We start from the raw sequence: 114,186 nt of genomic DNA on the forward strand, positions 1-114,186 counted from the left end.
GTATATCATTCGCCTGCTAACTACCTTCAATTCTGCTCAGCTGTGCTGAATTACTTCCCTTTTGAATAAAAAAAAAAAAGAGAGATTTACCATGCCTAAACTTGGAGAGTCACCTTTGGCACAACCTTAACCCTGAGGAACCAAACAGAGCTCTCAGGCCACACCCATCTCAAGCCTCTAAGCTTCCATCAAAAGCAGGCAGTCCACTTAATACAGTCATAGTATAACAAGAAAAAACACCACAGTGAGGGAAGAAGAATCCAAAGAATATCTCCACAATGCAACAAGTGCAGAAACCAAGGAAACAAGAACAAGGAAGACATTACAACACCCCCAAATGAACAAAACACCCCTAGCCAAGATTATGAAGATGATGAGATGGAAGAAATGCAAGATATGGATTTCAAAAATTTATGATAAGAACAATTAGAAGTTTTCAAAAACAAATGCTTGAGCTACAGAATTCCTTACTGGACAGGATAGAAAATATCCTTCGAGAAAATGAAATCTTAAGGAGGAATCAAAATGAAACGCAGAAACTAGTAGAACAGCAAAGTGTGATAGTGAAGAGAAATCAAAATGAAGAACTCAATAGATCAAATGAAAAACACATTAGAGAGCTTTAAAAATAGAGTCAGTGAAACAGAAGAGAGAATATTGGACTTAGAAGACAGAGCACAGGAAAGTATACAATCAAACCAAAGAAGAGGAAATTAGAAATCTAAAAAATATTGTTGGGAATCTACAGGATACTATTAAAAAACCCAGCATTCGGGTTCTAGGAGTTCATGGAGGCATGGAGAGAGAGAAAGGATTAGAAGGCCTTTTTAGTGAGATACTTGCAGAGAACTTCCTGGGTTTGGAGAAGGACAGAGACATCTAGTACAGGAAGCTCATAGAACCCCCAATAAACATGACCAAAAGAGATCCTCACCATGACCCGTTGGAATCAAACTCAACACAGTGAAACATAAAGAAAAGATCCTAAAATGTGCAAGAGAGAAATGTCAGATTACTCTCAGAGGATCTCTAATTAGACTCACAGAAGACTTCTCATCAGAAACCCTACAAGCTAGGAGGGAATGGCAAGACATAGCCCAAGGACTAAGAGAGAAAACCTGCCAGCCCAGAATATTATATCCTGAAAAGCTCTCATTTCTGAATGAGGGTGAAATAAAGACCTTTCATAGCAAACAGAAATTGAAAGAAGTTGTCGCCACTCGTCCAGCCCTGCAAAAGATGCTTAAAGATGTGTTACAAACAGAAACATAGAAACACAGTCATCAATATGAAAGAAAGGAAGGGAAGGAAACCTCACAGGAAAAGATCACAGGGAGTTCAAAGCATATATTGCAAAATATCTTTGGCAAATGGCAGGTTCAATAGTCACATTGAACATTAATAGCCTGAACTGCCCAGTTAAAAGACACAGATTGGATGATTGGGTTAAGGAACAAAACCCATCTATTTGCTGCTCCCAAGAAACACATCTTTCCAACAAAGATGCATACAGACTGAAAGTGAAAGGCTGGAAAAAGATACACCATGCCAACAGAAATGAAAAAAGAGTGGGCGTAGCCATCTTAATATCAGACAACATAAACTTTAACATGAAAACTGAGAGACAAAAGGGGGCACTATATAATGATTAAGGAATCAATTCAACAGGAAGATATAACAATTATCAATGTATATGCACCTAATTACAGGGCACCAGTTTATTTTAAAAATTGGTAGGGGACTTAAAGGGAGACATAGACTCCAATACAATAGTACTGGGGGACTTCAATACTCCACTCTCAGAAATAGACAGATCAACAGGACAGAAGATCAACAAGGAGACAGTAGATTTAAATGACACTATAGCCCAAATGGATCTAACAGATATCTACAGAACTTTCAATCCTACAGCTAAAGATTTTACATTCTTCCCAGCAGTACATGGAACCTTCTCTAGGATTGACCACATACTAGGCCATAAAGCAAGTCTCAGCAAATTCAAAAGAATTATAATCATACAATGCAACTTCTCAGATCATAAAGGAATGAAGTTGGAAATTAGCAACTCAGGAATCCCTAGAACATATGCAAACACATGGAAGCTGAACAACATGCTTCTGAATGAACAATGGGTCATAGAAGAAATCAAAAGAGAAATCAAAAATTTTCTGGAAGTAAATGAGGATAATAGCACAACATACCAAAACTTATGGGATACAGCAAAAGCAGTGTTGAGAGGAAAGTTTATAGCAATAGGTGACTACATCAAGAAATTGGAAAGGCACCAAATAGATGAGCTTTCAATTCACTTCAAGGATCTAGAAAACCTACAGCAAACCAGACCCAAATCTAGTAGGAGAAGAAAATAATTAAAATCAGAAGAAATCAACAGGATAGAATCAAAAAAATTACAAAAATCAGCCAAATGAGGAGCTGGGTTTTTTGAAAAAATAAACAAAATTGACACCCCATTGGCCCAACTAACTAAAAGAAGAGAAAAGACCCAAATCAATAAAATCAGAAATGAAAAAGGAAACGTAACAACAGATACCACAGAAATAAAAAGAATCCTCAGAAATTACTACAAGGACTTGTATGCCAGCAAACAGGAAAATCTATCAGAAATGGATAGATTCCTGGACACATGCAACCTACTTAAATTGAACCAGAAAGACACTGAAAACCTAGAAAGACCCATAACTGAGACAGAAATTGAAACAGTAATAAAGGCCCTCCCAACAAAGAAAACCCAGGACCAGATGGATTCACTGCTGAATTCTACCAGACATTTAAAGAACTAATTCCAATTCTTCTCAAACTTTTCAGAACAATTGAAAAAGAGGGAATCCTCCCAAATTCTTTCTATGAAGCCAGCATCACCTTAATTCCTAAGCCAGAAAAAGATGCAGCATTGAAAGAATATTACAGACCAATATCCCTGATGAACATAGATGCAAAAATCCTCAATAAAATTCTGGCCAATAGAAAGCAACAACACATCAGAAAGATCATCCATCCAGACCAAGTGGGATTTATCCCTGGTATGAAGGGATGGTTCAATGTTCACAAATCAATCAATGTGATACACCACATTAACAGACTGCAGAAGAAAAAAAACATATGATTATCTCAACAGACACAGAAAAAGCATTTAAGAAAACACAACACCCTTTCATGATGAAAACACTAAGCAAACTGGGTATAGAAGGACATTCCTCAATACAATCAAAGCAATTTATGTAAAACTCACGGCCAACATCCTATTGAATGGGGAAAAGTTGGAAGCATTTCCACTGAGATCTGGTACCAGACAGGGATGCCCACTCTCACCACTGCTATTCAATATAGTTCTGGAAGTTTTAGCCAGAGCTGCTAGGCAAGAAAAAGAAATTAAAGGGATACAAATTGGGAAGGAAGAATCAAACTCTCCCTCTTTGCATATGACATGATTCTTTATTTAGGGGACCCAAAGAACTCTACTAAGAGACTATTGGAACCCATAGAAGAGTTTGACAAACTAGCAGGATATAAAATCAATGCACAAAAATCAACAGCCTTTGTATACACAGGCAATGCCACTGCAGAGGAAGAACTTCTAAGATCAATCCCATTCACAATAGCTACAAAAACAATCAAATACCTTGGAATAAACTTAACCAAGGACGTTAAAGGTCTCTACGATGAAAATTACAAAACCTTAAAGAAAGAAATAGAAGAGGATACCAAGAAATGGAAAAATGTTCCATGCTCATGGATTGGAAGAATAAATATCATCAAAATGTCCATTCTCCCAAAAGCAAGTTATAGATTCAATGCAACACCCATCAAAATTCCAAAGACATTCTTCTCAGATCTGGAAAAAATGATGTTGAAATTCATATGGAGACACAGGAGACCTCGAATAGCTAAAGAAATCTTGTACAACAAAAACCAAGCCAGGGCCATCACAATATCAAATTTCAGGATATACTACAGTGCAGTTGTTATCCAAACAGCATGGTATTGGTACAGAAACAGATGGATAGAACAATGGAACAGAACTGAAACACCAGAAATCAATCCAAACATCTACAGCCAACTTATATTTGATCAAGGATCCAAAACCAATCCATGGAGTAAGGACAGTCTATTCAATAAATGGTGCTGGGAAAACTGGATTTCCACATGCAGAATCATGAAGCAAGACCCCTACCTTTCACCTTACAAAAAAATTCACTCAACATGGATTAAAGACTTAAATCTACGACCCGGCACCATCAAATTCCTAAAGAACATTGTAGAAACCCTGCAAGATATAGGTACTGGCAAAGACTTCTTGGAAAACACCCCAGAAGCACAGGCAGTCAAAACCAAAATTAACATTTGGGATTGCATCAAATTGAGAAGTTTCTGTACTTCAAAAGAAACAGTCAGGAAAGTGAAGACACAACCGAAAGAATGGGAAAAAGTATTTCCAAACTATGCAACAGATAAAGGGTTGATAACCAGAATCTACAAAGAAATCAAGAAACTCCACAACATCAAAACAAACAGCCCACTTAAGAGATGGACTAAGGACCTCAACAGACATTTTTCAAAAGAGGAAACCCAAATGGCTAACAGACACATGAAAAAATGTTCAAGATCACTAGCAATCAGGGAAATGCAAATCAAAACAACAATGAGGTTTCACCTCACCCAGGTTAAAATGGCTCACATTCAGATATCTACCAACAATAGATGCTGGAGTGGAAGTGGGGAAAAAGAGACACTAACCCACTGTTGGGGGGAATGCAAACTGGTTAAGACACTATGGAAGTCAGTCTGGAGAACCCTCAGAAACCTGAATATAACCCTACCATACAACCCAGCCGTCCCACTCCTTGGAATTTACCCAATGGAAATGAAATTGGCAAACAAAAAAAGCTGTCTGCACATTAGTGCTTATTGCAGCTCAATTCACAATAGCTAAGACCTGGAACCAACCCAAATGCCCATCAACAGTAGACTGGATAAAGAAATTATGGGACATGTACTCTATAGAATACTATACAGCAGTCAAAACAATGAAACCCGGTCATTTGCAAGAAGATGGAGGAATCTGGAAAGCATCATGCTGAGTGAATTAAGCCAGTCCCAAAGGGACAAATATCATATGTTCTCCCTGATTGGTGACAAGTAACTGAGCACCAAAGGGGAAACCTGTTGAAGTGAAATGGACACATATGAGAAACAGTGACTTGATCAACTCTTGTCCTGAAGGTTAATGTACAATGTAATACTTTATCCATTTTAGTTTTTTTTTTTTGTTCTAGTACTATTGGTTGAACTCTGTAATTAACACACAATTATTCTTAGGTGTTTAAATGTTAACTGAAAAGTGTTCCCTGTTAAATGTAAGAGTGGGAATAAGGGAGAGAGGAGATGTAGAATTTGGGACATGCTCAATCGGACTTGCCCCAAATGGTGGAGTTAGAAAAGTGCCAGGGGATTCCAATTCAATCCCATCAAGGTGGCATGGACCAATGCCATCTCACTAGTCCAAGTGATCAATTTCAGTTTACAGTTGATCACACTGTTAGGTCTAAGAGTCAAAGGGATCACATAAACAAGACTAGTGTCAGCTAATACTGATAGAATAAAAAAGGGAGAGAATGATCCATCATGGGAAGTAGGATACATAGCAGACCCAAAGAATGGCAGATGTCCTAAATAGCACTCTGGCCTCAGAATCAGCCCTTAAGGCATTCAGATATGGCTGAAGAGTCCATGAGAGTATTTTAGGCATCGAAAACCAAGACACTCTGGAAAAAAAAATACCTAAATAAAAGATCTCTGCAAGTGAGATCCCAGAGAAAGAACAGGGTCATCAAAGAAGGAGGTACCTTTCTCTGAAGGGAGGAGAGAACTTCCCCTTTGACTATGACCCTGTAGGAATATGATCGAAGTCAGCAAACTCAAAAGGCTTCCATAGCCTTGGCAACTCATGACTAGAGCCTAGGGATATTACTGACGCCATAAATAAGTGTGTCAAATTGTTATTTCAACAACAGGAGCCACTGTGTACTTACTTCTCATGTGGGATCTGTCCTTAATATGTTGCCCTATGTGAAGTAATACTATAACTCGTACTGAAACAATATTTTACACTTTGTGTTTCTGTGTGGGTGCAAACTGATGAAATCTTTACTTAATATATACTGAATTGATCTTCTGTATATAAAGATAATTGCAAATGAATCTTGATGTGAATGGAATGGGAGAGGGAGCGGGAGATGGGAGGGGTATGAATGGGAGGGAAATTATGGGGCTGGGAATGACATTGTAATCCATAAACTTACTTTGGAAATTTATATTTACTAAATAAAAAAGAAAATTATAATTCTACACTGGTGATAGATACCTCCTTTCGTCACTCTCTGTTGCACTACAGTGTCTCCTCACATGAATGCTAACATTCCAACTTACTTCAGTTAGTTCTCTTGTGTGTATCGTTTCCATATAGACAATTAATCCTGAGTATTTTTATTTGGGAATACTATTTCTTTTTTTTTTTTTTTTTGACAGGCAGAGTGGACAGTGAGAGAGAGAGACAGAGAGAAAGGTCTTCCTTTTGCCGTTGGTTCACCCTCCAATGGCCGCCGCGGCCGGCGCGCTGCGGCTGGCGCACCGCGCTGATCCGATGGCAGGAGCCAGGATCCAGGTGCTTTTCCTGGTCTCCCATGGGGTGCACGGCCCAAGTACCTGGGCCATCCTCCACTGCACTCCCTGGCCACAGCAGAGAGCTGGCCTGGAAGAGGGGCAACAGGGACAGAATCCGGCACCCCAACCGGGACTAGAACCCGGTGAGCCGGCGCTGCTAGGTGGAGGATTAGCCTAGTGAGCCGCGGCGCCGGCGGGAATACTATTTCTTACTACAGATTTTATTAAGACACCACTTAGGATGACCACACCCCATATTGGAGTGCCTACGTTTGCTTCCTGGGTCTGCTCACAATTCCAGTTTCCTGGTAATACAAATCTTTAATGGCAGCAGGCAATGGTGTAAATTCAAGTGCTCTGCCAGTTATGTTGAAGCCTGGATTGAGTCCTAGGTTTCCAAACATTTGAGGAGTGAAGTAGTCTATAGGAAGACTCTCTAGCTAGCCCCTTCTTTCTCATTCTCTCTCTCTCTCTCCCCCTTCTGAAATAAAAAAAATGTTTTAAAAGTGGAGTCATAATAATTTTATTGTACCAGTAAATTAGTTACTTGACCTTGAGAAAATGATCATCTATTATTGTTTAGGAGTGAATATTTTGCATTTCAAGAACAATTATTGCTTCATGTTTACATTTTTCATATTCTTTGTATTTCAGGGTAAAATTACCATCAAGAACACTATGACTTTATAGCAATTACAGTTTAGTTCAGCTGTTGCAACATATGCAAAGCAGTTGATTCCAATAGACAGGGTTTCACATGGTGTCTTCATTTGTCTCAAAACAAGGGGATTGTGAAGGCTGGCAGTGTGGATCACTAGGCTAATGCTCCGCCTTGTGGCACCGGCACACCGGGTTCTAGTTCCGGTCGGGGCACTGGATTCTGTCCTGATTGGCCCTCTTCCAGGCCAACTCTCTGCTGTGGCCAGGGAGTGCAGTGGAGGATGGCCCACGTACTTGGGCCCTGCACACCATGGGAGACCAGAATAAGTACCTGGTTCCTGCCATCGGATCAGCATGGTGCGCCGATCACAGCGTGCCAGTCGCGGCAGCCATTGGAGGGTGAACCAACAGCAAAGGAAGACCTTACTCTCTGTCTCTCTCTCTCACTGTCCACTCTGCCTGTCAAAAAAAAGGGGGGATTGCGAAAAACAGTGTATATTGAATGTCTTTCCTTCCCTAGACAAACTTTGCCAAAATGTCTTAAGAATCCTGTTCGTACTGTCATCAGATGTCCTGCAGACATACATTGTGCTCAAAGCCAGGTTCAGAAATTTATAATAAAGATGCAAAGAAGACTGGCAGTGTAGCCACACCAGGTTTTTATCTGGGTGAAGCCTGTGTTCTGATAGGGAAACATGGGAATCACCTTCCCTTGTCTTGATACAAGGCTCTTGGAAGAACATGCAATACAGTATTTCTTCTCCTTTCAAGATTTTGTGCCCTTTATTGAATCTAAACAGATAGTGGCGGACAAGTCTCAAGCAAACCTAAGCAGGAAAGACCATCTTGTTGTTGGGGAAATGACATACATGAGGAAACTATGGGGCTTAGCAATTACATATAGATCTAAACCATGAGAACAGTGCACTGCGGGAGTGGATCCTGAAGGTGTTAACACAGCATAGTGCAACATGAAACTAGAGACTAAATATTTTTTGATAAGAGACATTCACTCTGAAATTGAGATTTGATGTTTTTAAGAGGTGAAGTAAAGAAAATGGTTAGAATCTTGATCCCCAGTATCTTGGAATTTGACCTGCCAAGATAGGGTTTTCCTACAGTTAACCAATTTCAATGAAAGACCTAGACATGGTGGACTGTAATCTAATACTATGAATGTCTTTTTAAAAGGGTAATTTAGGTGGCCAGCGCTGTGGTGTAGTGCCTGCACTGCTCTGATTCCATATAGGTGCTGGTTTGGTTCTGGCTTCTCCACTGCAATCCAGCTCTCTGCTATGACCTGGGAGTGCAGTGGAAGATGGCCCAGTTCCTTGGGCCCCTGCACCCACATAGGAGACCCGGAAGAAGCCCTGGGCTCCTAGCTTCAGATCATTGCTGCTCTAACCTTTGTGGCCATCCAGGGAGAGACCCACCAGATGGAAGCTGTCTCTCTCTTTCTCTGCTACCGCCTCTCTATAATTCTGCCTTTCAAATAAATAAATGAATGTTAAAAATAAAGTAAAAAAATAAAAGAATAATTTAGACTTAGAGACAGACAAACACACACACACATACACACACACACACACACACACAAAGAGAATATCATATGAAAATGAAGGCAGAATCCCAGTGATAAACCTAACCAAAGCAAATCCGGCCAATGATTTGTCAGTCAATTGTCAAGAGCAAGCGTTCAGGCATGGACATGTTTACCTCATAGCTCTCAGGAGAAGCCAAACTGCTAATATCTTGATCTCAACCTTTCAAGCTTCAGAACAATGAGGTAATTAATTCCTACTGTTTAAGCCACTAAACCAAATGTACTATGTTATGGAGGTTCTAGAAAATAAAATCAGGAGCCAACACTGTGGCATAGTGGGTGAAGCTGCTGCCTGCAGTGCCCGCATCCCACAGAGACACAGGTTTGAGTCCCATCTATTCTTCTTCTGATGCAGCTCTCTGCTATGGTCTGGGAAAGCAGTGGAAGATGGCCCAAGTCCTGCGCACCTGTAGCCACACGGGAGACTCAGAAGAATCTCCTGGATCCTGACTTCGGAATGGCACAGCTCTGGCTGTTGCGGCCAGTTGGGGAGTGAACCAGCAAATGGAAGACCTCTCTCTCTCTCTCTCTCTCTCTCTCTCTATATATATATATATATATATATATATATATATATATATATATATCTGTTACTGCCTCTCTATAACTATGCCTTTCAAATAAACTAATAAGTCCTAAAAAGGTCATTTGATTAAAGGATCTACTTTACTTATAACTTAATTCTTTGTCATGTAAACTATTGTATCAGAAGCTTCCAGGGATGATAGCAGTTACTTATTTGGAACCAATATTCTGCCTATCACAGTAGACTCAACAAATGAAAATAAGATCCCCAGGTACCTTGACATAGTATCAGGAAAGGAAACTCAGAGTGATGAGAACATTGATGTTTAAGACCAGAACCCATGAACTATGTTTTTGTTGAAGGCACAAAAGATACTGCCTTCTCTAATACAGTAAAAGCCTGCAGAAAGGGGGACATAAACTTGTTGTGAAAAGATTTGTGAAAGCAGTAAATGATGATACTTACATATATTTTTGCTCTCTGGAATCAACAGGAATGATGAGATTCTAGAATAGCAGGCAGCAGAAAGTTATAAATGTTAGAGAAAAGGTGGATGCAGTTGTAATAATGACAGTAAATCCAATGTGCATTGAGGTGCCTTTATCTGTAGGGCTGTGGCAATGGAAAGCAGATCATAATATTTTAGTAACAAGAAAGGGTAACAGTTAAATAGATAGACCAATAGCCAACAAAATACTGTAAGACTTTTTCATTTTTTTAAACATTTATCTATTTACATGTCAGAGTCACAGGGAGAGAGAGAGGAGGGAGAAAGACAAAGAGAAAGTGAGCCCCTCCATTCTCTGGTTCAGTTCCCAAACTGACCAAGTGGGATTTATTCCTGGTATGCAGGGATGGCTCAGTGTTCGCAAAACAATCGATGTGATTCACCACTTTAACAGACTGCACAAGAAAAACCATATGATCATCTCAATAGGAGAGAGAGAGAAATAGACGGGGGGGGGGGAGAGAAAATCGTCCATCTGTTGGTTCACCCCCAAATGGCAACCATGGCCAAGGCTGGGCCAGTCCGATGCCAAGAGCCATGAACTGCATCTGTATCTCCCACATGAATGACTGGGCCATCTTCAACTGCTTTCCCAGGTGCATTAGCAGGGACCTGGATCAGAAGCAGAGCAGCTGAACTTGGACCAGCAAAGCAGGCATTGGCTTCAAGCACTACGCCACAACACCGTCTATCAGATGTCTTTTTTGTTTTCTTTGAAGATTTTTTTTTGACAAGCAGAGTTAGTGAGAGAGAGAGAGATACACAGAAAAAGGTCTTCCTTCCATTGTTTCACCCCGCAAATGGCCTCTACAGCATGCTCACTGCACTGATCCAAAGCCAGGAGCCAGGTGCTGCCTCCTGGTCTCCCAAGTGGGTGAAGGGCCCAAACTCTTAGGCCATCCTCCGCTGCCTTCCTGGGCCACAGCAGAGAGCTGGACTGGAAGATGAGCAACCGTGACAGAACCGGTGAGCCAACCAGGACTAGAACCTGGAGTACCAATGCTGTAGGTCGAGGATTATTAGCCTAGTGAGCCATGCCGCCAGCCTAAAGATTTATTTATTTATATGAAAATTAGAGTAACACAAAAAGAGAGAGAGAAACAGAAAGAGAAAGAGAGAGAGAGCTCTTCCATTCACTGGTTCACTCCTCAGATAGCCTCAATGGCCAGGGCTGAACGAGGTTTAAGCCAGGGTCTAGGCACTTAGTCCAGGTCTCCCACATAGGTGCAAGAGCCCAGTGACTTGGGCCATCTTCCTCTGGTCTTCTAGGCCATTAGCAGGGAGTTTGATTGGAAAGTGAAGAATCAAGGACAAAGTGGAGCCCGTATGGGATGCTTTACGAGCTAGATCACAAAGTCAGTCTTTCAGATGCCTCAGCTTTCAGTTCTTTCAATTTCTTTTTTTTTCTTTTTTTTTTTTTTTTTTGACAGGCAGAGTGGACAGTGAGAGAGACAGAGAGAGAGAAAGGTCTTCCTTTGCCGCTGGTTCACCCTCCAATGGCCGCCGCTGCAGCCGGCGCACCGAGCTGATCCGATGGCAGGAGCCAGGAGCCAGGTGCTTTTCCTGGTCTCCCATGGGGTGCAGGGCCCAAGCACCCGGGCCATCCTCCACTGCACTCCCTGGCCATAGCAGAGAGCTGGCCTGGAAGAGGGGCAACCGGGACAGAATCCGGCGCCCCGACCGGGACTAGAACCCGGTGTGCCGGCACCGCAAGGTGGAGGATTAGCCTATTGAGCCATGGCGCCGGCTAGTTCTTTCAATTTCTTAAAACTAAAGTTCCAAGAACAACCTTCCTATAAAGAGTAAGCTGAGAGCAATGAGTTCAATAGGAAAAATAAGCCGTAATCCTGATTATTCTTGAGAGGATGAGGTCAAAAAAGAAAAACCTATAGCTATAGGAATCATTTCATCTATGGACTGATGTAAGAAAGAACCCTGGGGCCAGCTCTGTGGTGTAGTGGGAAAGCTGCCATCTGCAGTGCTGGCATCCCATATGGGCAGTGGTTCGAGTTCCTGCTGTTCCACTTCTGATCCAGCTCTCTGCTATGGTCTGGGAATGCAGTGGAAGAGGGCCCAAGTCCTTGGATTCCTGCACCCATGTTGGAGACCCAGAAGAAGCACCTGATTCCTGTCTTCGGATCAGTGCAGCTCCAGCCATTGCAGCCAACTGGGGAGTGAACCAGCTGATGGAAGACCTCTCTCTCTCTCTGACTCTCCTTCTCTTTCTGTGTATAACTCTGACTTTCAAAATAAATAAATAAATCTTTAAAAAAAGGAAAAAGAAAGAAGCCTGAGAGTCCCTTAATCAGAATTATTCCTGGTGTCCTTTTCAAACAAATGCACCCAATTTTACACTATAATGTGTGAAATTCCAATTCTGAAACATCATTCATTTATCCTAAGAATCATTCTCCTTCCAACTCATTGAATTCCTCATGTTGCCTATGGACTCACTCTTTCCATCTTCCAGTGACAATTGCTTGTACAAATATTGAATTTATCCAAGCTGGGAGAAATACTAGGAGTTAACATGAGAATTGAAAGGTGAGGAGGATGCTTCATTATGTGTTGAGAAAAGGTCAGATTCCTTCTTTTTTTTTTTTTTTTTTTTTTTTCAGTTGCCAAATGTTGAAACACCTAGGCAAATCATATCTTGGGTATTTCTCAAGTATGTGGATTTGAAGATGCAGAAAATATTTGAGATTTCACTACCTCTATTATCTAATCACAGAACTTCCTTGTCTGTGCAGATTTCCTTCATTGCTTTATCTTTTATCTCTGCATCACTGTCAGAAACTCATGCTCTTCTAGGCTGACAGAGTAATTTATTTCATGGTGTTAAGTACTGTTAATATGACAGAGTTTAGTGAAGTTAAATGTCTGTCATTTCACAAACAGGATAACAAAAACTGCATGAAATTAAATGGCATGCTCAGTTACAGCAGCATTATTTCAGAATAGACGTGTATAATTACCAAGCTTCTTAACATTGCACCAACTCTTGACTACAAGAAGGTGAGATCCATAGGAGGAGGGACAATGAATTCACACACATGAAGCTACAAGGAGTACCTGCTGAGGTCAAGAAGTCTCAAATACCTGGTGCCCATGTATAGATAGGACAATCAGGATTTATAACAAAAAAAAAGTGAACCTATGTTTTAATTTCTGTGTCAAAAATTTGGTGAACTTCTCCAAAAATTTGGGTTATACTATATCTCCAAACAAAATGGGCATTTCAACATAAGTTGGGTGAATTATACAGAAGAATTAAGTAAATTTTCAGCAAGAGATTGATAGCTATATTTAACAAAAGTTAAGATGTGAGAATCATGGATAAATGTGTGAATTAGGGGATTGGATTTGTATTTCTTCACTTTACTCTTCTGAATTAGTTCAATTTGCTAGTCTTTGCTCACTAGCTTTTAATGAGGAAGATTTTTTTTTTTTTAAATTTGACCGGTAGAGTTGCAGATAGTGAGAGAGAGAGACAGAGAGAGAGAGAGAAATGTCTTCTGTCAGGGAACAGTTCGAGGAGGTATCGCTAGGAGGAGGTTTTTACTTTCGGTTTTGACCAGGGGCTTTCCTACGGGCGGGGCTCTCCTGAGGAGGAGGGTTTGAGGTCACGTTAAACAACAAGATGGCGGCAGGACCCTCGCAGTGAGTCTGCCTGCCTGCCTGCTGCGTGACACCTCACCTGATTGACTGAACGACGAGTGCCTTTCACGAGAACAGAGACCGGATTGGTGTGCCCCATGCATGGACTCTAGCTTGCTCCTGATTGGTTGCATTTTGTATATAAGCCACGGGCGTAAGGAGGAAGCTCTCTTTCTCTCCTCTCCTTTCCTCCTCCCTCTGTCACGTTTACTTTCTCTAATAAAAAGTCTACTGAAGATGGATAAACGTCGTTCATTCTTTTCTCGCCCGAGAAACCGTCGGCGTGGGCCCTGGGTTGAGTCTGCTGGCCAGACTCCCTGAGACGCTCGCGGCAAGTGGTGCCATGACTCAGATTCCTCCACGAGGGACAAGCAGCGGAAGAAGGTAAGAAAACTTAAAACGTACATATACGGAAATCTAGGGGATAAAGCCTAGGACCACTGTGGTTTTGAGTAAGCAAATCAGGTTGCAATCATGGGAAATATACCCTCAGTTGCAAAAATGCAGCTGCTCCTCAACCGATTGTTGAGAGCAACGGGGATGCCCGTCAAAGCTGCAACTGTCTGCTGTTTCACCATAGCAGTGGTGAAAGTTTTGCCATGGTTCATAGAAGGAGGGAATTTATCAAGGGAAAACTGGTGCACAGTAGGAAGGGAACTGCGAGCCGCTAAAGTTGAAGAAACGGTCTTACGGATGTGGTTCTTGGTTGATAACGCTTTGGCTACAGACTCAGAAATTATAGGGCAATTGCTAGATGAAGGTTTAAAAATTTTAGAAAAAATAGGCAAGGATTCCAAGGATAGCAGCAGCAAAGATTTGGAGGAGGAAAGTGGTGCTGGTGGAGGGACGCCAAGTAAGAAGAGCGTCCCTCCCTCTGATATCTCCCCACCACTTTATCCTCCACTGCCTTCCATCCTGCCTTACCCTGAGGACTCTCCCCACGGTTGCTGCCTTGCTAGCAGTGCCCCACAGTGGCGCCCTGTTGTACTCGGTTCAGGGAGGATGGCAGTGAAGGAAAAGGGAAGGGCCATGACTCCCATTGACCCAGAGGAGGAGGAGCAAGACAGCCCTGTTGGCAGGGGAAGCCAATCCCACCGAGGGCCAATTCTGGATTGGTCACAATTCTATAAACCACAACAGATATTCCCGGTATTCATAGATCAACAGGGCAATAGAGGTTGGATACCGGTGGACTTTAAACTACTTAAGGAATTGCAGCAAGCAGTACAACTTTATGGGCCCCATGCAAATTTTACTAAGGCAGTCCTTGAAGGCATGGGATCAGGAGGCCTTATAGTGGAAGATTGGAGAAACATAGTTAAGGCAGTTTTGTCAGGGGGTGACTATCTTCTATGGGCCACAGCTTATGGGGAGCTAGCAAAAAAACAGGCGCTGGCCAATAGGGCCAACGGGCGACCTGCTTGGAACGAGGATATGTTAACTGGCGAAGGAGCATTTGACACCGAGGATGCGCAAGCGCGGTGCCCAAATGAAGTACTGATGCAGGTCAGGGATATAGCTCTTCGGGCTTGGAAAGTGGTCCCAAAAAGGGGAGAGGTTAAACACAGTCTTACGAAAATAATCCAAGGTCCCAGTGAACCATATGCAGACTTGATTAACAGACTGTTTGAGGCTACAGGCAATTTGTTTGAGTCGGTGGATGAAGCTGCCCCATTGTTGAGGAGATTGGCCTATGAACAAGCTAATAAAACATAACCGTACGGCGCTTAGATCCTGACAGCATAAAGACATTCCCACTTTTATAAAAATATGTCAGGATGTGATGGACGATAGTGCATCCGGAGCCCATGCCGCCATGGCTATGGCAAAAACTATACGAGGTAATAGCCGTAAATGTTTCAACTGCAGCAAAGAGGGCCACTTAAAAAAGGATTGCAGGGAAACTAGGACACAGGGCCGGCAACCAGGACTATGCCCCAGATGTGGAAAAGGAAACCACTGGGCCAATGAATGCTACTCAAAAATGGACAGAGCAGGTAATCCCTTAGAACAAAAAACAGACAAATGCTCTCAGTCGCTAGTGCTACATTATATGGATGATATCCTCCTTGCCACTCAGGACAACCACACCATGCTGGTGGCATTTACTGCCTTGCAAAAACAACTCACTAATAATGGTCTACAAATAGCTCCAGAAAAAATTCAATCTCAAACTGTTGTACAATACTTGGGCCTAAAAGTAACCCCCACTAAGGTCATGCCTCTTGATTTTAATATTTCAACACATGATGTAAAAACACTCAATGATCTCCAAAGGCTCTGTGGACACTTAAATTGGATACGACCTTACTATAAATTAACCACTGAAGAGATGCAACCTCTATTTCGACTTCTAGAAGGGGATTCTAATCTTAATTCTCCCAGGCAATTGACCCCTCAGGCAAAAGAGGTGATCTTCATGTTTGAACAAAGACTCAAAACCACTGCCATGCAGCATTGTGACCCTGCCCAAGAAATTCAAATTTTGATTTTCATAGAGTTTCACTACCCATATGCCCTACTCTGGCAAGGAGGGCCTCTCTTGTTCATATATCCTCATGATCATTTACCACAAGTAATACTCCCATATGGAGAAGCATTGGGAAACCTGGCTATACAGGCTGCCAACAAGGCTTTAGAACTTTCGGAACGTGTGCCACACCGATGTGTGACACTATTCGACTCTCAAGTAATTAGGGAAAGGGGCAAGGAAGTTTGGCAATGGGCTCATATGATGGCACACTTAAATATAGAAATTGATAATCATTACCCCAGTCATCCCTTTATTTCATTCTGTAAAAATGTACCTGTACATTACTTCAAAAGGGTGTATAACAACCCTATTACAAATGCCCCAATAGCCTTTACTGATGGTGCAAAAGGAGGCACCGGATCCGCGGTAGTCGGTGCTCAATGTCATTTCGTACTTACTATGTCTCCATCCCCTCAGCATGCAGAACTAGCCATAGTATCAAAAATATTGCTTCTCTACACACAACCTATTAATGTCCTATCCGACAGTGCCTATGTAGTTAATGCTGTCAAACTAATGTTGTCCCCTGTTATATTATCCCGCCATTCCACTGTTTTCCCTTATCTAGATGCTGTTCATCAGGCTATATACACCCAAGTCACTCCTCTATTTATAGGGCATATTAGAGCTCATTCTCAGCTACCTGGTCCCCTAGCCTTAGGCAATCACTTAGCCAATCAATATTCTCGCTTCCAACTTGCATGCTTAGCCCTAGAATTAGCAAAAGAGTTTCACCAAAAATGGCATGTAAATAGCCTAACCCTCAGCAAAAGGTTTAACATTCCACTTGCCAAGGCCAAAGACATTGTCCGTACCTGTGAGCGATGTGTGATACATGTTCCTCTGCCTGCACCTACAGGGGCTAACCCCAGAGGATTGTATCCCTGTCACAATTGGCAAATGGACGTCACTCACATACCTTCATTTGGCAGAGTTAATTGTGTTCACGTCACTGTGGACACATACTCAGGTGTGGTCATGGCTTCGGCCATGGCCAAAGAATCCACCACTTGCGTCGTTCAACATTGTTTACAATGTTTTGCCACCTGGGGAACCCCACAAGTCATTAAAACAGTCAATGGCCCATTTACACCTCTGCAAAATTTCGAGATTTCTTAATACAATTCAGCATCCAACATGTAACTGGAATTCCCTATAATCCACAGGGTCAAGGCATAGTAGAATATACCAATCAGTACCTAAAACTTATCATTAATAAACAAAAAGGGGGAGTAGGAGTATTATCCTCCTCACCCAAAGATATCTTGAACACAGCCCTATATACCATAAATTTTTTAAATCAGAAATCGGATGGCACCACTCCAGCTGAACGGCATGCACGTACTGCTGAGAAGCCAAGTAAAGAATGGGTGATGTGGAAGGATCCACAGGATAATCAATGGAAAGGCCCGTTCCCGATATTACGACGGGTGCGAGGTGCAGTCTGTTTTCTCCCACAGGATGCGACACGACCAGTGTGGACCTCGGAAAGAAGGACAAGGAGATTAGACAAGCCATCGAAGGACGATGCTTATCATCTGGAACAGGACGAGGAGATCGCTGACGCACCACCTCCTCCTGAAGATCCTCCTAACCACCGCAACCAGCAGCTCTGATGAGGGCAACCCCTACTGGGGGCTCCTTTGGGCACTCCCTTTTCCTCTCCCTTTATCCAACTCTTCCAAGATCCTCCCCTTAATGTACTTAACCAATGCTACTCTTGGTCAGCGCTACAACGTTCCGGCTGCTGACCCGGTAGCTTCACCTAACTCTGCTTACGCTAGCCTGAATCTCACCTTATCTCTAGCCGGATCTCTTTGCTTTCAGATAAGCAAGGACGGTATGGATGAGTGTGGGTTTAATCACACCCACCCTTCACCATGCATTGTTTTACTCCCTTTTGTTCTCAGCGATTTTGTGAATGTTTCCCACTCCAACTCTTCATGTCAGAATAATTCCGGCAATGTGGCCTCTTTCTCCTCTAATAGCATTCCACTGCGTTGTCTCCAGTGCACTTATAACAAGCCTTTACCTATTGTAGACCTCATCGAGCATTGTAAATCCCCAGTCAACCCCGTACGCCCCGCTTTCTCATCTTGCTTATCTAGCACGGTTCGCCCGCAGTTAGGTCATGGATTCTTTCTCACTCGCCACGCATTATTTGGAAGCTGGACAGCCCTCAATAATTCAGTCATTACCCGCTTTACTACTACAAATGTGACCTGTTCCAACCCTCATTCCAATAACACCCACATACAGCCTCTCAGTAACAGCATACAGGCTTGGTCCAAGCAAAATAGGTTTGAAACCGATGAGGATGGTAGTGTGTGGGACCCATTTGTCATGTGTAATGCTGCTGGAGCTTGTACAGATATCACACCCTTACTTTTCCTTAAAGGATTCCATTGGGCATACTACCAACATGCTAACCTAAAAAGTACTATAACACATCCCATAAAGCTGAAGGCAGGGTCAATTCTGTGTGCCTGAGCACGCCTTTTCTTTGGTATGTTTGTCAAGACATTAATGGTACTTGTTTTTCAGGAAATCTGACTAACTGCTGGGATGGGAACCACATGGCTGTCGTGGTTCGCATTCCAACTTGGGTCCCAGTACGGGTACTGGTACGCGAGCAGGACTTTGCAGTCGCCCTCCGCAACCAGAGAGACTTCGGTGCCACCGCCATCGTTGTAGCCATTATTGTAGCCTTGTCAGCCGGCGCGGCGGCCATCGGTATGGCAGTCTCTCAGGCTTCCACCCTATCCACACTGGATAACATTACTAAGAACACGGCTGCGGTGCTGGAACATCAACAAGAAATGGACCTACGCCTCTATACCGGCCTCCGAATGCTAAATCAGCATGTAGATGTTATGCAGGAAGAGCTGGACTTATTGGGGGCTCTTGCGGGTATGCCGTGCTTACTTCAATCCATGTCCACTTGTGTTACTCCCTTTAAAGCAGCAGAATGTTCTCATTTAGCCAATGACTCTAAAGCTTTAGGAAAAATGATAAATACTACATGGAATAGAAATTTCACTCTGCTGTTAAATAAGCTGCGACGTGATATATTATGGTTAAGGGAAACCTCTCCTTCTGGTACAACTATATGGTCGCCCTTTGCAACCCTAGGGTCCTGGTTCGGCAAATCCTGGAACACGGTTAAAGAATGGGTGGCCATCTGGGCCCTGTTTATTATGGTACTCTTGTTTGGTTCTGGGTTACTCTGCCTCCTGATCTCCATCATACACCGCCATAGGCAAACGCAGCTGGTGGTGAAACAAGCCATGTTAGCGATGCACAAACAATACCCCATGACTAACCCCCAAGCTGGAGTGTGGCTTAGCATGTTGGAACGGTAGTCAAAGACGGGTAAGTTCTGGGAGGCATGCCGAGCAACCTAAGACAGGGCGGAGGGGCATGCTCCCCGCCGACCCCATGACAGGTACACTGGTATTGCGCTCCAGGTCGCCTAAGACAGACACGTTTCCATGCCATCAATTTAAAATAAAGTAGGGGGAGATGTCAGGGGGCGGTATCACTAGGAGGAGGTTTGTTTTTTTTTTTTTTTGGTTTTGACCAGGGGGCTTTCCTACGGGCGGGGCTCTCCCAAGGCAGAGGGTTCGAGGTCCTGGTAAACAACAAGATGGCAGCAGGACCCCCGCAGTGAGTCTGCCTGCCTGCCTGCCTGCTGCGTGACACCTCACCTGATTGACAGAACGACGCGTGCCTTTCACGAGAACAGAGACCGGATTGGTGTGCCCCATGCATGGACTCTAGCTTGCTCCTGATTGGTCACATTTTGTATATAAGCCACGGGTGTAAGGAGGAAGCTCTCTTTCTCTCCTCTCCTTTCCTCCTCCCTCTGTCACGTTTACTTTCTCTAATAAAAAGTCTACTGAAGACAGATAAATGTCGTTCGTTCTTTTCTTGCCCGAGCAACTGTCGTTGCGGGCCCTGGGTTGAGTCTGCTGGCCAGACTCCCCGAGACGCTCGCGGCAGTCTTCCTTCTGTTGCTTCACTCCCCCAATGGCCACTATGGCCGGTGCTGTGCTGATCCAAATCCAGGAGCCAGGTGCTTCTTCCTGGTCTCCCATGTGGGTGGAGGGGCCCAAGCACTTGGGCCATCCTAACTGCTCTCCTGGACAACAGCAGAGAGATGGACTGGAAGAGGAGCAACCAGGACTAGAACCTGGTGCCCATATGGGATGCCAGCACCACAGGCAGAGGATTAAAGTGAGCCACAGCGTCAGCCCTGAAGAAGACCTAGAGCAGTCAACCCAACTAAAAGTTTTGGGTCTTCATTCCCAAATTATCCTAATCTCCAGAATGTGTTAATTTTTAGGAGCTTGTGATATTTTGTTCCATGTGTTCTCTGGCTGTGCTAGTCAGACCAGTAAGATATTTATTATCTGTGTGATACTAGATGGAGTCAGACCCTTTGGGAAGAATCCTTCCTGGTGAAGAATCCCTGTTTATGTATCTTTTCCCACTCTTGCAGATCTATGCCAGCGGGAGCTGATCCAAGTGCCTTCCCTGTGACTGTACTATTTCCACTTTTTAAAAACTATCTTCTCCTATACTGGAGCAGCAAGCTCCCTCCCTGCTCACTATCTTAATCCTGACGTGTAAATAATCTCTTAACAAATGTGTTTCTTGCAAATATTTCCCTCAGTCTGTAGCTTGCTTTCTCATTCTCTTGACATTGTCTTTCACAGAGCTTTTCACTGTAAAAACAATGAAGTCAACCTTATCTATTTGGTAATCATATACTCTAGTCTAGCAAGGTCTACTAGGCAATGTAATTTGGCCTAGACATTAAGATGCCTGGATCCTGTATCAGAATTGCTGTTTTTGAGTCCTGGCACTGTTCCCAATTCCTGCTTTCTGCTAACCTATTCCTGGAAAGCATCAGGTGATGGCTCAAGTCACCGGGTCATGATCAACTGATTTGTGACTTGGCTCCTGGTTTGACCTTGCCCTGACCAGCCCCTAGGTATTGAAGGAATTTTCAGATGATCCTGCAGATGGGAAATGTCTGTCTCACTGCCTTTCCAATAAATACAAAAGTAAACAATTATAAAAGTCCATATAGGCTTTCTGTGTGGACAAGACAGCTGCAGTATTGACAAGTTTAAGGCTCTGTGCCTGCATATGGCCAACAGACCCTTAAGGAAGTAAAGAGGACACTGAACACAGTGAACTCTGTCCTGGTTCTTTAGGCCTCTGTGTAGAATAGGGAAGTTGGTGGTGTGAGAAATGCATATCACCCTCTTTCCTCAATATTGTGGATGATCTCATGTCTCTATGTTTCCTCTCCCACAGCTTATAGTTCTTATTGATGTATGTTGCAGCTTTGGGGAAAACAAAGCCTCCCTGTAAAACCTCACATACCAGGCTCGATGGAATTTGCTTGAACAAAGAAAGTGTTTGGCTGATCTCAAGAAGGCAGTCCCAGAGTTATCGCTCTGCACCTTTGATCATTTCTCTATCTCTCTGAGACTTATTGCAGTGCTGCTTGAGAAAATTCGCAGCATCTTTCTACTGTTATTTTCTAGGAATTTTTTGAGGATATCCAGGGCTTTATTTTGTAATGCAGAGGTCACACCATGGCCCCAACCCCACTTCCCACCCTGCACTTCTTAAATGTTTATCACTCTAGGAGACCCAGCAATCCCCTTCATGATCTTTTGAAGATCATTGAACTGGAAGATTATACCCATATTTCTCTTAAACAGATCAATAGCATTACTTACAGAATTCATTTTACATAGATAGCAAAAGTTATACTAAATTTTTCACTAAACTAACTTTATATTTCACTGCTAAACATCGTCACAATGCCTTCTGGTTCTCATTTTCTTGGTGCTCACAATGTCCTTATCTTTCTCTGGATCTTCTGCCTGTCTCTTGATCCCTCATGTTACTCTCTGCTCAGATTTACGCTCCACAGAGTCTGCACCAGACTTGAGATTGGTCTTTCTGGATCGCAGACTCATTACCTCTGTATTTTCAGTTACTCCTTTCAGATTCTTCATGGAGACTTCTACACTTTTCCCCTTCACTTTCACTTCTGTTGTGTTATGCATGGGGGACGCATTCTCTCTGCCAGATCTCAAGCACATTCTATTTTTACTGACTTTGCCCCTGGATGTAAGTTTCTTGGCTTCATCATTTGGTTTTTGTAGCTCCTGGTTTTCAGAGACCTCAATTTTCTTTGTTTTAATAATTTCTTCTGGTATTAGAAATGCAGGTCTTCGTCCTTCTTCCACATTCGTTTTATGTTGGCATCATTAAGGACATTCCCTTATGTGGAGCGATCAAGTCTTCTTCATGTTCCTTTTCTTGTAGCTTTCATGTTATCCCTGTTCAGATTTTCCACGGGTTCAACCTTTTTTGCAGAAGCTCTCAAACATTACACCACCGTCACAGGTTCTGGTGACTGGCATCTCTCCTGGGAACAGTTCTCTGCCTCTTGTTGACTGGCTTCTGCTCCACAAGTTCCTGTGGGCTAGCCACGGAGCACAACTTCTTGTTTCCTGTGAGGCTTTCATCTTCTGTGGACTCCCTCATGTGGGCCAGGGAAGGGTTACTTCTGCCTTGCAATTTTCCAGGTTCTCTGCCACCCACTACGTCTTCTATGGGTTTTGTCTTAGGAGCCCTAAGAACGCTTTTGAACATTTCAAGAGGTTTTTCTCCATCAGGTGTTTGCTTTGCTATATCCTTAAGGGTATCAACATCAATTCCCAGCTCTCCAGCATGACCTGGTGTTTGTGATAGTTCCTTGAAGCTACCTTGCTCTTGTAGGGGTTGGGCCTTCTCCTTAGATGCTCTTGGCTGCCTCCTGCTACCGGTTACACTCGCTGCTGAGTCCAGTTTCTGCTCTGCAGATTCCTTAAAGACTCTGACACCTTCATCTGGTACTTCAGGTGCCTGTGTGGTTTCCCCTGATGTTTGTGTGCACTTCCTGCGTGTCCGTACTGAGACCTCTTTCACATTTATTTCCTTACCTTGAGCTGTCTCAGGAAAATTTTTTTACATCTACCTCTATCATACATTTTCAGTTAAATTTTGTAATGGGTGCAATTTTATTTAGTTTTTTTTTTTTAAATTGTTTAACATAGATATCCATTTATTCCAGGGCATGGGTAAATGACTTTCTTCACTGTCTTACCTTGCTTCCCTTTCAAACATAAGTTGACTTTGTTTATGAGGACTTACATTGGAGCTCTCTAGTCTTCTCCACAAATCTATTTATCTATTCTCCGGCCAGTAGTATTCTATCTTCATTACTGTAGAGTTCATGTAAATCAGAATTTGGGAGTGCCACTCCAATGACATTCTTTTCTCCTTCAAATTAAGGTTCATCTATGTTGTTGCTAATGACAGATTCTGATTCTGTTTCAAAGCTCTACACTATGGCAGGATATAATAGACATTCGCTTGATTAATTCTTCCATTAGGTTGTTTCCTCATTTTGGTAATTATAAATAATTTTGAAATAAACATAGGAGTACAGATACCTCTTTGACAGATTCATTTCAAATCCTGTGGATAAATACTCAGAAAGGGCCTATGTGATAATTTTATTTTTAGTGTTTTGACAAGTACATATTCTATTTTCTTCATTGCTGAGGTGGATAAGCAGGGTGTTTTTCCCTTATAGTTAAACTTTTTTAAAATGTAACATTTTATTTATTATTTTTGAGAAAATGTAATTTAAACTTATATTATAGTCAGATGCTTCAAGCCTCACTAAATAAAAATTTCAACAAATAGAAAGTTTTTTTTTTTATTATTTGACAGATAGAGTTATAGACAGTGAGAGAAAGACAGAGAAAAAGGTCTTGCTTCTGTTCGTTCACTACTCTAATGGCCGCTACAGCTGGCGCTATGCTGATCCGAAGCCAGGAGCCAGGTACTTCCTCCTGGTCTCTAATGGGGGTGCAGGGACCCAAGCACTTGGGCCATCCTCCACTGCCCCCTGGGGCCACAGCAGAGAGCTGGACTGGAAGAGCAGCAACCGGGACTAGTACCTCACGCCCCAACCGGAACTAGAACCCAGGGTGCCGGTGCCACAAGCAGAGGATTAGCCAAGTGAGCCATGGCACCGGCCAAGAAATAGAAAGTTTAAAAAAGATTGTAGTTCAGCAGAAAAATATGTGAGTCTATAAACAATAATCATTTGGAAACAATGTTTAATTTCACTCAATAAAGTAATTTTTTTCTTTCTGTGAACCACTTTATTACTAACCACAAATTTATTTTCCAGGGTTGTTACTGAGATTGTGTGGAATAATTATGCTAAGTTGGGAAGATCATACATCCTGAAAATATTAAGGCTTCTTATCCAGGAACGTGGACTATCTCTTCATGTATTGAGATTTTCTTTGATTTGCTTTTCAAGAGTTATATTTATCTTGACCAGTGCTGTGGTGCTCAGCTCTTGCCCATTGGCTCAGCTCTGGCCCATTGCAGTCATTTGGAGAGTGAACCAGCAGGTGGAAGACCTATCTTTCTGTCTCTCCCTCTCTGTCCAAAGCTCTACCTCTCAAATAAATAAATGTAATCTTTTTACAAAGAGTTGTATTTGTCCTCATATACATGTTGTGCATATGTAGTTACGTGTCTACCCAAATATTCTATTTTGGGCATCCTTAGGTTTTTAGTTTTATATCCTTTCTCTTTCTTGCTAAAGAAGAAAGTGATTGATTATTTTATGTTAACTTTGTATCCTACAACCTTGTTATACTTGGTAGTTAGTTCCAGAAAGGAGATTTGGTGAATTGTTTTGAATTTTCTGCATGGAAAACCCTGACATCTATAAAGAGAGGCAGTTTTAATTCTCTCTCTGAAAATAGTATTTATATTATTTTATTTTAATTATCTTATTGCATTAACTAGAACTTTGATGGTGAGAAGAAGTGGGAGGAAGGGACATTATTGATTGGTTCTTTTTTTTTTTTTAATTTTTTTTTTTTTTGACAGACAAAGTGGATAGTGTGAGAGACAGACAGAGAGAAAGGTCTTACTTTGCCGTTGGTTCACCCTCCAATGGCTGCCATAGCCAGCGCACTGCGGGCCGGTGCACCATGCTGATCCGATGGCAGGAACCAGGTGCTTCTCCTGGTCTCCCATGGGGTGCAGGCCCAAGCACTTGGGCCATCCTCCACTGCACTTCCTTTGCTACAGCAGAGAGCTGGCCTGGAAGAGGGGCAACTGGGACAGAATCAGGTGCCCCTACCGGGACTTGAACCCGGTGAGCCTGTTCCACAAGCTGTAGGATTAGCCTACTGAGCCGCTGCGCCGGCCGATGGGTTCTGTTCTAATTGAAAATAGGATGTTATTTGTATATTTGTAGATATACTTCATCATGTTGAAGAAGTAACCTTTTTGTAGTTTACTAAGAATTTGTGTCATGAGTGGGTGTTAGATTTCATTAAATGTATTTTTCTGCATCTATTGATATACTCTTGAGAACTTTTAACATGTTGATGGATTTATTACATTACTTGATTTTCAAAGGTTGAATCTGTATCACCTAGCTAAACTAAATACTACTTTTTGCAGTCTATAATTATTTTAAATATTACATTGAAGTTCTTGATATTTTGTTGATGCTTTTTTATATTTACGTCATGTAGTATATTAATGTATAATCTTCTTTTTTATAATTTTTAATACTTTCATGGTATGTTTTTGTGTTAAGGTAAAGCTGACCTTCCAGAACGAGTTAGGAAGTATTCCTGTTTCTATCTTTTGAAGTCTAAGTCTATAAGCAAACGAGTGAATTAAAGATGAAAGCTGAACTACAGAGCACTTCTGTCTATCAATCTTCCATAAGGAACTCCAGGTTGAGAAACAATTGTCTACACATCATAATGATATTCTTGAGTGCCTTAAATTTAAATACCAGCAACTGCAAGGCATCACACAAGTCATGCCTGTTTTGCCTTAATGAGAATGAAGCATTTCCTATGCTCTGGCTGACAGGAAAGAGGAAGGGTAGACCTCAAGAATATCCTCTGTGAAAAGACTGGCACTTGGCATGGCCTCATGCAAAAGAGAACAGAGGAGGTCTCCATAATATTCTTTATTGGGTGATGTAATGACTTCAGACTTTGAGGTAATTGGGACTGCTAGGGGGAGCAATCTTTGGTAGCTCGGTAGCAGCTTCCAGCTCTGAAGCCTCTTGCCAAGAATCTGTTCACTGCTGAAAGCTATCACTGGGGATTTTTTAACAGTCCCTTAGTATGGAAAAGAGTTTGGCAGCAAATATTATAATGAAAGTATTGCATCAGCCTCAGAAACCAAGAGACAATGCTGGAAGATGACATTGACCATAGCTGGTCATCTACCTTAGGAAATACACTTTTCTCTTACCTTCTACATGAGCCAGAGGCAGGGACTGTGTTCTAAGCAATCCAGAAGTAGGATTAACTCCAGAATTCATCATTGTCATCACTTCAGTACAGTTTACGGATCCAAGAAATTGTACACTAAAGAAATGCTTGGCATAGCCATGTAACTTCTGCTTGTCCCCTAAAAACCTGTTGATTTTGAGAGTCAGGCAGATACAAGGAAGGAAAGAGAGAAAGAGGCAGACAGAGTGAGAGAGAGAGAAGTCCCACCTGCTGATTATCTCACCAAATGCCTGAAACAACTTGAAGCTAGGCCTCTGCTGAAGCCAGGAGCCAGAAACTCAATTTCAGGTACCCACATGGGAGGCAGAAATGCAATAACTTGAATCATCACTGCACTAACAGGAAACTGGATCAGAGGTGAAGAACCTGGACTCCTAGGCACTCATATGGGATGAGAGAATACCATACAGCCATTGTGCCAAATATCTGCTCCTTTAACCAGCAGTCTCTTTTTATTTTTAATTTTGACATGTAGAGTTCTAGACAGTGAGAGAGGGAGACAGAGAGAAAGGTCTTGCTTCCGTTTGTTCACTCCCCAAATGGCTGCTACAGGTTGTACTGTGCAGAACCGAAGCCAGGAGCCAAGTGCTTCCACCTGGGCTCCCATGCGGGTGCAGGGGCCCAAGTACCTAGGCCATCCTCCACTGTTCTCCCCGGGCCACAGCAGAGAGCTGGACAGGAGGAGGAGCAACCAGGGCTAGAACCCAGCACCCATATGGGATGCCGGCACCACTGGTGGAATATTAACCAAGTGAGCCACGGTGCCAGTCCCTAACCAGCAGTCTTAACCACTAGGCCACATACCTTCCCTCATATTGGTTTGAAAATTATAAAATTGTGTTAAATCCATGAAGTAGATTCACTGTGCTTTGGTTATCAGTTCCAGGTCAGACTCAACTGAAAACGAAAGAACATCACTGTCAAGCACCAGAAGTAGTGTGCATTCGATTTACCTTGAATCTTGGCAGTTTCTACCAGCAGCCCAAATCCACTAACACAAGCATTCACAAAATTAACCAAGCCAAGAAACTTATTACTCATAGATAGCCAACAAGGGACATTAGAAGCTTAGGATTCATGGGGAGCTGATGGTCCAAGGTCCAGAAAAATCTACCTAGGGCAGAGGAGGGGCACCTAAATGCAATTTGCAGAGACATTTCAGTGTCCCATTGAACATTTCCTAGTACTGTTGACTGTTAGCACTAAATCACATCAGTGAACGGGATTTTTAGAGGAGTAGTGCAATGTTTACAGACTTGACCTCGCTTATATCTGCTCTTATAAATAAGGGCCTTCAGTGTAGTTTAGAACAAATACTTTATTTACTTCACTTATAATTATAACTAGATAGATCATTTTTCAGAAACGATAATTGTAGCATAATATACAGTACCTCTTCCAATTTGGTTTCATTGATTTTACTCATTAATTCACAGAATTAACCTTTGTTTAATGCATAGCATATATTATTTGTAATTATTACTATGAAAACAATGGTGGAGAACAAGATAGGCATGACCAGCATGGACCAGGTTCAAGTCAACAGCCAGGATCTTGTTCCAGGTCTCCCATGTGGGTGCAGGGGTCCTAGCCTCCACTGCATTCCCAAGCACATTAGCAGAGGGCTGGATCAGAAGTCAATCAACCCAAACTCAAACCATTGCCAAAATGGGATGCTAACACTTCAGGCAGTGGCTTAACCCACTATGCCACCACGCTGGTACCTCAGTCTTGTGATTTTATCACGATTCCTTGAACTTGGTACCTGATATCCCTCAGGGGTTCTTTTAAAAGTTGGTGTATATCTACATCTTGTTGTAGTTCCACTTCTCCTGCCCCTCTACTTGTTTTCTTTGGCTAACCTCATATAACATAACCTAAACTATCATTTATAAGCAATGGTTCTCAAATCTAATTCTGGGGAACAGGCACTCTGGCACAGCAGATGCCCATGTCCCACATTGGAGTTCTGCTTCAAGCCCTGCCTACCCTGCTTCTGATCCAGCTCGCTGCTAAGATACCTGGGAAGCAGAAGATGATGACCCAAGAATGATGGTTCCTGCCACCTGTGTGGATGATACAGATGGACTTCCTGGCTCATGGCTTTGACTTTGCCCAGCCTTGGCTATTGTAGGCAATTAAGGAGAAAACTAGTAGATGAAAAATCTCTAACACACACACGTGCTTTTCAAATAAATAAAAACCTTTTTAAAAAAAAAATGCAATTCTTCATTGCTAACTTGAACTTCATACTTCTAAAAAAATCCCGAACATTTTCACTTGTACACATCTACACCATGACTGCCTGAATTTCAACCTGTCTTCATCGCTTTACTAGTGATTCTAAGACCTTCTCTTGTCTTAAATGCCACTAATTAACCATCTAAAAAAAAACCTTTCCTTGTCATCACTTTCTAGCACTCCCTGGTTTTAAATTTAGGCTAATGTAAGGAAAACACATTGAAAAGGAAAATCCATGAAATAAAGCAGTCAGCACTACAGATCTCAGTACTGAACCAACTAATGTGCAACCTGAGCAAATAGATTATTAGTAGGCCAGGGCAACTTGGGCTTGCTGACAAGGTCACAGCAGAAGGACTGTCTCAGCAAGGCGTGAGAAGGACAGCTGCATTCACTTGGTGGTTTTAGGTTTGTTGAGAACTACAATCTGCGTAAGAAAGCCAGAGCTTCCTGGTGGCCCTGCTAATGATGGCTGTATTCCTAAGTTTAGGGAAGAACACTTAGTCTCATTAACCTCCAAAATGTCTATTGCTTTGTATAATTTTATTCAAGCAGAATGTTAGTGTAGGAGCAAGGGTTAATGCTTTATGCAAGCTTGAGTTGTTTGTGGAAAAGAATTAAATGGCAACAGGCTCCCTGGTATATACTTCTCACTAGAATAAAGACACATGTTAACAAAAGTTTAATTCTTTTTTTTGCCAGAGTGTTTTGGCTTTCCATGCCTGTAACACTCTCATGGGCTTTTCAGCCAGATCCGTGTGCCTTAAGGGCTGATTCTGAGGCCAGAGTGCTCTTTAGGACATCTGCCATTCTATGGGTTTGCTGTGAAAAAAACCCTACATGAAAGATCTCTGTGAGTGAGATCCCAGTGAAAAAACAAGTCATCAAAGAAGGAGGTACCTTTCTCTGAAGGGAGGAGAGAACTTCCACTCTGACTACGACCTTGTCTAAATATGATCAGAGTTGGTGAACTCAAAAGGCTTCCATATCCTTGGCGACTCATGACAAGAGTCTAGCGTGATTAATGAGGTCATAAACAAGAGTGTCAATTTGTTAAGTCAACAACAGGAGTCACTGTCCACTTACTCCTCATGTAGGATCTCTGTCCTTAATGTGCTGTACATTGTGATTTAATGCTATAACTAGTACTCAAACAGTATTTTTCACTTTGTGTTTCTATGTGGGTGCAAACTGTTGAAATCTTTACTTAATATATGCTAAAATGATCTTCTGTATATAAAGAGAACTGAAAATGAATCTTCATGTGAATGGAAAGGCGGAGGGAGAGGGAAAGGGGAGGGTTGCGGGTAGGAGGGTAGTTATTGGGGGGAAGTTATTGTAATCCATAAGCTGTACTTTGGAAATTTATATTCATTAAATAAAAGTTTAAAAAAAATTTAAAAAAAAACTCAAAAAAAAGTTTAATTCTATATATGCTACAAATACTACAATGGATAGGATGTCAAAACTGTGGAATAGATCTAGTGAACATTTAAATAAGTACAATAAAGAAATTAGAGCTGTAGAAAGTACTTCAAAGATGGGATACATTTAAAAAGGGCCTGCTTTGAACGTGGGGCTTCAAGTAACGATTACATTAGAAATTTACTGTTCTAGCTGGTGTAGCCAATTTCTGCATAGTTCAGCAGCACTCCAGGACTTGGCTTGTGTGGGCAGCCCGTTATCTCGCACCCATCTGTGATTGTAACCCGTGTTCTAAATACGCCCTTTAAAATCAAAGAAATTGTAATTTTTAAAAAATGGACAACAGACTTTTCATTGTAAGAAGAAAGAATCATTATGTGACATGGTATAAAAATAAGATCTGTGCTCGAAAGCCAGAGCCATGCCATCAGCCTTGCTGTGAGTTTGTCTCTCATTGCTTCGAGTGCCGACACCTTCAAACCCTGGGTCCCCTGGACTGGCTGGAGCTGGTCTCCAGCAGATTACCTTCTATGAAATTAATTTTTCTCTCATGTGAATTGTCATTTGAAATATCTCCCTCATGTGATGAAACAGAAGACAGTATGCACATCAAGTGAAAAAGAGCCTAGTATATGAAGAATATTCAGGAAATATTTGGGGCAGTAAAATTACTTCAATAAAAATGAAACCATTGGTAAGCGTCTCATTCTGGTAACATGAGTCAATAAAATAAATGGTAAATTTTTTGTTTCCTTTTTAAATTTTATTTAATAAATATAAATTTCAAATTACAACTTTTGGAGTATAGCAGCTTTTCCCCCATAACCACCCTCCCACCTGCGACCTTCCCATCTCCCACTTCCTCTCCTATCCCATTCTTCATCAGTATTCATTTCAAATTCTCTTTATATACAGAAGATCAATTTCGTATATACAAAGTACAGATTTCAACAGTTTGCACCCACACAGAAACACAAAGTAGAAATTACTGTTTGAGTACTAGTTATGCTGCTAATTCACATAGTACAACACATTAAGGACAGAGATCATACATGAGGAGTAAGTGCACAGTGACTCCTGTTGTCACAGGATTTAACAACTGACACTCGTATTTATGACGTCAATAATATCTCTAGGCTCTAGTCATGAGCTGCCCAGGCTATGGAACCCTCTTGAGTTCGCCCAACTCTGATCTTACATAGACAAGGCCATAATCATAGTGGAAGTTCTCTCCTACAAGCAGAGAAATGTACCTCCTTCTTTGATGGCTCGTTCTTTCTGCTGGCATCTTAACTCGCAGAGAACGTTCATATGTTTTGTTGTTGTTGTTGTTTTGTTCTGTTTTGTTTTGGTTTTGCCAGCGTGTCTTTGCTTTCCATGCCTGAAATACTCTCATGGGCTGTTTAGCCAGATCCAAATGCCTTAGGCGCTGATTCTGAGGCCAGCATGCTGTTCAGGACATCTGCCATTCTATGGATCTACTGTATACCCTGCTTCACATGTTGGATTGTTCTCTCCTTTCTAATTCTATCAATTGGTATTAGCAGACACTACTCTTGTTTATATGATCCCTTTGACACTTAATCTTATTTTTATGATCAATTATGAACTGAAACTGATCACTTTGACTAGTGAGATGGCATTGGTCCATGCCTCCTCGATGGTATTGAATTGGAATCCCCTGGCATGTTTCTAACTCTATCATTAGGGGGAATTGTGTGAGCATGTGCTGAACTGTACATCCCCTCCCTCTCTTACTCCCACTCTTATATTTAACAGGGATCACTTTTCAGTTAAATTTAAACAGCTCAGAATAACTGTGTATTAATTAAAGAGTTTTACCAATGGTATTAAGTAGAACAAAAAATTACTAAAAGGAATAAAGTAAAAAGGTGTATCTCGACAGTCAGGATAAGGGCTGATCAAGACATTATTTCTCATAGTGTTTTTCACTTCAACAGGTTTCCTTTTAAGTGCACATTTAGTTGTCACTGATCAGGGAGAACATATGCTTTTTGCACCTTTGGGACTGGCTTAATTCACTCATCATGATGCTTTCCAGATTCCTCTATTTTGTTGCAAAGACTGGATTTCATTTTTGACTGCTGTATAGTATTCTATAGAGTACATATCCCATACTTTCTTTATCCAGTCTACTGTTGATGGGCATTTGGGTTTGTTCCAGGTCTTAGCTATTGTTTACTGAGCTGCAATAAACATTAAGGTGCAGACCGCTTTTTTGTTTGCCAATTTAATTTCATTGGGTCAATTCCAAGGAGAGGATGGCGGGGTTGTATGGTAGGGTTATATTCAGGTTTCTGAGGAATCTCCAGACTGACTTCCATAGTGGCTTAACCAGTTTGCATTCCCACCAACAGTGGGTTAGTAACCCTTATATCCCCACATCCTCGCCAGCATCTGTTGTTGGTAGATTTCTGTATGTGAGCCATTCTCACCTGGGTGAGGTGAATCGTATTGTGGTTTTGATTTGCATTTCCTTGATTGCTAGTGATCCTGAACACTTTTGTCATGTTTCTGTTGGCCATTTGGATTTCCTCTTTTGAAAAATGTCTATTGAGGTCCTTGGCCCATCTCTTAAGTGGGTTGTTTGTTTTGCTGTTGTGGAGTTTCTTGATCTCTTTGTAGATCCTGGTTATTAATCCTTTATCTGTAGCATAGTTTGCAAATATTTTTTCCCATTCTGTCGGTTGTCTCTTCACTCTCTTGACTGTTTCTTTTGCAGTACAGAAACTTCTCAATTTCATGTAATCCCAATTGTAATCTCAATTTGGCGGCCGGCGCCGCGGCTCACTAGGCTAATCCTCCGCCTAGCGGCGCTGGCACACCAGGTTCTAGTCCCGGTCGGGGCGCCGGATTCTGTCCCGGTTGCCCCTCTTCCAGGCCAGCTCTCTGCTGTGGCCAGGGAGTGCAGTGGAGGATGGCCCAGGTGCTTGGGCCCTGCACCCCATGGGAGACCAGGAAAAGCACCTGGCTCCTGGCTCCTGCCATCGGATCAGCGCGGTGCGCTGGCGGCAGCGCGCCAGCCGCGGCGGTCATTGGAGGGTGAACCAAGGGCAAAGGAAGACCTTTCTCTCTGTCTCTCTCTCTCACTGTCCACGCTGCCTGTCAAAAAATAAAAAAATAAAAAAAAAATCCCAATTTGGCTATGACTGCCTGTGCCTCTGGGGTCTTTTCCAAGAAGTCTTTGCCTGGGCCTATATATTGCAGAGTTTCTCTGATGTTCTCTAATTATTTGACGGTGTCAGGTCATAGATTTAGATCTTTAATCTTGTTGAGTGGTTTTTGTGTAAAGTATAAGGTTTGGGTCTTGCTTCATGCTTCTGCAGATGGAAGTCCAGTTTTCCCAGGGCCGTTTATTGAATAGACTGTCCTTGCCTCAGGTATTGGTTTTAGATCCTTAATCAAAATAAGTTGGCTGTAGAAGTTTGGATTGCTTTCTGGTGTTTCTATTCTGCACTGTTGGTCTATCCATCTGTTTCTGAACCAGTGCATGCAGTTTTGATTTTAACCACCTGTACTATGCTCAGAAATCTGGTATTGTGATGCTTCCAGCATTGCTTTTGATATATAAGATTGCTTTAGCTATTCGAGGTCTCCTGTGCCTCCATATGAATTTCAGTATCATTTTTTTCCTGATCTGAGAAGAATGTCTTTGGCATTTTGATTGGTATCACATTGAATCTATAATTGCATTTGGGAGAATGGACCAAAATATTAAATTTTTATAATCTGAGAGGTAGCATTCATTGTTATTTTGACACGCAGAGTTCAGATAGTAAGAGAGAGAGAGACAAAGTTCTTCATTTTTCCATTGCTTCACCCCCAGGTGCCTGCTATGGAGAACGCACTGTGCCAATGCGAAGCAGGAGCCAGGTAGTTCTTCCTGGTCTCCCATGAAGGTGCAGGGCTCAAGGAACTGGGCCATCGTCCACTGCACTCCTGGGGCACAGCAGAGAGCTAGACTGGAAGAGACAGAACCCGGACCCCCAAGTGGGACTAGAACCCTGGGTGTCAGCGCCACAGTCGGAGGATTAGCCTAGTGAGCCAAGGTACCAGCCGTGGTAGCGTTCATTGTAAACATTCCTTCTCAGAATCGTGCTATAAAGTTGATGCTCATTGGGAACAGACATTTATGGCACACAGAACAGACCCTCTGGCAGAACAACACACTGCCTTCCTGGGGTTATCTTAGAAAAGAAATATAAGTCTATTAGAGGAGCTGGAAAATGTGTTTCCTAACCAGAGAGGGGTGACTAGGGTCTTGTGTGCAATGAAACCTCTGTCTTAGAGCCTCACTTCCATCATCAACAACTGTTACCTCACACTATTGTGTTCTGCATCACTCCCCCACTCTCCATTTTCATTGTTCTTCCTTTGATTTGATGCTCTCCTGCTTGAGGCACCCAGCACACAAAATCTTATTAGCATGAGGATGATTAAGTTGTGATCCTTCCAGGCTAAATAGGTAAATCAAAAGTTAAATAAATTACAAAACCTGAGATGCTTTTGAGCAAGAAAAGAAGAAATACCTTAGCGAATAAAAATGCCTAGAGTACTAACATCTTGTCTCATTATGTCTAAAGAAATCCCTCTGGAATACAGAAAGAGTTTTTTTTTTTTTTTAAGTATTTATAAGAAGGCTGCATTCAAAAGGGAACAGACAGATTTGACACCAATTGAATGTCTTCTAATAGGTAAGTGCAGATTATTTCCCACTTTTCAGCTCAGAGATTTATCATTAGCGCATAACCCAATATAAATTTAATATGAATATTTCCATATGTTTTGTGATTGTTTCCTCATTCCCTGAGAAATGAACATGAAAATGAGTAACAATGATTTTGAATGTTTACTGTGATTCTAACAGAATGGAATATAATCTTTGGAATAAAACAACCTCTCATCTTAAATATGAATGCCCATCAGGTCTGTGATGAGCACTTATTGCCATGTGAGTAGAGAAGGATGCACTACATGCCATGTGGTTTACCACAGTTTCTGTAGAGGTAGTAGACCTTAGAGAGATTCACAAACGCTTTCCATATAGAAGGGAGCTTGCAGGATGAGCGCTCACCCAGAATTACAGGCAACAAAACTTAGAAGAGTTCAGGCTTGATTAAACATTTCAATGCATTATGTGTCACAAGGTAGACATTGTTGCCCCTTGCAGGTTTCTAAAGAGAATTAATAATGTGATTTGCATTCAACATACACCAGATATTCAGTGAGAAGAGAGGAATCATATTTTCATACAAAATTCAGGACAAACATGGCATTGAGTTGGCTAAAACTGTATAATTAGGGTGACAACTTGGACAGGGGTGTAGCTAGTAATATTTTGGGTAAAAATTTTATTTTACTCATTATTTATCCCTGTAAAATCTTATTTAAATTTTCAATTTATCAACATTGGCCCCTCTACAGCATTCATGCTTTCTTTCAAAAATAAAATAATTAAATATTGACATGAGAGTTGGCATGGTTAATACTAAAAATGTATGGAGCTAATACTGAACTTCATGACCACCCTTGATTCTGAGCCAAGTCCTTTTGCCCCAACATCTCTGGATTAGATAGCGGGAATCATGCAGTGATCTCAAGGAGGGTAGATTGTGTCCCTTTTTCACTTAAGCTTCTGAGGGATAAAGGGTTTGGGACTGTTAATGCTCCCATTATATGGTGACTTCTGCAAAACAATAGAAGGTGTGGATTTCTTTCAGAGAGAGAAATCTAACATAACTGAATGTAGAGGGATGGGCCTTTTGAAAAAGAATCCTACAAGAGCAGCCACTCTTCCTGCTGTTGTGTCTGCAATGCAATACAGAAGTAGAAATGAAGCCACCTAACACTGCATTGCACAATCCTTCATTCTCCACCTTTCCTTTATTAATTTTATTTCAACCATTCTGTTAACTATAATGGAAACATGATATTACGGTTTTAACTACTGTAGGCATTTTAAACTTCCCTAATCTTTAATGGAAGAGTTGAAATAAGTGAAGTAGGTATAGAAAATACACTATAAGTACATATTCCATTATGTCTGAAAATCTTTAGAACACACTTTTGTGTTGGCTTCCTAGGAGAACCTGTACCAAAAAAAAAAAAAATGGACATAGAAGAACACTCATAAACATCTAAGAACTCTACATCAGTTTGAAAAGGATTGAAAAATTTCAGTTCTCCTTGTATTCCTTTAGGACCAAGCATTTTTTTTATAAAGAAATTCCTCAGACAATTTTATGTGTGTCAGAGTTCCAGGGTCTTTCACAGTCAATAGCTGTTGTGCAGAGTATAATTATTTCCACTCCAGGTTTTAGATCTGAATCATTAAATTATTTAAAATCACCCTCAGTTTTGTTTTTGTTTTGGATAGGGTTTTGGATACCTGAATGATAAAAACGATAATATATTCAACTATATTAAAACCAATGACATGCATTCAAACTACGCACTTGTAAAATCCTTGATCCAGTCACAAAATCTAAAATCCTAAATAGTGAAACCATACAAAAAGTGCAAAAATACCCATCTTTCATTAGATTTAAATGATCCTCATGGATTCTGAGTGTTCTATGCTTTCCTTTTAATAAAGCAGAGGAAAATTAGAAAGGGAATAGTTAAAATATTAGCAACTAAGTGGGCAGATTTTCTAGAGGCTGTAAGTATTTCCTTTCCTTTTTTGAAGATGGAATATTTGGGAGAAATTCTGCAGAGAAGCAGACAACATTATCTGGTACAAATAAGATATGTTTGTATAAACATGCCCTAATGGGCATTTATACATTTTATGTATAAATTCTCATTAGAAGAGCAGTAATGAGTGACTTTATATCACATCTCTCCAAAAGCAAATAAATTCAAACTAAAAGATGAGTGATGCGCCATCTAAAACATGCACTCTGATGCTTACTGGATATGGTAACAACGAAGCTAATACTAAAATAGGTATACAACTTGATTTTGCATAAATTGAATTAGCAAAATCACTCAGAACCTTCCCCAAACTGACAAGGTCTTGCATTCAAAGAAAGCTATAGGAGAGCATTACATTCATAAGCATGTTTGGTCCTCAAAATAACCTTATGAATGTGTCACTCACATTGAGAAAGAACCGTTGTTGGGACTCAGCAAGAAATCTCAGACAGAATATCTCTGATGAGGAATACTAAAGTTTGAGGAAAACACTTCAAAACATCACTTAGCACACCACAACTGTATCCCTTTGTTTTTTGCAGGTAAACCATTTCACACTTGTCCCTTCTGCTCATTCATGAAGCCATGAAGCTGCATAGTAATGTGACTGAGTTCATTCTACTGGGGTTGACAGAGGATCCTCATAGGAGGAAAATGGTGTTTGTCACATTTTTGTTTTTCTATTTGGGAACAATATTGGGTAACTTGCTGATTCTTGTCACCATCAGGACCAGCCGAGCACTTGGGAGTCCAATGTACTTCTTCCTTTTTCACTTATCCTTTTCTGATACCTGCTTCTCTACCTCCATCGCCCCTAGAACCATTGCAGATGCACTTTTGGAGAAAGCCACTATTTCTTTCAGTGAATGCATTATCCAAGTCTTTATGTTACATTTTTTTGGCTGCCTGGAGATCTTCATCCTTGTCCTCATGGCTGCTGACCGCTATGTGGCCATCTGTAAGCCCTTGTACTACACGACCATCATGAGCCCCCAGGTCTGTACCATCTTGGTGGCCTTAGCCTGGGTGGGGTCCTGTGTGCATTCTCTAGCACAGATTTCCCTTGCCTTGAGTTTACCTTTCTGTGGGCCTAATGTGATTGATCACTATTTCTGTGACTTGCAGCCCTTGTTGAAGCTCGCCTGTGCAGACACCTATGTGATCAACCTACTCCTGGTGTCCAATAGTGGGGCCATTTGCACAGTGAGTTTTGTCTTGCTGATGTTCTCCTATGTGATCATCCTGCGTTCTCTGAGGAACCACAGCGCTGAAGGGAGGAGAAAAGCCCTCTCTACCTGCATCTCTCACATCATTGTGGTCATCCTGTTCTTTGTTCCTTGCATATTCATATACACACGCCCTAATACCACTTTCCCTATAGACAAAATGATAGCAGTGTTTTATACATTTGGAACACCTTTGCTGAACCCTCTGATTTATACACTGAGAAATGCAGAGGTGAAAAATGCCATGAGGAGATTGTGGAGCAAGAAGTTGGTCTCAGATGACACACGATGAATGGAGGCTTCAAATTCTAATTCATTGTTTGGATTCAATTGGGGATATGATCTGTCATTGTGGATTTAATATAAGCCTATATTGAGGCATGGGGATAAGTTCCCTCTTGTAATGATACAATGAGAACACATACACCAGTTGCTGTTTGATTTGTTTTGTGTAGAGAGCTGGCATGAGGTGAAAAGAAATGTGCCAGCTCCTTGCTTGCCGTGTTGTTCACTGCTATGTATCTGGATCTCTTGCCTGCCTAGCATCACTTATGACTTCAGCCAGCTGTTTCCCTGCTCTTCTTTATGCTGACTTCTAGATTTCTTTGCAAATAGTTACCCATGTATATATCCACTTTTATATTTTCATCATGTTTGGTTTTCCCACTTTGAAATGGTTTTCTCTATTAGTATTTTAAATATTATGGTTATGTCACTTCTGATCAGCTACATAATTGCTTTCCCTAGTTCAGCTGAAACCACCAAATTCAAATAATCTTAAAAACTTAAGTCGTAAGTAATTCTATACATACATACCTGTGTATTAATGTGTGTGTATGTAAATATATATATATATATTCTACTATATACTGAATATATCCTATATACACTAGGGTAATCCCCATTCTAATTCTTTGGAGTATATGTTGAAATTATCATGCATTTACTTAGCTTCTTTATAGAAGAGTAGGGGAATGCAGAAAAAAATATTCACTCCTCTGAAGGAGACTTGATCTTAAGAAGGCTCTGACTTTGGTGTATAAGCAGAAATCAATCTTTTTAAAAATTTGTCTTTTACCCCAGTGGAAGGAATGGGCCATCAAGGAGGGAAGCACCTTTCTCTGAAGGGAGGAAGGAACCTCCACTGTGATATGGCCTTGACTAAACAAGTTCAGAGTTGGAGAACTCAAGGGGCTTCCATAGCCTCGACAGCTCATGGCAAGAGAATCATCTGAATACTAACATCATAAATAAAGGTGTCAATTGTTAAATCAACAACGGGAGTCACTGAGCAAATGTTCCCCACATAGGATCTCTGTCTTTCATGTGTTTTACTATGAGAGTTAAAGATAGCACTACTAGTCGAACAATACTCTATACCTTGTGTGGTTGTGTGAGCACAGTCTGTTGAAATCTTTGCTTAGTATATACTAAGTTGATCTCCTGTATATAAAGATAATTGAAAATGAAACCTGATGAGGGGTGGGATGGGAGAAGAAGTGGGAGACGGGAGGCTGCGGGAGGGAGGGAGGTTGAGGGGGAGCCACAACAATGCAAAAACTGCACTTTGTAAATTCACATTTATTAAATAAAAATAAATAAATAAATACATTTTTCTTGTTCTGTTAATTATTATTCCTTATATTTTTGCAGAGAGCATTAAGTTTTCTCTTAAATCATAAGTATGACAGAAAAATTGTTTACGCTCTAAGGCTATGGCACTGAAACATGTATAGCTCAAATTTACTTAGATTATTTGTACGGGCTAGAAATAAATAGTGCAACCAGTTGATAAAAGGAAATGTGAAGATATTTAACAGATTAAAAAAGATGTGCAAAAACAGAAGAATATTTTTAGACTATATTATGGAAGTTTATTTCAGTATATAAAAGATTAACTTGATAAACAATTCAAAATCTTTGGATGACAATTATAATTCTAGGAGAGCGGCAAAATGGAGGAATAGAAAGGGAGCACACTGATAGTCCTGGAAGAGACAGTTTAATAAAAGTGGAGATACTGCAGGTTCAAGGAAGAGTAGGGGAAGAAACAGCAGAGGAAACTCTTTCTGAACTAGTGATTCACAGTGGAACTGCGTGGAGAGTGTGAGAGCCCATGGTTCGGGACATCAGAGGCAGAATCAACACACCAGCGCTGGAACGCGAGGTGAGCCGAACCTCAATAGCCTGAGACACCAGTGGGCAAGCGGAAAGAGGAAGCTAGGCAGAACGAGGCTTGAGACCTCATGGGAAAAAGTTCACCAGGCTAACTAGAATAGAGAGAAAAAAAATGTGACTGATACGGACACGAGTTTCTCTCTCTCCACTCACCTCTCAAAGGTGAACAAGACAAAGGGCAGGCACCATTTTGGACATACATCATAACTGGGGTGACCTGAGATTTGCACCGGCCCTCAGCCTAGCAGAAAAACCTTACTCGGGGGGGGGGGGGGGTGTGTGTGTGTGTGTGTGTGTGAAATAACAGGAGGTTAGAACCTAGCAAATGTGTGGTGCTAATGAACTGAGACTGTGAAAAAAGAGATGGTGGGTGGGAGAACTCACGGAATTCATGTGAATACTCCCCGGATATGTTACAATCCATAACCTTGTCAACCCAGTGGGAGACTGCAGGAGAATTTGAGCACACACTGAGGGTACCACAGATTCCCTGTGTGGTCCTTGGCAAAGAGCTTCCAATCTCTGGCTCCTGTGGGTATATCATTTGCCTGCTAACTACCTTCAATTCTGCTCAGCTGTGCTGAATTACTTCCCTTTTGAAAAAAAAAAAAAAAGAAAGAAAGAAAGAAAGAAAGAAAGAAAGAAAGAAAGAAAGAAAGAAAGAAAGAAAGAAAGAAAGAAAGAAAAAGAGATTTACCATGCCTAACCTGGGAGTGTCACCTTTGGCACACCCTTAACCCTGAGGAACCAAACAGAGCTCTCAGGCCACACCCATCTCAAGCCTCTAAGGCTCCATCAAAAGCAGGCAGTCCACTTAATACAGTCATAGTATAACAAGAAAAAACACAACAGCGAGGGAAGAAGAATCCAAAGAATATCTCCACAATGCCAAGCAACAAATGCAGAAACCAAAGAAACCAAGGAAACAAGAACAAGGAAGACATTACAACACCCCCAATTGAACAAGACACCCCTAGCCAAGATTTTGAAGATGATGAGATGGAAGAAATGCAAGATATGGATTTCATTGTACATCAACAATGTAATACTTTATCCATTTTAGTATTTTTTTTGTTCTAGTACCATTGGTTGAACTCTGTAATTAACACACAATTGTTTTTAGGTGTTTAAATTTTAACTGAAAAGTGATCCCTGTTAGGAATTTGGACAACATTTTGCTGAGTGTAATAAGCCAATCTCAAAGGGACAAATACCACTTGTTCTCCTTGAGAGGTGACAACTAACTGAGCACCAAAAAGGAAACCTGTTAAAGTGAAATAAACACTATGAGAAATGGTGACTTGATCAGCCCTCACCCTGACTGTTGATGAGCAACTTGATATGTTATCCCTCTTAGTATTTTGTTTGTTTGTTCTACTTAATACCTTTGGTTGAATACTGCAAGCAATACACAATTCTTCTTAAGTGCTGAAACTTAACTGAAAAGTGATTGCTGTTAAATGTAAGAGTGGGAATAAGAGAGGGAAGAGATGTGCAATTCAGGACATGCTCAAGCTGACTTACCCCAAATGGTAGAGTTAGAAACATACCAGGGGATTCCAATTCAATCCCATCAAGGTGGCATGTACCAATGCCATCTCACTAGTCCCAGTGATCAATTTCTGTTCACAATTGATCATAATGATAGGACTAAGAACCAAAGGGATCACATAAACAAAACTAGTGTCTGCAAATACTAGCTGATAGAAAAAAAAGGGAGAGAATGATCCAACATGGGAAGTGAGATACACAGCAGACCCATAGAATGGCAGATGTCCTAAACAACACTCTAGCCTCAGAATCAGCCTTAAGGCATGCAGATCTGGCTGAAAAGCCCATGAGAGTATTTCAGGCATGGAAACCCAAGACACTCTGGGGAAAAAAAAAAAAAAACCTAAATGAAAGATCTCTGAGAGTAAGATCCCAGTGCAAAAAATGGGTCATCAAAGAAGGAGGTACCTTTCTCTGAAGGGAGGAGAGGACTTCCACTTTGACCATGGCCTTGTCTAAATATGATCAGAGTCAGTGAACTCAGGGGGCTTCCATAACCTTGGCAGCTCATATCAAGAGCCTAGGGTGATTACTGAGGCCAAAAACAAGAGTGTCAATTTGTTAAGTCAACACCAGGAGTCACTGTGCACTTACTCCTCATGTAGGATCTTTGTCCTTAGTGTGCTGTACATTGAGATTTAATGCTATAACTAGTACTCAAACAGTATTTTTCACTTTGTGTTTCTGTGTGGGAGCAAACAGTTGAAATCTTTACTTAATGTATGCTAAACTGATCTTCCGTATATAAAGAGAATTGAAAATGAATCTTGATGTGAATGGAAGGGGAGAGGGAGTGGGAAAGGGGAGTGTTGCGGGTGGGAGGGACGTTATGGGGATAGCCATTGTAATCCATAAGCTGTACTTTGGAAATTTATATTCATTAAATAGAAGTTTGAAAGCAAAAAAAATTAAATATACTAAACAAATATCATGCAAAAAAAGATACGGATTTCAAAAAATTTATGATAAAAACAATTAGAAGTTTTCAAAAACAAATGCTTGAGCTACAGATTTCCTTACTGGACAGGATAGAAAATATCCTTCGAGAAAATGAAATCTTAAGGAGGAATCAAAATGAAACGCAGAAACTAGTAGAACAGGAAAGTGTGATAGTGAAGAGAAATCAAAATGAAGAACTCAATTGATCAAATGAAAAACACATTAGAGAGCTTTAAAAATAGAGTCAGTGAAACAGAAGAGAGAATATCGGACTTAGAAGACAGAGCACAGGAAAGTATACAATCAAACCAAAGAAAAGAAGAGGAAATTAGAAATCTAAAAAATATTGTTGGGAATCTACAGGATACTATTAAAACAACCCAACATTCGGGTTCTAGGAGTTCATGGAGGCATGGAGAGAGAGAAAGGATTAGAAGGCCTTTTTCGTGAGATACTTGCAGAGAAATTCCTGGGTTTGGAGAAGGACAGAGACATCCTAGTACAGGAAGCTCATAGAACCCCCAATAAACATGACCAAAAGAGATCCTCACGACGACACGTTGGAATCAAACTCAACACAGTGAAACGTAAAGAAAAGATCCTAAAATGTGCAAGAGAGAAATGTCAGATTACTCTCAGAGGATCTCTAATTAGACTCACAGAAGACTTCTCATCAGAAACCCTACAAGCTAGGAGGGAATGGCAAGACATAGCCCAAGGACTAAGAGAGAAAACCTGCCAGCCCAGAATATTATATCCTGAAAAGCTCTCATTTCTGAATGAAGGTGAAATAAAGACCTTTCAGAGCAAACAAATTGAAAGAAGTTGTCGCCACTCGTCCAGCCCTGCAAAAGATGCTTAAAGATGTGTTACACACAGAAACATAGAAACACAGTCATCAATATGAAAGAAGGTAAAGGAAGGAAACCTCACAGCAAAAGATCACAGGGAGTTCAAAGCATATATTAGAAAATATCTTTGGCAAATGGCAGGGCAAAGTTACTACTTCTCAATAGTCACATTGAACATTAATAGCCTGAACTGCCCAGTTAAAAGACACAGATTGGATGATTGGGTTAAGGAACAAAACCCATCTATTTGCTGCTTCCAAGAAACACATCTTTCCAACAAAGATGCATGCAGACTGAAAGTGAAAGGCTGGAAAAAGATATACCATGCCAACAGAAATGAAAAAAGAGTGGGCGTAGCCATCTTAATATCAGACAACATAAACTTTAACACGAAAACTGAGAGACAAAAAGGGGCACTATATAATGATTAAGGGATCAATTCAACAGGAAGATATAATGATTATCAATGTATATGCACCTGATTACAGGGCACCAGTTTATTTAAAAGATTTGTTAATGGACTTAAAGGGAGACTTAGACTCCAATACAATAGTACTGGGGGACTTCAATACTCCACTCTCAGAAATAGACAGATCAACAGGAAGAAGATCAACAAGGAGACAGTAGATTTAAACAACACTATTGCACAAATGGATCTAACAGATATCTACAGAACTGTTCATCCTACACATCAAGCATTTACATTCTTCTCAGCAGTGCATGGAACCTTCCCTAGGATTGACCACATACTAGGCCATAAAGCAAGTCTCAGCCAATTCAAAAGAATCATAATAATACAATGCAACTTCTCAGATCATAAAGGAATGAAGTTGGAAATTAGCAACTCAGGAATCCCTAGAACATATGCAAACACATGGAGACTGAACAACATGCTTCTGAATGAACAATGGATCATAGAAGAAATCAAAAGAAAAATCAAAAATTTCCTGGAAGTAAATGAGGATAACAGCACAACATACCAAAACTTATGGGATACAGCAAAAGCAGTGTTAAGAGGAAAGTTTATAGCAATAGGTGCCTACATCAAGAAATTGGAAATTCACCAAATAAATGAACTTTCAATTCATCTCAAGAATCTAGAAAATCTGCAGCAAACCAGACCCAAATCTAGTAGGAGAAGAGAAATAATTAAAATCAGAGAAGATATCAACAGCATTGAATCCAAAAAAAAAAAATTACAAAAATCAGCCAAATGAGGAGCTGGGTTTTGTGAAAAAATAAACAAAATTGACACCCCATTGGCCCAACTAACTAAAAGAAGAAAAAGAGAAAAATCAATGAAATCAGAAATGAAAAAAAAAAACGTAACAACAGATACCACAGAAATAAAAAGAATTCTCAGAAATTACTACAACTACTTGTATACCAGCAAACAGGAAACTCTATCAGAAATGGATAGATTCCTGGACACATGCAACCTACCTAAATTGACCCAGGAAGGCATACAAAACCTAAACAGACCCATAACTGAGACAGAAATTGAAACAGTAATAAAGAAAACAAAACAAAGAATAAAGAAAAAAGAACAAAGAAAGGCCCAGGACCAGATGGATTCACTGCTGAATTCTACCAGAAATTTAAAGAACTAACTCCAATTCTTCTCAAACTTTTCAGAACAATCAAAAAAGAGGGAATTCTCCCAAATTCTTTTTATGAAGCCAGCATCACCTTAATTCCTAAGCCAGAAAAAGAAGCAGCATTGAAAGAGAATTACAGACCAATATCCCTGATGAACATAGATGCAAAAATCCTCAATAAAATTCTGGCCAATAGAATGCAACAACACGTCAGAAAGATCATCCATCCAGACCAAGTGGGATTTATCCCTGGTATGCAGGGATGGTTCAATGTTCACAAATCAATCAATGTGATACACCACATTAACAGACTGCAGAAGAAAAAAAAAATATATATGATTATCTTAACAGACGCAGAGAAAGCATTTGATAAAATACAACACCCTTTCATGAAGAAAACTCTAAGCAAACTGAGTATAGAAGGAACATTCCTCAATACAATCAAAGCAATTTATGAAAAACTCATGGCCAACATCCTATTGAATGGGGAAAAGTTGGAAGCATTTCCACTGAGATCTGGTACCAGACAGGTATGCCCACTCTCACCACTGCTATTCAATATAGTTCTGGAAGTTCTAGCCAGAGCTACTAGGCAAGAAAAAGAAATTAAAGGGATACAAATTGGGAAGGAAGAACTCAAAGTATCCCTCTTTGCAGATGACATGATTCTTTATTTAGGGGACCCAAAGAACTCTACTAAGAGACTATTGGAACCCATAGAAGAGTTTGACAAACTAGCAGGATATAAAATCAATGCACAAAAATCAACAGCCTTTGTATACACAGGCAATTCCACGGCAGAGGAAGAACTTCAAAGATCAATCCCATTCACAATAGCTACAAAAACAATCAAATACCTTGGAATAAACTTAACCAAGGAAGTTAAAGATCTCTACGATGAAAATTACAAAACCTTAAAGAAAAAAATAGAAGAGGATAACAAAAAATGGAAAAATCTTCCATGCTCATGGATTGGAAGAATCAATATCATCAAAATGTCCATTCTCCCAGAAGCAAGTTTTAGATTCAATGCAACACACATCAAAATTCCAAAGACATTCTTCTCAGATCTGGAAAAAAAGATTTTGAAATTCATGTGGAGACACAGGAGACCTCGAATAGCTAAAGCAATCTTGTACAACAACAACAAAGCTGGAGGCATCACAATATCAGATTTCAGGATATACTACAGGGCAGTTGTTATCCAAACAGCATGGTATTGGTACAGAAACAGATGGATAGAACAATGGAACAGAATTGAAACACCAATCAATCCAAACATCTACAGCCAATTTATATTTGATCAAGGATCCAAAACCAATCCCTGGAGTAAGGACATTCTATTCAATAAATGGTGCTGAAAAAATTGGATTTCCACGTGCAGAATCATGAAGCAAGACCCCTACCTTTCACCTTACACAAAAAATCACTCAACATGGATTAAAGACTTAAATCTATGACCCGACACCATCAAATTATTAAAGAACATTGGAGAAACCCTGCAAGATATAGGTACTGGCAAAGACTTCTTGGAAAACACCCCAGAAGCACAGGCAGTCAAAGCCAAAATTAACATTTGGGATTGCATCAAATTGAGAAGTTTCTGTACTGCAAAAGAAACAGTCAGGAAAGTGAAGACACAACTGACAGAATGGGAAAATATATTTGCAAACTATGCAACAGATAAAGGGTTGATAACCAGAATCTACAAAGAAATTAAGAAACTCCACAACATTAAAACAAACAGCCCACTTAAGAGATGGACTAAGGACCTCAATAGACATTTTTCAAAAGAGGAAACCCAAGTGGCTAACAGAGACATGAAAAAATGTTCAAGGTCACTAGCAATCAGGGAAATGCAAATCAAAACCACAATGAGGTTTCACCTCACCCCGGTGAAAATGGCTCACATTCAGATATCTACCAACAATAGATGCTGGAGTGGATGTGGGGAAAAAGAGACAGTAACCCACTGTTGGGGGGAATGCAAACTGGTTAAGACACTATGGAAGACAGTCTGGAGATCCCTTAGAAACATGAATATAACCCTACCATACAACCCAGCCATCCCACTCCTTGGAATTGACCCAAAGGAAATTAAATTGGCAAACAAAAACAGCTGTCTGCACATTAATGTTTATTGCAGCTCAATTCACGATAGCTAAGACCTGGAACCAACCCAAATGCCCATCAACAGTAGACTGGATAAAGAAATTATGGGACATGTACTCTATATAATACTATACAACAGTCAAAACAATGAAATCCGATCATTTCCAAGAAGATGGAGGAATCTGGAAAGCATCATGCTGAGTGAATTAAGCCAGTCCCAAATGGACAAATATCATATGTTCTCCCTGATTGGTGACAACTAACTGAGCACCAAAGGGGAAACCTGTTGAAGTGAAATGGACACATATGAGAAACAGTGACTTGATCAGCTCTTGTCCTGACTGTTGATGTACAATGTAATACTTTATCCATTTTAGAATTTTTTTTGTTCTAGTACTATTGGTTGAACTCTGTAATGAACACACAATTATTCTTGGGTGTTAAAATTTTAACTGAAAAGTGATCCCTGTTAAATATAAGACTGGGAATAAGAGAGGGAGGAGATGTACAGTTTGGGACAATGTCAATCAGACTTTCCCCAAATGGTGGAGTTAGAAACATACCAGGGGATTCCAATTCAATCCCATCAAGGTGGCATGGACCAATGCCATCTCACTAGTCCAAGTGATTAATTTCAGTTCACAATTGATCACACTGATAGGTCTAAGAGTCAAAGGGATCACACAAACAAGTCTAGTGTCAGCTAATACTAACTGATAGAATAAAAAAGGGAGAGAATGATCCATCATGGGAAGTAGGATACACAGCAGACCCAAAGAATGGCAGATGTCCTAAATAGCACTCTGGCCTCAGAATCAGCCCTTAGGGCATTCAGATATGGCTGAAGAGCCCATGAGAGTATTTTAGGCATGGAAAACCAAGACACTCTGGAAAAAAAAATACCTAAATAAAAGATCTCTGCAAGTGAGATCCCAGAGAAAGAACAGGGTCATCAAAGAAGGAGGTACCTTTCTCTGAAGGGAGGAGAGAACTTCCACTTTGACTATGACCCTGTAGGAATAAGATCGAAGTCGGCAAACTCAAAAGGCTTCCATAGCCTTGGCAACTCATGACTAGAGCCTAGGGAGATTACTGACGATATAAACAAGAGTGTGAAATTGTTAAGTCAACAACAGTAGTCACTGTGTACTTACTTCTCATGTGGGATCTGTCCTTAATGTGTTGTCCAATGTGAAGTAATACTATAACTAGTACTGAAACAGTATTTTACACTTTGTGTTTCTGTGTGGGTGCAAACTGATGAAATCTTTACTTAATATATACTGAATTGATCTTCTGTATATAAAGAGAATTGCAAATGAATCTTGATGTGAATGGAATGGGAGAGGGAGCAGGAGATGGGAGGGGTATGAATGGGAGAGAAATTATGGGGCTGGGAATGACATTGTAATCCATAAACTTACTTTGGAAATTTATATTTACTAAATAAAAAATGAAAATTATAATTCTACACTTGTGATAGATACCACCTTTTGTCACTCTCTGTTGCACTACAGTGTCTCCTCATATGAATGCTAACATTCCAACTTACTTCAGTTAGTTCTCTTGTGTGTATGTTTTCCATATAGACAATTAATCCTGAGTATTTTCATTTGGGAATACAATTTCATATTACATATTGCATTAAGACACCACTTAGGATGACCACACCCCATATTGGAGTGCCCACGTTTGATTCCTGGGTCTGCTCACAATTCCAGTTTCCTGGTAATACAAATCTTGAATGGCAGCAGACGATGGTGTAAATTCAAGTGCTCTGCCAGTTATGTTGAAGCCTGGATTGAGTCCTAGGATTCCAAACATTTGAGGAGTGAACTAGTCTATAGGAAGACTCTCTACCTAGCCCCTTCTTTCTCATTCTCTCTCTCTCTCTCTCTCTCTCACTCTCCCCCTTCTGAAATAAAAAATAAATGTTTTAAAAATGAAGTCATAATAATTTTATTGTACCAGTAAATTAGTTACCTAACCTTGAGAAAATGATCATCTATTATTGTTTAGGAGTGAATATTTTGCATTTCAAGAACAATTATTGCTTCATGTTTACATTTTTCATATTTTTTATATTTCAGGGTAAAATTACCATCAAGAACACTATGACTTTATAGCAATTACAGTTTAGTTCAGCTGTTGTAACATATGCAAAGCAGTTGATTCCAATAGACAGGGTTTCACATGGTGTCTTCATTTGTCTCAAAACAAGGGGATTGTGAAGGCTGGCAGTGTGGCTCACTAGACTAATCCTCTGCCTTGTGGCACCGGCACACCGGGTTCTAGTTCCTGTCGGGGCACCGGATTCTGTCCTGGTTGGCCCTCTTTCAGGCCAGCTCTGCTGTGGCCAGGGAATGCAGTGGAGGATGGCCCAAGTGCTTGGTCCCTGCACCCCATGGGAGACCAGGAGAAGCACTTGGCTCCTGGCAACGGATCAGCGCAGTGCACCGGCTGCAGTGCGCCGGCCGTGGCGGCCATTGGAGGGTGAACCAACGGCAAAGGAAGACCTTTCTCCCTGTCTCTGTCTCTCTCTCTCACTATCCACTCTGCCTGTCAAAAAAAAAAAAAAAAAAAAAAAAAAAGGGGATTGTGAAAAACGGTGTATATTGAATGTTTTTCCTTTCCTAGACAAACTTTGCCAAAATGTCTTAAGAATCTTGTTAGTACTGTCCTCAGATATCCTGCAGACATACATTGTGCTCAAAGCCAGGTTCAGAAATTTATAATAAAGATGCAAAGAAGACTGGCTGTGTAGCCCCACCAGGTTTTTATCTGGGTGAAGCCTGTGTTCTGATAGGGAAACATGGCAATCACCTTCCCTTGTCTTGATACAAGGCTCTTGGAAGAACATGCAATACAGTATTTCTTCTCCTTTCAAGATTTTGTGCCCTTTATTGAATCCAAACAGATAGTGGGGGACAAGTCTCAAGCAAACCTAAGCAGGAAAGGACCATCTTGTTGTTGGGGAAATGACATACGTGAGGAAACTATGGGGCTTAGCAATTACATATAGATCTAAACCATGAGAATAGTGCACCGTGGGAGTGGATCCTGAAGGTGTTAACACAGCATAGTGCAACATGAAACTAGGGACTAAATATTTTTTGATAAGAGACATTCACTCTGAAATTGAGATTTGATATTTTTAAGAGGTGAAGTAAAGAAAATGGTTAGAATCTTGATCCCCAGTATCTTGGAATTTGACCTGCCAAGATAGGGTTTTCCTACAGTCAACCAGTTTCAATGAAAGACCTAGACATGGTGGACTGTAATCTAATACTATGAATGTCTTTTTAAAAGGGTAATTTAGGTGGCCAGCGCTGTGGTGTAGTGCCTTCACTGTTCTGATTCCATATAGGTGCTGGTTTGGTTCTGGCTTCTCCACTGCAATCCAGCTCTCTGCTATGACCTGGGAGTGCAGTGGAAGATGGCCCAGTTCCTTGGGCCCCTGCACCCACATAGGAGACCCGGAAGAAGCCCTGGGCTCCTAGCTTCAGATCATTGCTGCTCTAACCTTTGTGGCCATCCGGGGAGAGACCCACCAGATGGAAGCTGTCTCTCTCTTTCCCTGTTACCGCCTCTCTATAATTCTGCCTTTCAAATAAATAAATAAATCTTAAAAATAAAGTAAAAAAATAAAAGGATAATTTAGACTTAGAGACACACATACACATACACACACACACGAAGAGAATATCATATGAAAATGAAGGCAGAATCCCAGTGATAAACCTAACCAAAGCAAATCCTGCCAATGATTTGTCAGTCAATTGTCAAGAGCAAGCGTTCAGGCATGGAACATGTTTTCCTCATAGCTCTCAGGAGAAGCCAAACTGCTAATATCTTCATCTCAACCTTTCAAGCTTCAGAACAATGAGGTAATTAATTCAAACTGTTTAAGTCACTAAACCAAATGTACTATGTTATGGAAGATCTAGAAAGTAAATCAGGGGCCAACACTGTGGCATAGTGGGTGAAGCTGCTGCCTGCAGTGCCCGCATCCCACAGGGACACTGGTTTGAGTCCCAGCTGTTCTTCTTCTGATGCAGTTCTCTGATATGGCCTGGGAAAGCAGTAGAAGATGGCCCAAGTCCTTGCGCACCTGTACCTACATGGGAGACTCAGAAGAATCTCCTGGATCCTGGCTTCGGAATGGCACAGCTCTGGCTGTTGTGGCCAGTTGGGGAGTGAACCAGCAGATGGAAGACCTCTCTCTCTCTCTCTCTCTCTCTCTCTATCTATCTCTCTGCCACTGCCTCTCTATAACTATGCCTTTCAAATAAACTAATAAATCTTTAAAAATGTCATCTGATTAAAGGACCTACTTTTACTTATAACTTAATTCTTTGTCGTTTAAAATATTGTATCAGCGGCTTCCAGGGATGATAGCAGTTACTTATTTGGAATCAATATTCTGCCTATCACAGTAGACTCAACAAATGAAAATAAGATCCCCAGGTACCTTGACATAGTATCAGGAAAGGAAACTCAAAGTGATGAGAACATTGATGTTTAAGACCAGAACCCATGAACTATGTTTTTGTTGAAGGCACAAAAGATACTGCCTTCTCTAATACAGTAAAAGCCTGCAGAAAGGGGGACATAAACTTGTTGTGAAAAGATTTGTGAAAGCAGTAAATGATGATACTTACATATATTTTTGCTCTCTGGAATCAACAGGAATGATGAGATTCTAGATAGCAGGCAGCAGAAAGTTATAAATGTTAGAGAAAAGGTGGATGCAGTTGTAATAATGACAGTAAATCCAATGTGCATTGAGGTGCCTTTATCTGTAGGGCTGTGGCAATGCAAAGCAGATCATAATATTTTAGTAACAAGAAAGGGTAACAGTTAAATAGACCAATAGCCAACAAACTACTGTAAGACTTTTTCATTTTTTTAAACATTTATCTATTTACATGTCAGAGTCACAGGGAGAGAGAGAGGAGGGAGAACGACAAAGAGAAAGTGAGCCCCTCCATTCTCTGGTTCAGTTCCCAAACTGACCAAGTGGGATTTATCCCTGGTATGCAGGGATGGCTCAGTGTTCGCAAAACAATCAATGTGATACACCACTTTAACAGACTGCACAAGAAAAACCATATGGTTATCTCCATAGGAGAGAGAGAGAAATAGACAGGTTGGGGGAGAGAAAATCATCCATCTGTTGGTTCACCCCCAAATGGCAACCATGGCGAAGGCCGGGCCAGACTGATGCCAAGAGCAATGAACTGCATCTGTATCTCCCACATGAATGACTGGGCCATCTTCAACTGCTTTCTCAGATGCATTAGCAGGGACCTGGATCAGAAGCAGAGCAGCTCAACTTGGACCAGCAAAGCAGGCATCGGCTTTAAGCACTAAGCCACAACACCGTCTATTAGATGTCTTTTTTGTTTTCTTTGAAGATTTTTTTTTGACAGGCAGAATTAGTGAGAGAGAGAGAGATACACAGAAAAAGGTCTTCCTTCCATTGGTTCACCCCCAAAATGTCCACTACAGCATGCGCACTGCACTGATCCAAAGCCAGGAGCCAGGTGCTGCCTCCTGGTCTCCCGCGCGGGTGAAGGGCCCAAGCTCTTAGGCCATCCTCCGCTACCTTCCTGGGCCACAGCAGAGAGCTGGACTGGAAGAGGAGCAACCGTGACAGAACCCGTGCCCCAACCAGGACTAGAACTCGGAGTACCAACGCTGTAGGTCGAGGATTATTAGCCTACTGAGCCATACCGCCAGCCTAAAGATTTATTTATTTATATGAAAATTAGAGTAACACAAAAAGAGAGAGAGAAACAGAAAGAGAAAGAGAGAGAGAGCTCTTCCATCCACTGGTTCACTCCTCAGATAGCCTCAATGGCCAGGACTGGACGAGGTTTAAGCCAGGATCTAGGCACTTAGTCCAGGTCTCCCACATAGGTGCAAGAGCCCAGTGACTTGGGCCATCTTCCTCTGGTCTCCTAGGCCATTAGCAGGGAGTTTGACTGGAAAGTGAAGAATCAAGGACAAAGTGGAGCCCGTATGGGATGCTTTAGGAGCTAGATCACAAAGTCAGTCTTTTAGATGCCTCAGCTTTCAATTCTTTCAATTTCTTAAAACCAGAGTTTCAAGAACAGCCTGCCTATAAAGAGTAAGCTGAGAGCAATGAGTTCAATAGGAAATATAAGCTGTAAACCTGATTATTCTTGAGAGGATGAGGTCTCAAAAGAAAAACCTATAGCTATAGGAATCATTTCATCTATGGACTGATGTAAGAAAGAACCCTGGGGCCAGCTCTGTGGCGTAGTGGGAAAGCTGCCATCTGCAGTGCTGGCATCCCATATGGGCATTGTTTCGAGTTCCTGCTGTTCCACTTCTGATCCAGCTCTCTGCTATGGTCTGGGAATGCAGTGGAAGAGGGCCCAAGTCCTTGGATTCCTGCACCCATGTTGGAGACCCAGAAGAAGCACCTGATTCCTGTCTTCAGATCAGTTCAGCTCCAGCCATTGCAGCCAACTGGGGAGTGAACCAGCTGATGGAAGACCTCTCTCTCTCTCTGACTCTCCTTCTCTTTCTGTGTATAACTCTGACATTCAAAATAAATAAATAAATCTTTAAAAAAAGGAAAAAGAAAGAACCCTGAGAGTCCCTTAATCAAAATTATTCCTGGTGTCCTTTTCAAACAAATGCACCCAATTTTACACTATAATGTGTGAAATTCCAATTCTGAAACTTCATTCATTTATCCTAAGAATCATTCTCCTTCCAACTCATTGAATTCCTAATTTTGCCTATGGACTCACTCTTTCCATCTTCCAGTGACAATTGCTTGTACAAATATTGAATTTATCCAAACTGGGAGAAATACTAGTAGTTAACATGAGAATTGAAAGGTGAGGAGGATGCTTCAATATGTGTTGAGAAAAGGTCAGATTCCTTCTTTTGTTGTTCGTTTTATTCGTTTTATTTTGGCATTGTTAAGGACATTCCCTTATGTGCAGCGATCGAGTCTTCTTCATGTTCCTTTTCTTGTAGCTTTCATGTTTTCGCTGTTCAGATTTTCCACGGGTTCGACCTTTTTTGCAGAAGCTCTCAGACGTTTCACCACTGTCATAGGTTCTGGTGACTGGCATCTCTCCTGGGAACAGTTCTCTGCCTCTTGTTGACTGGCTTCTGCTCCACAAGTTCCTGTGGGCTAGCCACGGAGCACAACTTCTTGTTTCCTGTGAGGCTTTCATCTTCTCTGGACTCCCTCATGTGGGCCAGGGAAGGGTTACTTCTGCCTTGCAATTTTACAGGTTCTCTGCCACCCACTACGTCTTCTATGGGTTTTGTCTTAGGAGCCCTAAGAACTCTTTTGAATATTTCAGGAGGTTTTTCTCCATCAGGTGTTTACTTTGCTATATCCTTAAGGGTATCAAGATCAATTCCCAGCTCTCCAGCATGACCTGGTGTTTGTGATAGTTCCTTGAAGCTACCCTGCTCTTGTAGGGGTTGGGCCTTCTCCTTAGATGCTCTTGGCTGCCTCCTGCTACCGGTTACACTCGCTGCTGAGTCCAGTTTCTGCTCTGCAGATTCCTTAAAGACTATGACACCTTCATCTGGTACTTCAGGTGCCTGTGTGGTTTCCCCTGATGTTTGTGTGCACTTCCTGTGAATTTGTACTGAGACCTCTTTCACATTTGCTTTCCTTACCTTGAGCTGTCTCAGGAAAATTTTTTTACATCTACCTCTATCATACATTTTCAGTTAAATTTTGTAATGGGTGCAATTTTATTTAGTTTTTTTTTTAATTGTTTAACATGTAGATATCCCTTTGTTCCAGGGCATGGGTAAATGACTTTCTTCACTGTCTTACCTTGCTCCCCTTTCAAACATAAGTTGACTTTGTTTATGAGGACTTACATTGGAGCTCTCTAGTCTTCTCCACAAATCTATTTATCTATTCTCCTGCCAGTAGCATTCTATCTTCATTACTGTAGAGTTCATGTAAATCAGAATTTGGGAGTGCCACTCCAATGACATTCTTTTCTCCTTCAAATTAAGGTTCATCTCTGTTGTTTTAATGACAGATTCTGATTCTGTTTCAAAGCTCTACACTATGGCAGGATATAATAGACATTCGCTTGATTAATTCTTCCATTAGGTTGTTTCCTCATTTTGGTAATTATAAATAATTTTGAAATGAACATAGGAGTACGGATACCTCTTTGACAGATTCATTTCAAATCCTGTGGATAAATACTCAGAAAGGGCCTATGTGATAATTTTATTTTTAGTGTTTTGACAAGTATACATTCTATTTTCTTCATTGCTGAGGTGGATAAGCAGGGTGTTTTCCCTTATAGTTAAACTTTTCAAAAATGTAACATTTTATTTATTATTTTTGAGAAAATGTAATTTAAACTTACATTATAGTCAGATGCTTCAAGCCTCACTAAATAAAAATTTCAACAAATAGAAAGTTGTTGTTTTTTTTTTTTTTTAATTTGACAGAGTTATAGACAGTGAGAGAGAGACATAGAGAAAGTTCTTGCTTCCATTGTTTCACTACTCTAATGGCCGCTACAGCTGGCGCTGTGCTGATCCGAAACCAGGAGCCAGGTACTTCCTCCTGGTCTCTAATGGGGGTGCAGGGACCCAAGCACTTGGGCCATCCTCCGCTACCCTCCAGGACCACAGCAGAGAGCTGGACTGGAAGAGCAGCAACCGGGACTAGTACCTCACGCCCCACCCAGAACTAGCACCCAGGGTGCCTGTGCTGCAAGAAGAGGATTAGCCAAGTGAGCCATGGCGCCGGCCAACAAATAGAAAGTTTAAAAAAGATTGTAGTTCAGCAGAAAAATATGTGAGTCTATAAACAATAATCATTTGGAAACAATGTTTAATTTCTCTCAATAAAGTAATTTTTTTCTTTCTGTGAATCACTTTATTACTAACCACAAAATTATTTTCCAGGGTTGTTACTGAGATTGTGTAGACTAATTATGCAAAGTCGGGAAGATCATACATCCTGAAAATATTAAGACTCCTTATCCAGGAACGTGGACTATCTCTTCATGTATTTAGATTTTCTTTGATTTGCTTTTCAAGAGTTATATTTATCATGGCCAGTGCTATGGTACAGTGGGCTGTACCTCAGCCTACCTTACATGCATTCCATATGGCACTGGTTTGTGTCCCGGCTGCTCCTCTTCCAATACAGTTACTTGCTTGTGGCCTAGGAGAGTAGTGTAGGATGGTTCAAGCACTTGGACTTCTGCACCCATGTGGGAGAGCCAAACGAAGCTCCTGGCACCTGGCTTCAGACAAGCTCGGCTCTTGCCCATTGACTCAGCTATGGCCCATTGCAGTCATTTGGGGAGTGAACCAGCGGGTGGAAGACCTTTGTCTCTGTCTGTCCCTCTCTCTGTCCAAAGCTCTACCTCTCAAATAAATAAATGAAATCTTTTTACAAAGAGTTGTATTTGTCCTCATATACATGTTGTGCATATGCTGTTATGTTTCTACCCAAATGATCTATTTTGGGCATCCTTAGGTTTTTAGTTTTATATCCTTTCTCTTTCTTGCTATAGAAGAAAGCAATTGATTATTTTATGTTAACTTTGTATCCTATAACCTTGTTATACTTGGTAGTTAGTTCCATAAAGGAGATTTGGTGAATTGTTTTGAATTTTCTGCATGGACAACCTTGACATCTATGAAGAGAGGCAGTTTTAATTCTCTCTCTGAAAATAATATTTATATTATTTTATTTTAATTGTCTTATTGCATTACCTAGGACTTCGATGGTGAGAAGAAGTGGGAGGAAGGGACATAATTGATTGATTCTTTTTTTTTTTTTAATTTTTTTCTTTTGACAGTCAGAGCGGACAGTGAGAGAGAGAGCGACAGAGAGAAAGGTGTTCCTTTGCCGTTGGTTCACCAACCAATGGCCGCCACGGCCAGCATGCTGCAGGGCGGCGCACCGTGCTGATCCGATGGCAGAGGCCAGGTGCTTCTCCTGGTCTCCCATGGGGTGCAGGGCCCAAGTACTTGGGCCATCCTCCACTGCACTCCCTGGCCACAGCAGAGAGCTGGCCTGGAAGAGGGGCAACCGGGACAGAATCCGATGCCCCGACCGGAACTAGAACCCAGTGTGCCTGTGCCGCAAGGTGGAGGATTAGCCTATTGAGCCATGGCGCCGGCCGATTTGTTCTGTTTTAATTGAAAATAGGATGTTATTTGTATATTTGTAGATATACTTCATCATGTTGAAGAAGTAGCCTTTTTGTAGTTTACTAAGAATTTGTGTCATGAGTGGGTGTTAGATTTCATTAAATGTATTTTTCTGCATCTATTGATCTACTCTTGAGAACTTTTAACATGTTGATGGATTTATTACATTACTTGATTTTCAAAGGTTGAATCTGTATCACCTAGCTAAACTAAATACTACTTTTTGCAGTCTATAATTATTTTAAATATTACATTGAAGTTCTTGTTATTTTGTTGATGCTTTTTTATATTTATGTCAAGTAGTATATTAATGTATAATCTTCTTTTTTAAATTTTTAATACTTTCATTGTATGTTTTTGTGTTAAGGTAAAGCTGACCTTCCAGAACGAGTTAGGAAGTATTCCTGTTTCTATCTTTTGAAGTCTAAGTCTATAAGCAAATGAGTGAATTAAAGATGAAAGCTGAACTACAGAGCACTTCTGTCTATCAATCTTCCATAAGGAACTCCAGGTTGAGAAACAACTGTCTACACATCATAATGATATTCTTGAGTGCCTTAAATTTAAATACCAGCAACTGCAAGGCATCACACAAGTCATGCCTGTTTTGCCTTAATGAGAATGAAGCGTTTCCTCTGCTCTGGCTGAAAGGAAAGAGGAAGGGTAGACCTCAAGAATATCCTCTGTGAAAAGACTGGCACTTGGCATGGCCTCATGCAAAAGAGAACAGAGGAGTCTCCATAATATTCTTATTGGGTGATGTAATGACCTAAGACTTTGAGGTAATTGGGACTGCAAGGGGAGCAATCTTTGGTAGCTCGGTAGCAGCTTCCAGCTCTGAAGCCTCTTGCCAGCTCTTTTCAGCCTCTGCTGAAAGCTATCACTGGGGATTTGTTAACAGTCCCTTAGTAGGGAAAAGAGTTTGGCAGCAAATATTATAATGAAAGTATTGCATCAGCCTCAGAAACCAAGAGACAATGCTGCAAGATGACATTGACCATAGCTGGTCATCTACCTTAGGAAATACACTTTTCTCTTACCTTCTACATGAGCCAGAGGCAGGGACTGAATTCTAAGCAATCCAGAAGTAGGATTAACTCCAGAATTCATTATTGTCATCACTTTAGTACAGTTTATGGATCCAAGAAATTGTACACTAAAGAAATGCTTGGCATATCCATGTAACTTCTATTTGTTTCCTAAAAATCTATTGATTTTGAGAGTCAGGCAAGTACAAGGAAGAAAAGAGAGAGAGAGGCAGATAGAGTGAGAGAGAGAGAATTCCCACCTGCTGATTATCTCACCAAATGCCTGCAACAACTTGAGGCTAGGCCTCTGCTGAAGCCAGGAGCCAGAAACTCAATTTCAGGTACCCACATGGGAGGCAGAAATGCAATAACTTGAATCATCACTGCACTAACAGGAAACTGGATCAGAGGTGAAGAAACTGGAATCATAGGCACTCATATGGGTTGAGAGAATACCATACAGCCATTGTGCCAAATATCTGCTCCTTTAACCAGCAGTCTTTTTTTATTTTTAATTTGACGTGTAGAGTTATAGACAATGAGAGAGGGAGACAGAGAGAAAGGTCTTTCTTCTGTTGGTTCACTCCCCAAATGGCCGCTATGGCCTGAGCTGCGCAGATCTGAAGCCAGGAGCCAGGTGCTTCCTCCTGGTCTCTCATGCAGTTGCAGGGGCCCAAGTACCTGGGCCATCCTGCTCTCCTGAGCCACAGCAGAGAGCTGGACAGGAGGAGGAGCAACCAGGGCTAGAACCCAGCACTCATATGGGATGCCGGCACCACTGGCGGAATATTAACCAAGTGAGCCACGGTGCCAGTCCCTAACCAGCAGTCTTAAGCACCAGGCCACATACCTTCCCTCATATTGGTTTGAAAATTATAAAATTGTGTTAAATCCATGAAGTACATTCACTGTGCTTTGGATATCAATTTCAGGTCAGATTCAACTGAAAACTAAAGAACGTCACTGTTAAATATAAGAGTGGGAATAAGAGAGGGAAGAGATGTGCAATTCGGGACATGCTCAAGCTGACTTACCTCAAATGGTAGAGTTAGAAACATACCAGGGGATTCCAAGTCAATCCCATCAAGGTGGCATGTACCAATGCCATCTCACTAGTCCTAGGGATCAATTTCTGTTCACAATTGATCATAATGATAGGACTAAGAACCAAAGGGATCACATAAACAAGACTAGTGTCTGCAAATACTAGCTGATAGAAAAAAAAGGGAGAGAATGATCCAACATGGGAAGTGAGATACACAGCAGACCCATAGTATGGCAGATGTCCTAAACAACACTCTGGCCTCGGAATCAGACCTTAAGGCATGCGGATCTGGCTGAAAAGCCCATGAGAGTATTTCAGGCATGGAAAGCCAAGACACTCTGGGGGGAAAAAAAAAAAAAAAAAAAAAAAAAAAAAAAAAAAAAAAAACCCGAAAGATCTCCACAAGTGAGATCCCAGTGGAAAGAACGGGTCATCAAAGAAGGAGGTACCTTTCTCTGATGGGAGGAGACGACTTCCACTTTGACCATGGCCTTGTCTAAATATGATCAGAGTCAGTGAACTCAGGGGGCTTCCATAGCCTTGGCAGCTTATAACAAGAGCCTAGGGTGATTACTGATGCCATAAACAAGAGTGTCAATTTGTTAAGTCAACAACAGGAGTCACTGTGCACTTACTCCTCATGTAGGATCTTTGTCCTTAGTGTGCTGTACATTGAGATTTAATGCTATAACTAGTACTCAAACAGTATTTTTCACTTTATGTTTCTGTGTGGGAGCAAACAGTTGAAATCTTTACTTAATGTATGCTAAACTGATCTTCTGTATATAAAGAGAATCGAAAATGAATCTTGATGTGAATGGAAGGGGAGAGGGAGTGGGAAAGGGGAGGGTTGCGGGTGGCAGGGACGTTATGGGGGGGAAGCCATTGTAATCCATAAGCCTGTACTTTGGAAATTTATATTCATTAAATAAAAGTTTAAAAAAAAAAGTCACTGTCAAGCACCAGAAGTAGTGTCCATTCCATTTACATTGAATCTTGGCAGTTTCTACCAGCAGCCCAAATCCACTAACAGAAACATTCACAAAATAAACTAAGCCAAGAGGCTTATTACTCATAGATAGCCAGCAAAGGACATTAGAAGGTTAGGATTCATGGGGAGCTGATGGTCCAAGGTCCAGAAAAATCTACCTAGGGCAGAGGAGGGGCACCTAAATGCAATCTGCAGAGACAATTTCAGTGTCCCATTGAACATTTCCTGGTACTGTTGACTGTCAGCACTAAGTCACATCAGTGAACGGGATTTTTAGAGGAGTAGTGCAATGTTTACAGACTTGACCTCGCTTATATCTGCTCTTATAAATAAGGGCCTTCAGTATGGTTTAGAACAAATACTTTATTTACTTCACTTGTAATTATAACTACATAGATCATTTTTCAGAAACGATAATTGTAGCATAATATACAGTACCTCTTCCAATTTGGTTTCATTGATTTTACTCATTAATTCACTGAATTAAGCATTGTTTAATGCATAGCATATATTATTTGTAATTATTACTATGAAAACAATGGTGGAGAACAAGATAGGCATGACCAGCATGGACCAGGTTCAAGTCAACAGCCAGGATCTTGTTCCAGGTCTCCCATGTGGGTGCAGGGGTCCTAGCCTCCACTGCATTCCCAAGCACATTAGCAGGGAGCTGGATCAGAAGTTGATCAACCCAAATTCGAACCATTGCCCAAATGGGATGCCAGCACTGTAGGCAGTGGCTTAACCCACTATGCCAAAACACTGTTTCCTCAGTCTTGTGATTTTATCATGATTCCTTGAACTTGGTACCTGATATCCCTCAGGGATGGCTTTAGGTTTCTTTAGAACTACACTCGGTGTAAGAAAGCCAGAGCTTCCTGGTGGTCCTGCTAATGATTGCTGTATTCCTAAGTGTAAGGAAGAACACTTAGTCTCATTAACCTCCAAAATGTCCACTGCTTTGTATAATTTTAATCAAGCAGAATGTTAGTGTAGGAGAATGGATTAATGCTTTATGCAAGGTTGAACTGCTTGTGGAAAAGAATTAAAAGGCAACAGGTTCCCTGGTATATACTTCCCACTAAAATAAAGACACATGTTAATAAAACTTTAACTCTGTATACGCTACAAATACTACAATGGCTAGGATGTCAAAACTGAGGAATAGATCTAGTGAACATTTAAATAAGTACAATAAAGAAATTAGAGTTATAGAAAGTACTTCAAAGATGGGATACATTTAAGAAGGGCCTGCTTTGAACATGGGGCTTCTAGTAACGATAACATTAGGAAGGTACTATTTTAGCTTGTTTCGCCAATTTCTGCATAGTTCAGCAGCACTCCAGGCCTGGGCTTGTGTGGGCAGCCCGTTATCTCGCACCTGTCTGTGATTGTAACCCGTGTTCTAAATACGCCCTTTAAAATCAAAGAAATTGTAATTTTTAAAAAATGGACAACAGACTTTTCATTGTAAGAAGAAAGAATCATTATGTGACATGGTATAAAAATAAGGTCTGTGCTCAAAAGCCAGAACCATGCCATCAGCATTGCTGTGAGTGTCTCTCATTTCTTTGAGCGCCAACAGCTCTCAAACCCTGGGGCCCCTGGACTGGCTGGAGCTGGTCTCCAGCAGATTATCTTCTATGAAATTGATTTTTCTCTCAAGTGAATTGTCATTTGCAATATCTCCCTCATGTGATGAAACAGAAGACAGTAAGCATATCAATTGAAAAAGAGCCTAGTATATGAAGAGTATTCAGTAAATATTTGGGGCAGTAAAATTACTTCAATAAAAATAAAACCATTAGGAAGCATCTCTTTTGGCTAACACGAGTCAATAAAACAAAGTAGTAAATTTTTTCTTTCTTTTTTTAACTTTTATTTAAAAAATATAAATTTCCAAATACAACTTTTGGATTATAGCAGCTTTTCCCCTCCATAACCACCATACCACCCAGAACCATCCCATCTCCCATTCCCTTGCCCATCCCATTTTCATCAAGATTCATTTTCAATTATCTTTATATACAGAAGATCAATTTCATGTTTACTAAGTAAATATTTCAACAGTTTGCACCCACACAGAAACATAAAGTAGAAAGTACTGTTTGAGTACTAGTTATGCTATTAATTCACATAGTACAACACATTAAGGACAGAGATCCTACATGGGGAGTGATTGCACAGTGACTCCTGTTGTTGATTTAACAATTGACACTCCTATTTATGACGTCAGAAAATTCCCTAGATTCTAGTCATGAGCTGCCAAGGCTATGGAACCCTCTTGAGTTTGCCAACTCTCATCTTACATAGACAAGGCCATAATCAAAGTGGAAGTTTTCTCCTACAAGCAGAGAAAGGTACCTCCTTCTTTGATGGCTTATTCTGTCCGCTGGGATCTCACTCGCAGAGATCGTTCATATTTTTTTGTTTTGTTTTTTTGTTTTTTGTTTTTGCCAGCGTGTCTTTGCTTTCCATGCCTGAAATACTCTCATGGGCTGTTTAACCAGATCCAAATGCCTTAGGCACTGATTCTGAGGCCAGAATGCTGTTCAGGACATCAGCCATTTAATGGGTCTGCTGTGTATCCTGCTTCCCATGTAGGATTGTTCTCTCCTTTCTAATTCTATCATTTAGTATTAGCAGACACTACTCTTGTTTATATGATCCCTTTGACACCTAATCCTATCATTATGATCAATTATGAACTGACACTGATCAATTTGACTAGTGAGATGGCATTGGTCCATGCCACCTTGATGGGATTGTATTGGAATCCCATGGCAAGTTTCTAACTCTACCATTAGGGGTGAATCTGAGTGAGCATGTGCTGAACTGTACATCTCCTCCCTCTTTTACTCCCACTCTTATATTCAACAGGGATCACTTTTCAGTTAAATTTAAAGAGCTCAGAATAAATGTGTGTTAATTAAAGAGTTCAACCTATGGTATTAAGTAGAACAAAAAATTACTAAAAGGAATAAAGTAATAACGTATATCTCGACAGTCAGGATAAGGACTGGTCAAGAAATTATTTCTCATAGTGTTTTTTCACTTCAACAGGTTTCCTTTTAGGTGCACAGTTAGTTGTCACCAATCAGGGAGAACATATGATATTTGTCCCTTTGGGACTGGGTTAATTCACTCAGCATGATGCTTTCCAGATTCCTCTATTTTGTTGCAAAGACTGGATTTCATTTTTTACTGCTGTATAATAGTCTACAGAGTACATATCCCATAATTTCTTTATCCAGTCTTCTGTTTATGGGCATTTATGTTTATTCCAGGTCTTAGCTATTGTGAATTGAGTTGCAATAAACATTAAGGTGCACACAACTCTTTTATTTGGCAATTAAATTTCCTTTGGGTAATTTCCAAGGAGTGGGATGGCTGGGTTGAATGGTAGGTTTATATTCAGGTTTTGAGGACTCTTCAAACTGAGTTCCATATTGGCTTTACCAGTCAGCATTCCTACCAACATTGGGTTAGTGTCCCTTATATCCCCACATCCTCACCATCATTTGTTGTTGGTAGATTTCTGTGTGTAAGCCAATCTAACCGGGGTGAGGTGAAACCTCACTGTGGTTTTGATTTGCATTTCCCTGATTGCTGGTGATCCTGAACATTTTTGTCATGTGTCTGCTGGCTATTTCGATTTCCTCTTTTGAAAAATGTCGATTTAGATCCTTGGCCCATCTCTTAAGTGTGTTGTTTGTTTTGTTGTAGAGTTTCTTGATCTCTTTGTAGATTCTGGTTATTAATCCTTTATTGGTAGCATAGTTTGCAAAAATTTTTCCCGTTCTCTTGCTTGCCTCTTCACATTCCTGACTGTTTCTTTTGCAGCACAGAAACTTCTCAATTTGATGTAATCCCAATTGTAATCCCAATTTGGCTTTGACTGCCTTTGCTTCCAAGGTCTTTTCCAAGAAGTCTATCCCTGGGCCTATATATTGCAGGGTTTCTCTGATGTTTTCTAATAATTTGATGGTGTCAGGTCATAGATTTAGATCTTTAATCCATGTTGAGTGATTTTTGTGTAAAGTATAAGGTATGGGTCTTGCTTCATGCTTCTGCACATGGAAATCCAGTTTTTCAGCACCTTTTATTGAATAGACTGTCCTTGCCTCAGGAATTGGTTTTAGATCCTTAATCAAATACAAGTTGGATGTAGATGTTTGGATTGATTTCTGGTGTTTCTATTCTGCACTGTTGGTCTATCCATCTGTTTCTGAACCAGTGCCATGCTGTTTTGATGATAACTACCCTGTATGACGACCAGAAATCTGGTATTGTGATGCCTCTAGCTTTGCTTTTGTTGTACAAGATTGCTTTAGCTATTCAAAGTCTCCTGTGCCTCCATATGAATTTCAGTATCATTTTTTCCAGACCTGAGAAGAATGTCTTTGGCATTTTGATTAGTATCGCATTGAATCTATAATTGCATTTGTGAGAATGGACCAAAAATTAATTTTTTATAATCTGAGAGGTAGCATTCATTTTGTTTTTTGACAGGCAGAGTTCAGACAGTAAGAGAGAGAGAGACAGAGAGAAAATCTTCCTTCCATTGGTTCACCCCCATAGTGGCCACTATGGCCGGCACACTACGCTGAAGAGAAGCCAGGAGCCAAGTACTTCTTCCTGGTCTCCAATGCGGGTGCAGGGCTCAAGGACCTGGACCATCCTCCACTGCACTCCTGGGCCACAGCAGAGAGCTAGACTGGAAGAGGAGCAACGGGGACAGAATCCGGACCCCCAAGCGGGACTAGAATCCTGGGTGCCAGCACCGCAGGCAGAGCACTAGACTAGTGAGACATGGCACCAGCCATGGTAGTGTTCATTGTAAACATTCATTCTCAGAATCATGCTATAAAGTTGAGGCTCAATGGGAAGGACATTTATGGCACACAGAACAGACCATCCAGCAAAACAACACACTGCTTTCCTGGGGTTATCTTAGAAAAGAAATTACAAGTCTATTAAAGGAGCTGGAAAATGTGTTTCCTAACCAGAGAGTGATGACTTAAGGCCTTGTGTGTGAAAAAACCTGGCTTAGAGAATCAATTCCATTATCAACAACTGTTGCCTCACCCTATATGTTCTGCATCACTCCCCCCACTGTCCAATTTCATTGTTCTTCCTTTGATTTGATGCTATCCTGCTTGAGGCACCCAACACCCAAAATCTTATTAGCATGAGTATGACTAAGTTGCCATCCTTCCAGGCTAAATAGGTAAATTAAAAGTTAAATAAATTACAAAATCTGAGATGCTTCTCAGCAAGAAAGAAGAAATTCCTTAGAGAATAAAAATGCCTAGAGTACCAACATCTTGTCTCATTATGTCCTAAAATAGTCCCTCTGGAATACAGAAAGAAGTTTTTTTTTTTTTTTAAGTATTTATAGGAAGGCTGCATTCAAAAGGGAACAGATATGACACCAATTGAATGTCTTCTAATAGGTAAGTGCAGATTATTTCCCACTTTTGAGCTCAGAGATTTATCATTACCGCATAACCCAATATAAATTTTAATATGAATATTTCCATATGTCTTGTGATTGTTTCCTCATTCCCTGAGAAATGAACATGAAAATGAGTAATGATGTTTTTGAATATTTACTGTTATTCTAATAGAATGGAATATAATCTTTGGAATAAAACAATCTCTCATTTTTTTTGGACAGGCAGAGTGGACAGTGAGAGAGACAGAGACACAGAGAAGTCTTTCTTTTCCGTTGGTTCACCCTCCAATGGCTGCTGTGGCCAGCGTGCTGTGGCTGGTGCATCACGCTGATCTGAAGCCAGGAGCCAGGTGCTTCTCCTGGTCTCCCATGCGGGTGCAGGGCCCAAGCACTTGGACCATCCTCCTCTGCACTCCCAGGCCACAGCATAGAGCTGGACTGGAAGAGGGGCAACCGAGACAGAATCCTGTGCCCCGACCGGGACTAGAACCCAGTGTGCCGGAGCCACAAGGTGTAGGATTAGCCTATTTAGCCATGGCACCGTCCAATCTCTCGTCTTAAATATGAATGCTCATCAGGTCTGTGATGAGCACTTATTGCCATGTGGGTAGAGAAGGATGCACTACATGCCATGTGGTTTATCACAGTTTCTGTAGAGGTAGTAGACCACAGAGAGATTCACAAAGACTTTCCATATAGAAGGAAGCTGCGCAGGATGAGTGCTTACCCAGAACTACAGGCAACAAAACTTAGAAGAGTTCATGACTGATGAAAAATTATGGAAAGAGATTAATAGAGAATGATGACTTTGGCAAAGATTTTGGAAAATATCATATTTTCATTTTCAGTGAACATATTTCAATGCATTATGTGTCACAAGGTAGACATTGTTGCTCCTTGCAGGTTTCTTTTTTTATTATTTTTTTTTATTTTATTTTTTGACAGGCAGAGTGGACAGTGAGAATGAGATACAGAGAGAAAGGTCTTCCTTTGCCGTTGGTTCACCCTCCAAATGCCGCCGCAGTCAGCGCGCTGCAGCCGACGCACCGTGCTGATCCGATGGCAGGAGCCAGGTACTTATCCTGGTCTCCCATGGGGAGCAGGGACCAAGTACTTGGGCCATCCTCCACTGCACTCCTGGGCCATAGCAGAGAGCTGGCCTGGGAGAGGACCAACCAGGATAGAATCCGGTGCCCCGACCGGGACTAGAACCCGCTGTGGTGGCGCTGCAAGGCGGAGGACTAGCCTAGTGAGCCGCTGCGCTGGCCCTCCTTGCAGGATTCTAAAGAGAATTAATAATGTGCTTTGCATTCAACATACACCAGATATTCAGTTAGAAGAGAGGAATTATATTTTCATACAAAATTCAGAACAAACATGATATTGAGTAGGGTAAAACTGTATAATTAGGGTGACAGTTTGGACAGAGGTGTAGCTAGAAATATTTTGGGTAAAAAACTCTCATTTACTCAATATTTATTCCTGCAAAATCTTATTTAAATTATCAGTTTATCAACATTGGCCCCTGTACAACATTCATGGTTTCTTTCAAAATGAAAAATAATTAAATATTGACATGAGAGGTTGAATAACGGTTAGATACTGAAAATGTATGTAACTAAAACTGAATTTTATTTATTTATTTATTTATTTGACAGATTTATAGACAGTGTGAGAGAGAAAGAGAAGGAGAGAAAGGTCTCCCTTTCATTGGTTCACTCCCCAAGTCGCCACAACAGCTGGAGCGCCGCTGATCCGAAGCCTGGAGCCAGGTGCTTCTTCTTGGTCTCCCACAGGGATGCTGGGGCCCAAGCATTTGAGCCATCCTCTACTGCCCTCCTGGGCCACAGCAGAGAGCTGGACTGGAAGAGAAGCAACCTGGACTAGAAAAGGCACCCACATGGGACGCCCGCGCTGCAGGCTGAGGATTAACCAGGTGAGCCATGGAGCCGGCCCCAATACTGAATCTTATGACAACCTTTGATTCTCAGCCAAGTCCATTTTCCCCAACATCTCTTTATCAGATAGCTGGAATCATGCAGTGAGGTTCTCAAGGAGGGTCAATTGTATCCCTCTTTCATTTAAGCTTCTGAGGGATAAAAGGTTTGGGAATACCTGTTAATGTTCCCATAATATGCTGACTTTAGCAAAACAATAGAAGGTGTGGATTTCTTTCAGAGAGAGAAATCTAACATAACTGAATGTAGAGGGAATGCCCTTTTGAAAAAGAATCCTACAGGAGCAGCCACTCCTCCTGCTCTTGTTTGTGTCTGCAGTGCAATATAGAAGTAGAAAAGAAGCCACCTAACACTGCATTGCCCAATCCTTTATTCTCCACCTTTCCTTTATTAATTTTATTTCAACCATTCTGTTAACTACAATACAAACACAATATTACTGTTTTAACTACTGTAGGCATTTTAAACTTCCCTAAACTTTATTTGTAGTTCTAGAAAATGTACTATAAGTACATATGCTATTATGTCTGAAAATCATTACAACATACTTTTGTGTTGGTTTCCTTTGAGAACCTGTACCCCCCCCCCAAAAAAAAATGGGAATGGAATAACACACATAGAAATCCAAGAAACTCTACATCAGTTTGAAAAGGATTGAAAAATGTCAGGTTCTCCTTTTATTCCTTTAGGGCCAAGCATTTTTTTTTTTCTTTAAAGAAACTCTTCAGACAATTTCATGTGTGTCAGAGTTTCAGTGTCTTTCATAGTCATTAGCTGTTGTGCAGAGTATAATAATTTCTACTCCAGGTTTTAGAGCTGATTCATTAAATTATTTAAAGTTACCCTCAGTTTTGCTTTTGTTTTTGTTTTTCCTGAATTTATAAACTATCTCTCTTCCATTCATCAGAGATAAATGACCACAGTAAATTAATGATATGAATGTGTTTTGTGATCAAAACATTACAAAAATAAGCATTTAAATGCTGTTATATATTGAAAGTGATGAGGTGCTCAGTTTTAAAATATTTAATAAGTTCTTACATGGTACAATACATTTAGTTTGAATCTGTGGGAAATAACATCCTTAGCATTATATGGTTTTCCAGTATTCCAATTCCAGTATGGAAGTCAAGAAAGTACGCAACTAATTTCTTATAAACAAAAGTATATAAAATTCTCAGAAAAAATATTGTGAAAAAAGCATTTACAGAGCAGTGAATTTCCAAAATCAAAAGATATTCCTTGATTGCCACCCAGAAGTAATTTGTCAGCTAGATCTCAAAGTTTTGAAAGAGTTGAAAGTTGGAAATGGAAAGATATTCCAAGAAAAAGGACAATTGATTATTCATTAACTAATGAAGATCTGCAATGACTAACAAGCTAATGAATCACAGCACAATTTATCTTAAAAACTAATGCCCAAATATATAAATATCTAAGATATGGAATCAATCCAGATGTCCATCATTTGATGACTGAATAAAGTAAAATCTTTATATAATGGAATACTACTCAGCCATTAAAGTAATAACATTTTTCTTTCACAGCAAAATGGATACAAATGAAGATTATTATGCTTGGTGACACAAAAAAGCTATCCCCCCAAAAAATATATTTTCTCTGATTTGTGTAACTAATACATAGAATACTAAAAAATGTAACATATATGAAGGAAGTTGATGTCTTGAGATTTGATTATTGTTTATAACTCCTGCATATACTCCTGAGGAAGAGTAGTTTTCCTACTACTACTCATTGAAGTCTTTATTTATTGAAAGAATAAGCTTAACTAAACTGAAATTAAACAAAAATTGAAATAAAAAGAAAGGAAGGATGAAGGAGAATAGGAGCAAGAGAGAGAGAGAAAGTTGAAAGATATTATGTTTTTAAAACTGTATATATGAAATACATAAAATATGTTATTTTTATATAACTAAACAGTATTTTAAAAACAATAAAAATAAAAAGTTTGTTATAAAAATGGACAGTATAATGAGGTTGATAGCAAACAAAGCCAAAGTTATGTATGCAAATGAATGGCTGAAATCATAATCTGTTGCAAAAAGCAATTCTTTCACAGCATCTTCTCTCCAAAATCTGCCATGTTTTCAAGTATAAACATCCAATGAGAGATCATTCGTTCAAATGAATTAAGATGAGTGATCTTATTGTAATTCTTAAACTGAAGCTCAGTTCCCTTAAAGTTTAAGATTCTTCACAAATACCAGACATTTAAAAGGGAATTTTTTAAAATTCTTAGCAATCCAAAGTGAATATCTCATTAGACATTTTCCTAAAAGTATAATTTTGGTTTGAGGGGAAAAATGGATATTTCAAATCTGTTGAAGAGGGGAAAGATGACACACATACACACATATATACATGATTTTAGAATTTCAGAATATATACACAAACATATGGAATTTCAGAAAGTCGACATATATTGATATATATAAATTTTTTTGTCTATTTTAACTATCACATTTTGTATTTAACCCAACCTACAACTCTCCAAACAATGTACTGAAGGTAGGAATGGGATTGGGAAAAACTTCAACTGGAAATGTGAGTCTTCAAGGCTGCTTTAAAATATATCACATTTCACCTTCTTATTGCATTTAACATTCCTTTGTGATGATCTCATCTAGACAAGAAACACCTAGAAAAATATTTTTGGCTGGTGCCGAAGCTCACTTGGCCAATCCTCCACCTGCGGTGCTGGCACACCGGGTTCTAATCCCGGCTGGGGTGCTGGTTCTGTCCCTGTGGCTCCTCTTCCAGTCCAGCTCTCTGCTGTGGCCCAGAAAGGCAGTGGAAGATGGCCCAAGTGCTTGGGTGCTTCACCCTCATGGGAAGGAAACCAGGAGGAAGCACCTGGCTCCTGGTTTTGGATCAGCGCAGCGCGCCGGCAGTGGCAGCCAATTGGGGGGTGACCCAACAGAAAAAAAGGAAGAACTTTCTCTCTGTCTCTCTCTCTCACTAACTCTGCCTGTCCAAAAAAAAAAAAAAAGAAAAATATTTTTAATTTTTTTTTACTTGTATGAGATGAACAAATTTCATGTGTTCATATATACATATTTAGGAGCATAGCGATACTTCTCACTCTACCCTCCCTCCTGTCCAAGCTCAATCCCTCTCCCCTCTTTCTTTAATATTATTTTTCAATTTTTTACATTTACATAGTTTCATTTTATTTTATAATCATTAATCTTCCACAAAATAAGAGATTCAACAAATAGTAAGAAAAAATAAAACACTGATTTTGTTCTTGAAAGTATAGTTCATGCTATTTTTTTCTCACTGGAAAAATAAATATTCATTAAAAGAAGCAACACTTCAAAGTTTAGCAATAATTACATTTGCCAGAAGAGAAAAGAACTTGAAAGAAAAAATTAGCTACTACCCACCTTTTCCTAAACCACATCTATCTTCCTCCTCTCTGAGAATGTAGAGTTTTCAGATAGCTGAATAATGAAGAACTCTACTGGAGATGGCAACCAAAATCTGATCATATACCAACTGCCTTGTGATAACCCTACAGCCACCTCAGGTAAATTGCTTAAGCTAAATACTTGAATTCTGAAATCATGAACAACTACTTAATAACGCTATTTCTGCTTCAATTAAATATAACCTAATAGAATATGAATACGCTAAAGGGTGCTTTTCAGAATGAAGTATTATTAACCATCAGAGAATATTCATTTATGTCTATTAGTATATTCCACGTACTGAGTATCTTAGAGTATCAAGATAGCACCAGTTGATTTAGAGACTTTAATTGTCTCTTGTTCCTCTTTTCAAGCTGGAATATCTGAAGATATGCAGTCCATATTTATTAACATTTATTTATTAATTTATATTTATTAATTATACATTGTATATATTATAGACATTATACATTATATATGATACATATTAATATTACATACTTATTCCAACATAATAATGAATACATAATAAATTAATATATGTAGAGTTAAGACAATTTTCTAGGATGAGAGTGATTTATAAATTTATGTCTATATCATGAAACTCTAAGTACAGATACCATATATACTAAATCCTCAGTGATATGCCATTTGAAGCACAGGTTCCCAAGATTTACTAAATATAAAGAAAATAAAGGAAATAAGTAAGAGAATTGTATCTTAATTTTTCATTCATTGAATTGGCAAAATCAATTAGAAACTCATCAAGGTTAACAAGACTTTGTATTTGCGCCATGTAATAGGAAATTATCACATTCATAAACTTAATTGAGACTCATAATGACATTATAAAATAGCCATTAAAATTGAGGAGGAAATTGTTGAAGTGAGTTTTTAATAATTAGAATAATGTTTTAGGGGCTGATGCTCTGGCTTGCAGGTTAAACCACCACCTGAAGTGCTGGCATCCCATTTGAGTGCCAGCTTCAGTTCCATCTGAGGTACTTCCAATCGAACTCCCTACTAATGCACCTGGGAAAGCAATGGAGGGTGGTCCAAGTTCTTGGGTCCCTGAACCCATGTGAGAGACCCAGAGGAAGCTCTTGGCTCCTGGCTTCAGCTTGGCACAAGCCCTAATGGTTTGGCCATTTGAGGAGTGAACCAGTGGATAGAACAGTCTCTTTCTCTCTCTCTCTCTCTCTGTAACTCTGCTTTTCAAATAAATAATTTAAAAATCTTTCAAAAAAGGAATTTTAACAATTAAAATATTTCTGAAGGGAATAATTTTACTTAAAATATTTCATAATTATTTACATCAGATGGTAAATTGATGCCTTTGTTTCTTGCAGATAAATAACTGCAAACTTGCCCCTTCTCATTCATGACATCATGCAGCTAAATAATAATGTGACTGAATTCATTCTGCTTGGAATGACACAGGATCCTATTAGGAAGAAAATAGTGTTTGCCATTTTCTTGCTTATCTACTTGGGCACGTTGTTGGGTAACTTGCTGATTCTTGTTACCATCAAGACCAGTCAGGCTCTTGGGAGCCCAATGTACTTCTTTCTTTTCTACTTATCCTTATCTGATACTTGCCTCTCTACTTCCATAGCTCCTAGAATGATTGTGGATGCACTTTTGAAGAATACTACTATTTCTTTCAGTGAATGCATGACCCAAGTCTTTTCTGCCCATATGTTTGGCTGCCTGGAGATCTTCATCCTTGTCCTCATGGCTGCTGACCGCTATGTGGCCATCTGTAAGCCCTTGCACTACATGACCATCATGAGCCACAGGGTATGTGGTGTGCTGGTGGCTGTGGCCTGGGTGGGGTCCTGTGTGCATTCTTCAGCACAGATTTCCCTTGCCTTGAGTTTACCTTTCTGTGGGCCTAATGTGATTGATCACTATTTCTGTGACTTGCAACCGTTGTTGAAACTTGCCTGTGCAGACACCTATGTGATCAACCTACTCCTGGTATCCAATAGTGGGGCCATTTGCACAGTGAGTTTTGTCTTGCTGATGTTCTCTTATGTGATCATCCTGCGTTCTCTGAGGAACCACAGCGCTGAAGGGAGGAGAAAAGCCCTCTCTACCTGCATCTCTCACATCATTGTGGTCATCCTGTTCTTTGGTCCTTGCATATTCATATACACACGCCCTGCCACCACTTTCCCTATGGATAAGATGATAGCTGTGTTTTATACAATTGGAACACCATTGATCAATCCTCTGATTTATACACTGAGAAATGCAGAAGTGAAAAATGCCATGAAGAGACTGTGGAGCAAGAAGTTGATCTCAGATGACACAAGATGAATAAAGGTTTTAAATCCTTCTTAAAGGTCTCAAATTATATAGAACACACTTAAGACTATCTGTTATTCTTTTTTTGTGGATTTAATATAATCCTAAATTGGGTTATAGGATTAGGGTCTTCAAAAAATAGACAATCTGAAAATATCAACTAGGTATTTTGAGTCACTTAGGTAGTGAAGGATATAGCATGAGATACAAATATTTATGTGAAGTCAATAGCTTTTCCTGTTTTTCACTGTCATCATCATCTTCTTGTAGTTTCCCTGATACATGCTCATATCCACAGCCTAGAACAGGGGGTGCACCTGCTTGAACTGATATGAGTTGAACCTGAATAGGTAAGAAAGCAAGAGTAACTTGATGAATGCTTCAAATGAATGAATCTGTGTTTCCTACCACCCACCTCTGTTAAATTAATGCTTCCCTCTCAACTATCAAGTTTGGCCTTGTAGGAAGTATCCTTTTATCAACTGACAGAGAAAGAAAGTATTCTGGCATGGTTTACACAAAGGGAACCAAAATACACTAGAAATAACCTTAAAAGAACAGCTGACTAGCATAGCCTAATTAATGGATAGTCTTAAAGGTAAGTAATGAAAGAAATTTCTGCTAGTGGACCAATCTCTGAAATAAATTTGTTTTTCACTTTGTATAGTATGGAAGCATCTTGCATTATGAAAATGAACTCACTCAGAGACAGTGTCAGACACCTTGACTGTTGATTAGAAATCTGGAATGTAAAAAAGAATGAACAAGATGCTCTTGAAAAGAGTTATGTTGGGGCTGGCACTGTGACATAGCAAGTTAAGCTGCCACCTGCAACACTGGCAATCGATATGGGTGCCAGTTCCATTCCTGGCTGCTCCACTTCAAATCCAGCTACTTGCTAATGCACCTGGAAAAGCAGTGTAAGATGTTCCAAATGTTTGGGCCTTGCCCCTATGTGGAATGACTTAGATAATGCAAAAGGACAAAACTCAAAAGAGAAAGGAAGAAAGGAAAGAAGGAAGGAAGGAGGAGAGAGAGAGAGAGAGAGAGAGAGAGAGAAAGGAAGGAAGGAAGGAAGGAAGGAAGGTAGGAAGGTAGGAAGAGGGAGAGGAAAGAGTGAGGGAATAATTGAAATATCATTATATTCTTATAAGTGTATCTATGAAGCACATAGAAGCTGTTGTGTTTGCATTAATGTTACATTAGCATGAGAACTGTAGTAATTATCAAGAGTTTACTGTGATCCTGAGAATATAATATATTAAATTTCTTGAAATATATATGTATATAATTTTAAAAAGAAAAGAAATTATAAATAATTTAGATGTAGGAAATCCAATGTAGCTGAACAGGGTGGAGCCACTCTGACTACAGCTTTCTTAGGATAAGAAAAATAAACAAAGGAAGGACTACGTTGCCAGAGTTCTGACTGACAGAAGTGACAGAGCAGAATGAAAACTCTTGGGTACAGTGAGTAAAGAGGACAGAGATGCTGCTGTGGCTGACCCCACAGCACAGCCATCCACCAACTGGGAATCACCATCTTGACAAGTCAAGGTAGGAAAAAGTTGCTGTGCCCACCATCCACAGGGTTAGCTGAGGAGGAATTCCACAGTCTCCCTGACCAGCTGATTGTGGTCTGAGCAACTGCTCGGCTCTGAAAAAGGAAACTACACTCACTGTGTCTATTCCATCTCACTGTTGCAGAGCACCAGGATCAGCTGTGGAGATTGTTTAACTGAATTCTGCACCACTGCTGCCAGAAATGACAAGTCAGAGTCAGGGCACCTTGGAGGACAGAGGACAAAGTCCTTGCATTCTGCAACTGTGAGATTTTAGGCATAAGGATCCAGTGGAGTTTCTCTTAGCTTCTGGGGGCTACCAGGGGTAGCAGCCCATAAATCTTCTCCCAACCTGGGAAATTGAGTAATGACCCAGTTGTACTCTGCAACACCGTGACTGTCATGATCAGTGTTAATTTCCTCAGTCTTAATGGAATCTACCTAGTGGACCTAGGGAAGACCCTTCTTGTATTCCAACTCTGTGGTCGCTTACCTGCCAAAACAAAACCTACTGCTTACCTGGTGGGACTGCAGCAGGTTTCAGGTCACATCCTCCAGGGCTGTTAGTGTCATAAGCAGCACCAGTTGCACTCTGCGTGCAGGACCCGAGGAAGGGTCTGCTTACATCACACAGTCCCATAGTCACAGAAATTGGGGCCACAAACCCAGGCATTACTCAGGCTTGCCACTGGGACAAGGGGACGACCTCCTTTGTCTCCCTCAGCACCAAGAACAAGTCCATTGCTATCACATTCACCACTATGATTGACACTGGACTCTCTGTGGACTGAAGATGCACATTCTAGGAAACCCACATTTATCTCAAAGTCACACTTATACTCCTACGTACTGTAGCAGACAAGAGCACTCTGTCGCACAGCTAACATTGATTAAAGCAAAAGAAATCACGTAGGGACTGTATTTCTGAGCTCACCTACAAAGAAAGCCAAGCAAGTAAAACTCTGTATCCTATCTAAATCATATAAACTCTTTTACAATGAAATTTACTACATAAAAAGGAGGCTATCACACCAGATGCACAGACAGCAACATAAGAGCACAGGAAGTAGTAAGGTAACAGTACACCTCCAAAAGAACATAACAGTTCTCCATAATTAGATCATGACCTGAAGGAAATCTCTAAAGTACCAGAAATAGAATTAAAAATAAGAGAGTATCGATAGACAGATGAATGAAATGACAAAATTAATGAGAGATATGATAGAAAATATCACTAAGGAGATATAAATCATTAAGAAGAAAAATGGAAACTTTATAGATGAAACCTTTAATTTATTAAACAAAATTATAATAATTGAGATATTTAAAGCAGAATAAACCATGTGGAGAAAAGAATTTCTGACCTTGAGTACAAGACATTTGAAATAAGCACAAGAATTAAGAAAATCTACAAGATACTGAGTATCAGAGCCAGTGCTATGGTGTAATAGGTAAAGCCACCGCCTGCAGTGCTGGCATCCCATATAGGCATCAGTTCAAGTCCCAGCTGCTCCCCTCACAAACCTGCTTCCTGCTAATGCATCTGGAAAACAGCACAAGATAACCTAAATATTTTGGACCCTGTTCCCATGTGGGAAATGCAGAAGATCCTGGCTCCTGGCTTCGGGTCCGACAGCTCTGGCCATTGTGGCCATTTGGGGAGTGAACCAGTGAATAGAATATCTCTCTCTCTCTCTCTCTCTCTCTCTCTGACTCTCCCTTTCCTTCTCCCCCTCCCTCTCCTTCTCTCTGCCTTTCCTTCTCTCTCTGTTTAACTCTGACTTTCAAATAAATAAATAAATCTTTAAAAAAAGACACAGACTGAATGAATTAAAAAAACAAAACCCATATATTTGCTGCCTACAAGAAATACTTTTCACTAACAAAGGTACATGCAAACTGAAAGTGAAAGGATGGAAAAAGATATTCAATGCTAACAGAAACCAAAAGAGCTGGTGTAGCCATCCTAATATCAGACAAAATAGACTTTAACACAAAAACTTTTCAAAGAGACAACAACCTAAGAAGACAATCTACATCATTATAGTAATATATGACTATTATAAACATTTATGCACCTAATTTCAGGACCCCTGGCTATTTAAAGAAATATTAATGGATCTAAAGGGGGACATAGACTCAATACAATAGTAATTCAATACCATTGGAGACTCTCAACGGAGACTTCAATACCCCAATTTCAGCAACTGACAGATCAATCAGACAGAAAATCAGGAAGGAAAAAAAAGAGTAGAGTTAATTGACACAATAGACCAAATGGACCTAACAGATATCTATAGAACTTCTGATCCTATTGTCAAAGAACACAGATTCTTCTCACCAGTGCATGCATCATTCTCTAGGATACACCACATACTAGGCCTTAAAGCAAGACTCAGAAAATTCAAAAAATCAAAATCATACCACACATCTTCACTCTCCACAATGGAATGAAGCTGTAAATCAACAACTCAAGAATCTCTAGAACATATGCCAACACATGGATATTGAACAACATGCTCCTCAATGAACAGTGTGTCACTGAAAAAATAAAAAATAAATCAAAAAAATTCTGGAAACAAATGAATATGACAATACAACCTATCAAACATTTTGGGATACTGCAAAAGCAGTGATAAGAAGAAAGTTTATAGCAATTGTGGCTACATCAAGAAATCAGAAATGCACCAAATACATGAGCTATCAGTGCAACTCAAGATCTTAGGAAAACAATAGCAAACCAAACTCCAAACTAGTAGGAGAAAAGAAATCATTAAAATTAGAGAAGAAATCAACAAAATTGAAATCAAAATATATATAAAAGATAAGAACACTCTCCCCTTTATTTATTCTATCAGTTAGTGTTAGCAGGTACTAGACTTGTTTATGTGCTCCCCTTGACTTTTAGTCCTTTCATTATGATCAATTGTGAACTGAAATTGATCACTTGGAATAGTGAGATGGCATTGGTACATGCCACCTTGATGGGATTGAATTGGAATCCCCTGGTATGTTTCTAACTCTACCATTTGGGGCAAGTCAGCTTGAGCATGTCCCAAATTATACATCTCTTCCCTTTCTTATTCCCACTCTTATGTTTAACAGGGATCACATTTCAGTTAATTTTCAACACTTGAGAATAACTGTGTATTTTTTTTAACTTTTATTTAATGAATATAAATTTCCAAAGTACGATTTATGGATTACAATGGCTTCCCCACATACTGTCCCTCCCACCCACTACCCTCCCCTTTCCCTCTCCCTCTCCCCTTCCATTCACATCAAGATTCATTTTCGATTATCTTAATATACAGAAGACCAGCTTAGTATACATTAAGTAAGGATTTCAACAGTTTGCTCCCACACAGAAACATAAAGTGAAAAATAATAGATGATTTTTTTTAAATGATGATGAAATCAGCTCAGACCTATTGTCATGTTTAATCCCAGTGAGAGTCAAGTTGGGAGTTGATAATTTCTTTTTCTTTTTTTTTTACAGAGGATCAGTTTAGTATACATTAAGTAAAGATTTCAACAGTTTGCACCCCCATAGAAACACAAAGTGAAATATATTGTTTGGGTACTCGTTATAGCATTAAATCTCAATACACAGCACATTAAGGACAGAGATCCTACATGAGGAGTAAGTGCACAGTGACTCCTGTTGTTGATTTACCAATTGACACTCCTGTCTATGGCATCAGTAATCTCCCTATGCTCCAGTCATGAGTTTCCAAGGCTATGGAAGCCCTGTGAGTTCTCCGACTCTGATCTTGTTTAGACAAGGTCATAGTCAAAGTGGAGGTTCTCTCCTCCCTTCAGAGAAAGGTACCTCCTTCTTTGATGACCTGTTCTTTCCACTGGGATCTCACTCGCAGAGATCTTTTGCCAGAGTGTCTTGGCTTTCCATGCCTGAAATACTCTCATGGGCTTTTCAGCCAGATCCGAATGCCTTTAGGGCTTATTCTGAGGCCAGAGTGCTATTTAGGACATCTGCCATTCTATGAGTCTGCTGAGTATCTCACTTCCCATGTTGGATCACTCTCCCCTTTATTTATTCTATCGGTTAGTGTTAGCAGGTACTAGACTTGTTTATGTGCTCCCTTTGACTCTTAGTCCTTTCATTATGATCAATTGTGAACAGAAATTGATCCCTAGGACTAGTGAGATGGCATTGGTCCATGCCACCTTGATGGGATTGAATTGGAATCCCCTGGTATGTTTCTAACTCTACCATTTGGGGCAAGTCAGCTTGAGCATGTCCCAAATTATACATCTCTTCCCTCTCTTATTCCCACTCTTATATTTAACAGGGATCACATTTCAGTTAATTTTCAACACTTAAGAATAACTGTGTATTAATTACAGAATTAAACCAGTCATATTAAGTAGAACAGACAAAAAAACTACTAAGAGGGATAATGTATTAAGTTGTTCATTAACAGTCAGGGGCTATGCTGATCAAGTCACCGTTTCCCATAGCGTCCATTTCACTTCAACAGGTTTCCTTTTTGGTGTTCAGTCAGTTGTCACCGATCAGGGAGAACATATGGTAATTGTCCCTTTGGGATTGGCTTATTTCACTCAGCATGATGTGTTCCAGATTCCTCCATTTTGTTGCAAATGACTGGATTTCGTTGTTTCTTACTGCGGTATAGTATTCTGAAGAGTACATATCCCATAATTTCTTTATCCAGTCTACCGTTGATGGGCATTTAGGTTGGTTCCAGGTCTTAGCTATTGTGAATTGAGCTGCAATAAACATTAGGGTGCAGACCTCTTTTTTGTTTGCCAATTTAAATTCCTTTGGGTAAATTCCAAGGAGTGGGATGGCTGTTTCGAAAGGTAGGGTTATCTTCAGGTTTCTGAGGAATCTCCAGACTGACTTCCATAGTGGCTTGACCAGTTTGCATTCCCACCAACAGTGGGTTAGTGTCCCTTGTTCCCCACATCCTTGCCAGCATCTGTTGTTGGTAGATTTCTGTATGTGAGCCATTCTAACCGGGGTGAGGTGATTTTGTGGTTTTGATTTGCATTTCCCTGATTGCTAATGACCTTGAACATTTTTTCATGTGTCTGTTGGCCATTTGGATTTCCTCTTTTGAAAAATGTCTATTGAGGTCCTTGGCCCATCTCTTAAGTGGGTTGTTGGTTTTGTTTTTGTGGAGTTTCTTGATCTCTTTGTAGATTCTGGTTATTAACCCTTTATCTGTTGCATAGTTTGCAAATATTTTTCCCATTCTGTCGGTTGTCTCTTCACTCTCCTGACTGTTTCTTTTGCAGTACAGAAACTTCTCAATTTGATGCAATCCCAATAGTTAATTTTGGCTTTGACTGCCTATGTTTCTGGGGTGTTTTCCAGAAACTCTTTGCCTGTGCCAATATCTTGAAGGGTTTCTCCAATGTTCTCTAGTAACTTCATGGTGTCAGGTCGTAGATTTAGGTCTTTAATCCATGTTGAGTGAATTTTTGTGTAAGGTGTAAGGTAGGGGTCTTGCTTCATGCTTCTGCACATGGAAATCCAGTTTTCCCAGCACCATTTATTGAATAGACTGTCCTTGCTCCAGGTATTGGTTTTAGATCCTTGATCAAATATAAGTTGGCTGTAGATGTTTGGGTTGATTTCTGGTGTTTCAATTCTATTCCATTGGTCTATCCATCTGTTTCTGTACCAGTACCATGCTGTTTTGATTACAACTGCCCTGTAGTATTCCTGAAATCTGGTATTGTGATGCCTCCGGCTTTGTTTTTGTTGTACAAGATTGCTTTACCTATTCGAGGTCTCTTGTGCCTCCATATAAATTTCAGCACCATTTTTTCCATCTCTGAGAAGAAGGTCTTCGGTATCTTGATTGGTATTGCATTGAATCTATAAATTGCTTTTGGGAGAATGGACATTTTGATGATATTGATTCTTCCAATCCATGAGCATGGAAGATTTTTCCATTTCTTGGTATCCTCTTCTATTTCTTTCTTTAAGGTTTTGTAATTTTCATCGTAGAGATCTTTAACGTTATTGGTTAAGTTTATTCCAAGGTATTTGATTGTTTTTGTAGCTATTGTGAATGGGATTTATCTTTGAAGTTCTTCCTCAGCCATGGCATTGTCTGTGTGTACAAAGGCTGTTGATTTTTGTGCATTGATTTTATAACCTGCTACTTTGCCAAAATCTTCTATGAGTTCCAATAGTCTCTTAGTAGAGTTCTTTGGGTCCCCTAAATAAAGAATCATGTCATCTGCAAAGAGGGATACTTTGAGTTCTTCCTTCCTGATTTATATCCCTTTAATTTCTTTTTCTTGCCTAATAGCTCTGGCTAGAACCTCCAGAACTATATTGAATAGCAGTGGTGAGAGTGGGCATCCCTGTCTGGTAGAAGATCTCAGTGGAAATGCTTCCAACTTTTCCCCATTCAATAGGATGTTGGTTGTGGGTTTTTCATAGATTGCTTTGATTGTATTGAGGAATGTTCCTTCCAAACCCAGTTTGCTTAGAGTTTTCATCATGAACGGGTGTTGTATTTTATCAAATGCTTTCTCGGCATCTATTGAGATAATCATATGGTTTTTCTGCTGCAGTCTGTTAATGTGGTGTATCACATTGATTGTCTTGCGCACATTAAACCATCCCTGCATACCAGGGATAAATCCCACTTGGTCTGGGTGGATCATCTTTCTGATGTGTTGTTGCATTCTATTGGCGAGAATTTTATTGAGGATTTTTGCATCTATGTTTATCAGGGATAGTGGTCTGTAATTCTCTTTCAGTGCTGCATCTTTTTCCGGCTTAGGAATTAAGGTGATGCTGGCTTCATAGAAAGAATTTGGGAGGATTCCCTCTTCTTCGATTGTTCTGAATAGTTTGAGAAGAATTGGAGTTAGTTCTTCTTTAAATGTCTGGTAGAATTCAGCAGTGAATCCATCTGGTCCTGTTCTTTTCTTTGTTGGGAGGGCCTTTATTACTGTTTCAATTTCTGTCTCAGTTATGGGTCTGTTTAGGTTTTCGATGTCTTCCTGGTTCAATTTAGGTAGGTTGCATGTGTCCAGGAATCTATCCATTTCTGATAGGTTTCCCTGTTTGCTGGCATACAAGTCCTTGTAGTAATTTCTGATGATTCTTTTTATTTCTGTGGTGTCTGTTGTTACATTTCCTTTTTCATCTCTGATTTTATTGATTTGGGTCTTTTCTCTTCTTTTTTTAGTTAGTTGGGCCAATGGGGTGTCAATTTCGTTTATTTTTTCAAAAAAACAGCTCCTCGTTTGGTTGATTTTTTGTAATGTTTTTCTTGATTCAATCCTGTTGATTTCTTCTCTGATTTTAATTATTTCTCTTCTCCTACTAGATTTGGGTCTGGTTTGCTGTAGGTTTTCTAGATCCTTGAGGTGAATTGAAAGCTCATCTATTTGGTGCCTTTCCAATTTCTTGATGTAGGCACCTATTGATATAAACTTTCCTCTTAACACTGCTTTTGCTGCATCCTATAAGTTTTGGTATGTTGTGCTGTTATCCTCATTTACTTCCAGAAAGTTTTTGATTTCTCTTTTGATTTCTTCTATGACCCATTGTTCATTCAGGAGCATGTTGTTCAATCTCCATGTGTTTGCGTATGCTCTAGGGATTCCTGAGTTGCTAATTTCCAACTTCATTCCTTTATGGTCTGAGAAGCTGCATGGTATGATTCTAATTCTTTTGAATTTGCTGAGACTTGCTTTATGGCCTAGTATGTGGTCAATCCTAGAGAAGGTTCCATGTACTGCTGAGAAGAATGTAAAATCTTTAGCTGTAGGATTGAAAGTTCTGTAGATATCTGTTAGATCCATTTGGGCTATAGAGTCGTTTAAATCTACTGTATCCTTGTTGATCTTCTGTCCTATTGATCTTTCTATTTCTGAGAGTGGAGTATTGAAGTCCCCCAGTACTATTGTATTGGGGTCTAAGTCTCCCTTTAAGTCCGTTAACAAATCTTTTAGATAAACCGGTGCCCTGTAGTTAGGTGCATATACATTGATAATTGTTATATCTTCCTGTTGAATTGATCCCTTAATCATTATGTAGTGTCCCTCTTTGTCTCTCTTAATGGTTTTTGTGGTAAAGTTTATGTTGTCTGATATTAAGATGGCTACGCCTGCTCTTTTTTCATTTCTGTTGGCATGGTATATCTTTTTCCAGCCTTTCACTTTCAGTCTGTATGGATCTTTGTTCGAAAGATGTGTTTCTTGTAAGTAGGAAATAGATGGGTTTTGTTCCTTAACCCAATCAGCCAATCTGTGTCTTTTAACTGACAGTTCAGGCCATTCACGTTCAATGTGACTAATGATAAGTGGTAACTTTGCCCTGCCATTTGCCAAAGATAAGTTCTAATATATGCTTTGAATTCCCTGTGATCTTTTGCTGTGAGGTTTCCTTCCTTGGTTTCCTTCCTTTACCTTCTTTCATATTGATGACCGTGTTTCTTTGTTTCTGTGTGTAACACATCTTTAAGCATCTTTTGCAGGGCTGGATGAGTGGCGACAACTTCTTTCAATTTCTGTTTGCTATGAAAATCTTTATTTCACCTTCATTCACAAATGATAGCTTTGCAGGATATAATATTCTGGGCTGGCAGGTTTTCTCTCTTAGTACCTGGGCTATATCTCACCATTCCCTCCTAGCTTGTAGAGTTTCTGATGAGAAGTCAGCTGTGAGTCTAATTAGAGATCCTCTGAGAGTAATCTGACGTTTCTCTCTTGCATATTTTAGGATCTTTTCTTTTTGTTTCTTTATGTTTCTATGTAAGTGAAAATTCAGAGGCTAATTCTTGATTTAATAAAGTCACCAATATATTTAGCACAATGTGCTTCAAAAATATTTTATTTATTTATTTATGCAAAAGGCAGAGTAAGAGAGAGAGAGAGATCTTCCATATGCAGGTATACTCTCCAAATGGCTGCAAGAGCCAGAGTTGGGCTAGGTCAAAACCAGTGGCCAGGAAATCCATCACAGCCTCCCGTGTAGGTGGCAGGAGCCCAACCACTTGGGCCATCTTCCTCTGCTTTCCTAGCTACATTATCAGAGAGCTGCATTAGAACTGGAGTGTCTGGGACTTGAACTGGTGCTCTGGTAAGGGATGCAAGCATTGCAAGTACCACTTAGATTACTGAACCACAGCACCAGTCCCAGTGTAATTACTTTGAAAGCAGAAGTGAAAAACATGCTGAGCTATAGAAAAGGGAAAGCATCTAACCTTGTTTACATACAAAAGGGCAAATCTTAAATACCCAACAAGAGGGCCAGCCTCACTCACTATTTCATTCTTGATTCACACAGAGGAAGAAATGGACAAAGGGGCCAGCATTACGGTATTACAAGCTGCTCTGCTGCCTGCAATGCTGGCCTCCCAGATGAGTGTCAAATTGAGATCTGGATGCTCCATCTCTGATCCCACTCCCTGTTGGTGCATGGGGACACAGAAGCCGATAGCTCAACTCCTTGGGTCCCCTGGCTCCTGGGTTCTGCCTGACCCTGCCCTGGATGTTGTGGCCTTCTGGGGAGTGGACCAGAGGATGGAAGAGTTCTTTCTGTGTGTCTCTGGCTTTCTCTCTCTCTCTCTCCCTCTCTCTCTCTCTCTCTCTCGCTTTCTCTCACTTTCTCTCTCTGTAACTCTGCCTTTCAAGTAAGTAAAATATTTTTAAAAAAAATTTTACAGAATATTAGCCACAGCTTGGTAGATTCTCTTTCATCATTTATTTGTTGAAAAATTTTAAGGTAAGAGTAAATAAAGAATAAATATGAGCCATGTCCAAATAGACTTGAGAAAGACATATCTCCTTTTTGAAGAAACTAAATAGAGAGTTTTTCCCAGTAAACAAATCTAACTTGTTAATGTTAAATAGACGCCAACAATAGGTTTGCTGAAAATGAGCGCCAGAATTAAGACACTTGCCCAAAGAACTAAATATATCTCTGTTCAGCTTCACCTTCTCGAAACGAATAATCCTATTTAGAGTTAGTCTGAAGCAGATGAAGATCCTACCTTGGAGGATGGTGTGCACAGAGCAGGTAAGTCACTGCTTAGGACACTTGCATTCTATGTTGAAGTGTTTGATTCAAATGCCAGCTGATCCACTTCAGATCCAGCTTCCTGTTAATATGCACCCTGAGGCCTCAGGTGATATCTCAAGTACCTGGATCCCTGCTAACCATGTGCAAGACTAGGGTTGAGTGCTAGGAGGCTGGCTTTGGCCAGGCCCAACCCTGGCTGTTTGGAATATTTGAAAACTAAATTAGAAGATGGAAGATTCTCTCTCTCTCTCTCTCTGTGTCTCTCTCTCTCCCCAACTCACATACACACACTAAATTAAAATGAATATAAATATTTTTTTAAAAAGCTTACTAATAAATTGCATTATTTTTAATCCTGACTTGATCTGTTATAGTCTAGCCATCTCTTTTGAACATCCTTCATCGTTTCAATGACTTCCTCAAACTTTTTGTTCTGTAATTTTTCAGGCAGGGCCTGTCTGGGTATTATTGAAAGAATATTTCTACTGAAATCTTCATCACCCTGAAACTAATTACGCAGATTCATACAGTCCACTTGGGAGACTTGGATGGATTCTTGGATCTTTGTCTTCAGCCTGACCCAGCCCTGGCTATTGCAACCATTTAGGGAGTAACAAGTGGACAGAAACTCTCTCTCTCTCTCTTTCTCACTCTCCCTTTCTCTCCCCTCTCTGACTCTCTCCATATCTCTTACTCTGCACTTTCCACAGACATAAATAAGTACTTTACTAAAAATAAGCAAATGCATACACATGCTATATGCATATTCGATCTAAATTAAGCAGCACACTGTTCAACACTTAAAAAATTGGCTATCAAGCCATGCCATGATATGGAGGGATGTCAAAGGCATATTACTAAATGAAAGAAGCCAACCTGAAGACTAGTACAATGTGAGTCCAGGGGAATGTTAAACTAGGGAAACAGTAAAATGGTAAGTGGTTGTTCTAAGTTATGAGAAGAGGAGGGATGGGTAGCCAGAGCACAGAGACATGACACTGTAATGGTGCAGACACCATTACACATCATTTAGAAATAAATAGAATTGGGGGCCGGCACTGTGGCTCACTTGGTTAATCCTCTGCCTGCAGCGCCAGCATCCCATATGGGTGCCGGGTTTTAGTCCTGGTTGCTCCTCTTCCAGTCCAGCTCTCAGCTGTGGCCCGGGAATGCAGTGGAGGATGGCCCTAGTGCTTGGGCCCCTGCACCCTCATGGGAGACCAGGAGGAAGCACCTGGCTCCTGGCCTCAGATCAGCACAGTGCTGGCCGTAGTGGCCATTTGGGGAGTGAATTAATGGAAGGAAGTCCTTTCTCTCTGTCTCTGTCTCTCACTGTCGATAACTCTACATGTCGAATAAATTAAAAAAAGAAAAAAGAAAGAAACAGAATGTAGAACACTAAGAGGAAACCCTATTGTAAACTACATACTTTGGGTGATAATGATGTGTAAGCATAAATTCCTCAGTTGTAACAATTGATTCACCCTGGAGGAGAATGGCAATTACTGGGGAATACACGCACGGACGCAGGCAGGGGCAAATGGGAAATCTGTATTTTACACTCAACTTTCCTCTACACTGAAACTGCTCTAATAATAAAGTCTTTAACATGAAAAGATAAGACAGGAGATAAAATGGAATTCTAAACAAAATAAGTCCTCAACTATAAAAAAAATATAGATAAGAAAGAAAGCAGCTAAAGAAAGGACAAAATATAGTAAAGCAATTACAAGGTGTTGATTTTGTATGTTCATATTGTCTTGAGGTTAGATGCTGACATTTCTCCAATATTTTTTTTCTTCCCTCATTGTTGGGTTGGTGATTATGAATCGCTTGCATCTCCAGATGACAAGGATGTGAGCATATAAATTACAAAGAAAACTGAGCTGTGAAATAAAATACATTTCAAATATTCATAAATGTATTGAAAACCTATACAATGGGTAACTTTTCTCCAAGTTTTTGTGTATTAGGGTTTTACTAGGGTTTTTTTTTTTCTCTTCATTTAAAATATTTGTAATAAAGTTACAAGGTCACTTTCTGCTTTTGCAAGCCCAGAGTATGTATTTAGCTTAATGAGACCATTGAACTCTGAGGACATTTGTCAATTCCCTTTTAGTCACTGAGAAGGACTGAGAATTATAGTAGCCTTCCTGCCTTGGAAGAAAAGATGCCCCTCTGGCTGTTTCATACATTCTAGATACCTGAAGTCCACGATTAAAATATAAAACTGAAACTACATCAAACATTTTAACTGAAAAAGTGTGCTTCATTTTAAATTACTCACTCTATTGTACATAGACGAGGAGATTTTGTTGATCACAATTACAGTTAACTGACTATTTGTGCTATTATAGTTATTGTACATATTCTGCTAATTTGCACTCTACCCATACTACATATCCTATGTATTTTTTTCATTGCTGTATCTTACTGCCAATTATTCTCATTGAAAAAGTAATAAAAACATATTTACTGAATAAAATGATTTTTAAATACATGAATAATTTCAAAATTTCTGGTGTTTCAGGTATATTAACCTTCCCCTGTAGTGCATCAAGTCCACAGAAAAACATAATGTGAAAGCTACACAGAATTTTCTTCATGTGGCCTTTTGGTGACAACTATGGGAAGACTGCATGCTATGTGCAATTCTTGCTTTGCTGTCTTGCAATTCTGAAAACTCACTCATTTTCCTCACCATCAAGGCAGCCACCTTGGTGAACAGCTCCTGTTTTATCTTCTCAGTTACTTATCTTTCCTTGGTGTCTGCTTAACCTCCATGCTGGCTCTGAAACTGTTGATTGACCACTGGGTCAATGGAAGTCCACCTTCTACTATGGTTTCTTGGCCAAGAGGCTTTAATAACATTTCTTTAACATCACCGAGAGCTTTATCTTGGTGACCTTCACCTATGATTCCTATGTAGCCAACTCTCCCTGGGATCATCCTGGGCAGACAGGTGTGCTTATTATTGAATCATTTATGAATTTATTCTTATACTTACTGATTTTTATCAAACTTTCCTTTTGTGCCACCAATCAGGCAGGTCACTCTTTAACTATGAAGTTGCATTGCCGACACTGCTCCACTGTGGTTGATCCTGTGAGGCTGACTGCCTGGCCCATGCAGTTAGCCTCACTGCTGGCAGGCGGCAGGAGCCCCAGCCACATTTCCTCCCACCCCTACCTTCTGTCAATCAGGTAAACTGCTCCTGGGTGTGGCCCAAGCCCACCTGGAAAGCTACCCTAGCTAAGTGACCTTCAAGCTGATTGGAGAGGCATATTGGCAGCTGTGTTGGTTCTGTCCTATAAATGTTTACCCTGAATTAGTTACACTTCTTCAGTCTGCCCTTTAAAAGTGTACATGGACTTGAATAAAGATGGACTTGTTCACCAAAGCCTGTCCCTGGTGCTTCTTGAGGAAGAACACCATCACCCCACTCCCCTGGACAGGGCGGACTTCGTAGGAGTAGTCCACACCCTACACTGACCCTAAGACTATTTTTATTTTTTATGAATCATTTCACCACAGAGTTAATATTCATTTGGAACTTTTTTGCCTTGTTTATTTCTTACATCACCATCCTGTCCAACTTGAGAACCTACTTATCCAAGCGTGGCGCAAAGTCCTCGCCACCTGCAGCTCACACATCAGTGTTGTGTGCATGTTTCTTATCTCTTATCTTTACTTAAGAACCCAACAATCACCGGTGCTGTGCCTCAATAGGTTAATCCTCTGCCTTGGGGAACCGGCACACCAGGTTCTACTCCCAGTGGGGCGCCGGATTCTGTCCTGGTTGCCCCTCTTCCAGGCCAGCTCTCCGCTCTGGCCCGGGAGTGCAGTGGAGGATGGCCCAAGTCCTTGGACCCTGCACCCCATGGGAGACCAGGATAAGCACCTGGCTCCTGGCTTCGGATCAGCGCGATGCGCTGGCCACAGCGTGCCTGCCGCAGCAGCCATTGGAAGGTGAACCAACGGCAAAAGGAAGACCTTTCTCTCTGTCTCTCTCTCTCACTGTCCATTCTGCCTGTCAAAAATAAAAACATAAAAGACCCCAACAATCATCCTTGGCAGACTAGCTGTTTGCTCTATTTTATATTTGCTCTCTTATTTAATCCTGCCAACTGCATGATGATTAATACAGACATGAAGGATATCATGGAGATAGATAGACATGTATGAAGGGAATTGAAGCTTCTGGTGCTGGAGCCATTTGCTAGGTGAAATTCACAGAATCAATGTTGACAAAGACAAAGGGTGCAAAGACGTGTGGGCTATCTTCATAATTTGCAAGCCTTGAAGAGAGCAGACCCCAACCATTTTATCTCTGCTACTTTAATTCTCTGAGCCAGTAATCAAGGGGCTATGGTTCACACGACGCCTGTTCCCTCCCAGCTCTGATGTTTTACAATTTATTCTGTCTTCTGTGATCCTAGACATAATTAGAACTGTACTTCTTTCATCAAAAATGATAAAAACTTCAGTCATACTTACTTTAGTCAGCAGACATCAAGCTGCCTTAAGGTTTTCTAAAGTGCATGGTATGGGTGTTTTTTGTTTTATCTTAGTGTATTCTTACAACTCATTCAGCAGTTGAAAAAATGGAGCACTGTTACACACAACATTGATGAGCCTCAAATACATCATATGGGACCAATCCTGCCACCCTGTGTAATTCCTTCTTTAAAAATAATTTTGCTTTGTTTTTGTGGTAATCATGAAACAATACACTGAAGAATGCACTCAAGAAAGACCTGAGAGTTCAGTGAATATCCACATTGGAGTTTTCATGGATATGGGTTGTGCTCTTCTGCTTCTCCTTCCCACTCCCTCTCTTGGATTTGGCTGGGTGGAGGACTTCCTGGGATGGAATCTCCAAGACTCATCACAGAACTCCATAATGGACCTAAAAGCCCCCTTGGTGTGGAGTGGGGGAGATATCCCTAACATGCCTTTGGGAGAGGGTTGGGACCCACCCCATCCATGAACAAAGTTATTGAACAAAATGAATACTTGAGATATGAGATTGCTGCTCAGACTTGCTTCCACATTGCTTCCTTCATACAACCACAGAAAACTGCCATTCTTCTTTGGCCTCTGTCACACACATAGGTCAATGTCTACTTAGCTACTTTTATAAATCCATTTTCTGTAGCTTGCCATTTTACACTATTACTTTCAAATTGTAGAAGAATAAATTAGAGCTTTTATTAATTCATGGGCATGCCTCAGACTCCCCACTTTTACAGTTTTCCCAGGCTGTTCTTGGATCACCATGGTCTATATCTCTGTTTAACAAAGTATCCTGAAACTTACGGCTTATATAACAAGTATTTGATTCTGTTCACAAGTCTGTGTGTGATATGGTATTCCACTGACCTCAGTTGAATTTGATTTGGCTTAATTCCAGACTTCACAATGGGGTTAGTTATGTCCATGTATCATTTATCATTCCTATTTTTAAAATAGTATCACCTTGCTCATCTGAACAGACTGCATTCACTGTACCTGCTCTCTTTAAAAGAATAGGGCACACTAGAAAACTGATGGAATCAGGTAAACCCACTCAGGTACTACACACCTAGTAAAATTCTGGAGTACCTCACATATGATAAGTATTTTTGTACCCTAAATATGCATAACTAACAAAAAGGATAACACACAGGGGAAACATGAAAACTATATCGCATATATGGTGAAGCATTATATCAAAATTTGCTTATAAAAATCATACTTAGGCTGGCGCCACGGCTCAATAGGCTAATCCTCCGCCTGCGGCACCAGGACCCTGGGTTCTAGTCCCGGTCGGGGAGCCAGATTCTGTCCTGGTTGCTCCTTTTCTAGTCCAGCTCTCTGCTGAGGGGAGCTTAAGTTCTCATGATTCCTGTCTTATCTTCTTCCTTTTACCAAGAGGAAAGTCTCTGAGCTTCTCTAATGATTGACTCCCAGGAAAGTTTGTGAATAGGCTTATGTTTATAAAGCCACTGATGGAAAATTAAATGCTAAGTTTACGTTACACTTCCTGATCTTTGTGTCCCAAGAAATCAGTCACCTGCTACATTAGACCTTCAATATCATCAGTAGACCCTGAGAGTCAAGCCTCTTTCACAAAGTCATAGAAGAAAGATAATATGCCGAAATTTCCAATGGACAACTTTAATGCATTGTTCTATTTTCTAAATTTAGTTCAACTGTAGCTTCTTCATGTTGGATAGCAGAACAAATGGAACATTTATTCTAAAAGCTAGTTGTTTCCATTAATTTGAAAACGTTTATGTCATAAAATCATTAAGGTTCATCTAGTATCAGTTTCCAAACCTGAGTTCCCAGGTGTGCCCTTGAACTCTATAAACACCAGAGGAAATTATTAGAAGTTTAAGAATTTGTATATCCTTAGCATTGGCCCACTTGATAAGAATCTCCTAGAATATGCTCTGTTATATTTTTTAAAAAATCTTAGAATTATTCTAGTCATCTTCCAAGGCTTTTAAATCTTCACTTTGTACCTCATTTTAAAATAAAGCAAACAAAGGCATGTAGAGACCAGGGAGCATATGCCTAAGGCAGGACAATAAACACAGATGTTTGGGGTTTCAAGGCAGGACTCATACTGCAGTTGCATCTTCTAATTCAGATGTCTGTTGGCTTTTTAACTTTTAGGTCTTTAATGCTATGGGTGCAACAGCATCAGATATCAAGTTTGAGGTATTCTATTAAATTTTACCATGATTAATGCCTAAATACACATGTAGGACTATGGATAAATTGAGCTCTGGAGATGACATCAAAACCATGGCATAATCACAATCACTGATGTGTTTATATACAGTCAGAGAATACAGAAACATATGGTTTCTGGTGAAAGAAAAATGTATCATCAAGACAAACTGAGTTAATAGAGGAATGAAATGTTTGTCTAGAACAAGAAGATTTTAATGGGATGTTACCATTGAAAGGAGGGGCATAGAGAAATTAATCAGTCAAATTTCTTTATTGTTTTGGTAAAGAAAATGTGTACTAAGGAAAAGCTTTTGCCAAGATTAGAGGATGAAAACGATTATTTATCTTTTAAGCTTGTGTTTTATCTTTTTCACATTTGTATGCATCTCAGCTTCCATTTGTAGCTTGCTAGGCTACATTTTCACTGCGACTGTGTTTGGTTGACTTATACCACAATGCATGAGATCAGAAAAGTTGTTTTTCATGTATTCTATCATTTGCACGATTTAAACACGTGGATGGCTCAATATGTTCCAGTCAGAGTTCTAAATCCAAGAAATAATCTGAAGTTCTCTGTAGTGAACTCTTAATCTTTAAAGAAAATGGCAAAAGAGGAGGATGAAACATAATAATGCTGAGTGAATGTGATGAGATTCTGATTTACCAAGATTTCTCAGCCATACATATTTCAGGATTTTTTTAGTTCTTAGGTAATATTAAGGTGAGGGCCTGGCGCAGTGGTGTAGCAGATAAACCGCAGCCTGCAGTGCTGGCATCCCGTAGGGGCAGCCAGATCGAATCCCAGCTTCTCCACTTCCAATCCAGCTCTCTGCAATAGCCTGAGAAAGCAGAAGAAGATGGCCCAAGGCCTTGGGCCCCTGCACCCTTGTCGGGGACCCGGAAGAAGCTCCTGGATCCTGGCTCCAGATTGGCTCAGCTCTGGCCCTTGCAGCCATCAGAGCAGTGAACCAGTGGGTGGAGGAATTTTTTCTCTTTCTCTTTCTCTTTTTCTCGCTTCTGCTTCTCTGTGACTCTGCCTTTCAAGCAAATAAATAAATATTAACAAAAGAAATATTGAGGTGAAAATGAAAATAATACTCTTTCTGCCTTAGACTATGCTATTATCTGAAATTCTCATGAATCTTCTTGTTTTTTTTTATTATCTTCACCATATAGATGAGTCAACCAAGGCTGAGAAAATATCAGGTTATCCAGCTTAAATTATTATTTTAAACTATTTGCTGTTAGCCTCCAAGAAAATCCTTCTTCTCCACAATTTCTTCATTGCAGTCTTTACTTCTGCATTTCTCAGTGTATAAATCAGGGGATTTAATATGGGGGTGATAATGGTGTAAAATACAGCCACCATCTTATCCTCTGAGAAGGTGGTGTCAGGCCGCATATACATAAAAGTGCAGGGACCAAAGAAGATGATGACCACAGCAATGTGGGAGCCACAGGTAGAGAGAGCCTTGCGCCTGCCCTCTGCTGACTGCTTTCTCAGGGACACCAGGATGACAGTATAGGAGATCAGCAAGATAACAAAGCTTCCCAGAGTAATAGTGCCACTGTTAGCTGTCACAACAACACCAACAGTGTAGGTATCTGTGCAGGCAAGCTTCAACACAGGGTGGACATCACAAAAGTAGTGGTCAATCTCATTGGGTCCACAAAAGGGTAATTGCACTACCAGAGCCACTTGAATAATGGAGTGTACAAACCCACCCACCCATGTCCCCAGCAACATTTTATTGCATCTCTCCCGGTCCATGATGGTCATGTAGTGCAGTGGTTTACAGATAGCCACATAACGGTCATAGGCCATCACAGTAAGAATGAAGATCTCAGTGCACCCAAAGAAATGCACCCCAAAGAGTTGCAACATGCACCCCACATAGGAGATAGCTTTTTTCTCTGCTAACAAGTCAGCAATCATCTTGGGAGAAGTAATTGAAGAGTAACAAATATCCACAAAAGACAAGTAGTTGAGAAAGAAATACATAGGAGACTTGAGCAGGCGGCCCAGGCAAACTGTCATCATGATGAGGAGGTTTCCCAGTAGAATGATGGTGTAGAAGAAAGAAAACACCACAAAACAAACTTCTTCAACTTCTGGGTCCTGAGACAGTCCCCAGAAAATGAACTCACTGACATTGTTTATTTTTTCCATGGAATGAGTCCACAAGGCCAAGTTCCCAAGAGGCTCTTAAAATTACCTGAAAGAACATTTAAATTACTCACAGCATCCATTTCTAACTCATAACCCGTGGATGTTAGCAGTAACTAATAATGGGATAACAGGTGATGACTGCTGATTAACTTGCATACTTAAAGAAATTGAAGTAAACCTATTTTTGTCTTTTTGCCTTAATAGAGAATTGCTTTCACTCATTTCAGATGAGGAAGTGAACTCCAAAGAGATAGAGTAAATATTCTCATGTTACCAAGTGACTGTCTTCACTTACCTTTGATGAAGTTTTATTCACTTGCTTCTAAAATTCGCTTTGTTCTTGTTTAGTCAACTTCTGCTTTTGGAAATATGGTACCAATTACATATCTTGAAATATTCTTGAGCTGGAAGTGAAAACAAGCCCCGTAAACTACCATGACCAAGCATCAAATTCACAGATGAGTACCAAAGTAAAGGAGACTGCGTAATATTTGCAAATTCTCCTTTTTATGAAACTCAGATCTTTGTACAAATGAATTTATGCCCCACACCTCTCTCAGGTTAGCCTTATAGTCAAAAGGTCATGTGGTAGAGTAGAAACAAGACAAAAGATTATACAAATCTGAGTCTGAAATAATAATACTGGAATTCTTGGTGAGTCCTTTAACTTCATGGAACTTCTTTTATCCTATTTAGAAAATAATAGAGTTGTAATTTTACTATCACCTATTATATCAGTTGTGAGTTCTACCATGAAATTAAATCACTTCTGCTGGCTCGAAATAGCCATAAGACCTTGATAGTAAGGCAGTTCTAAAAGAAAATAAAATATTGAAGAAATTTCAGGAGGCAATTCAAGATCAGTTTGATTTGAAAGCATGAGAAGTGCCATCTTGGGTGATTTCTCCATCTTCAAGCTCAAATTTCTCAAGGCTTCCCTAGTATTCACTTACCTATGATATTTTAAACATTCATTTTTTTTTTCTGGTAACTGAAACACAGATAAAGGAAAAAATGTAACATTCTGCCTTTTAATCTTGCCTTTATCATCTTTCTGATTATTCAAGTTTTGAATGTGTGTGGTGTTTTCCCAGATTGTGTACATTCACTATTTCAGGGAGAGATCATCACTGACTGACATTGTAATGGGCTCATGAAGAATACGATATTTATCTAAATATATGAATCTTGATTGCTAAAATTCCAAGTTCTGTGGTAGAGTCACTGGTATGTTTGGGTGGAAAGAAGTATATGGGATGGTTTTAATCAAGAGATTTTCAGGGTTTTTCCTCAAATCAGTCCATGGATGTAAATGATTCCTCTAGTTACAGGGTGTGTACCTGAGACTCCAGCCTCTTAAGATGCCTTAACCTTCATGCTTGGAGCTCCTGCTGAGCTGTGAGTGTAGCTAGCTCTCTGCAGCAATATTGTGCCATGGGCTAGCATTTTGGGGGGCACTACACATCTATGTTTCTTCATCTTGTGCATTACAATTGCTAAAGTAGTCAATACAGGAATGCCTTCTCTTGGGCATTATAAAATAATGATGACATTAATAAAAGCAGTAATAGTAATTTAATAATTCAAATGCAGACTTAAGCACACTTCCTGTTTTAAATGTCCATTCCCCTTTGGTTTTTCTGAATAATTATATATATATATATGTATATATATATAACATTCAAACACACACATATGTATATTATCCTCTACTAAGAAAGACTTGTAATTAAAGGGAGATCAAAGTGTAGCACTTTTTGGCAATCGTTATTGAAGTTTTTTGACTTCCATCTAGAAGAAACAGCCTTGACAAGACTTGGAACTGTTTCTCAGCTATCCATACTGCAGGATCCTAGAGGAATCATATCCCTTTAAACCAAGCTACCTCTCAAGGATGGATCCCCCCCGCCCTGCTTTCTGAGTATTCAAGTAGGATAAAGCCTCACTTTCTTTTGAAACCATTGCCTTCATATTTTCTTATTCAAAGTTACTTTACCTCCTGGTCATGTATAGATAAGTGTCATTATCATCTATGCAATGACATTCTTTCCATTTACTTTATAATCACAAGTTTAATCCTCCATTAAATAAAGAATTCAACAAGCATTATGTAGAAAAACCACAGTTCTCAGGAATGGAATTATCACTATACTCCTAAATATGTATAGATGACATTTGTTCACTGTAAAAAATGGAATAAAATTAATTAAACTCAAAAACCTCAGTTGAATTCTCCTTTTTGTATATTCTGAACCAATTTAAAAAGAAATGAGATCTCACCAGTATTACCAGGTCTTGAGATTGCTTTATGTCTTCTCTTTTCTGGATATGATTTCAGTGCAGGTGTTCAAAGTCAAATAACACTGACACTCGAGGAACTGCTTTGTGAAGAATTAGTAGCGCAGAACCCCTAACCCCCAAATTTCAAAGGCTGGTGGAAATCAGTACACTTTATTGCTGGTTTTCTCACTTAACAAAAGCCTACATTCACAGATCCTTTGGCAAGTAGTGCTCCTTTCTTAACTTCATATAAGGTCTATTTATACAGAATGATGCAAAATGATAATGACCATGGGGAAACCTTTTCCCTAAAGTTTTCTTCCATAGGTGAAGCCAAATTGCAAGCCTAACACTGATCTTTGATTTTTCAGTACCAAATTAACAGTAAATAAATATTATTGCTAGATTTAAAACCCTACCAATTATAAGCTTAATCCACAAATGCAACAATGGTAGTAATTGTTCTCAATTCATGTGATTCAATATAACAATCTACTGTTTATTTAATATATAATAAATATGTTTTGTGTTAATATTGGATTTTAATTTTTTTTCTTTTTTTTTAATTTTATTTGAATGGAAAAGAGAGGATTCAATTTTGCTGTTAGTTTTCATTTGCTGTTGGGCTCCATTACTTCCTGGTCCGGACTCTGCTGACTTCTGAACAGAGGTGGAATAAGGTTCATTTGTAGCCTTTACTTGTGGCATTGACTTGTATTATTTACTTCTTCCAAAAATGTTACTTTTTTCATTTACCTTGAAATACAGAGAAAGAGATAGAGAGTTCCCATCCACTGGTTCACTCCCAGAAGCCCACAATGATTGGGTTTAGTCCAGAGCTGAAGCCAGGAGCTGGGAAACCAATCAATGTCTCCCATGTAAGTGGCAGGAACTCAATTACTTGCAACTTTACTGCTGCATTCCAGGGTCTGAATTAGCAGGAAACAGGAGTCAGGACCTGGATGCAGGAATCAAACCCAGGGACTCCCACAAGAAATGTGTGTTTGACCAGCATCATAAACACCCATACCTCCTTTACTTTCTTGCTCTAAATCACTGGAGTTGACCCTTGATCACTGATAGTCTTGATTTTTCTCCCCTATTCCTATTATTTCTTTCCTGTTATGCTTACTTTTGTTCCTCCTTCTTATCCTCTCTTAACTTCTTTTTTTCACACAATAACCAAAATGCCAAGGACATTTTGTTCATATTCTCACGCTCATGAGTTAAAAGAGGAAATAAGTGAAAAATAAAGAGCAAGACACAAAGGAGTGTGTTTGGTTTTGTGGATACAATCAACAGGACTAAGCTATTGTATTTGTTTCCTATTGTTGCTGTAATGAGTTAACAAAAATGTATTAGCTTAAATCAATACAAATACATTGCCTTTGAGCTATGGAGTTAAGCTCAAAACTTACCTCACTGAACTAACATCAAGGCACTGGAAAATCTGAATCCTCTAGACACAAACCTTGATTCTTCCAGATTCCAGAAGCTTCCTGCTATCCTGTGTCCTCTTTCCTCCATTTTCAAAGCCAACAGCGTAGCATCTTCAAATATCTCTCACTGACTCTGATCTCCTCTTCGGTCTCACTCTTCCTCTTTAAAGAACCTTTGTGCAAACATGTTTAGCTCAACGGATGATACACTGGTGTCCCATATCAGAGAGTCTGGGTTCAATATTTGGCTCTAGTGCTTGACTTCAACTTTTTATATTTTGAACATTGGGAGATTCATATAATTGGGCTCCTACCACCTACCTAGGATACCTGGTTTGTGGAAGCAGCTGCTGGCTTTAGCACTGACTCAACCAACTATTGTAGGCACTTTGATAGTGAACTGGTATATGGGAGTACGCACTCCCCCTCTTCCTCCTTTTCTCCCTCCCCCTCCTCCTCTCCCTCTCATTCTATCTATCATCCATCACCCCTCTCACCCCTCTAAGAAATAAAGAAAAAAGACCATTGTGAATACTTTGGGACCACTTGCATAGTGTAGAGCAGACTAACATCTTTGCTTTAAGGTCAACTGGTCAGCAAACCTGATTCCATTTGCGATCTCAATCTCTGTTTTATATGTTACAAACCATATTCACAGGTTCTGCCTATTAGTTAGTGCACATCATTGAGAGCCCATGCTTTGCCACTACAGTTTGTTGGTTAGCTGTAAAATCGTGGGAAAGTCACTCCACATTTTTCCTGACTCTGCAAGTTGTATTTTAGAATTTAAGTGATGCTTGAAACAACTTTTGGATAAACTATACATAATGTATTTAATGCAATAGTAATATGCAGTTATTAACTTAGGAATCTGAGTAAGGAAGTCTATCTGATGAGAATAATCTCTTAGCTTGAAAAAGCCAGGCCAAAGCCAAGAGCCAGAATGTAAAGCTTGTTGGCAGAGACCCGAGTATATGATCCATCATCTGCTGCTTCCCAGACATACATGAGGAGGAAGCTGTGTCAGAAGTGTAGGTGGAACTCAGTCTTCAACACTCTGATATGAGACAAGGGCACTGCAAGTTGTAGCTCACTCCACTTTGCAGCAAGAGCCACACCACTGTTATTTTTAACACAATGTCTAGGTTTATATACAGGGTTATGACTTCTCTTATTGCTAATTTGTTCTTGAATTGCATACATTCCTTCTTGGAGCATCAACCATTTCTACAAAAAGTAGGCACTATAACTCCTTTCAGTGAGAGAGTTGGTGTAGTTAACTGTCAGCCAATTTTATTATCTTTTGTTTTGTGTAACCGCACTGGACATTCCTCAAATCACTTTCCTTGAAAATAATACAGAGTTCAGGGGCAATAGTTTGCATTTAGCCTTTAATATGCTAATTTCAATTTGTGTTGGCCTCACTCTGTTTTAAGCTATTATTGATTAGATGTATTTTCAATGGATCTAAGAGCAAATCCTTTCTTTAGTTGCAGCATTTTTTTCTAAATATTTTCCATTGTATTAGTGTTCTATGGAGAAACAAAATCAATAGGATATGCTTATGGTATGATCAACATGTATGTATTAATATGATATGTGTGGATACCCAATATGAGACAAAATTGGTATAATATGTATACATAGGTAGAAGGGAATCTATTAGGGGAATTGGCTCAAGTGATTCTGGTAGCCGAGATGTCCCATGACAGATTGTCTGCAGGCTGGAAGTCCTACAATGCCAGCAATGTGGTTCAGTCCAAACCCAAAAGCCTCAGAGCGAGGAAGCTGAGGGTGTAACTCTCAGTTTGAAGCTGAATGCCTGAGTTCCAGCAAGAAAGTTATGCTGTCCTAGCATTCTGCATTTTGCAATAGCTCTTTCCAACCTAATTTCCTCCGGTAATTTTTAATTATGTGATTGCATGATTTGAGGAAAAAATTGAATATTCCACCATTCATTTTTTGACTCTCTATGTGAGTAGATCGATTCTAATTATATCAAAGACAGAAGCTGCTGGGAAGATACTATTTTCTATGCAACGTGTTGTTCATCTGTATGTGTCTGTCTTTGAATGTGTGCGTAGTGATTTGATGCTAGCAAAGTTCACAGGTTACCTTCTTACTCTGATACCCTATGTCCTTCTTATGAACCCACGGAAGCATATTCCTCCTTAGAAGCTAAATACAGAATTCATCCATTTTTACTTCATCTACAAAATTACCACGTATGCTGCAGTGAAGATCCTGTTTGAAAAAAGTTCCCGATGATGATCTCCTATATATTACTCTACATAACACAGCATGATGATAAACCCCAGGGAGATTATCCAAGCTCCATTGCAAAAACCAGTGTTCTAGGAGGTCTCTTCATTTTGCCTATCATTGACAGGCAACTTTACTCTAATTTACATATTCCCTACCCCACAGTAATAAAGTACCAGGACTTTTCATATATTTCCATGGCTTTTATTTCACTAACTCTATAATTTTTTGATAATTCTTTTTAATTTGAGTTTTTAAATTTTATGTCAGTGATACATTTGAAAAGAACGTCAATTCCAATTAACAAACACTTTGTAAAAATTTGTCATAATTTCAAAGCATGATTCAGAACCAACAGAAGCCACACTCAAAAATTTTGAAGCATGTTATATATCATGGCTCTAAATGGGAAATTGCATAGTTTAATTATCATATGTTAACACAATGAGGTACTAAACATTAATTTTAAAAATTCATGAGAAGTCACTCGGAAGACAGAAACTAAAGACTATAATCTATATCATTCTTATTCTACAAAGTATAAGAACAAGTAAAATTAATTGAATTTAGAGCTTCATGCTGTGTTCCTTTTTGAAAATATCAGTTTGAAAGAGGAATGTGAAAGACTCCTAGTGTACTGCTAACTCTGCTCATAACTGATTGTTTATTACATAATAGCACTTGGTTTGCAAACATTCATGAGTTGTATATGGATGATAAATACAATTATCTGTATTTATACTTTGATAAAAGTTTAAAAAGTGGAGGTGATATTTGATTCAGCTTAGCATCTGTGGGCATCAAATGCATACATTACTTTATTGTTAATGCAATGCTATATTATTCTTTATTTTTAAGAAATCATTAACCGCTTTCTTCCTTCCTCCCTTCCATCCTTCATTCCTTTCCTTTTTCTATATATAAAAAAGAGGTTTTGTGCATTCAGTAGGTACATTTCCAAGAAGATGACCGCACTTCACTTCCTGTCTCTCTGCTCCAACCTCTCTCCCTCACTCCCTCCCTTTTCTTTCTTTCATCAGTTTGTAAAGATATCATTTTAATGCACTGTAATCACAGGCTTAATTCACCACTAACCATAATATTCACCACTAACCATGTAGGAAGACCATAGTTCCACAGGAGTGTAAACAAAGGCTACAAATGACAGTCATATCACAGGAAGTCCATTTCATTTCTATCTTTTTATTATTCTCTATTATCTATATTATCACAGAAAACATACCAGATAAAATCTTTTTTGAATATTTTATTTATTCATGTTTACTTGAAAGAGTTACAGAGAGAGAAGGAGAGAGACGGAGAAATATCTTCCATCTGCTGGCTGGTTCACTCCCTAAATAGCTACCGTGGCCAACGCTCTGCCAGGAAAAAGTCAGGAGTCTTTTGCTTCTTCCAGGTCTTCCACATGTGTGCAAGGGCCCAAGCATTTGGGCCATTCTCTGCTGCTTTCCCAAGTACATTGTCAGGAAGCTGGATTGGAAGTGGAGAAACAGGGACTAAAACCGGCACCCATGAGGCAGGTTCACAGCAGCGACTTAACCCACTAGGCTAACCCACTAGGGCAGAAGATGATGAGAACAGGTCTCTTCCACAGTTATGGCCTCATGAAACCATGTCATGAAGAGCAGTACTAATCACAAAACTTGCTTTGTCTTCAGGCGTGTCTGATGACACCACACCTTCCTCAAGGCATTCTTCATCTCCACATTCCGCAGCGTGTAGATCAGAGGGTTGAACATGGGAGCAACAATGGTGTAGAAAAGACCAAACACTTTATCTTCCGGGAATGTTATGGCTGGTCTAATGTAAATGAATAATGCTGGTGCAAAAAACAGGACCACAACTGTTATGTGGGAACCGCAAGTGGAAAGAGCTTTGCTGCGGCTCTCTGCAGTGTATGCCCTGATGGTGTACAGTATTAAAAAATAAGACAACATCAAAACAACGAAGGTCACTAAAGCAATTAGCCCTGAATTAGCAATGACTAAGAGGCCAATTATACGTGTGTTAGAACAGGCCAATTTCAGCAAAGGATACACATCGCAGAAGTAGTGATCTAGCTCATTGGGGCCACAGAACGGTAAGAAGATGGTGAGGAGAAACTGACTGGCAGAGTGCACAAATCCTCCAGTGCAACAAGCTATGATGATTGTGTTGCATCGTTGCCTGCTCATGATGATGGTGTAGTACAAGGACTTACAGATGGCCACATAGTGGTCATAGGCCATTCCTGTGAGAATGAAGATCTCGATGCCTCCAAATAAATGAGTGGTAAAGAGCTGTAGCATGCAATTACTATATGAAATGGTCTTCCTGTCTGTCAGCAAGTCAGTCATCAGTTTGGGCGTCACTGTGGTTGTGTAGCAAAGGTCAGAGAGTGAGAGGTAATTGAGGAAATAATACATGGGTCGGTCAATTAGTTGAGTGCATGTGATAGAAATCATTATGAGCACATTTCCGGTCCAAATACCTATGTAACAAAATAAAAATAATACAAAGCACAGGATTTCAATATTCCTGTTTTGTGAAAGTCCCAACAGAATAAACACAGTGATGTTGCTGCTTTTTTCCATGATCTGGTGTAGACAGAACACATAAATCACCTGAAATGATATAATTTGTAATGTTGAGAAGTGTGGTGCTGATACTCCATTCTATGAACTAACTAGATTTCATTTATCATAATCAAGTGCCTCAGAGAATAAAAATTTGGAGTTCCATTTAAATGTCTTGCAAACAAGAGTCTCTGTCAACATAAACTATGTGATTTTCATTCATTCTTCCAGCAAATTGTCATCAATTCCTATCTCAGGAGGCAAGAATATCTTTATTTCATCAACATTATTAAATTTTTATTTTAGGAAATGTGTATTTCCAAAGCCAAAAATGTTATACATTAAATCTTTGCCAAAAACATTTCTGTTACTCTCTGGAACTCAAAATTTATTAAGGAACAGAGAATAACTCACACAGATTTTTTTTCATTGTGTAAAATTTATGCTGTCTTTACTAGTGGAATATACATGATCTTAACTCCATTTTTAGATCAGTAGCATAAAATGAGAAAATTCATAGGCAAATATTTTAAGATTGAAGGCTTCTTTCTTCAAGAAGCTGATGTGCACCTTTTGATTTTGTTGCTGTTGTTGCTACTTTCTTATTTACCTGCTTTCTCAGCGATCAGGTGAAAATTTGTGCTGACATTTTGAAATACAAGACTTGTAGTTCTACAGTTAATAAAATATGTTAGACCATGTAAGTTCAAAGGTGAAAAATAAAGCAGGTTGCAATTATAGTTAAAGTGGCCATTAGCAAAGTATCTGCTCCTTTTAAATTATTTTTAATTCTGCATTTTTAAACTTTTATTTAATAAATACAAATTTTCAAAGTACAACTTATGGATTATAGCGGTTTCTCCCCTGTAATTTTATTCTTTTATAAATTCAAATATATATACATGGAACACTAAAGATTTAAGATAAGTAGTAAGCAAAATAAAATCTTACTTTCATTGCAAAAAAAAAATTAAAACAAAACTTAGTGAATTTACAAGTAAATGTGAGATTAGCTCTCTTAGAAGACTGTGGGAGCAAACTCTAGCAGTTAAAGTCAAGTAGTTAAAATTCCAAAATCCAACAAGAGTGCCTAGGTTTGATCCAAGGCTCCAGGTGCTGACTCCCATCTTCCTGTCAGTGCAGACACTGGGAGGCATTGGTGATAACTCATGTAACAGGAACTGTTAGGCATGTGGGAGATCTGGATTGCTATAACAGCACCTGTGTTCAGCTATAATCCTGCCTTAAAATGGTGTGGACATCTGCAAAGCAAACCATCAGATGAAAGCTCTGTCTCTCTGCTGTCTGCCTTTCTCTCTGTCCTTATGTCCCTCAAATGGAAAGTATAAAAAGCAATAAAAATGTTTAAAAGAAGAGTGAAAAAAAGGGAGTACTAAAGGTTTACCCTTTAAGGCAAATGAAATTGCCTTTAACTTTATTATAAAGGACTATGTATTTACTTTTTCTATATTTGGCAATACAAGAATTTTAATCAAACCCATAAATTATTCAGATGGTGACAAATCCATAAGAAAATGTGCTTATAGGAGACCAGTTGGAATTGTAGTTTTTGTTATTTACATAGGACCATAATATATCTCCACCTTTAATGTCACTAATGCCATTTGTTTGATTATAAGTAGAGTGCAAGTAGATTTCTAACATGAAGTTTCTTTGTAAATTTTAGGCAACTTTATAGTACATTTCATATTTTAAATAATAGGAAAAATCTTTAAACTTTGCTCTGAGCAAATAAAATAACATTATAAAATTTTAAAAGTATTTTGAGCGAAACATCTCTTAATCCACCTTTCTGTTTTCCTCCTTCCATTCATTCGTGTGCAAATTTAACTTCAAGTCAAAAAAATATCATAACAGTGTGGATCACCTTTCATGTAGTAAACATGATACCAAACAAGTAGGACTTGATTACATTACAGTAGTGGTGATCATATCTGAAATGAGGCTGTCAGAGTCCTGGATGATGCTAAAATAGTGAATTATTAACAAAGTATTCCAACTTTTAAAAATACTTTTAAGTCTAATTTTATTATTATTTTTTCTGAGACATCCTCAGAATGCTGACCATTTCATAGTATACACTTTCAGCCCTAATCTCATAGTTGGTTTCTAAATTAAACTGTACTCAAATTGCCTCCAGATTGTATCATGCGATGGATTACATTAACATTGTTACTCACTTAATGAATAACTGCATTGTAATCCAGACTGAATTTTATAACACACACTCATGCCCATAGAAGAATTTTAAGAAGTAAACTTAGCTTGAGATAAAGTTTTAAGAAACTAATTCTGAACTTCCCTATATCAAACTATAACAGTAGCCTGCCATTATGAAGAAAGAGCATTGATTATATTTAAATAAAATACTATTTAATTCACTAGGGGTTGAATTATTTTCATTGATAAATTCATATGTATATGACTTAAAATGTACTGCTTATTCTTTCAAGAAGTTTATTAAAACTCTACTTGAATTTAAGCCTCTAAGTGAAGAAAAGCTCAAAATATGGTGTTCAAAGCTAATATATCCACATTTTTTCATTTAATATGAGCTCACTGAAAGTAAAACTTGCACATGACTAACTTGCACAATCCCTAATTGTTTTGGTTCATCAGGCTACAGCTGATCATTATTTAATCATTGTTTAAAATTTGTAGGAAATCCCAGTGAAATGTCTTAAATCTGCCACTAACCTTAGATGTGTTCTTTGCAAATTCATTAATTCTTTTAAAAAGCTCTTTTTTCACTTGAAATGTAGGAAAATAGAGATTGGTGCTGAGGCTCAACCTTCATAACAGATGAGAAACATAACTTGATAAAATCTCAGGAAGTATCGTTGGGCTAATATTCATGCACCACAGAAAATAATAAAAATCACTTTAGGTTTACAGAGGTTAAGAAACTTGTGCATAGTAACATATCTATACCAAGCTAGGGTTTAAAATGTAAGCTAACAACCATCTCAAGGCATGTCCTGTCAAAAGGATCAAAGCTAAAGCAATAGCATAAATGGAGCATTAACTGTGTCTCTAAAACCTGAAGTCTGTGTAGATGTTTGTATCTGCCAGGCAAAACCCAAAGAATTCCCTGAATTTCATCCCCTTCCTTCATTGTCTCAAATCACATTCAAATGGGAAATATGTAAATGGAATCATGGAACTATAAATGAGGCCAAAGTTCTTATTATAAACCACAAATCAAATTGTTTCAGGATTCTTACGCATATAAGCCAGCTCTAGAAAGTAAAAAATTTGAAGCAGTATATCTTTTATTATCTCTAAATAGATTGTGATTTTGCATTCTCAACTATTGGTTATATAAGAAAAAAAAAACAGGTAGGAAAGAGAAATTTGAGTTCAAGCCTTAGCTGCCCCTCCTGAGAACCATCTATGCCTATTCACCTCCTTCCTGTAAAATGAGTGGACTAGCCTCAGGTACCTGAAAAGCATTTCCTTTCCCTGTGATGTCCTTTTAAGAATGCAATTTTCTTTCTCCTTGTCAGTTTTACTATCTCCCTGAAGTTAAATAGCATGTCTTTATTTTCAGGTGCAGTCCTCCAATAAATTAGATCATATTATCCTGTCAATTTCTTCTTACTTTTCTCGACAGACAACCAGATCCTCCCGGAATGTAGTGCTCTCTTAACCCAACAATATCTCTGTCTATAGAACTTACAAGGCCGGCGCCGCAGCACACTAGGCTAATCCTCCACCTTGAGGTGCCGGCATACCGGGTTCTAGTCCCAGTCGGGGCATTGGATTCTGTCCCGGTTGCCCCTCTTCCAGGTCAGCTCTCTGCTGTGGCCAGGGAGTGCAGTGGAGGATGGCCCAAGTGCTTGGGCCCTGCACCTGCATGGGAGACCAGGAGATGCACCTGGCTCCTGCCTTCGGATAGGCGCGGTGCACCGGACGCAGTGCACCGGCCGTGGCGGCCATTGGAGGGTGAACCAACGGCAAAGGAAGACCTTTCTCTCTGTCTCTCTCTCTCACTGTCCACTCTGCCTGTCAAAAAAAAAAAAAAAAAAAAAAAAAAAAAAAAGGAAAGAAAGAAAACTTACAGTACAGCCTGATTAAAAATTAGCTGCTATTTCCTATGCTTTCTTAACACTGGAGTTAAAAATCAACAAATATCACATATTTATTTGGGTAATGGTGAGAAAGTATAATTCATTTTCATTATTTCAGGTCTATTGTTTTCCTTTATAATCTTCTGTATTCATTTCTTTGAAGTTACACAGTCAGTCCTTAAATACTTAAATTATTTCCCTGCAATTTCTACTTGACATTTCTTTTATCACAATGAGGGCTACTGAAGTTTCACTTTCTATTTTCTCCAACATATGCATAAACAAATATAAAATTCATAGCATTTTAGTAACTCCTGCCACCTCTCACATCATCAAATCAAATTGAGTACAGGTGTATCTCACGGAAAACAGTGTGAAGGCAGGACAATTTGGTTGCAAGAACTCGTCAAATCATAGTAAATTTAGAGTCTAATTATTCATGAGCATTTTAAGTTTCTCTTAGCTTCTGGGGGCTACCAGGGGTAGCAGCCCATAAACGAAATTCTCCCCACCTGGGAAATTGAGTAATGACCCAGTTGTACTCTGCAACACTGTGACTGACATGTCATGACTAATTTCCTCAGTCTCAATGGAATCTACCTAGTGGACCTAGGGAAGACCCTTCTTGTATTCCAACTCTGTGGGCGCTTACCTGCCAGAACAAAACCTACTGCTTACCTGGTGGGACTGCAGCAGGTTTCAGGTCACATCCTCCAGGGCTGTTAGTGTCATAAGCAGCACCAGTTGCACTCTGCATGAAGGACCCGAGGAAGGGTCCGCTTACATCACACAGTCCCATAGTCACAGAAATTGGGGCCACAAACACAGGCATTACTCAGGCTTGCCACTGGGACAAGGGGACGACCTCCTTTGTCTCCCTCAGCACCAAGAACAAGTCCATTGCTATCACATTCACGACTATGATTGACACTGGACTCTCTGTGGACTGAAGATGCACATCCTAGGAAACCCACATTTATCTCAAAGTCACACTTATACTCCTATGTACTGTAGCAGACAAGAGCACTCTGTCGCACAGCTAACATTGATTAAAGCAAAAGAAATCACATAGGGACTGTATTTCTGAGCTCACCTACAAAGAAAGCCAAGCAAGTAAAACTCTGTATCCTATCTAAATCATATAAACTCTTTTACAATGAAATTTATTCCATAAAAAGGAGGCTATCACACCAGATGCACAGACAGCAACATAAGAGCACAGGAAACATGAAGTAGTAAGGTAACATTACACCTCCAAAAGAACATAACAGTTCTCCATAATTAGATCATGACCTGAAGGAAATCTCTGAAGTACCAGAAATAGAATTAAAAATAAGAGAGTATCGATAGACAGATGAATGAAATGACAAAATTAATGAGAGATATGATAGAAAATATCACTAAGGAGATATAAATCATTAAGAAGAAAAATGGAAACTTTATAGATGAAACCTTTAATTTATTAAACAAAATTATAATAATTGAGATATTTAAAGCAGAATAAACCATGTGGAGAAAAGAATTTCTGACCTTGAGTACAAGACATTTGAAATAAGCAGAAGAATTAAGAAAATCTACAAGAATACTGAATATCAGAGCAAGTGCTATGGTGTAATAGGTAAAGCCACCGGCTGCAGTGGTGGCATCCCATATAGGCATCAGTTCAAGTCCCAGCTGCTCCCCTCGCAATCCAGCTTCCTGCTAATGCATCTGGAAAACAGCAAAAGATAACCTAAATATTTTGGACCCTGTTCCCATGTGGGAAATGCAGAAGATCCTGGCTCCTGGCTTCGGGTCCGACAGCTCTGGCCATTGTGGCCATTTGGGGAGTGAACCAGTGGATAGAATATCTCTCTCTCTCTCTCTCTCTCTCTCTATCTATCTCTGACTCTCCCTTTCCTTCTCCCCCTCCCTCTCCTTCTCTCTGCCTTTCCTTCTCTCTCTGTTTAACTCTGACTTTCAAATAAATAAAAAAAATTTAAAAAAAGACACAGACTGAATGAATTAAAAAAACAAAACCCATATATTTGCTGCCTACAAAAAATACTTTTCACTAACAAAGGTACATGCAAACTGAAAGTGAAAGGATGGAAAAAGATATTCCATGCTAACAGAAACCAAAAGAGCTGGTGTAGCCATCCTAATATCAGACAAAATAGACTTTAACACAAAAACTTTTCAAAGAGACAACAACCTAAGGAGACAATCTACATCATTATAGTAATAAATGACTATTATAAACATTTATGCACCTAATTTCAGGACCCCTGGCTATTTAAAGAAATATTAATGGATCTAAAGGGGGACATAGACTCAATACAATTGTAATTCAATACCATTGGAGACTCACAACGGAGACTTCAATACCCCAATTTCAGCAACTGACAGATCAATCAGACAGAAAATCAGCAAGGAAAAAAAGAGTAGAGTTAATTGACACAATAGACCAAATGGACCTAACAGATATCTATAGAACTTCCCATCCTATTGTCAAAGAACACAGATTCTTCTCACCATGCATGCATCATTCTCTAGGATACACCACATACTAGGCCTTAAAGCAAGACTCAGAAAATTCAAAAAATCAAAATCATACCACACATCTTCACTCTCCACAATGGAATGAAGCTGTAAATCAACAACTCAAGAATCTCTAGAACATATGCCAACACATGGATATTGAACAACATGCTCCTCAATGAACAGTGTGTCACTGAAAAAGTAAAAAAAAGAAATCAAAAAATTTCTGGAAACAAATGAATATGACAATACAACCTATCAAACATTATGTAATACTGCAAAAGCAGTGTTAAGAAGAAAGTTTATAGCAATTGTGGCTACATCAAGAAATCAGAAATGCACCAAATACATGAGCTATCAGTGCAGCTCAAGATCTTAGGAAAACAATAGCAAACCAAACTCCAAACTAGTAGGAGAAAAGAAATCATTAAAATTAGAGAAGAAATCAACAAAATTGAAATCAAAATATATATAAAAGATAAGAACACTCTCCCCTTTATTTATTCTATCAGTTAGTGTTAGCAGGTACTAGACTTGTTTATGTGCTCCCTTTGACTCTTAGTCCTTTCATTATGATCAATTGTGAACTGAAATTGATCACTTGGAATAGTGAGATGGCATTGGTATATGCCACCTTGATGGGATTGAATTGGAATCCCCTGGTATGTTTCTAACTCTACCATTTGGGGCAAGTCAGCTTGAGCATGTCCCAAATTATACATCTCTTCCCTCTCTTATTCCCACTCTTATGTTTAACAGGGATCACATTTCAGTTAATTTTCAACACTTAAGAATAACTGTGTATTAATTACAGAAATAAACCAGTCATATTAAGTAGAACAGACAAAAAAACTACTAAGAGGGATAATGTATTAAGTTGTTCATTAACAGTCAGGGCTATGCTGATCAAGTCACCGTTTCCCATAGTGTCCATTTCACTTCAGGAGGTTTCCTTTTTGGTGTTCAGTCAGTTGTCACCGATCAGGGAGAACATATGGTATTTGTCCCTTTGGAACTGGCTTATTTCACTCAGCATGATGTGTTCCAGATTCCTCCATTTTGTTGCAAATGACTGGATTTCGTTGTTTCTTACTGCGGTATAGTATTCTAAAGAGTACATATCCCATAATTTCTTTATCCAGTCTATCATTGATGGGCATTTAGAATAAATAAAGGGGAGAGTGATCCAACATGAGAAGTGAGATACTCAGCAGACTCATAGAATGGCAGATGTCCTAAATAGCACTCTGGCCTCAGAATCAGCCCTAAAGGCATTCGGATCTGGCTGAAAAGCCCAATTCCCAACTTGACTCTCACTGGGATTAAACATGACAATAGGTCTGAGCTGATTTCATCATCATTTAAAAAAATCATTTATTATTTTTCACTTTATGTTTCTGTGTGGGAGCAAACTGTTGAAATCCTTACTTAATGTATACTAAGCTGATCTTCTGTATATTAAGATAATCGAAAATGAATCTTGATGTGAATGGAAGGGGAGAGGGAGTGGGAAAGGGGAGGGTTGTGGGTGGGAGGGACGGTATGGGGGGGAAGCCATTGTAATCCATAAGTCGTACTTTGGAAATTTATATTCATTAAATAAAAGGTAAAAAAAGATAAGAACAACGAAGAGCTGTTTTTTTTGAAAAAAAAAATAAGAATTGATATACCATTGGTCTACCTAACAAAAAAAGGAGGGAGAAGACCAAAATCAATAAAATTAGAGGTGAAAAAGGAAATGGAACAAGAGGCACCACAGAAATAAAAAATAATCATCAGAAATGACTATAAACAGCTGGATGCCAACAAACTGGGAAACCTAAAATAAATAGATAGGTTCCTGGACACATACAGAGTGCCTAAATTGAGCCATAAAGACATAGAAAACCTAAACAGACCAATACCAAGACAGAAATTGAATCAGTGATAAAGGCCCTCCCAACAAAGAAAAGCCCAGGAACAGATGGCAGATGGCTTCACTGCTGAATCACACACTTAAAAAAGAACTAACTCTAATTCTTCTCAAGGTATTCAAAACAGCTGAAAGGGAGGAAATGCTCCCAAACTCCTTCTATGAAGCCAGCACCACCTTAATTCCTAAACCTGAAAAAGATACAACAGAGTAAGAGTACTGCAGCCCAATTTCTCTAATGAACATAGATGTAAAAATCCTCAACAAAATATTAGCCAATCTAATCCAACACACATCAGAAAGATCATTAACTTGGACCAAATGGGATTTATCCCTGGTATGCAGGGATGGTTCAACATTCGCAAATCAATCAGTGTGACACATCACAATAACAAATTGAAGAATAAAAACCATATCTCAATAGATGTAGAGAAAGCATTTGGAGAACTACAATACCCTCTCATGATGAAAACTCTAAGCAAAATGGGTATAGAAGAAACATTCCTCAACACAATCAAGGCAATTTATGACAAACCCACGGCCATTGTCCTATCGAATGGGAAAAAGCTGCAAGAATTCCCACTGAGATTAGGAACCAGAAAAGGATGCCCACGCTCAACACTGCTATTCAATATAGTACTAGAAATTTTAGCTAGAGCCATTAGGCAAGAATAAGAAATCAAAGGGATACAAATTGGGAAGGAGGAAGTCAAACTATCCCTATTTACAGTTGACTTTATTCTATACATAAAGGATCCAAACAACTGCACTAAGAGACTACTGGAATTCATAAATGAGCTTGGTAAAGTGGCAGGATATAAAATCAACACACAAAAATCAACAGCCCTTGTATACATAGACATTGAAACAGCTGAGAAAGAACCTCTAAGATGAATCTCATTCACAATGCCTACCAAAAACATCAATTACCTTGGAATAAATTTAGCTGAGGATGTCAAAGATCTCTATGATGATAATTATAAAACATTAAGGAATGAAATAGAAGAAGATACAAAAAAATGATGTCTTCCATGTTCATGTATTGGAAGAATCATTATCTTCAAAATGTGCATACTACCAAAAGCAATTTACAGATTCAATGTTAAATCAATCAAAATACCAAGGACATTCTTCTCATATACTGAGAAAACATTAAAATAATACTGAAATTCATACAGAAATACAGGAGAACCCAAACTGCTAATGCAGTCTTATACAACAAAAACAAAGATGGAGGCAACAGTATATCAGATTTCAATACATACTATAGGGTATTTATAATTAAAATATGGGATATGTCCTCCATGGAATTCTATACAGTGTTTATAAAAAAAGAAATGAAATCTTGTCATTTGCAACAGAATGGATGAAATTGGAAAACATTATACATAGTGAAACAAGCCAGTCCCAAAAGGACAAATGCTGTATGTTTTACCTGACTAATAGAGGTGCTACAAGACAATCTGTAGAAGTGAAATTGACACTTTGAGAAGCAATGACTTTGAACAGCTCTTGTCTTGACTGTTGAGGGACAGTTTTTATTTTTTTTAATACCATTTGTTGAACTCTAGTTAACACAGAGTTATCCACATGTGTATAAATTTAATTGAATTTAGATCTTAGTAAAAAATAAGAAGGGGAATAGGAGAGGGAGGAGGAAGAGGATTAGGAGAACGGGGTGGGTTACAGTGGGAAGAATCACCATGTTCCTAAATTTCTAATGTTGAAATGTATGAAGTTTGTATTCCTTAATTAAAAGGTTTCTTGGAAAGTAAAACTTATGGGTTGCGAGAAAAGCAGTGTTAATAGGAAAGTTTATAGCAATCATTTGAAATACATCAAATAAATGATCCAGCAATGTATTTCAAGGACTTAGAAAATCAAGAACACAACAAACCCAAGAATAGTAGGAGGAAAGAAATTATAAAGTTCGAAATTCAACGCAGCCCAGCCTGGATCAGCTGAACCCCAGTTTACTCAAAGACACATGAAACAGATCTAAATGCCTATTGCATTTGTTCTGAGTTTTACAGTATATTTTACATATATTGTAGAGCTTGGTTAAAAACTTGATGTACAAACTATGTAAGTGAAAATTCAGAGGCTAATTCTTGATTTAATAAAGTCACCAATATATTTAGCACAATGTGCTTCAAAAATATTTTATTTATTTATTTATACAAAAGGCAGAGTAAGAGAGAGAGATCTTCCATATGCAGGTATACTCTCCAAATGGCTGCAAGAGCCAGAGTTGGGCTAGGTCAAAGCCAGTGGCCAGGAAATCCATCACAGCCTCCCATGTAGGTGGCAGGAGCCCAACCACTTGGGCCATCTTCCTCTGCTTTCCTAGCTACATTATCAGAGAGCTGCATTAGAACTGGAGTGTCTGGGACTTGAACTGGTGCTCTGGTAAGCGATGCAAGCATTGCAAGTACCACTTAGATTACTGAACCACAGCACCAGTCTCAGTGTAATTACTTTGAAAGCAGAAGTGAAAAACATGCTGAGCTATAGAAAAGGGAAAGCATCTAACCTTGTTTACATACAAAAGGGCAAATCTTAAATACCCAACAAGAGGGCCAGCCTCACTCACTATTTCATTCTTGATTCACACAGAGGAAGAAATGGACAAAGGGGCCAGCATTACGGTATTACAAGCTGCTCTGCTGCCTGCAATGCTGGCCTCCCAGATGGGTGTCAAATTGAGATCTGGATGCTCCATCACTGATCCCACTCCCTGTTGGTGTACGGGGAAACAGAA

At 39.6% G+C, this 114,186-nt stretch overlaps 5 protein-coding genes across 9 annotated transcripts; 3 read left to right on the top strand and 2 right to left on the bottom strand.

The window, feature by feature from the left end:
• The first annotated feature begins 13,766 nt into the window (after positions 1-13,766).
• LOC138846977 (uncharacterized) lies at positions 13,767-20,075 on the top strand. 2 transcript variants are annotated; one of them, XM_070064348.1, is made up of 2 exons: positions 13,767-14,019; positions 17,629-20,075. In XM_070064348.1, exon 2 carries the CDS (start codon positions 17,696-17,698, stop codon positions 18,656-18,658), a length of 963 nt encoding a protein of 320 aa, XP_069920449.1. In that variant the 5' UTR covers positions 13,767-14,019; positions 17,629-17,695; the 3' UTR covers positions 18,659-20,075. Both variants share the same exon structure in this region, with proteins under 2 accessions (XP_069920449.1, XP_069920459.1).
• A 14,788-nt stretch (positions 20,076-34,863) lies between these two features.
• LOC100338040 (olfactory receptor 4C16) lies at positions 34,864-76,473 on the top strand. Of its 4 annotated transcripts, none has more exons than XR_011384545.1 (3): positions 34,864-34,973; positions 67,811-75,408; positions 75,559-76,473. XR_011384545.1 is itself a non-coding variant. In XM_070064392.1 (3 exons), exon 3 carries the CDS (start codon positions 72,931-72,933, stop codon positions 73,861-73,863), a length of 933 nt encoding a protein of 310 aa, XP_069920493.1. In that variant the 5' UTR covers positions 34,864-34,973; positions 67,811-68,088; positions 71,562-72,930; the 3' UTR covers positions 73,864-76,473. The 4 variants fall into 4 exon arrangements, 3 of the variants coding, with proteins under 3 accessions (XP_069920493.1, XP_069920491.1, XP_069920497.1); XM_070064392.1 differs by having other exon boundaries at positions 67,811-68,088; positions 71,562-76,473; XM_070064390.1 differs by having other exon boundaries at positions 67,811-76,473.
• LOC100357628 (olfactory receptor 4C11-like) lies at positions 37,561-38,493 on the top strand. The gene has a single exon (XM_008272734.3). The coding sequence runs from the start codon at positions 37,561-37,563 to the stop codon at positions 38,491-38,493; it is 933 nt and encodes a 310-aa protein (XP_008270956.2).
• A 16,936-nt stretch (positions 76,474-93,409) lies between the features above and the next one.
• LOC100357370 (olfactory receptor 4S2) lies at positions 93,410-94,360 on the bottom strand. Its single transcript, XM_070064370.1, has one exon. It carries the CDS (start codon positions 94,343-94,345, stop codon positions 93,410-93,412), a length of 936 nt encoding a protein of 311 aa, XP_069920471.1. The 5' UTR covers positions 94,346-94,360.
• Positions 94,361-101,917: 7,557 nt separating this feature from the next.
• Positions 101,918-102,920, bottom strand: LOC100357114 (olfactory receptor 4P4). The gene has a single exon (XM_070064372.1). It carries the CDS (start codon positions 102,918-102,920, stop codon positions 101,982-101,984), a length of 939 nt encoding a protein of 312 aa, XP_069920473.1. The 3' UTR covers positions 101,918-101,981.
• Between the last annotated feature and the right edge of the window lie 11,266 nt (positions 102,921-114,186).

Source organism: Oryctolagus cuniculus, chromosome 1 (assembly GCF_964237555.1).
Source record: "Oryctolagus cuniculus chromosome 1, mOryCun1.1, whole genome shotgun sequence".
Taxonomy (NCBI): Eukaryota; Metazoa; Chordata; class Mammalia; order Lagomorpha; family Leporidae; genus Oryctolagus; species Oryctolagus cuniculus.

Bases quoted from the DNA above. Each gene is read 5' to 3' on its own strand.
- LOC138846977 (XM_070064348.1), top strand. From the start codon at position 17,696: ATGCTTATCATCTGGAACAGGACGAGGAGATCGCTGACGCACCACCTC.
- LOC100357628 (XM_008272734.3), top strand. From the start codon at position 37,561: ATGAAGCTGCATAGTAATGTGACTGAGTTCATTCTACTGGGGTTGACA.
- LOC100338040 (XM_070064390.1), top strand. From the start codon at position 72,931: ATGCAGCTAAATAATAATGTGACTGAATTCATTCTGCTTGGAATGACA.
- LOC100357370 (XM_070064370.1), bottom strand. From the start codon at position 94,345: ATGGAAAAAATAAACAATGTCAGTGAGTTCATTTTCTGGGGACTGTCT.
- LOC100357114 (XM_070064372.1), bottom strand. From the start codon at position 102,920: ATGGAAAAAAGCAGCAACATCACTGTGTTTATTCTGTTGGGACTTTCA.